At 39.7% G+C, this 110,163-nt stretch overlaps 2 protein-coding genes across 4 annotated transcripts; one reads left to right on the plus strand and one right to left on the minus strand.

The window, feature by feature from the left end:
- The first annotated feature begins 3,421 nt into the window (after positions 1 to 3,421).
- Positions 3,422 to 64,962, plus strand: PRP4K (pre-mRNA processing factor kinase PRP4K). The gene is made up of 20 exons (XM_081086633.1): positions 3,422 to 3,494; positions 13,784 to 14,980; positions 17,828 to 18,004; positions 24,476 to 24,631; positions 25,786 to 25,867; positions 28,598 to 28,808; positions 34,711 to 34,784; positions 36,169 to 36,259; positions 44,651 to 44,798; positions 47,066 to 47,203; positions 48,573 to 48,726; positions 52,260 to 52,374; positions 52,953 to 53,104; positions 56,632 to 56,718; positions 59,388 to 59,665; positions 59,996 to 60,130; positions 60,644 to 60,689; positions 61,199 to 61,286; positions 62,056 to 62,101; positions 64,776 to 64,962. The coding sequence occupies exons 1-15, from the start codon at positions 3,454 to 3,456 to the stop codon at positions 59,589 to 59,591; spliced, it is 3,027 nt and encodes a 1,008-aa protein (XP_080942759.1). The 5' UTR covers positions 3,422 to 3,453; the 3' UTR covers positions 59,592 to 59,665; positions 59,996 to 60,130; positions 60,644 to 60,689; positions 61,199 to 61,286; positions 62,056 to 62,101; positions 64,776 to 64,962.
- A 2,967-nt stretch (positions 64,963 to 67,929) lies between these two features.
- Positions 67,930 to 78,899, minus strand: FAM217A (family with sequence similarity 217 member A). Of its 3 annotated transcripts, XM_081086219.1 has the most exons (7): positions 78,602 to 78,899; positions 77,560 to 77,647; positions 75,678 to 75,762; positions 75,514 to 75,527; positions 74,774 to 74,848; positions 74,614 to 74,681; positions 67,930 to 69,450 (listed from the first exon to the last, which is right to left on the minus strand). In XM_081086219.1, the coding sequence occupies exons 1-7, from the start codon at positions 78,811 to 78,813 to the stop codon at positions 68,232 to 68,234; spliced, it is 1,761 nt and encodes a 586-aa protein (XP_080942345.1). In that variant the 5' UTR covers positions 78,814 to 78,899; the 3' UTR covers positions 67,930 to 68,231. The 3 variants fall into 3 exon arrangements, with proteins under 3 accessions (XP_080942345.1, XP_080942346.1, XP_080942344.1); XM_081086220.1 differs by lacking the exon at positions 75,514 to 75,527 and having other exon boundaries at positions 78,602 to 78,679; XM_081086218.1 differs by lacking the exons at positions 74,774 to 74,848; positions 75,514 to 75,527 and having other exon boundaries at positions 78,602 to 78,679.
- Between the last annotated feature and the right edge of the window lie 31,264 nt (positions 78,900 to 110,163).

The following is a 110,163-nucleotide window of genomic DNA, read 5'->3' on the forward strand; positions in this document are numbered from 1 at the left end:
TAATTAGAGGTGGGCTCTAGGACCCACCTGTTTGTCTTTCTGACCATCCAGGTTGTTCACAGTTTTGAGTGAGTCCTTGACAAATCCCCTTCCTAGTATACACTGCATTCTGTTAGTACCTTGGTGAGAAAATTTTAAAGTATTTTGCTAGCATCATTTTCTTAAACTTTATTTTTGCTATGCTCTTTTTAAAAAATATATTTTTATCAATGTCAAGAGAGGAAGGGAGAAGAAGAGATAGAAACATCAATGATGAGAGAGAATCATTGATCAGCTGCATCCTGCACATCCCACACTGGGGATCCAGCCTGCAACCCGGGCATGTGCCCTGACCAGGAATAGAACTGTGACCTGTTCATAGGTTGACACTCAACCACTGAGCCTTGCCGGCTGGGCTGCTATGCTCTTTTTTACAAACTTGAATGGTTTATCCAAATCTAAACTTTAACCAGTCATAATCTGGCTTCAAACCTGAACATCCTTAGTGCCTACTTCCCCCATTCATCTTCCCCCTACTCAGTGTGCTTAGTTTGTTTGTTTTAATTCTCTCCTGAGGATATTTTACCATTGATTTTCAGAGAAAGTGAAAGGGAGTGGGAAAGACAGAGAGAGAAATATCCATGTGAGAGAAACACATCAATTGGTTGCTTCCTGCAAACACCCTGACCAGGGCCTGGGCCGGGGAGGAGCCTGCAACTGAGTTACATGCCCTTGACTGGAATAGAACCCAGGACTCTTTGGTCCACAGGGTGACACTCTATCCATTGAGCCAAACCAGCTAAGGCTCAGTGTGCTTAGTTTAATCCTCACATTAAGCATACTGCAAAGAATTGTGGAGCCAAAGGGGACCAGGGAATACAATATGATTAAGGAAACTGAGATTGGCCTATGAACTCTCCACTAATCAATCAGCAACAAGAAAGAGATCACAACCTCTGGACCTTAGGAAAATAAGTATTTCTGGACATCAGTACAGTGATCTTTCCCTTTTACTTAAAAAAATATTTGAATATGAAAGAGCTGTGTTAGTTGGTACTCAATAAGATGCTAAACAAATGACATTTCTGTGGGAAGCTTCATGTTAAGAAGGAAAGAGCAAAGACTTGGAAGTTTGATTTCAATTCAAATCCTGGCTTGACACTTAGAAACTGAGTCATCACAAGCAAGTTACCTTACCTCTTCACACCAATTTGCTAGACTTTTTGCCTTTAGTGTATTATTCTACTTTATAGCATATCCAAGGTAAAGATCCCTTATAGGGTTGCACTTATTTCCAAAACATGATCTGTAATAGGTTTGTACTACATACGCTATGATTATTTCATTTTAAAACTATTTAAAAACTAGGGACCCAGTGCACAAATTTGTGCACCTTGAAAGGAACTGTTGGCCATGAGGCTGCAGTGGGCACAGGGGTGGGTCTCGACCCATCCTCAGCACCCTCGCCTGGTGCCTCCCTCCACAGCTCCTGGTCCCGTCTGCCAGCAGCCCCGCTCCCACCCGCTGACTGGCACGGAGCGATTGGGGCCAGCACTGGCAGCGGGTGCGAGAGGTGGCTGCTGGCCCTGATCACCCCTCAGGAGCAGGGGTTGGTGGAGAAGCCCTGAGGGGCGATTGGGGCTGGCAGCTGCTACTTGCACCTGCTGACAGCGCCAAGCGATCAGCAGGTATGCGTGGGGCCAGTGCCAGCAGCAGGTGCGAGTGCCCAGTGGGACTGCGGTGCACGGGAACAAATAATTTTCAGTAAGCACCAGAGGCTCACCCCGATGACAGCGACTGGCGCCCCGCCTTGGTCTGGCTTCTCCACTCACCTGCTCTACCATCCCACTGTGGCCAACGCCCACCATGATCCGCGTGCGCCCCCTGTTGGTCAGCATACATCATAGTGACCGGTTGGTTGTTCAGCTGTTCTTCCATTTGGCCTATTTGCATATTAGGATTTTATATATATAATTTATTATTTTTGTTATTTTAATAACATATTGGAGCTATTGACAAAATGACACATTGCCTTGCCTTCATGAGGATACGGAGCAGATAATACAATGAACTGTTCATACAAGGCTGAATTAGTAATACTTTAAAAAGATATATAGGGATGAGGGAGGAATAGTTAGAACTCTGAAATCCCAACTTATACACTATTAGTACATAAATAAGCATATGGTTAAAATATAAGCCATTTTAAACATATCTCTGAAAACTTATTCCTTTGAAAGAAGTCTTTCAAGTTATTATACCTGAACCTGATTGTTAAGGAGAGAGAAATCCTTCATGAAGAAAACAATATAATTAAGGACTATATAAAGAAATGCTACAATGGGGAACTCACAAGAATCAGTAATTATCCAAAGGTTAATTTGGTATTCCATATTAATAGAGTCCATGTGGGGAAAACACTTAACATTTTAACACGTTTGGGACTCAGCCAAACAGGTTACTTATTTTTAAAGAATATTTGTAACTCTTCCCCTCTGAAAATTTAAGATATATAAGAAGCCCAGGTATTCTGAGCTCAAACTTCCAGGACAAACCCAAACTCAATTGTTTTTAAGAATAAAAGTAATGGTCACCCTGCTTCCAGGCGACCGGAGTACGGAGAATGGTACCTCCCCCCCTCCCCCCCCCCCCAGAGCGACATAAAATCCCACATGGTGCTGAAAGCTCTCCAAGAGTCAATAAATGTTTTTTCATATAGTATTTCACCTAGTCCCATTACTGCAGTACATTATTATAGAAAAACATAATTTGAACCAAAATATTACTTGAAACTTCAATTTACAGAACCAGTGACCCTAACGACTCCTGGCATTACCCCTGGATTTGGCAAAAAATGGAAACAAAGTTTATGTTTTAAATAAATGTATCAATAACGGTTACATATTAAAGTACATTTACGTTCTAAGTGCAACTCTAACTTTCCAGTATTCTCAGTATGCCTTTCTACAAGCTTGCCCTTAATGCGACTTCTGGCTGAATCACCCAGCCAGTCAAGAGGCATTCACTACGCCTCCAACGCAGCTCAGAAGCAAAGCCGTCACTTGGTTTGCGGTAGTCTGAGAACTTTAACTCGGCTCCTGGGCCCCCGTGAGAACACCCGAGACCCACGTCCCACCGAGTCCCGTCTCCTCCCTCTCCAGCAGGTTCCCAGACCTAGTTCGGTTCTAACGTTGACCCGCGCAGAGCGCATGCCTGTCACCCGGCCTCGAACCCTCGGCAGGCGCCGCCCGCCGCTCCTCGCGCCCCTCCCCCGTCTGGGGAAGTTGCGTCATCACGCTCGCTCGCCCTGTCCCCGGATGCACTTTTATATCTGGATTCTTAGAGCGGACTCAGAGCTCCACGGTGCCCTGCGCGCTCAGCACATGCGCGACGGCTCTGCTCCCTCTTCCTCCCCTTTACACCAGCCTCCACCGCCCGGGCAGCCGCCGCCACCAACGAGTCAGGAAGTTCAAGATGGCCGCCGCCGAGGCTCCGTGTCTGCGGGAACAGTCGGAGTAAGTCTCTCCCTGCAGTACGGAAGGCCGCGGCCCTGGGGACTGCGGGGTGGCAGACGGCGGAGACTTGCACCGGCGGGCGGGAAAGTTCAGGCCTAACGGCGAGAGCCAAACTTTGCCTTTCCCCGCCCGATACGTTGTGGGGCGGGAAACGTGGGGCGCGGGTGGGCGGCCGGCCTGCGAGTTCCACTCCCTGAGGCCGCGTCTGTTGAGTCGGAGGTGGCCGCGGCCTGCCGCGCGTCGCTCCTCTGGGAGCCGTGGGCGCGAGCGGCCTCTACAGGTCCCGCGCGCCAGGCGGCTGCGGCCCCGGTGCGGTCGCGCCTTCCCAGTCCCCCCGGCGGGTCCGAGCGGCGATCCCGGGCCGCCGCACCCCAGCCTCGGTGCTGGGGGTGCGAGGAGCCGAGCGGCACCCGGGCCCTTCCGGAGACGTGTCTTCCTTCCGCGTGCAGTGCGGGTCGTCCTGCTCCGGGGTGAGCTTTAGAGCCAGAAAGCCGCGAGGAGCAGGGTGCTAGGGTCACCCTTTGGACCTCCCACAGCGATAGTTTGTGCACGTCCTCTCGCCACCCCTGGACTCTTCCTTACTCCATCACCCACCCGCTGTTTTATTGCAGCTTACTTGCCAACTTGCGAACGTGAGACAAACTAAGACCAGGTCCTTGGGGTTAAGGCCTGGCGTTCGGGCCTGCCTGCAGCGCTCCTTCGGGAGGACCCCTGAGAGCGGTAGTGGACATGGCCAGCTCCCACGGACCCGGGCACTTTCCTGTAGTTAAGCCAGTATAACATCGTGGATGCGGCCGAGAGGAATGCATACCTGTGTGTGTTGCAGAGGCTAACCATTGCTTCACTGAAATCACTGTATTTGTTTTTCGTGTGTGTGTTGAGGAAATCTCAAACAAGAACATAAAAGAGAATGGATTTTAAAACAATATTCTTGTATCGCCCGTTTTTGCGTCAGCATTATCTGACTTGTTTCCAGCCATTTTAGAAAAGAGGTAGATATAGCCCAGCAACTTGGGATTGAGAGATAGGAGAAATCTTTGCCACCAGACGGCCCAACACTTCATGGCTGTGCAACCAGTGGGACGCCTCAGCCCTGGGCTTTACTCAGCTAGACAGTGAAGTTTTTCATGGAGGACTATTGAAAGCTGCTTTATTATGTTCACATTTGACTCAGAGAGGACAGCAGACGGAGTCTAAAGTTTTAACTAGAGTTTGCCTCATGTTGTGTCTCTTCGAGGTCACAGTGTGGCACCGTTACAGTGTTTTTGCCAGCGCAGTGCCCATCTTAGGCGGTGCGGTGGTTGAACAGAGAGGTCGGGGTTTGAGTCCCCTTCAGGGCTCCAGCCCAGATTGTGCACTCACCTATACTGAGTGGCCAGATTATTATGACCATCCCATCAGTACTTCATTGACACTTCCAAAAATACTGAATATTGAAAACTTCCTCAGCAAATACTCTCAAGGTTTTATTATTATTATTATTTGCATAACTAATTCACTTCATTGTACTGATGGGGTGGTCATAATAATCTGGCCACTCAGTGTATGTTTCGTTCTCCCTTCTCTCTCAAATCAATAAAAACATTTTTAAAAATTAAAGTCCTATAGTATTATGGCTCATTTTATTTTAGAAACAGTTCAGATTCACTTTGAGGAGTCATTCAGCTACATTTTTATTTACATATTCAAATACTAGATTTGATAGTAATAAGTAACTTTTTTAGGCCTTTGCAATGTGAGTGATACTGAGATAGTCTTTAATTTTACTTCCCCTCCCCCACAGAACATTGGGTATAAATGGAATATTTGGTTTATATGTGTTCCATTTTCAATTATTTGAAGATGTTTAACAAAACAGTTTGATATGAAAGCAAGTACTATGTATGCTGCTCATACTGAATGCTGGATATACTGTAGTGTCTGAACAGTTCTTTAGAGGATACTTAATAGTTTATATGGATGCTATTCAAAGTTCTAATTTAGAAAAAGTAAATATTAAAAAAACAGTTTTAAGCTTCCTGAAGGCTTTCTAGGGCTTTTACATTTGTCACTCATTAGCTAACTCAGCCTTTTGGATGGTTTTAAACATTTACTTTAAAAAATATATGTGTGCGTGTGTTATATAAAAAATACATTTATTTATATATTATATATTATATATATATATATATACACACACACACACACACATATATATATTTATTAATCCTCACCCAAGAATATTTACCTTCCCCCTTTTTTAGAGAGAGAATGGTAGAGGGTGGGGGGAGAGAGAGAAAAAAAAACTTCTATGTGAGAGATATACCCATTGGTTGCCTCCCACACATGCCCCTACCAGAGCCAGGGACTGAGGTACGTGCCCTTGGTCAGTGCCCTTGATCGGAATCGAACTCTCAGTCCACAGGCTGATGCTCTATAATCACTGAGCAAAACTGGCAGGGCTAAACATTTACATTTTTACATGCATTGACTTGTTTGTACTTACCAAGCCAGGAATTGCTCAAAGCACTGAACAAATAAATATTAACTCATTTAATCCTTATAATGGCCCGTTGGTGGTAGATACTGTTATTTCCCATGTTTTACAGATGATACTGAAGCACAGAAAAATTAAGTTAACTTGGCCAAGGTTGTACTAAGTGACAGACCCAAGATTTAAACCCAGGCAGTCTGGTTTTAGAACCCAGCTCCTATCTATTGTATAGTCTGGTCTGCCACTATACATTTTAAAAATAGCCTTTAAGGCTTGAAATAATTTTCATTTATTTCCAGTGTCCCAGAAAGATCCACTTTTATGTGATAGTTCTAATTCTTTGAAATATAATCCCAAACCTGATTTAGAAAAGATGTGGGTCAAGGAAATTGTTTTAAGAATAGTTGGTCTTGCCCGGCCAGTGAGATTCAGTAGTTGAGCATTGACCCATGAACCAGGAGGTCTCAGTTCAATTCCGGATCAGGGCACATGCCTGGGTTGTGGGCTCAATCCCCAGTGGGAGCATGCAGGGGGTGGCCAATTGATGATTCTCTCTCCTCAATGTTTCTCTCTCCCTTCCTCTCTGAAATCAGTAAAAGTGCATATGTGTATGTGTGTATGTGTACATATACACATAAAAGAAAGTCTTTGGGGATTCATTCTTATTTTTACTTCTCCGTTAGTTCTGTATTAAAGTAGTTTAATTTGTTAGAGAAACAAGCTTAATTACTTATAAAGAAGCAATTGCATTCCCTTTGCTAACCATTTTGTCTCCAAAGCATAAATTGAATGCCCCCCAAAAAGATATAAAAAAAGAATATTCTAGGGGAGGAGGGGGAAACGATGTGAAAAAGAAAGTTAAAATAACACTTGTGGTTGGTAACTGGCGACTTTATTTTAAAATTGTTCATGGCTATTTGTGCCAGATGCCCCAAGATCTGGGTTGTTTGAAGGGTGAAACTGGTACTTTGCATTCGACAAAACAAATGAACAAATACTGTTAAACCCTTTCATATTGCCTGAACTTTTAACTTAGCTTTGTTTCCAAATAATGTGATTTGAAGGACATTAATCAGCTCTCAGTCAGTATTGTTTTATGACAAAACTGTTGTAGACCAGGTTGGTATAGACCTATACACCTGCTAATGTGTGTTAAATTGCAAAATGTAAATTTATATATATGGAATTTATATGCAATAGTCCCTCTTTTTCATGGGGTATACATTCCCAGACCTCCAGTGAATGCCATAACCACAGATAGTATCAAATTCTACATGTACAGGCATACCTCACTTTATTGCACTTCACAGATATTGCATTTTACATGTTGAAGGTTTATAGTAACCCTGCCTTGAGTAAGTCTGTCTGTGCCATTTTTCCAACAGTATTTGCTCATGTCATGTCTCTATGTCACATTTTGATCATTTTCACACTATTTCAAATGTTACTGTTATTATACTATGGTAATCTGTCATCAGCGATTTTTGATGTTAGTACTGTACAGCCCAGCTGATGGATGGCATTTTTAGCAGTATTTTTAAATTTAGGAATTGTTTTTTAAAGACAGTGCTATTGCATACTTAATAGACTAAAGCAGGGGTCCTCAAACTTTTTAAACAGGGGGCCAGTTCACTGTCCCTCAGACCGTTGGAGGGCCGGACTGTAGTTTAAAAAAAAACTATGAACAAATTCCTATGCACACTGCACAGATCTTATTTTGAAGTAAAAAAACAAATGTTTTCGGCGGGCCGCATGTGGCCCGCGGGCTGTAGTTTGGGGACCCCTGGACTAAAGTATAGTATAAACATAACTTTTTAAAAATATATATATTTTATTGATTTTTTCCACAGAGAGGAAGAGAGAGGGATAGACAGTTAGAAACATTGATGAGAGGGAAACATCGATCAGCTGCCTCTTGCACACCTCCTACTGGGGATGTGCCCGCAACCAAGGTACATGCCCTTGGCCGGAATCAAACCTGGGACCTTTCAGTCCGCAGGCTGATGATGCTCTATCCACTGAGCCAAACCAGTGCAGCGGTTCTCAACCTGTGGGTCGCAAACAATGAAAATACATCCTGCATATCAGATACTTACATTACGATTTATAACAGTAGCAAAATTACAATTATGAAGTAGCAACGAAAATAATTTTATGGTTGGGGGTCACCACAACATGAGGAACTGTATTTAAGGGTTGCGACATTAGGAAGGTTGAGAACCACTGGTTAGGGCTAAAACGTAACTTTTATAAACATTGTGACTGTCTTTATTGTGACATTCACTTTCTTTTAGTGATGTGGAACCAAACCTGCAATATCTCCAAAGGTATACCTGTACTATGTTTTTTCCTATACATACATATCTGTGAAAAACTTGAGATTAACAATAACAACTAATAATAAAATAGAACAGTCCTTTATAATAAAGGGCTAATATGCAAATTGTCCCCTCAACTGGGAGTTTGACCAGAGGGTGGGGCCGGCCAACCTCCTGTGTCACCTCCCCCCAGCTAGCCAGGTCGATAGATCAGTCCTGATTGGGGTGGGCTGGCCGGACCCCACCCATGCACAAATTCATGCACCAGGCCTATAGTTATAATAATATACTGTAGTAAAAGTTATGTGAGTGTGGTCTCTAGCTCTCAGAATATTTTACTTATTGTATTCACTTTTCTTGTGATGATACTATTACCTTACAAGAAACCTTTCCCTAAAGCTTTAGAAGAAAGTTGTTAATGATGATCCCAAATTAGCTGCCTTAGCACAAGGTCATTATATGTAATATGCCATTGACTTGTTGAGTTCAAGTTTTCCTGATTTACCTCGTCAGACTGCAATTATTATTTTCTATGAAATTTGCCTTAGAGATCAACTGAGGAGGGTAAATGTCTGCTCTATGCCTAATTCCAGTGTGGGAGAACTCTAGGATTATTAAGGTTAACCTAGCTGGCCCTAAGATGCTTGTAGCATTTTTATCAGTAACCTAATCATTTCTTGAGGTAACATTAAATTACAATAGAAACTGGTGTCACTCATGGGAATGGCTCTCAAACACTGGGTATCATGATGTACATCCTGATTCTCAGAAGCATTAGGAGCTAGAAAAGCTTTTGGTAAATTCTTAAGAATTTTGAATGAAACTTGGCAGATTTGTAAATTACAGAAAGCTTTAGAAAAAGGTTCAAAGAGCAGGTTTTTCTTGGTGAGGGAGGTGATTAAATCATTTAGGGTACTGCATTCAAGAAATAGGCATGTGTACTGTGAAGCCCTGGAAATATACCTGAGCAAGAACAAAGTGTTTGCTGTCAAAGGTAAGAGTATGGTCTAGCCCAGTGATGGCGAACCTATGACACGCGTGTCAGAGGTGACACGCGAACTCATTTTTTTTGGTTGATTTTTCTTTGTTAAATGGCATTTACATATATAAAATAAATATCAAAAATATAAATCTTTGTTTTACTATGGTTGCAAATATCAAAAAATTTCTATATGTGACTATGTGACATGGCACCAGAGTTAAGTTAGGGTTTTTCAAAATGCTGACACGCTGAGCTCAAAAGGTTCACCATCCCTGGTATAGCCAGTATAAACCATCTGTAGTGTATTGAATACAGTTTTTATATGTTATTCTATATAAACTAGAGGCCCAGTGCACGGCATTTGTGCACTGGGGTAGGAGGGCTGTCCCTAAGCCTGGCCTGTGCCCTCTTGCAGTCTGGGACCCGGGAGAGGCTCACGCCACCGCCACTGCACTCGCCAACCATGAGCCCAGTTTCTAGCTGAGCAGCGCTCCCCCTGTGGAAGTGCACTCACCACTAGGGGACAGCTCCTGCCTTGAGTGTCTGCCCCCTGGTGGTTAGTGCGCATCATAGCAACCGTAGTTCCACCGTTTGATTTGCATATTACCTTTTTATTATATAGGATCATTTAACACATTGTATGCGGGAAACATATTTATACGTTTTACGTATTTATACGTTCTACCAGTGTAGTAGAGCGGGGGACACATATTAATACGTTTTTTATAGACTAGCGGTAGAATGCGGGTAACGTATAAATACGTAAACTAAAGTTATCGTAATTTTACTGAACGTTGCCATTTGTGCAAAAAATTAGCAAAAATGGCCCGCGCCACCTGTTAGCGCGCGATAAAAACTACCCGCAAACAATGTACTTACTGAGTACCTTCTATAAGTTAGATAGTATAGGTCTTAGGGATAGAGCAGTGGATTAAACATTAAAATTTTCCTCTCATAGGGTTTGTGTTATAATAGGAAGAGCCCAACAGAATTGTATTAGGTTGTGGCAACTTGGAGAAAAATTAAGCAAAGAAAGGCAATATATGTGTGGTAGGGTGGGTGTTGCGATTAAAATGAAGTGATCAGGGAAACTTAACTGAGGAAGTATAATTTGCACAAAGAATTGAGGTTTGCAAAAGAACCAGCAATATATACAACTGGAGAAAGCATTCTAGGCAGAAGACAGTAAGTACAAGTACCAAGGCCCTGAGATTTACCTGTTCATGGAGAGCAGTGTAGCTGAAGTGGATGAGTGTGAGAGGAAAGTAATAGGTTCAAAATATTGAAGTTGGGCAGATTTTATGAGGCCTTGTAAAGAATTTTAGTTTTGACTCTGAATGGAGTAGGAGGCAACAATCAAGTGTCATGCAGAGTAGTGATAATGCTCTCATTTTAAAAGCATCCATCATAAGGAAGAGCTCTTGACTAATTTGGAATGTAATACCAGCCTTCTTGTTAGCTTGCTGTGTGACCTTAGGCACATTCCTTAAGTCCCTTTAACTTTAATATCTCACCTGTCTTGGAGACATATGGAGAGATAATATTTCTTGAGTACTTTGTGTGAACCATTGCCAAGACAAATCTCTGATTTGTCAATACTATTATTTCCCCAGTTTTTACAATTGAGGAAACTGAGGCACAGAAGTAACTTGCCTAAGGTTATACTAGGTGTGCCATGTTGGAGATGACATTTTAATAAGATAGTTTGACTCGAGCATCCATGGTCTTTGATAGTATTCCTTAAAATAACATTCTTAGTATTAGTCCTGCCAGCTCCAGTGTCATGATGAGTAAATATATTTATTTATCCAGTATCTGAACAATAATAACAGCTTACTTTTTGGCACTTGGTTTGTGCTAGGCATTGTTGTAAACCTTAACATCTATTGCCCTGTGCAATCTTCACAACACGCTTTGGGGTAGATGCTATTATTTTTATAATTTTTCCATTTTATACATGAGGTGCCTACAGATCAGAGAAATCTTAAACTTGCCTAAGTCTGCACAACTAGTAAGTTGAACCCAGTATTTGAATCCAGGTAGTTTGTGGAAACTGCCTAACCATCCAACTATTCTTCTTTACTTAAAGGGTCTTCAGTTACTAGTAGCTTGATCTGAATTTTATACTTTGAGTACTTAGTGTTTTACCTGAAAATCATCCTCAACCTTTTAAAAGGTTCTCCATACCTATCCCCATATCTTGAATTAGCCTAATTCAATTTGTCTCAGACTTTTCCCCCTGTGAGTCAAGGTTCATATATCTCACGTGGATTGTGGCATGAAAGATTTCTGGGCAAGGATTGCCTATAGGAGGGTGTATAGCCTTATACAAAGGTGTAACCTATTTTCTAGTTTTGTGATTTTTCCCTCCTCCACAATCATGTTTGTTTGTTTTTATGTTTGTTTGTTTTAATACAAAGATATTACACTTTCTTTTTCCAAGTCTTTTGAGAACATTTGATGATCCAGAGAACACTACTATATTTATTCTATCTTCTCATACCCTATTAGAAGTAAGCTCAAACTAAAACCTGACTCTCACTAGAAGACACAGCTTCCTCTGCAGCTCTATTTTAATATTTTTTTTATTTCCCAGAGTCTATAGTACCAGAAATGGATATTGGCAATCTGACACTAAAAAATTCAAAGTATTTGCCATGTGGTAGTTATGTTCTCCATATTCTGCACCCCCCTCGTTAATTGAAAACTTTTCAAGCAAACTCCATTGTGTCCTTTATTGAGCACAGACTTGGCTGGAAGGTCAGACTCTTCTTCAACCCTGCCATAATGACAATGTCATTACAGACCATCCATCCAACAACCTTACCTCGCAGTTCCTAGGCCTTTGATTACAGTGAGCCTATAACTGTATCTCAGCCACTACCTCCCAGAATCTCATGCTGTATCTTGTCATCTGGAATTGGTCCACTGAGATCTTAACTTTCATTAGACCATTTACTTCCACATGTTTGATGCCCTGACAGCACTGATCTGCTTACAGTTGGCTATATATAATTATCCCCTTTTCACTTTTTTTTTTTTTTTTCACCCTAAAGTACCTCTTTCCCCTTCTGGTTAATTTTTTACTCATTCTTTTTTTTTTTTTTTTTTAAATATATTTTATTGATTTTTTACAGAGAGGAAGGGAGAGAGATAGAGAGTTGGAAACATCGATGAGAGAGAAACATCGATCAGCCGCCTCCTGCACATCTCCTATTGGGGATGTGCCCGCAACCCAGGTACATGCCCTTGACCGGAATCGAACCTGGGACCTTTCAGTCCGCAGGCTGACGCTCTATCCACTGAGCCAAACCGGTTTCGGCTTTTTACTCATTCTTGAGGAGAATGTTACAGTGTTACTTCCAACTCATGTACCTTCCCGATAAACATTTCTTATTCTACCCAAAGTACCTGCTTAAAAAATAGCGTGGGTTTTTTTCTGTAATTTCATTCAAGATACTTCCCTTGACCATTTTCAAAATGATTTTAGGTTTTCCTTTAGTGTTCCTTTATTCATGTCATTATCCCATAATGCCCTTATTTGTGTAATTATCATTACACTTTGTTTTCCTCTGGACTATCATTTTCTTGAGGAAGGCAGGTATTGGTCTTGTACATCTTTGTTTTCCTGCTACCCACCTTAATATCTACATTTAAATATAGGTGATCTTTAAAAAATGGTAAAAGAGATTGAATGAATAGATTTATTCATAACTTGCAAGGAGCTATTTGATAAACTTACTGACAGTACAGGAGTGTATAATTGGAAGGATTTTGACAATAATTCATATTTTCCTTCAAAAATAGTATGAATTAATTCAGATAAATTAAAGTCTTGTTTTGATCTCATTCTAAGATGTGATAATACAGTATGGAGTGACTTTAAAGGGTAAATTTAAATATTGTTGTCGTAGCCTGTGTTTTACCTGGGAATACTGAACAGCATTGATTTAGCAAAATAATTTAAATCATAAATTCTTTAACTGAGCATAGCTCAAACAATTAAGTACAAAAGCCACTGAACATATTTTTGGAAAATAATCTCTTCATTTGAAACTTAGCTGAGCAAATATTGGGTTAGACCATGTGAAATTGCTGATTTTGAACTATTATTGATTTGAACTATTATTAACCTGCAAAAGACCCTTTGATATGGCTCAATGACATGATTCTCAGTGGCTGCTGCAGGTCAAGAGTCTGTAACTCCTGGTTAGTTTACTATGAAGTTTTAACACTTGGAAGGTATATTTATACTATCAACATCAGCCACCGGTGCACATGATGGAGTGCTATTTTGGGTATGCTCAATATTGGCCCCAGAGATTTTTTTTTAAAGTATGCTTCTGAATTTAAAGTGGAAAAAGAGATTAGTCTCCCAAATAGGTCTATGTGTTTAATAAAAGAAAATGGGGCATTCTTTTGTGTATTCGATTGAAATGTATTTTATCATTATTTTGTTATGATCATGAATGCTCGATAAATTATATGATTTTAAAATGTGTTTGATACATTATAGGATGGAAGATGCTGATAATTCTGAAAAGAGTATACATGAAGAAAATGGAGAAGTATCAGAAGACCAATCTCAAAATAAGCACAGTCGTCACAAAAAAAAGAAGCATAAACACAGAAGTAAACATAAGAAACATAAACATTCCTTAGAAGAAGACAAGGATAAAAAACATAAACATAAGCATAAACATAAGAAACACAAAAGAAAAGAAGTTATAGATGCTTCTGACAAAGAAGGTTTGTCTCCAGCAAAAAGAACTAAACTTGATGATTTAGCGTTGCTGGAAGACTTGGAAAAACAGAGAGCCTTGATTAAAGCTGAACTTGATAATGAGTTAATGGAAGGAAAGGTCCAGTCAGGGATGGGGCTCATATTACAAGGTTATGAATCTGGCTCTGAAGAAGAGGGGGAAATTCATGAAAAGGCAAGAAATGGAAATAGGTCTAGTACTAGATCTTCCACTACCAAGGGGAAACTTGAACTTATGGACAATAAAAATAGTACAAAAAAGCGAAGTAAAAGCAGATCCAAAGAACGGACTAGACATAGGTCTGATAAAAAGAAAAGTAAGGGAGGTGTTGAAATAGTTAAAGAGAAGACAACTAGGAGCAAATCAAAGGAGAGGAAAAAGTCTAAAAGTCCATCCAAAAGAAGTAAGTCTCAAGATCAAGCAAGAAAATCAAAATCTCCTACCCTTAGAAGGCGATCTCAAGAGAAAATTGGGAAGGCCAGATCTCCTACTGATGACAAGGTTAAGATTGAAGATAAAAGTAAGTCAAAAGATAGAAAAAAATCCCCAGTTATAAATGAAAGAAGTCGTGATCGAGGCAAAAAATCCAGATCCCCAGTTGACTTAAGAGGTAAATCCAAAGACAGAAGGTCACGGTCCAAAGAGAGAAAATCAAAACGGTCTGAAACTGATAAAGAAAAGAAGCCAATTAAATCTCCCTCTAAAGATGCTTCTTCTGGGAAAGAAAATAGGTCACCCAGTAGAAGACCTGGTCGTAGTCCTAAAAGAAGAAGTTTGTCTCCAAAACAACGTGATAAATCCAGAAGAAGTAGATCTCCACTTTTAAATGATAGAAGGTCTAAGCAGAGCAAGTCACCTTCTCGAACTCTGTCTCCCAGTAGAAGAGCTAAGAGCCGATCCTTGGAAAGAAAACGAAGAGAACCAGAAAGGAGACGACTTTCTTCCCCAAGGTAACTTATTTTCAAAATGTTAGTGCTTTTTACCAATGCACCAAATTTTAAAGGAGAAACTAGAACTTGTGACAATGAAAGATGAGATAGTAATGAGTTTTATAGTTTTAGGTGTAATCCATTCCATTTACTGTATTTACATTTGTACTTTTGTCATTGTGTATCTTGGTTGTGGACAATTTACAAATACTGAACTTGATAGAAACCTTTGTTTTCAAGTTCTTAATTTAGTATCTAACTTGCAGACTCATTCCTTTAAATCCAAGTAAATTGACAGCTCTGTATACCCATTTATGGGGAGGGAGTATATTTCCTAGAGGGGATTATTACTCCATTGGACAATATAGGCTGAAATTTTCAACTTTGAAAAGTTAAAAAAAAGAGGTATCAGTTTTAAGGTTTGTGATCTGTCTGTTCTCTTGAATTGGCATGATTTTGAGTTCTAACAATATTAATTGAAACTATAGTTGCTTTTGGCCCCCAAACACAATGAAATTGAAAGTGGAAATTTTTTTTGTTAATTTAAATATTTATAATCTGTTGCAAACAACAACAACCCCTTAAGTTTAGGAAGGATGGTATAAGAAACTATTTTTTACTACCACTAATAATGAAAATAATTCATATTTGTATAATACATTCAATCCATCAGTTCTTTTCTCAAATTCTCGTGATTCTCTCAGGGAAGTGACTCATGCTTAATTTATAAATGGAAAAAATAGATTGATCCTATTTACTAGGGAAAAAAATAGATTGATCCTACTTACTAGGATTATAGAAGTAATAAATAGTTAAGACACAGAAAGGATTTTGGAAGGGAGGGGTCGGGAATTGTTTAGACTACTCTAAAGTACTTTAGAAACAGATTTTTAGCTGTCTTTATATTCAGTGATTAGGCATGTGAAAAAATCGGCCAAGTTTCACTTAAGGGAATATTGGCTTATTCTGTGTAAGGATATGAATTCCTGTTCATTTATTATTATATATTAACGTTTATTGTCTATGGGTTTAAATAAATAAGCTAGACTCAGTTTATCATATTTTTCAAGAAATTTCAATAATGCTTTTTTTTAAACAGCTCTATTTTAAAGAGATACTCTTGACTCTTTACTTCTAAGTTACATTGTAATGAAATGGCCCCATTAGCTTTCTTGCATTGAGGCAGTTGTTACTGATTTGTTATGTAAAGTTAATGATCCTGGTCTCCGTCAATTTGCTTTCAGTTTGTGAAGGATATTTTGAAGAATTTATTAAGGATTAGAGTTGAATTTTTTAAAACAAATATTTTTTTAATTACAGAAGAAATATTAATTAAAGAGAAATTCAAAAAATGCAGAAGCATATAAATTCTTTCCCTCTCTCTTTTTCCATTGCTACTCCTAAGAGAAATCTTTCTAGCCCTTTTTCTATGCCCATACAATTATATTAATGTTTTTTCTTACAAAAATGGAGTCATACTATTCATGTTAACAGTGATTTGCTTTTTTCATCAAACACTTCTCTGTTAATACATACAGATCTTTTAAAATTTTTTAAATTGGTTGATTTTTTCCCCTTTAACAAGAGAGAAAGGGAGAAACAGCGATTTGTTGTTCCACTTATGCATTTCACTTGATACTAATGAAAATTTAGGTTGATTACAGATTTTCATGATTGTATGCAAAGATATCCATGGGTTATGTGTGAGATTTCTTTGTAGAATAAATTCACAGACATGAAACTGCAAAGTCTATGATTATGTACGTTTATACATTTTAGAAAATTATTGCTGAATTTCCTTGTAGGAAATTTATACCAATATATACTTCCATGACTAGATGGACTGCCCTTTTTATATTTTCTTTGCTCTAAGGTTGGTGTTGATTGTAAGATGCTATTATTGTATGTAATTGATATATTAAAAATAAGATTCTTAATTGCAAAAATGTCAAAATTTAGAAATAAAAGTCTTTAAACTTAGGAAGTGGAATATTATCACTCACTTGGGGAAGTTTTGAATTATTTATCTGGAATTGGAGTGAGTGGCTTTAACCTTAAGAATAATCTTTTTTTTTTTTTTAAATATATTTTATTGATTTTTTACAGAGAGGAAGGGGGAGAGATAGAGAGTTAGAAACATCGATGAGAGAGAAACATCGATCAGCTGCCTCCTGCACATCTCCTACTGGGGATATGCCCGCAACCCAGGTACATGCCCTTGACCGGAATCGAACCTGGGACCTTTCAGTCCGCAGGCCGACGCTCTATCCACTGAGCCAAACCGGTTTCGGCAAGAATAATCTTTAATAATTCTTCAGATTCTGAGACCAGAATAAATAGTCTTTTTGTGTGTGTGCCTATCATAACACCCAGATATCATTATAATCATTTGAATTTAAGTTTTGTTACGAAACATGTTTTTGTTTAGTATCTTTAGTAAAGTATGCCATTTCTTTTTCTTTTTAAGTTTATGAGCATTTATTTTTATTTATTTATATTAAAAAATATGGAACACTTTATGAATTTGCATGTCATCTTTATGTAGGGATCATGCTGATTTCAGTTCCAGTTTTAATGTATGTGTTGCCAAAGCAAGCACTGTGAATATTTATTTTTAAAGGTTGTCTTCATTCTAATAAACATTTTGGAAAGATAGAATTTTTTTCACAATAATATTTTTGCATGAGTCTAAAAGTTATATAAACATTAATGATAGAAAATTAGAATAATACCTAAAAGTACAAAAAATGATTTGAAAAAATCACTGTAATAGCGTGCCCTTTTTAAAGATGTCCATTACATGTAGATGAAATTCATTTATTTTGACTTAATTCATTTTCCTATTTACTTGTATTTGGTGCCCTTAAGAACACGACCTCGTGACGATATCCTCAGTAGACGCGAGAGATCAAAAGATGCCAGCCCGATTAGTAGGTGGTCTCCAACCCGAAGAAGAGCAAGTAGATCTCCCATTAGAAGGAGGTCTCGCTCCCCACTCAGGCGGAGCAGGTCTCCTAGAAGAAGAAGCAGGTCCCCTCGGAGAAGGTAAAGATGTTACCCTTTTGTTTCATTAAACTCTGAATCAGTGGTTCTCAACCTTCCTAATGCCGCGACCCTTTAATACAGTTCCTCATGTTGTGGTGACCCCCAATTTCATTGTCACAAATTGAACATAATTAAAGCATAGTGATTAATCACAAAAACAATATGTAATTATATATGTTTTCCGATGGTCTTAGGTGACCCCTGTGAAAGGGTCATTCGACCTCCAAAGGGGTCGCGACCCACAGGTTGAGAACCGCTGCTCTGAATGTTTAATAGAGTTTTCCTTTAAATTTAAATAAATCAGTGTTCATTAAAAACCTCAATCTTTTAAAAGTAGGACATTTTTTATTTTTTTTAAGAGATAAATATTAAATGAGCTAGGATTAGGTGTGTTATTTTTTAACTAGCAGGATAAATCATAGGATAATAAATAAGTAGCCCAGTTTTCTGTGTGTCTTACAGTTCTGTACTTATTTTTCTATTAACTTGTATTTGATCACCTTAAGAACATGGCCTCAAGATGATATCCTCAGTAGGCATGAAAGACTCTTTGGGCAAAAACCTATTTAATTTACCGTAGTAGAAATCATTTTATATGAAGCAACGTAGTCAGTAGTTAGCTGTTTAATTGAAAAGGTTGGCTTTTAAAGCAGGGAATCCATTTAAAATAACACATATACATTAAATACTTTAACCTAAAGCATAAATGATTGTTCATTTGCCAATCTTTTAACATTTAAAAAAAAATCTTCATTGGTGAAAGTATTACATATGTCCCCTTTTATCCCCCATTGACCTTTTCTAGCCCACTTCCAGCCCCCAACCCCCACCCCAAGCCATCACCACCCTGTTATCTGCATCCATGGGTTAAGCATATATGCATGCAAGTTCTTTGGTTGATCTCTCTCCACCCACCCACCCTCCCCCACCTTCCCTTTGAGATTTCACAGGCTGTTCCATGCTTCTATGTCTCTAGCTCTATTTAATCTTTAACATTTTTAATTGAACTAATACAAGAATAACATTTAAAGAGATAGTGCACCAGAAGCTTATATTGCAACTACTGGATATATCTTTACATATCTCTGAGTATTTTGTATCCTAGATTCCTAAAGTAGAAATGCTTTGTCTAAGCATGTGTATGTTTACACTTTTTTAAGTTATTGCCACATTATCTATCGATTTCCTACTTTGGACAGTTTTTTTTTAATCTCACATGTTTCTCTTCTGCCTGGTTTCATCACCTTTCTTTATGCTTCCTGATATAATCAATATTATGATCATAAGCATATTGTTCCTTGCTGAGCAAATAGTTGAGGGAGGAGAGGACCTTCATTCTAATGCTTCTAGCCTTCTGGCTCCAAACTGACTCCTGATAGGCCTCCTTATGCAGTTATCATTGTGGAATTTGTCTTTTTCTCCCTTTGGTGTTCCTTTGTTTTTCTTTTTGTGTTGTGATTCCATTTCCTGTATCCAGTGTCTACTCATGTTTTACCCCTTTGCTTTGGAAATGAATCTCCAGGAGCTTCCTGAGAAAAGTATGTGGAAAGGACTTATATTTTGGGGTCTATGTCTCTAAAAAATGTCCTTTATTCTCATTGCTGATATGTCAAGGGATATAATTCTAGGTTGATGTCATTTTTTCTTAGAATTTTGATATTGTTTTTTATTACTCTCAAAAAAAAGAATTTTGAGATTGTTATTCTGCTGTTTTCTAGTTTCCAATATTGCTATTAAGTCCTATTCTGATGTTAGTTTTTACAGGACTTGTTTTCTTCCCCCTCTCCCTCTCTTTTTATAATAAACTAGAGGCCTGGTGCACGGATTCGTGCACTGGTGTGGTCTCTCAGCCTGGCCTGCAGGGATTGGGCCCAGCCTGCTCTCTGATATCCCCTGAGGGGTCCCGGATTGTGAGAGGGCGGTTCTCAGGTGATGCACTCCGGAATGGGGCTCCCTCCTCTTTGGTTCTGGGTGTGTCACCCAAGAACCAAATCATTGCAGCTCAGCAGCTCCTGCGTTGAGTGTTTGCCCCCTGGTGGTCAGTGTGCGTCACAGCTACTGGCCGGAGAGTCTGCCCCCTGGTGGTCATTGCACATCATAGCTATGGGTCGACAGTTGGGTGGTTGGACGGTCGCTTAGGCATATATATATGCCCTGTGTTCTGAAATTTCACTATCATGTGCTTAGTGTGTGGCTTTTTCTTTCCATTGATTTTTCTGGGCACTAGATAGGCCATTTAATGCAGGATGATTATGGTTTCCTATTTTGGGAAATTTTCTCTCTTTTTTGTTTTTGTTTGCTTTCTTTCCCATTTCCCATTGTTTTCTCTCCTCCAGCCCCCATTGGACCTTCTGTATTATTCCATTCATTTTTTTTCTTTTTACTCATCTTTTTTTGTTTGTTTTGTTCTACTTTCAGTCTAGATTTTTCTCATTCTGCCTTCTTACCCTTCCACTGATCCCCTCCACCAAGCCCATATATATATATTCCCAAGACCTTGTTGGCTGTTTACTTTTTTTTATATAACATTTTACTTTTGTTTTATGGAAATAGTGCCTCTGATGTCAAAGATAATAATGAATTTCTGTGGAGTTTTTTGTTCTTTGTAGTCTTCTCTTACCTATACAGTTGACTCTTGAACAACATGGGTGTTAGGGGCATAGATAATTCACGTATAAATTTCTGTTCTCCAAAAACTTAACTGCTAATACTCCATTCTTGGCTGGAAGCCTTATCGATAACATAAACAGTTGATTAAAACATGTTTTGGCCTTGGCCCACTTGTCCAGTGGTTAGAGCAGTGATGGCGAATCTATGACACGTGTCAGAGGTGACATGCGAACTCATTTTTTTGGTTGATTTTTCTTTGTTAGATGGCATTTAAATATATAAAGTAAATATCAAAAATATAAGTCTTTGTTTTACTATGGTTGCAAATATCAAAAAATTTCTATATGTGACACGGCACCAGAGTTAAGTTAGGGTTTTTCAAAATGCTGACACGCCAAGCTCAAAAGGTTCACCATCACTGGGTTAGAGCCTTGTCCTCTGGACCTAAGGGTCAAAATTTTGATTTCTGATCCAGGGCACATATCTCAGTTGCAGATTCCCCAGCCCCGGTAGGGGCACATTAGGGAGGCAACCAATCAATGTGCTCAGATAGCTGGATCTTTCCTTGCTGCCTGTTCTGATTTGAAAGTTAGGCACTGCTGAACAGAAGTTTTCTTCCATTTTGACAATGTGCAACTTGTGGATTAGTGGGTATCACTTGAGGGTGATGAAGTGGGGACTTGATCATATCAACAATTATGTATCTTTTCTTTTGGGTGTGTGAGTTTCCCAGAATCATCTTATCTCCTGCTGAAGAGGATAGATGTGGCTACCCTGAAGTTTTGGTCCTTCATAATGTCAACTTGCCTTTAATCCTATTTTCAGTAAAGTGTCTCTCCTGTACCTTGGGCCAGTTTTTACAACCAGCACCTCTCTATAAAATAAGTCTTAGCACCTCTATAATAAAAAAATCTTAAGTATTCTGCCAGAATGTGAAGTGGGGAGTGGCATTTTCTGCTGAGTCAGGAAGGGGACTAGACAGAATTAAGGTGTTCCTAAAGGCTTTCAAACAATTATTTTTATCTTTTATCTCAAGTTTTATCCTTCAGAGAACATAGTATCTCCAATTCTTGAGTATTTCTGGGGTTTCGTGGCATACATTGACTTGTTTCTTTTTTACCTTGTCCATTCCTATTGGACTAATATTTAGATCTGATCTGTAACTACTTTTTTTTTTTGTAACTACTCTTTTTGATTTGCACATTTCAAGATTTTGTTGGCATCTCAGCTGTCATGTCTCTCACATTTTCTTAGCCTGAAGATTTTCTTTTTAATAGTTCCTTTTACTGCCCTTTTGGTGAGGTTTCTGAAGAGATTGAAGTAAACATGGTGGTTAGATGTGATTAACAGGGAGTTTGCTGATTTCTTTATAGAGACTTACACCTTTGTGTGCTTGGAGTGCCACATCTTTCTAACATAAATTATACCCTTAATGTTAGAACTATAATAGTTTCTGTTTGTTTAATATGAGGCATTTTACCTTTAGGTATTTATAAAAATATCTGAGGGCCATATTAATTAAACTTGGAATTTTATCATATTTATCCTTCCCATACCTTATCAGCAGCAGTCTTTTTAAAAATCAGGTTTATTGAAGCACTAGAGGCCTGGTGCACAAAAATTTGTGCACTTGGGGGAGAGGGTGGGTCCCTCAGCCTGGCCTGTGCCCTCTCGCAGTCTGGGACCCCTCGGGAGATAACGACCTGCTGGCTTAGGCCTGCTCCCGGGTGGCAGAGGGCAGGCCCAATCCCTAGGTGCAGCCCCTGGTCGGGCTCAGAGCAGGGCCGATTGGGGAGTTGGGGCGCTGCCCCCTGTCATGCACAGAGCAGGGCGGATCGGGAGGTTGCGATGCCACCCTCAGTCACGCTCAGGGTAGGGCCGATTGGGGGGTTGGGGCACCGCCCCCGTCACACTCAAGGCAGGGTCGATGGGGAGGTTGCGGCACCACCCCTGTCACGCACAGAGCAGGGCCAATCGGGGTTGGGGCGCTGCCCCGTCACTCACAGAGCAGGGACCATGAGGGGGGTTGGGGCTCCGTACCCTGTCACGCACAGAGCAGGGCCGATCAGATGGTTGAGGAGCTCCCTCCTGTCACTCACAGAGTAGGGCCGATAGGGGAGTTGGGGCACTGCCCCCTGTCAGGCACAGAGCAGGGCCAATCAGGGGGTTGGGGCGCCGCACCCTGTCACACTCAAGGCAGGGTCGATGGGGAGGTTGCGGCACCACCCCTGTCACGCACAGAGCAGGGCCAATCGGGGTTGGGGCGCTGCCCCGTCACTCACAGAGCAGGGCCCATGAGGGGGGTTGGGGCTCCGTACCCTGTCACTCACAGAGCAGGGCCGATCAGATGGTTGAGGAGCTCCCTCCTGTCACTCACAGAGTAGGGCCGATAGGGGAGTTGGGGCATTGCCCCCTGTCAGGCACAGAGCAGGGCCAATCAGGGGGTTGGGGCGCCACACCCTGTCACACTCAGGGCAGGGCTGATGGGGAGGTTATGGCTCTACCCCGTCACACACAGAGCTCCCCCCTATCAGGCACAGAGCAGGGCTGATCAGGGGGTTGGGGCGCCTTCCCCTGTCACGAACAGAGCAGGGCGGATAGGGAGGTTGTGGCCCCGCCCCCTGTCACACACAGAGCCGCAGGGCAATCGGGGTTTGGGCGCTTTCCCCTGTCACGCTGATCCCGGTGCCGGGAGGCCTCTCAGCTCCGCTGATCCCAGTGCTGGGAGGCATATTACCCTTTTACTATATAGGATAGAGGCCTGGTACACGGGTGGTGGCCGGCTGGTTTGCCCTGAAGGGTGTCCTGGATCAGGGTGGGGGTCCCCACTGGGGTGCCTGGCCGGTCTGGGTGAGGGCCTGAGGGCTGTTTTCAGGTTGGCGGGTGACTGAAGCTCCCAACTGCTCCTTTTTTTCTTTTTTTATTCTGGGCCAGCTTTAGCTCTGAGGCTTGGCTCCAGCTCTTAGGCCTCTGCTGCTGAAAGCAAGTATCTTGTTTCTTTGGGTTCTATAATCGAAACACTGTTTCAACTCCAGCTCTGAGATCCCGGCTGGCTGAAAGCAGGTTTCTGGGGTTTTGTTTAGCTTCTATATTTGTAACAATGTTTCAAACTGCAAGCTCAGAGGCCGGCAGCGGCAGGCAGGGAACATTGGAGTCCTCCGTCACTGAAGCAAGCAAGCCTCATGTTAGTTTCAAGCTACCTGGCTTCCGGCCGCCATCTTGGCTGGCAGTTAATTTGCATATTGCCCTGAGTAGCCAATGGGAAGGGTAGCGGACGTACGACTAATTACCATGTTTCTCTTTTATTAGATAGGATCATTTACATAAAATAAAATTCACCCTTTTTGGTGTACAGTTTATGAGTTTTGACAAAGAGCTGTATTACCACCATAATCAAGATGTAAACATTTTTTAAAATATATTTTTATTGATTTCAGGGAGAAAAGGAGAGGGAGAGAGAGTTAGAAGCATCAATGATGAGAGAATTTTGATTGGCTGCCTCCTGCACGACCCCGACTTCTAACTTCTAGCTCACAATCAGGGCATGTGCCCTTGACTGGAATTGAACCTGGGACCCTTGAGTCCACAGGCCGAGGCTCTATCCACTGAACCAAACCAGCTAGGGCAAAATATAGAACATTTCTCTCACCCCTGTATTTCTCTGTGCTCCAGTGTAGTCAGTAAGTAGGGTAGCTATGTTTCAGTTATTTTCAGTTAAGCTGATTATTCCCGTCTTTCTGATACTATGTTATTTTAAATTTTAATCAACTTTTTTTAATACTTTATTTTTAGAACAGTTTTAGATTCACAGAAAAATTGAGCTTTTGAAAAAATATATATATGTCATCTTCTCTCAAATAGGGACAGAGGTCGGAGAAGCAGATCACGTTTGAGAAGGCGGTCTCGATCACGGGGTGGTCGTAGACGTAGGAGCAGAAGCAAAGTAAAGGAAGATAAATTTAAAGGAAGTCTTTCTGAAGGAATGAAAGTTGAGCAAGAATCTTCATCTGAAGATAAGTAAGAGTGGAATTTTCCCATAATTATCTTTTTAGAGAAACACTGTTTAACTTTAATCTTTATTTTCTACCTGAATATTGTAAGTGAGTTCATTAATTTGCTTCTGAATTATTTGCCTCTCCATTTGGCAATGTCTGAAAACATTTTAGGCCATCCAGTAGGTAGAGGCCAGGGATATTCTTCAACATCCTCCAGTACAAAAAACAGCCCCCATAATGAATTGTCAAAATGTCAACAGTGCTAAGGTCAAGAAACCCTGATTAGAGCTTGGTGATGAGAAAATTGAATTGGAAAAAGGTGTTATACATAGATCTTAACACCTTCAGGGTCCAGTTTGCTTCTTCTGCGGTGGACATTTAACAGACGGTAGAAAAGGCTGCACTGGAAAGGATGATAAAGATTGTAGGAGTTCTTTAGTGGGTAGTCGGGATCAGTCAGGGTCAGTGTTTGGAGATAAGGCTACATTCCCCTTCAGATTGTATGTAAATGTTTGCATGTGCATTTTGATGGGGAAAGATATATAGCTTTCAAAGAGTTCTATGGCCCAGAAAATATACCAATTTATTTATTTGTCCTAGCCCTCTTGTTTTATAGACGTGAACACTGAAGATAGAGGGGTGAAATGACTTTACTAGTACTAAGGTCATGGCAGAGCCTGTGATGACATTTTTTAAATTTAAGAATCTTCCTTTTGTTCCCAATTTTGGTGCCATGAAACAAATGAGAAAAAGGAGACACAGAAGGTTAAATTACTTGCCAGGATTTCAAACCAGGCACTGAGACAGTTTAGAATATCCGTGGGCAAACTACGGCCCGCAGGGCGGATCTGGCCCCTTTGAAATGAATAAAACTAAAAAAGAAAAGAAAATGTAATGATGTTTACTTTGGATTTATATTAGTTCACACAAACACTCCATCCATGCTTTTGTTCCGGCCCTCCGGTCCAGTTTAAGAACCCATTGTGGCCCTCGAGTCAAAAAGTTTGCCCACCCCTGGGAAACAGAGAGTAAGGTAGCTTAAGACTTTAGCTCAAATTTACAAATGACCGACCTATATTTTTTAGTTTTTATTTTTAAAACATATAAAATTATGGTTTTGGAATCTCTAAGGATGTTTAAAATTAATGACATGTATATATGTGTAATTTTTTTAAGCCTCGAAGACTTTGATGTAGAAGAAGAAGATGAAGAGGCCCTAATAGAGCAGAGAAGAATACAAAGGCAAGCAATTGTTCAGGTATGTGATTTTAGTACAGTTTTTTTTTTTTTTTTTTTTTAAATATATATTTTATTGATTTTTTACAGAGAGGAAGGGAGAGGGATAGAGAGTTAGAAACATCGATGAGAGAGAAACATCGATCAGCTGCCTCCTGCACATCTCCCACTGGGGATGTGCCTGCAACCCAGGTACATGCCCTTGACCGGAATCGAACCTGGGACCTTTCAGTCCGCAGGCCAACGCTCTATCCACTGAGCCAAACCGGTTTCGGCTTTAGTACAGTTTTGATCAATCCTCCTTAAATAATATTTTAGTAAAATAAAGGTTTTTTACTTAAAAATGTGACAATAGTAGCAATTCAATAGGTCTTAAAAATGGTAGTTTCTTAATAAAATTGACATAGTTACCCCTTTTTAAAGTAATGAATACGAAAACCCTCATAAATGAATATAAAATAAATTGGAGGAATTTCATTTAGCAAAAAATTATAACTGTTACTAGTTGAAAGGATAAAAAACTTTAATGTTTAATAAAATGACAGATTTTCTAATCCAAATGTGATTATTTAAATGAAACATCTGAAAAGTAATTTTAAGACTAGTTTAAAGCTAGGTCATTTTAAAAAATGGGTAAAGCCTTAACGGGTTTGCTCAGTGGATAGAGCGTTGGCCTGTAGACTGAAGGATCCAGGGTTTGATTGCGGTCAAGAGGACATGCCCGGGTTGTGGGCTCGATCCCCAGTAGGGGGCGTGCAGGAGGCAGCCAGTCAATGATTCTCTGTCATCATTGATGTTTCTCTCTCTCCCTCTCCCTTCCTCTCTGAAATCAATAAAAATATATTTTTTAAAAAATGGGTGGAAAGTGCTATACATTGTCCTTGATATAGTAATTTAATGATAAGGTGAGCTGCCTTGGAAGATTCTCTCTTCTTCCTTGGCCATCCTAAGATAAAGCCATGGCCACTAGATCCTTTTTGGATATCGGTCCCTGTAAAGTGCCTTCTGTCATCATCATTAGGAGAATTTTCTTCTAATGATGGGAAGGTGAGTGAAGAAGTTGAAAGGAAGAATTCTGAAATACATGAAAAATTATAATCCTTCTGTCCCATAATAATAGTAGCAGTTGATGAATGTAATTTGTCCCATAATAATAGTAGCAAAAGAAAATAAATATAGAACACAATATTTAATATCAAAAAACTAGATTAAATTAAACAATAAATTAAAAATAGTATTCCTAATTTTTATTTTGAGTGTTCAGATAGTTTCTGGATTTTTCAATAATTTCGTTACTGCATTTTAAACTTGTAGGTAGGATCCCTTGGCTGTGAAGCTTTGCTTTCTCTATATGCGTGAGCTTAAAATTATTGGAGCCATCGTTCTTCATTGCTTTCAGCGTAACTTGTTGAAGTGACAGAAACGTATTATCCAGTATTTCGGGAGAAATATTATCAAAGGCTAATATGGTGCCTCTTCTGCTAAGAGGAATATGTTTAAGTTTTTTAAGTTTTTCTCTATAATTTTTGCATTTACGTCCACAGTTTTGTTTTTTTCAAAGAATCAACATTAGCATAAGATTCTCCTTGACAATTATTTTTGGAAGCACGTTTCCAAATTCTTGATATGGTCATTTTATTGCACTTAAATTGTTTTGCAGCTAATGTAATTGCACCTTTCTGCAACTTTTCCTTTTTCTTTTGATGCATCAAGAACTGGACAATCGCAACTCGATCTTTGCTTGAAAACTCTTTTTTTTTCATCTTTTACAATGGGTTGATAATCAACTGAAATAAAACAATTGATTTCGATCAGTGGAAGAAATTAGAAAAATAGTTATAATTCGTAATAATTAGATTAACCTAAAAATTGAAAGATGTGTCAAAACAAATGACAGATGTCATGAAACATTGATTTTGATTGAAGGCTTTGCAATTTTGCGGTACAACATAACTTACACCTGCATTCGCCAGTAATTCCCGTTTAAGCATTCACTTGCTACTATTATTACAGGACAGAGGGAGTAGATATTTTTTATACTATAAGGGACAGTACACAGAAGTAAAGAACAGTCATGGCAGCTCATCTAAAACACTTGGCAAACCATAAATCAGATAACGGTATGTTAGAGTGACGGAAATAACTTAAATCACCAGAGGCTATAGGGCAAAACTGGAATTCCAGAGGAAACGTACCTTTTGTGGATCATTGATGAAATTGTTGTTATTGAACTGATATTCCTAAAGACTTGGTTGAATTTTTTTTTTTTTTTTTTTTTTTTTTTTTTTTTTTTGGTTTTGCCCAGGTCCACAATCCCTTATCTCCAGCCCTTGGGGCCAGATGTGCTTCAGAACTCAGAAATATTTGAATTTTAGAAAGGTAATATGGTGCATTTATGTACATTAGCCCCATCCATGGGTCTAGAACAGCACTCCATCATCAAATACATGAATATTTCTGCAGTAAGGCTTATTATGTTTACTCTGGGAGAAATAAATAAGACTATAAATAGTGTCATTACTATTTTAATCAGCTTTGCCACCTAATGAATGTGCACCATACATAAAAAAAACTATTTTAGAGTTTAATGGATTTTGGAATTATATAAGGGATTGTGGATCTGATTCAATGAAGGCATCAATACCTTTTAAAAGTTTTAACATTAATTGACTTTGTAATATAGCACCTCTTAGCAGATATATTTAGATAGCATCAGATTTTCTGAAAATAATATACTGTATTGTTATTACAGAAATATAAATATCTTGCCGAAGATAGCAATATGTCTGTGCCATCTGAACCCAGCAGCCCCCAGAGTAGTACTCGTACACGGTCACCTTCTCCAGACGACATTCTGGAAAGGGTAGCTGCTGATGTTAAAGAGTATGAACGGGAAAACGTTGATACATTTGAGGCCTCAGTAAAAGCCAAGCATAATCTAATGACAGTTGAACAAAATAATGGTGAGTAAGTTAGATTCTTGTTTTGACCATGCTTTTCTCTGAATTTTTAGCTCTGATTGAGAGAGATTGTTTTGGGATGGGGAAAGTGAAAGGATTTAAGAATGTTACTCCTGCCAAACTTACAGTAATACAGTATTAATGTATCACAGTGATGTTTTCTATTTGTATAACCTCAACAGTATATTGAATTCCCTCATATTCATAGCCTTGTGGTTTACTTGCTAGAGTATTTTAAAGCAAATCCTTGCCACGATTTCACTTCATCTCTACATATTTCAGTTTGTATCTTTGTTAGATAAAGACTTAATGGCTGGTTTGAATCAAAACCCAAATAAGATGCACATATATTTGGGGTATATAAATAGTTGATTTCTAATGTCCTAAGTCTTTCTTATTCTTAATTGTTTTTTTCCTCCATTTCCTACCCCACCCCACCCCACCCCCCATTTACTTATGGAGGATACTAGGGCCATGTGTTCTGTAAACTTTTCCATTCTGATTTTGTTTGTTCACATTCTTATGTCCTTTATTTAATTTCCTGTGTCCTCAGTATTTCTTGAAAACTAGTGGTTAGTGTTAGAGAGGTAAATGGATTTAGGTTTAATTTTTTTGGCAAAAATATTTCATAAGTGGTGGTTTGTACTTGCATCATTACATCAAGGGATGTGTGTGGTTGTCTTAAGTTTTCCATTTGTTGGTTACCCCAAAGTGTAGTTTGTACAGGAAAGGGCAGGATAAATGCTTGATTATTTTTCTTTATTGAACAATTTTTAGTATTGAATAAAGTTGGTGCCATCGTGCTTCCACAGATGACCAATGAGATTTTTGTTGTGTTTTAGTTGGTATCATTTTGTACATGTATTACAATACGTGTGTCAGTTTTCTTTTTGAAGTTCAGATTTTTCTCTCTTGAGCTAAGGTAGGGAAGGAGCCCTTTTAAGTTGGTTTCTGATGTTTTTTGACCTAAATCCTACAGTATTTAATATTTTCTAGGTTAGGTTCAGCAAACTCTGTAAAAGGTCAGGTAGTAAATTATTTTAGACTATTGTTTTCTGTCCCAACTACTGAACCCTGCTGCTGTAATACAGAAGCAGCGACAGCCAGAACAAATGAATGACCATGAATGGCTGTGTTCCTAAAAAAGCTGTATGGACACCGAAATTTAAATTTTATAAAATTTTCACATGACACAAAATATTCTTCATGTCTTTCCCCAGTCGTTTAAAAATGTACAAATGGGCCATACAAAAATAAGCCAGGGGCCAAATTTGGCCCAGTCTTTTATTTTCTGACTCCTGTTCTACCACAGTAAGATATTTCACCTTGTGCATATCTTGACCCAGAACAGAATCAGCTGTTGCTCCTGGTTCCTTTAGTAGGCAGGTATTTAGAGATCATAGGGCAATTTGAGATGCTCATTACTCCTGGACCTTTTTTGCAGCCAAAGCTAAAAAATATATACATTTTTGGAAAGGAGGAATTTATATTGATATTGCCAATTAAATTTGAGATTATAGAGTTTTTATTAAATAATTTGATTTTCAATTTCTATCTCTTTTAATGTGAAAAACTTGGTGCCAATAACCTGATAACTCAGGTTTTTATTTTCAAACTTTCATATATACAGAGTTGTCAGTATGACTACTGATATAAAATGTACTGAATGCAATTTGAAATGTAATAGTTATTTTTGTTATTGTAATGCATTACAAGATATATAGTCACAACAGTTTTAAAGTTGTACTGCCAATTTGATAGGTTTAGATTTATTTGCTTTTGCTTTTTAATAATTTTCTGTGTTTTTAAAAATTATTAAAAAATCTTTCAGTGTATGTATTTGTGTTCTACCTACACAGGCACAAAGAAAAGCACACTAGTATACACATTCATCTTCATGAAAATAACTTTACTTCTTTTTATAACTGCATTTTATTCTAATGTAATGAATGTGCTATAGTTTATTTAATCTACCTACACAGGCACAACAAAAGCATACTATAGCAAAGCCCTAGCCAGTTTGGCTCAGTGGATAGAGTGTCAGCCTGCGGATGGAAGGGTCCTGGGTTCAATTTCCACTTAGGGCATGTGGCCTGGTTGCGGGCTTGACCCCCAGTAGGGGCATGCAGGAGACAGCCGATCAGTGATTCTCTCTCATCATTGATGTTTCTCTCTCTCTCTCTCTTTCTCTCCCTCTCTCCCTTCTTCTCTGAAATCAATAAAAATAAATATTTTTTAAAAGTATACTGTATATACTCATCTGTATGAAAATATCTTTACTTTTTATAACTGTGATCTATTCCAATGAAATGAATGTGACATAGTTTATTTAACCTGTCTTCTAATGGTGTATATGTGAGGTATGTCCAGTTGGTTATTCATTGGAGAATTAGAATAGTGTTGTGCATTAAGTCATTTTCTTTTTATGCTTGCCACTGTACCTTTGAAATGGTTTCCTAGAAGTGGGATAGATGAGCCAGAAGAGTAAATGAATATATAATTTTTCTGTATATTTCTAAATTCCCCTCTATATTGGAGGTACAATTAATTGCCATCCACAACCAATGTCTGAATGCTTGTTTATTGAGAGCTTTATTAACAAAATGTTGTCATACTTGGAATTTTTAGCCAGTCTCATAAGAGAGAGATGGTATTTCATTGTTATTTTAATTTGTATTATTTTTTTCTAAGAACTCTTTAATTTTTTTTGCCCTGATTTTTATGGATTTATTGGACTTTTTAGAAGAGAAATAGATATAGACCTATATCTATAATGGGGATATTAATATTTTGAGATTTAAGTTACAATTTAGAATTTAATTTTTATTTTTTTAGGTTTTTTTTTTAACTGTTTTAGAAAGAGAGGAAGAGAGAGAGAAACATTAATGTGTTACTGCATGCTTCCTACCAGGGAATGAGCCTGCAACTGTGGCATGTGCCCTGACCGAGAATTGAACCAGCAACTTCTGTGCATGTGGAATGATGCCCAACTGAGCCCACACTGGCCAGGGCAGAAATACAATTTCTAAAGAGGAGTTTTTACTTTAATACATAATCATGTTGGTGAAAGAATTGGTATTATATAGTAGAACTTTATGAAATACTAGAGGCTTGGTGCACGAATTTGTGCACTTCGAAAGGAAATTAATTAGAAGAAATATTTTAGAGGCTGGGGAGGGAGTGCCGGAGGTTGGCTCCAGGGCATGTCTGGCCTGTCTTTCCCAGTCCCCATCGGGGCCGACCGGCAGGGGAGGGACTGCAGGAGGGCTCCAGGGTGTGTCCGGCCCCTCTTGCACAGTCCCAATCAGCCGGACCCCAGCAGCAAGCTAACCTATCGGTCAGAGCATCTGCCCCCCTGGTTGTCAGTGTGTGTCATAGCAAGTGGTTGAGTGGTTGACCAATCAGTCGGACACTTAGCATATTAGGCTTTTATATATATATAGACCAGTAGCCCGGTGCATGAAATTCATGCACATTGAAAGGGAATTAATTAGAGGAACGTAATTTGGACTCACTATCTTAATATCAATAATATGTGACCGTGAGGCAGTCCGCGTTTCTGAAATTCAATGACATGAATTTTAGCTATTACTTTGCCAAATAAATGGACTTTATAGTTATCATTTAAAAGAGCATTCCGCTAAATATTAAAAACTCTGGCTACCAAGTCAGGTCTGTTTTCCTTTTTGCCAGTGTTGTAAATTGTATGCAATATCTGCCCATTTAGGTTTGCATGTCATGGTTATGAATAAATCGGGCTTGCCATACTTCGTTACAATTGCCATAGCATCCTGATATTGCTGCTGCATATTTTTGGGACTACCCTCAGAAGATGATGGAAGTATTAGCATTTTACCATTGATAAAACGGCACATTGTCATTTTCAGATCTAGATTTGAGATAATCCATCAAACCACTATATTTTTCAACTCTCAACTTAGATTGGTTTGCTTTGATGAAATTTATATCCCGTTGGTCTCTATTTTTGAATATGAATCCACGATAAACTGTTGAGTTAATTTTCCTGCATTTAAAATAGGATTGAACGTGTCCCGCACAGAGAGATGAAATCCATCATACTGCATTTGTGTGACTCGTGTCCTTACATTTTGTCTAGTATCATTGTCGATTACACTGTTGTCTCTGAGTCTTAATGCAATACCTGTTCCCCAGCCTTTTTCACCATGTGGAAAATAATAAGATATGTCATTGCATCTAATGTAGGAAACAGGATATTGATTCGTTTCATTTTAGTGGTATTTGGATTATTGGGATCTGGTTTACAATAAATGAGCAAGTCCCTTTCAAAAGGAGGTTTTCCATCTTTGTTTCTGAATATGACAGCAAGCTCGGTTACACGGGGAGAATTATATCTACCCTGGTCACTGTTATGCTCGGTTTAATCGCCATTGTTACTTCTGTGAGAGCAATACCTTTTGCTGCTGCTTCCGATTGGGCTTCCTTTTCTATGTCATGTAGCATCTTGTAGATTTTGTTAATTCATTTATTTCATGCATGAGGTTGTTGATGTTAATCATGAGTCTTTCTGAGCAGCCCTGATTTTCTGGCATTGCTAAACTTTTACTTGTAGCTTTGGTTGTATCCAAAATATAGAGTTGAGCAAACTTCTGAGAAACACCATCCGCAGGATGTAAAGTTCCAGTGTGGTGATAAACTTGTCCGTGTATTCTAAAATAGTATGGCCCATATCCTGATGGTGATGCAATATTTGCACCCATGGAAGCAAAAGCAAAAGAACTATTTATGGAATGAATATTTTCCATGAAATTTTTACTGTCAGAATCTTCATTTGTCATTAATATTTTTAAATATGCCAGGTAATCTGGAAAATGTATATCATTTGGACAGACTTTCCCTTTGCTACAACATCGAGTAAATTTCCCATCGGATGGTTTTTCATCAGAGAAATTTAGTGATAGGCAAAGTTCACATCAAACAGTCATTTTACCACAACTATGTTCGAGAATTGCATCCTCATGTACTCCATTTTTGCTGAGAAGGCGCCGCATTCTGTTGCAGGTGCCACCTTCTTTCAAGAGCAGACACATGCTGTTCTGCAGACACTTTCTGTTGATAATACCACCATCTTTTGGCTGCAGAGCTACGTTATAACAACAGTTGTTCTTTAGACATAGTCCCACCTCTCTACTGTCACTGTCTGAGAGGGAGGTGAATGAGAGTCCTGGCTATCAGGCCGCTGAGAGCTGTCTGACCAAAGGCTGATTCTGGCTGATTCTGTGGGGGTGGACTTCCTCCTCCCTGCTGTCAGTTTCCACAGCTGTGATGAGGAAGCTGGGGAGACAGGGAGCCACGCCCTCCAAGCTGCCCTCTCTCTCACTCTGCTCTACGTCCAGTGGTCTCCTGTTCTGCCAAGTCCTCCAAACCTCCCAGTCTCCACTGGCAAGGTCCCAGGAGCCCGTGGGCATGTCTAGGTGCGGGTGGCCTTGGCTCCCCGACTGGTGAAAGTCCTGGGAACCCGCAGGCGTGGTTTGACGCGGTAGGCCTTGCCTCCTGTGCCGGCAATGGTCCTGGGAGCTGGCTGCTGCCATCGCCTCCTGGGGCGCCTGACACCTGTGTATGCAAACTAACCACCATCTTTGTTGGGTTAATTTGCATAGTCACTCTGATTTGCTTGTGGGCATGGCTTGTGCGTAGCAGAGGGACAGCTAATTTGCACGTTTCTCTTTTATATAGGATTCCCTTTTAGTAAAAAGTGGATGGCTTTATATATCTTAAGTGTTATAAAGTGATTTTAAGTTGATTATTAATGAAAAACTCATGTACAAGAAGAAAAAAGTTTGAATTGCTATTGGTGTTTTTCCATTATTTGTACTTTAATTTGTATCTCTTCATTTTTCAAATATTAATGTTAATTTCCATTAAGGGTCAGCTCAGAAAAAGCTGTTGGCACCTGATATGTTTACAGAATCTGATGATATGTTTGCTGCATATTTTGATGTAAGTAATTTTAAATCATAACACAGCTATTAAACCAAAAAATATAGATAACAAATTTGTATTTGTGTGTGTGTGTGTGTGTGTGTGTGCAGAGAGAGGGAAAGATAAAGAGATGAATAGAGCAAATTAATAAGTGTTAGCATTTGGATAACTAGGTGAAGGGTACCTGGAAACTCTCTGTACTAGTTTTGTAACTTTTCTCTAATTCTGAAATTAAGTTACAATTTTAAAACAGTGACAGCAGAATAGTTTGAGAGCTTCATGAAAGTTAAATGCCTAATGACTTAAAGGTATAGTTAATTTTTTGAAACAACTTTTTTCTTAGATTTATAAACTGTGTATGTGGGGGGAGGTAGTTAGGTGAGACAAGATGATATCAATAATTTCCAGGCCTTTATTAAAACAGAATTCACTTTGTGCTTTTATATTGTACATGATGGAGAACTTAAGGATTTGGGGCTAATAAAGTTCATTGAAGAGTTAAAAATGTTATAAGGAATGGGTTAAGAAATTTTGGTCCTTTAGTCATTTTTATCAGTGCCTTTTCTTGAAAACGTTTTAAAACTAATACTCAAAAATAAGGAAACTTGAGAAATAGGAAGCTTTGGTAAGAGGAGGTGGGAAGGATAAGCATTTAACAGAATTTTAAAATGGAATAGGATAAGCAGCCAGTGCCCACATCCCAGCAGACATTGGTAATTAGCTTAAGTAATGTATCACATTCATGTTTTGCAAAAGGATTCCCCTATCTCCCCCCCCCCCCCCAAAAAAAAAGGACAGGTTAAGAGAGGATAAAATTATTATTGAACCATCATTTGTCTGGTTGATGTTAAGGCATCTTCTGGATATCTTGGAGAATGACGTGTGATGGACTCTTCAGAAGTACCCGATACTCTTTAATTTCCCTTGCAGGTTTAATTAGTACAGCCAGTGACCTTCCATATACATATATGGGAAGACAAGCAAGGGGTGTTACATGGACAAGGCAGTAAAAGAAATGTGAAAACTGGTAGAAGAGAGAGTTGTATACTTACTGTTAACCGAGTGCCAATCTGTAATTTTTGTCCTCTATCAATAGCTAAGGAAAATCAGATCTGGTTTGAGTTTTTATTTTTATTTATAATGTCTTCATCATATTCCCAAAAGTTTTTAAAGATACTTCATTACTTTTTCCCCCTAAATGATATTATGATAATGCAGAAGACTCTGGTACTCATATTTCATCCTTGTCACATTTACATGAGTGACAGTAAGAGTTTATTTAATTTAGCATGAAATGTCTTATTAAATTATAGCTGGTTCACCCATTTTTGTTTAACGAAAGTACTTGAAATGTCAACCTGATTTAGTGGGTAAACAGCTAATTTTGCCTCCTTAATTTTAGAGCGCTCGTCTTCGGGCTGCTGGCATTGGAAAAGACTTTAAAGAGAATCCTAACCTCAGGGATAACTGGACTGATGCAGAAGGCTATTATCGTAAGTGCACAATTCTTATGAATTTTATTTATGTATGTATGTATGTATTTATTTATTGTTGACAGGAGTCTCCCATTTTTTCCCTTTCTGCCCCTCTTCCCCCAACCCCTGCCCCACCTCTGGCCTTCCCCTTACTGTTTGTCTTTGTGTATGGGTTACGCATATATGCTCTTTTGTTAATCTCTTCCTATCCCTGCACTGAGATCTGTTATTCTGTTCCATGTATCCATACCTCTGGACCTATTTTGTTCATCAGTTTATTTTGTTCATTACATTCCACATGATATTTATTCTTCTGTAACTGCCTTATTTCGCTTAGCATATAATCTCCAGGTCCATCCATGCTGTCTCCTGGGGTAAGAGCTTCTTCCTTTATATAGCTGCATAGTATTCCATTGTGTAAATGTTATTACAGCTCTTTTATCCACTCATCAATTGATAGGCACTTGGGCTGTTTCCAGATCTTCGCAATTCTAAATAGCACTGCTATGAACATAGGGGTATATATATATTCTTTCTGATTGATTTTTTGGGATTCTTAGGATATATTTTGAGAAGAGGGATCACTGGTTGAAATGGCAGCTCTATTTTAAATTTTTTGAGGAGCCTCCATATTGTTTTCCACAGTGGCTGCACTAGTCTGCATTCCCACCAGCAGTCCATTAGGGTTCCCTTTTCTCCACATCCTCGACAGCACTTGTTGTTTGTTGATTTATTGATAGTAGCCATTGTGACAGGTATGAAGTGATAACCTTATTGTTTTAATTTTCATCTGATGATTAGAGGCGTTGAGCATTTTTTAATGTCTCTTGGCCATCTGTATGTCCTCTTTGGAGAAGTGTCTGTTCAGATCCTTTGCCCATTTTTAATTTGTTTGTCTTTTGTTGATTTGTGTGAGTTCTTTGTATGTATATTTTGGAAATTAACCCCTTATCAGATATATCATTGGCAGATATGTTCTCCCATGCAGTGGGCTCTCTTGTTGTTTTGTTGATGGTTTCTTTTGCTGTGCAGAAGCTTTTTATTTTGATGTAGTCCCCTTTGTTTATTTTCTCCTTAGTTTCCCTTGCCCTAGGAGATGTATCCATAAACATGTTGCTACGAGAAATGTCTGAGATTTTGCTGCCTATAGTTTTTTCTAAGATTTTTATTGGTTCATGGCTTACATTTAAATCTTTCATACATTTTGAGTTTATTTTTGTGTATGGTATAAGTTGGTGGTCTAGTTTCATTTTTTTTGCATGTATCTGTCCAATTTTCCCACACCGTTTATTAGAGACTATCTTTACTCTACTGAATTGTATGCTCTTGCTTCCTTTGTCAAATACTAATTACGCAAAATGGCTTTGGTCAATTTCTGAGTTCTCTGTTCTGTTCCATTGATCTACGTATATGTCTGTTCTTGTGCCAAGACCAGGCTCTTTTGATTACAGTGGTTTTGTAGCATAACTTTATATCCGGTAATGTATTTCCCATGCCCTTGTTCTTCTTTCTCAAGATTGCTGTGGCTATTCGAGGTCTTCTGTGGTTCCATATAAATTTTTGGAATGTTTGTTCTAGGTCTGTGAAATATGCCATTGGTATTTTAATCAGCATTGCATTGAATCTATAAATTGCTTTGGGTAGTATGGACATTTTAATGATGTTGATTCTACCAGTTCATGAATACAGTATATTCTTCCACTTGTTTATAATTTCCTCTATCTCTTTTTTCAACATCCTGTCATATTCTGAGTACAGGTCATCTTTTACCATCTTGCTTAAGTTTATTCCTAAGTATCTCTTTTGTTGCAGTGGAAAATGGGATTTTTTTGTTTTGTTTCTCTTTCTGAAAGTTCATTATTGGTGTATAAAAATACCATCGATTCTGGGTGTTAATTTTGTATTCTGCTACATTGTCAAATTCATTTATTATTTTATTTTTTAATACATTTTTATTGATTTCAGAGAGGGAGAGAGAGAAACATCACTAATGAGAGAATCATTGATCAGCTGCCTCCTACACTCCCCCTACTTGGGATTGAGCCCAGAAGCCAGGCATGTGTCCCTGACCAGAATCGAATCTGGGACCTTTCAGTCCGCAGGCCGATGCTCGATCCACTGAGCCAAGCCAGCTAGGGCGCCAAAATCATTTATTAAATTTAGGGTTTTTTTTTTATGGAGTCTTTAGGGTTTTCTATGTACAGTTTAATGTCATCTGCAATTAATGATAAATTTACTTCTTCCTTTCCAATTTGAAGCCTTTTATTTCTTCTTGTCAGATCTCTGTGGCTAGGACTTCCATTACTACATTGAATAAGAGTGTTAAAAGCGGACATCTGTGTCTTGTTCCTGTTCCTAGGGGAAATGGTTTTAGTTTTTGCACATTGTTGTTGGCTGTAGGTTTGTCATATATGGCCTTTATTATGTTGAGGTATTGCTCCCTCTAATCCTATTTTGCTGAGAGTTTTTATCAAAAATGGGTGTTGGATTTTGTCAAATGCCTTTTCTGCGTCTATTGATATGGTACTGTGATTTTTGTCTTTGAGTTTGTTTATGTGATGTATCACATTTATTGATTTGCGAATATTGTACCAGCCTTGCATCCCTGGAATACTGATAAATCCCACTCAGTCATGGTGTATGGTTCTTTTTTTTTTTTTTTTTTGCAATCCTTTATATTTTTGTGGGGTCAGTTGTTACTGGGTCCTGTTTCTTTCTTTCTTTCTTTCTTTCTTCCTTTCTTCCTTTCTTTCTTTCTTTCTTTCTTTCTTTCTTTCTTTCTTTCTTTCTTTCTTTCTTTCTTTCTTTCTTTTTTTCTTTCTTTTTAAAATATATTTTATTGATTTTTTACAGAGAGGAAGGGAGAGGGATAGAGAGTCAGAAACATTGATGAGAGAGAAACATCAATCAGCTGTCACCTGCACACCTCTTACTGGGGATGTGCCCGCAACCAAGGTACATGACCTTGACCAGAATCGAACCTGGGACCTTTTAGTCCGCAGGCCGACGCTCTGTCCACTGAGCCAAACTGGTTAGGGCCTGGGTCCTGTTTCTTGATGAGACTGGCTAAAGGTTAATCAATTTTGTTTATCTTTTCAAAGAACTAGCTCTTGTTTTTTAAAAATCTTTTGGCCCTAACTGGTTTGGCTCAGTGGATAGAGCATTGGCCTGCGGACTGAATGGTCGGTCCCAGGTTCGATTCTGGCCAAGGGCATGTACCTTGGTTGCGGGCACATCCCCAGTGGGAGGTGTGCAGGAGGCAGCTGATCGATATTTCTCTCTCATCGATGTTTCTAACTCTCTGTCTTTCTCCCTTCCTCTCTGTAAAAAAATCAATAAAATATATTTTTTTAAAAATCTTTTGTATTGTTTTTTAGTCTTTATATTCATTTATTTCTACTCTGATCTTTATTTCCTTTCTTCTACTTTGGGCTTTTCTTATCTTTCTAATTCTTTAAGTTGTACAGTTAGATAATTTATTAGAAATGTTTCTTGTTTCTTGAGGTAGGCCTCTAGTGCTATGAGCTTCCCTCTCAGGACTCATTTCACTAGTCTCATAGGTTTTGGGTTGCTGTGCTTATATTTTTATTTGTTTCCTGGGAGTTTTTGATATCTTCTTTCATCTCATTGGTAACCCATTCATTGTTTAATAACATGCTACTTAGTCTCCATGTGTTTGAATGTTTTTAGTATTTTTACTGTAGTTGATATCTAATTTCATGCCATTGTGATTGAGAATATGCTTGATATGATTTCATTCTTCTTGAACTTGTAGAGACTTGTTTTGTATCCTAACGTGTATCTTTGAGAATGACCCATGTGCACTTGAGAAGCATGTGTATTCTGCTTTTGGATGAAATATTCTATAAAAATCAGTGAAATCCATCTCTGATCTAGTGTGTCATTTAAGGCTGATGTTTCCTTGTTGATATTTTATCTGGAAGATCTATCCAGTGATGTTAGTGAGGTATTAAATTGCCCTACTATGACTGTATTGCTATTGATCTCTCCCTTAAATTCTTCCAAGAGTGTTTTTTTATATATATATGTAAAGTGCTTCTATTTTGGGTGCATATATGTTTATCAGGGTTACCTGGTATATCCTCTTATTGGATCATGTAGTATTATGTAGTATCTTTCTTTATTTCTTGTTATGGTCTTTATTTGGAAGTTTGTTTTGTCAGATATGAATATTGCTACCTCAGCTTTGTTTTCATTTTCACTTACATGGAATATTTTTACCATCCCTTCACTTTTAGTTTGTGTGTATCTTTTGTTCTGAGATGAGTCTCTTAAACAGCATTTATATGGGTCATGTTTTCTTATCCATTCAGCTACCCTGTCTTTTGACTGGAGCTTTTAGTTCTTTTATATTTATGGTTATTATTGATTAGAGGCCCGATGCCCAAAATTCGTGTAAGAGTAGGCCTTCCTTCCCCTGGCTGCTGGCACCAGCTTCCCTCTGGCATCTAGGGCACCCAGATGGACGCCGGCAGGCACCCAGAACCCGGTATTCCCTCGCAGCCCTGGCATCGTCTGGAAGGATGTTTGGTCTAATTAGCATATTATGCTTTTATTATTATAGATAGGTACCTTTTTATTGGCATTTTTTTCTTTATACCCATGTTACCCTCTCTCAATTTCTTCTTCTTAAAGCACTCCCTTTAACATTTCTTACAGTGCTGGTTTATTGGTAATGTACTCCTTTAGTCTTTTTTTGTCCTGGAAGCCTTTTATTTTACCTTTAATTTAAGATGATAGCCTTGCTGGATAGAGTAGTCTTGGGGTTCAGGTCCTTGCTTTTCATTACTTTGAATGTTCTATGCCAATTCCTTCTGGCCTGAAGTGTTTCTGTTGAGAAATCAGCTGACATTCTAAAGGGTATTCCTTTGTAGGTAACTTTCTGTCTCTTTCTGCCTTTAAGATTCTTTCTTTGTCTTTAACATTTGTCATTTTAATTATGATGTGTCTTGCAGTGGGTCTCTTTGGGTCCATCTTGATTGGAATTCTGTGCTTTCTGAACTTGTATGATGTTTTTTTTCACCAGGTTAGGGAAGTTTTATGTCAGTTTTTCTTATAACAGGTTCTTGATTCTTTGCTCACTATCTTCTTCTGTTATCCCTATGATGTAAATGTTATTATGTTTCATGGTGTCCCAAAGTTCCTGCTTTTTAATTTTTTTCCCACTCTAATTGGGTGTTTTTTTCTACCTTATCTTCCAAATCACTGATTGGAACTTATACCTTTGATTCCTTCTCATGTATTTTTGATATCAGATATTATTCTTCTAGAAAAGAAGAGCATCCTTCTTTTCTTTTATTTGGAGGTTGTTTCTTTGTCTCTCCATTTTTTATTTCCCTTTGTATTTGTTTCTATGTTATTAGATCAAACGGCTATGCCTCCCAATCTTCTTTGGGTGGCCTTATATAGTAAGTGTTCTGTGGTGCCCAATAGTGCAGATTTTCTTATCTCCTGAGTTGGATGCTCTAGGCATGTCCCTTGTGTGGCTTATTTGGAATCTGCCATTGTAATTGGGTATTGTTTGTTGTCCCATTCGTTGTTGGGATCTCCTCTCAGGCTGGTTGACTATGAGGCTCACCCCGACCACATCATGCAAGCTGTTGTGCAGGTGCTGACAGAACAAAACAAAACAAAAACATAAAAAAAATGACTCCTACAAGAACAACAAAAGATACCACAAAAGAAAAAAGAATTAGGAAAGAGAAGAGCGAGCAAGAATAATAAAAGAAAAAAAGATATGAGAAGGAAAGAGAGCAAGGGGAGAGCAAAGAACTTGAAAGTGCAGAAGGGAAACCCAGAAAGAAAATAAGAATAAAGGATAGGAGAAGGAAAATGGTATAAAGGGAAAGAGGAAGAAAAATTACAAAAAGGAAAAAAGAAATACTAGTAGAAAGGAGAAAAATAGAGTAAGAAAAGGGAAAAGAAAAATAAGAGATACAACAAAAAGGAGAGACAAAATAATACAGCAATAAATAAAAAGAAGGTAATGCAAAAAAGAAGAAAAAAAGTGATATTTATCTTAGCAAAGTTAGTGCCTCTGTATTCTGGTCTTCTGTTGACTGATGTTGACTGTTTTGTCTGTTCTGGGCCTCCTGGGAGGTACTTGGGTCCTAGCCATGGTCAGAAGCTGTCCATGTTTGGCTCTGTGCAGTCTGTTCGAAGTTTCAAGTGATCCACAGTTTGTGTCTGTCTTCACAGGACTTGGCTGTGGGCAGAAGGGACCAAGCTGCACTCTAGGGCCAGCTTGTTAGCACCACAGGGCCCAGGTTCAGGTCAGCAAACTTGTTCCTTGGTCTCCACCTCCACCCGCTTTCACCTGTTGGCCAGCTGTCTCTTAATCACTGAAAAGGCTCTTTCTGAAAGGACTTTTGGTGGAATTGGTCGTACGTGACCTTGGGTCTCCCGTGAGTAGGGATGTTCAGATTTCAGGAAAAATGGTGGGTGTCTTTCTCCATTCTATAGCTATTCCTCTGAGAGTGCCCCAGAAATTTTCCCTGCCCTTGGTTGGGCAGAGATCTCTTATGCAGTCCAGGGAGATCACTGGGCATCCAGGAGTTTCTATCCACTCTCCTGTGAGGAGGAAGCAGTAGTTAGGTTCCTAGGACAGTGGGGTAGATGACTCCACCCCAAGCCAGTCAGTGATGCTTCTGAGATTGTTCAGACCCATAGGCTTGGCCTCTGCTATTGTAGCCTCTGCAGGGGTCAAGATGTAGGGTGTGACAAGTGGGATTCCTGAGTGTGGGGTCAGTGGTATCCCTTAGGGCAGGATATTTGCATTTCCCCTCCAGTTGCAGCTGCTGGGAGGGGTCTGCGACTATCAGGAACAGTGTCCCCTTCTGTATGGCCATGGGATGACTGACTGCAGATCTCTCTGCCACCAGTTTTCCATGTCTCCCCTCAATGCTTCCGACCCTAGCCACTCCTCAGGTAATTCCAGTCCACACTGCCTTCTTTCACCAAAGCCTCAGGTGAATGGCTGCAAAGGAAAACCCTGTGCTATGGGTTTTTTATTTAATTTTATTACTATTTTTTTAAATACATATTTTGCTATTAAGTTCTAAAAGGAAGGGAGAGGGAGAGAGACATAAACATTAACGATGAGAGAGAATCATTGATCAGCTCCCTCCTGCACATCCCACACTGGGGATCGAGCCAGCAACCTGGGCATGTGCCCTGACCTGGAATCAAACTGTGACCTCCTGGTTCATAGGTGACACTCAACCACTGAGCCATGCGGGCCAGGCTGCTCTGTTTTTTTTTTGTTTGTTTGTTTGTTTTAACTATATTTTATTGATTTTTTACAGAGAGGAAGGGAGAGAGATAGAGAGTTAGAAACATCTACGAGAGAGAAACATCGATCAGCTGCCTCCTGCACGCTTCCCACTGGGGAAGTGCCCGCAACCCAGGTACATGCCCCCGACCGGAATCCAACCTGGGACCTTTCAGTCCGTAGGCTGACGCTCTATCCACTGAGCCAAACCGGTTTCGGCTGCTCTGTTTTTTTAAAAAAACACCAAAATGGTGGCTTTATCTCTGATTGGCTCCAGTCTCCCCAGGGGCCAGAAACCCCGCCACCTTTTCACAACTAGATGTTACCTGGGCCACTTTTCTTGGCTCTGGTGCTCTGGACTCTGGATCAAGATCCAGGCCTTGATCTTCACAGGGAAAACCCCACTCTGCAGCTGAGAAATCTCTCCTCACTCTTGGCCTGCCTCCTTTGGAAGCTGGGCCAGCCCCTCTTGTGACCGCGTCCTTCCTAACAGTCTCTAGATGGTTTTTTCCCTTCCTTCACAATTCTTATTAATTCTAGCGTTCATTGTAACATTTGGTAAAAGCTTCTTCATAGTGCCATCACCTAAAAAGTTTGGCTCATCTAGCAGCTGCTGAATTTATGTAGGCAGCTCCAGAAGCATTGCAAATTAAAGTGAAGACTTGATTTGCAACCTAATTTTATTCAGTTATTTTCAGCCATGAGATAATCCTCCAGAAGGAAGAGGTTAGTACATCACTTGCTCATCTTGATCTGAAACCAAGAGAAACAACATACAAGGAACTTGAGGTACTAGTCATACAGGACTGCAGTTGGAAACACTTCAACCAGCACATTTCTCCCATATTCAATGTTAAAATCATTAGCATTTGATAAGACAGCAAAAACTCTCCTGGTAATGATTGGAAGTGGGCATGCAGTATTAACCACATGGAAGAGAGTGACAGTGGAGGCATGGGCTTGGTTCTCTATGATGTCTGGGAAATCAAGCACGAAGTAGGATTTGACATGCATTTTGAGTGATTGCACTGTGTTTCCTACTTTTTAATTTATTCTGTGTATCATAGTTCTGATAATTTATGTACTCAAAATTCTAATTTTTTAATTTACTCTTTTAGGTGTGAACATAGGTGAAGTGTTAGATAAGCGCTATAATGTGTATGGCTACACTGGTCAAGGTGTATTCAGTAATGTCGTACGAGCCAGAGATAATGCAAGAGCCAACCAAGAAGTGGCTGTAAAGATCATCAGAAACAATGAACTCATGTAAGTCAATGTGATGAAACCTTTAACACTTGTTTTGTTCAAATGAAAATATTTCTAAATGCCATTTAAAAAAGTAACATTCTGTAAAATAAGTACTGTAACTATAAAATGACTGTAGTATTCCTTTTTGACTGGATATTTATAGCTATGTGTTATATGTGAAGTACTAGAACTATAGTCTGATTTGTATTTAATTCATTTCAGTGCATGTCAGTACCTACTGTGCACTAATGTTAACTTAGACTACTTCTTTCTACTGTTTGTCTTATGGCCATCTTTTGCTGTGAATATCTTAAACTCAACACCAGAGGTGAGGAATAAAAGGATTATATTAATTAGCTGTCACTGATTAGCATAAGGTGGCCTACAAAAAGGGGACAGCCAGTTCATCAGATAGTTTGGCGAATTATTTGTATCTTCTTTCTGTTGCCTTTTTCCTTTAATAGACTAGGGTTACTTGTCACATACATGTGTTTTTTTTTGTGTGTGTTTTTTTGTGTGTGTGTGTGTAATAAAGCTACCCTTTATTGACTCCACATACATGTTTTAATGCATAATTTATACCACACACTGAACTGGTGTTAAACTCAACTTAGTATTGGTTTTGAACCACTGGAAAAAAATGTCATGCATTTATACTCAAGTCTTAAGCCACCCCATGCTTAGAAAGTTTTTTGTTGTTTTGTTTTGATGGTTATCCCCAACCCCTGTTTTATAGACACTACCTTTAAAAAAATGTAGCTAATTGACAAATTATAACAAGAATTTTAGAGGATAACCAAATATTAATATTTGGCGAGACATTTCCTACTTAGACCCTTAAGGAACCAAAACTGTATACAATGTGGTTCCACTTTTATTAAACACAAGTGCCCTGGTGCACAGATTCGTGCACATTGAAAGGAAATTAATTAGAAGGTGGCCGTGGGGCAGGACTGGGCAAGACTGGCCAGACATGCCCTGGAGCCAACCTCCTGTGGTCACTCCCCAGCCGGTTGCACCTGGGGCAGTCAGTGCCATGGCTCAAAGGGCGTCTGCGGCGTGAGTGGGGTTCCTCTAGCAGGTGGGGTCCCTTGGCCTGGCCTGTGGGGATAGGGCCAAAACCGGATCTCCGACATCCCCCAAGGGGTCCCGGGTTGTGAGAGAGCAGTTCTCGGGTGACTCATCTCTGAATCGGGCTCCCTCCTCTCTGGTTCCGGGGTGCATCATCTGAAAATCGCCACTGCCAAGTCACTGTAGCTCTGCAGCCTCTGTGTTGTCTGCCCCCTGGTGGTCAGTGCGCGTCATTGCTACTGGTCGGAGCTTCTGCCACCTGGTGGTCATTGTGCAACATAGCCATCGGTCAGAGGATCGCTTAGCCATAGATAGATAGATAGATAGATAGATAGATAGATAGATAGATAAAATAGATCGATCAGTGGTTCTCAACCTGTGGGTCGCGACCCCTTTGGTGGTCGAACGACCCTTTCACAGGGCTCGTCTAAGATCATCCTGCATATCAGATTTTACATTAAGATTCATAACAGTAGCAACATTACAGTTATGAAGTAGCAATGAAAATAATTTTATGTTTGGGGGTCACAACATGAGGAACTGTATTTAAAGGGCCAGAAGGTTGAGAACCACTGAGATAGATAGATAGATAGATAGATAGATAGATAATAGATAGATAGTATTTACATCAAGACTTGAGAATAAAATGTGCAGTAAAATAAATAAATTTTATTTATTCAATAAAATGAGAATAAAATGATTGATTGCCCTTTAAGCAAGGTAGTTTATTCCTCAGTGTTTCTGTTTTGTTGATTGGTTATTTTGGAAATTAACTTCAGAAAATCGTATTTGATTAAGTGTAAAGTATTGTCTATGTCAGGGGTGGGCAAACTTTTTGACTCGAGGGCCACAATGGGTTCTTAAACTGGACCGGAGGGCCGGAACAAAAGCATGGATGAAGTGTTTGTGTGAACTAATATAAATTCAGAGTAAACATCATTACATAAAAGGGTACGGTCTTTTTTTTCAATAGTTTTATTCATTTCAAACGGGCCAAATCCGGCCCGCAGGCCGTAGTTTGCCCACGGCTGGTCTCTGTGATACAGAGACTTGTCATTCCTCAACAGATTTATTATTACTACTTAAAAAAAAATACGAACTAATTAACATCAACTATGCTACATCAGACCAGAACTAGCAAATATATATTATTATTAAGTTTATATAAATTCTGGATGTATTTAATTTTGACCTAATTTTCTTTTTTATTTCAGGCAGAAAACTGGTTTAAAAGAACTAGAATTCTTGAAAAAACTTAATGATGCTGATCCTGATGACAAATTCCATTGTTTGCGGCTCTTCAGACACTTTTATCACAAACAGCATCTCTGTCTCGTATTTGAGCCTCTCAGGTACAATGTCAGGACCTCTGTATAAACTGAAAATTTAGCTTCTTCATCTCTACCAACCTCACTTAAGATAAACAACAATTGAAATGACAGATTTTCTGGGTGTTTGATTTTTATTTACTTAATTATTTATTAGAGGCCCAGCGCACAAAATTCGTGCATGTTGGGGGGGTGGTCCCTCAGCCTGGCCTGTGCTCTCTCACAGTCTGGGAGCCCCATGATTGATTGCCCCACAGAAGGAGGCCCCCCCCACCCGCTGCAGCGCTGCCGGCTAGGGAGCCTGGGCCTCCCTCTGTGGGGCGATCGATTGCAGGGCTCCATGATCAGTCACCCCAAAGAGGTAGGTCCCGCCCACCCAGCCGAGGCTCCGCAATGGATTGCCCCCACAGAGGGAGGCCCAGGCTACCCACTGCAGTGCCGCCGGCCAGGTAGCCTGGGCCTCCCTCTTTGGGGCAATCAAACGCAGTGCTTTGCAATTGATCGCCCCAAAGAGGTAGGCCCTGCCTACCCAGCCTGGGCTCTGCAATGGATCTCCCCCATAGAGGGAGGCCCCGCCCACTCACTGCAGCACTGCTGCCAGGTAGCCTGAGCCTCCCTCTGCGGGGAATCATGGAACCCTCCCCATTGATCGTCCCACCAGCTGGTGGCCTGGGCCTCCCTCTGCAGGGCGATCATGGGGCAATGGCTGGGCCCCTGACCGATCGCATTGCACCTGCCTTGGCTGGCCTAGTGCCAGTGGGTGTCAGCGTGGTCATCCAGACGGTTGTTCCACTGTTCAGCCATTTGGTCGATTTGCATATTATGCTTTTATTATTATAGACTTAATTTAGTTCTGGTTTTTGTTTTTTAACTTTGTATTAAGAGCTGGTTTCTTGATAGTCATTAATGTATTAACATTAATTGACTGCATACTATGTGCCAGTTTACTATTTGCTTTTAGCCTTCAGCTCAACAAGAGAAATTCTCTGAAAATTAAATATTTCAAGGAAGGATTAAGCCAGAATGATAAGAAATGGGAATCGTGGAAGAAATACAATTTTGATCTTCTAACGTATAGCTTCATTGTTAGTCTTTCAAATATAAATCCGATCTAAAATCAATACAGATTTTACCATTGCATATCTTTCCTTCAATTTATTTTAAAACTTGAGTTTTATTGGGAAATTGTGTGTACGTACACACAATTTCATATGTTCTCATTTCAGTGTAGAAAAATTTATCAAATATATGAGGAGGTATTCTTGAACAGAATATTTAATTGTAATTTGTATTTTGGGCTTGATTTTACTTTATGCTTAAATGTTTTTGCGTTTTTTAAATGTCCATTTTGCATTTTAACCCTTAGTGTTTTGTTTTTTTCTCTCCTTATAAGCATGAATTTACGAGAGGTGTTAAAAAAATATGGTAAGGATGTTGGTCTTCATATTAAAGCTGTAAGATCCTATAGTCAGCAGTTGTTCTTGGCATTGAAACTCCTTAAAAGATGCAATATTCTACATGCTGATATCAAGCCAGACAATATCCTGGTAAGTGAAACAGTTAAGGCTGCATTGTACATCCATGTATTTTCTTTTCAGTAATGTGAGATTACCACTGTATTATTTTAAAAATAACATCTTAAAGTATATATTTATTACCCATTATAAATTACTTTACCAATTTTTACTTTTTTGGAAATTGAGCCATGAAATTTTAAAGTATAAAGAAAGAAGAAAGAAGAGATAGGCCACTGTCTCAAATTTTTCCTTTTTATTGTGGATTTAGAGTACATACAAATCCCAAGAGTACTTTAATATAGTAATGATGGGCTTCCTCTGGTAGTGAATAAAAAGTGCTGCATGTTTTGCTGTTTTGAAATAAGGTGTGTTTACACTTCTGTGTTCTTTAATTTTGTAGGCTAATGGAGTTAAGAACATTTAAGGGAATTTTATAGACTGATGGAGTTTGGGACATTTAAGAGAATTGCCTTAAGCAGATATAAGAAGTTGAGTTTAAAGGTGTCCAGGGATAATTCTTTTTTCCTTTATTCTTTTTTTAAAAATATATTTTATTGATTTTTTACAGACAGGAAGGGAGAGGGATAGAGTTAGAAACATCAATGAGAGAGAAACATCGACCAGCTGCCTCCTGCACACTCCCTACTGGGGATGTGCCCGCAACCAAGGTACATGCCCTTGACTGGAATTGAACCTGGGACCCTTCAGTCTGCAGGCCGATGCTCTATCCACTGAGCCAAACCGGCTAGGGCTCCATTATTCTTTACTAGAGGTCCAGTTCACAAATTCGTGCACCAGTGGGGTCCCTCAGCCTGGCCTACAGGATTGGGCCAAAACCAGCTCTCCGACATCCCCTGAGGGGTCCTGGGTTGCGAGAGGGCGCAGGCCACGCCAAGGGAACCCACTGGTGCACAATTGGGGCTGGGGAGGGACCATGGGAGAGCTCCAGGCTGTGTCCGGCCTATCTCGCTCAGTCCTGATCGGCTGGACCCCTGCAGCAAGCTAACCTGGTCGGAGCTTCTGCCCCCTGGTGGTCAGTGCACATCATAGCGACTGGTTGACCAGGTAACTGTCTGCCCCCTGGTGGTCATTGCACGTCATAGTGAGTGGTTGCGTGGCCTTCGCATATCATTAGCATATTACGCTTTGATTGGTTGAGCAGATGACCAGACACTTAGCATATTAGGTTTTTATTATATAGGATTGTTTTAGAAGCAGTGCCTTCTGGGAGCCCAAACATAGTAAAGCTCACTCTCCTAAAACTGTCTTTACATCTTTTTTTTTTAAATCCTCACCTGAGGATATTTTTCCCATTGCTTTTCAGAGAGAGTGGAAGAAGGGAGGGAAGGAAGGAGAGAGAGAGAAACATCAAATGAGAGAGACACATAGACTGGTTGCCTCCCACATGTTGCATGGGAGGCGGGGGGTGGGGAGCAAACTCACAACTCAGGTATTTGCCTTTGACGGAATTGAACCTGCGACTCTTGAGTCAGGGCTGTCTTGACCTCTTTTAGCTTAAGACTTCTGATGTGGTAGCATGCAAATATACAATATAATTTTATGTTTTTGAAATTTAGAAATATATATCATCATAGTGGAGTGATTAATGCACACACAACCTCTTTCCCTCCCTGACCCCATTTCTTCACCCTGTTCTAAGGTTTTCAGAGTTGGGGAATGTGCAAAATGTGGGTAATTCCAAGTTTATCTTCTAATCACATGTTCCACACTTTAGAAAAATTATGATTCGATTAGAGTATTTCCTTTCACACTATCACATTAATAATGAGGCATTCCATTTTGATATGTTTAGTCTGAGTTTACAATGTATTACATATATAATATAACTTGGTTAGAGGAGCTGAGCTATTACAGTGAAATGGTAGGTATATTATGAATGAATTGTAGACTTGCCTAGTCAACTTCATTGATTTTTACCTCAGTTTTTTTCCTTTCTCATTTTTAAATTGTGAAATAATATCATCCATATGAAAGAATGTATAAAATATAAACAGTCTAAAGATAGACTGTGAACATCTGTGTAACCACCATGGAGGCTAAAGAATAACATATGTGCTAGTATGTTAGAAGCTCTTGCTTTTAAAACTTAATTCTTCTTTGAGTTAATGCTAAACTAGATTTCACATGGATTCTGAAATGGAATATATTTTCCCTTCTTCCTGAAGAAGGAAAAAATAGATTATCAGAGACCACATGGAGCTGTTTAATGAAAATCCAAATCTTTAAACCACTAGTGTGGTAGAAGTACCATATTCCTCATGAGGGGGTAGTAGTTGTGTAGCCAAACTACAGGGCACATAAGTGTGGATAGCCTGCTACTATTTAAGGCATTTTACCTAGACCAAGAGTTCCACTGGTAGATTTCTCATTTTAAAATGGTCCTGATTTTATTTCTGGGTATTGCAACTGCATTCTTAAGTAGCTAAATGCAGTTTATACTTTAAAAAGCTTTGGAAGTACTTTTCCTTTTGAAGATACCTGTTTTCCTGATCCCCCAGATGAAGAGATATGGATGTGACAGTTAAAATTAATCATTTCTATCATTAGTTTAATTCCATAGATATCATCTTAATGGACCAGTCTGTTACATTGATCAAGCTCTACAACATCCCAGTAGAGAGTACTAGAGTTATTTATTTAAAGCGTTATGTTTCTTTTGGGTGGGAACAGTAGGCCAAGTTCAAGTCCCAACTCGGAATTTGTGTGTGTCTCTTTTGAAGGGGGGAAGGGACTCTGGAATATGAATTATCTTCACTTGTTAATCCTGAACATGCTTCTGACTCATGAGTGGCAGCAGTCATGGGAGCAGCTCCAGCCTTTCTCAGCAGATGTCACTGTTACTGTGTATGTTGAAGTATTTACAAAGGACAAAAGAAACAAATGACTAATATAGAGTTCATGTTTATCAGTTTTGCCAAGTATATTTAACATTTTCTTGACTAATAACTTTCTTTATATTTAAGGGATTTAATAATTTTTAGACTTGAAGTAATTGTTAAATTTGGGATGGTCTTAGCAGCTTCCCATGAATATTTTTATTGTTTTTGTCCAAATTTAATCTGAAGCATTTTGCTTTTGTTGCCATCATAATTTTTTGGCAACTGAAAGTTAACTTAAATCAAATGAAAGTTGATCTAAGTCTGAGCCCTTATTAATGAATGTCTTCGTGTTCCTTTATATAGTAACTTGATTTTATGCAGGTGTTCTGGGGATTTTTAGAAGATGCTTTGCGTCAATTATATTTTTCTCTTACGACCCCATCCTTTTCTAAATAGTGTTGGTTAAAATTAACTTTACTTGGTATTATTTCAAATTTCTTCACTGAGAAAAGTTCTTTTACTAATGATAATCAAATATTTGGTAGCCCTTAATTTTTCATAATTAGGAAATTGAGGTTTAAAATAATTTAAAAAGGAATTTTAAAAAGAGTGACTTTGTTCTCAATATTGGAAATAACTTCTCAAAGCCAATTATTTTTATCTGATTACTTGTCTTAATTATTCCTGGCATGAATTAAACTTCCATGATAAAATGTTTTTCAGGTTAATGAATCAAAAACTATTTTAAAGCTCTGTGATTTTGGGTCGGCTTCACATGTTGCGGATAATGACATAACTCCTTATCTTGTCAGTAGATTTTATCGTGCTCCTGAAATCAGTAAGTTTCTTCAAATGGTTTTTGACCTGGGCCATCATATGTGGTGGAAACAGCATATTTAATGTCTAAGTACTGTTTTCATCGCACTTTAGCAGCTGCACGAGATCATTCATGAGGAAGGGAACCGTAACAAGTTCATCCTCCTCAGGTGGAATGCTGGTAGTTGGGACAGGAGTCTTGGTCTTGTCTGGCAAGAGTAGCAAAAACAGTTGTGGAAAATCCTCGACTTTAGAAGACTGCTCTTGAGTACTCAAGGTCTGATTATCAAATATATGAATTGTGTGGGACCTTTGTTTTTTCTCCTTGGTAGAGGCTGATTAGCACCTCCACCAAAGGTGAAATGATAAAAGAATAAATACACATTTTTCTCTGCCCCTTCAATTCCTTCCCCACACCCTCATTTTTTTAGGTTTTAAGTTTGTGGTTCTATTAAGAACTAATGGGAAAGAACATGAAACTAATGCCATAAGTGGCATTAAGATTGTGTATATATAGTTCAAGCTAAAATTAATATCCCATTAATGGAAATAAATAGTTGATTTTTTTAATCCTATATTTAACTTCTATTTTGTTTTCAGTTATAGGTAAAAGCTATGACTATGGCATAGATATGTGGTCTGTAGGTTGTACCTTATATGAACTCTATACTGGAAAAATTTTATTTCCTGGCAAAACCAACAACCATATGTTGAAGCTCGCCATGGATCTCAAAGGAAAGATGCCAAATAAGGTAGGACATTAATCTGAACTTGTATTTATTGAAGATCTCAGCAGTAGTTTCCCATAGACTGGCTGATTGCTGACCCTTAACTCATCACTAATGGCTATAAAACGATTTGAGAGAGGCAGGTATGTGGCTACTCTGATTCCTTTAGTTCCTTCTCATTAGTGGTTCTAATGAGCCAAGAACTATCAAAAGAGAATAGAACTCTTTTCCTTTCCCCTCTAAAGTCTGTCTTACGTTTTTCTCTACCCTCTTGAATTAAGCAGATGGTAGGGACCTATAGTTTAAGGTAGAATTGTAATTGAGGAAGAGAGAATTGATGAACATAAATTTGTTAAGCACTATATCCTATCTAATAATAGACAAACATGGTAATTAACCGTTCCTCCAACACACTTCCCATTGGCTAATCAGGGTGATATGCAAATTAACCACCAACCAAGATGGCGGTTAACTGCCAACAAAGATGGCGGCTAATTTACATACTACAGGCAGGGCGGGACAGCGCCATCCCACCTGCCCCCCTGCCATCTGGGCCTGCTATCTGCGACCGGGGTGGTAGGCAGCCTGTATGGGACCCGACCCAGGGCTGGCCAGCGGGACCATAGCGATCCGCCACCAGACACGCCCATAAACGGCCCTCTCGCAGGGATGCGTGGCTGGCAGGTCCTAATGCACCGATCAGCCACTGGCTTAGCCCACAAACGGCCCTCCCACGGGGATCCCGGGTTGGCAAGTGCTAATGAACCAATCAGACACCAGCTGTGCCCACAAACGGCCTTCCTGTGGAGATCCCGGGTTGGCAGGTGCTAATGCACCGATCGCCACTGGCTACACCCACAAACGGCCCTACCACGGGGGTCCCGGGTTGGCAGGTGCTAATGCACCAAGCAGACACGAGCTGCGCCCACAAACGGCCTTCCTGTGGGGATCCGTGGCTGGCAGGTGCTAATGCACCTATCAGTCACTGGCCACGCCCACAAATGGCCTTCCCGTAGGGATCCTAGGTTGGCAGGTGCTAATGCACTGATCAGACACCAGCTGGGCCCACAAACGGCCCTCCCGCAGGAATCCCGGGGTTGGCGGGTGCCAATGCACCAATCTGCCATCACGCACACCCGGGCCGCCTTTGCCCTGCGCATACTATGCAGCTGGGAGAGGGGAGCGGGGCTGCTGGGAGCAGGGCAGGAACCGCCCAGGGTTTGTGTCAGGCAGCCCAGAGTGGAGTGCGAACTATCCCAACAGGTAGCTGCTTGCTCATTCACTTACTGCTCATTCATTCACTCATTCACTCGCTCATTGATTCACTCATTCAGCAAACCCTCTCAGGTCCTTGGCACCAGGCCAGGCACTGAAGTTGGAGCAGGATAAGATAGAGCTATGTCCTCAAGATGTTAGTAATTCAGTATGCAGCCAGGAGAGGGGCGCCAGGCCGCTGGGAGCAGGGCGGGAACTTTCCCAGGGTGGGCTTCAGGGAGCCGGGAGTGGGGCCGGAACTTCTGCCATGTTGCCATGGCAACGAAGCAGAAGTTTCCCCCCCCTTAGCTGCTTGCTCATTCATTTACTCTCTCATTCATTCGCTCATTCACTCACTCATTGTTTACTCACTCAGCAAACCCTCTCAGATCCCTGGCACCAGGCCAGGCACTGAAGGTGAAGCAGGATAAGATCTATGTCCTCAAGATGTTAGTAATTCAGTAGGGCGAAGCAGGCACATGAACGAGGCAGCTGTATGCACAGATGCACTGTACTGGGTTCGGTGAGGGCTGTAACTAACGCTGACTTTGTTCTCTTGATAAACTGGGACCTCGGGAGCCAGGCCGCCCCAAGCCTGCAGGCCTGTGCCTAGGCCAGGAGTGGCCGGGGTCCAGGAACATGACAGAGGGTGCAGGTCAGGCTGAGGGGTCTGGCCCCACCCCTCACCCTCACCCCCGAGTGCACAAATTTTTGTGCACCGGGCTACTAGTATATATATATATTTCATGTGTCTGTTCTTCCAGAAACAACAGTGTTCTTGGGAATACACCCTTATTGGTAACAGCATGAACATGCTTGAGAGCTGAAATGAAAAAAGATGCATGTCAGATTAGTTAGATGTAAGGAAGGACTCAGTCATCAGGGGAGGAAAGGGTAAACATTGAAAGAGGAACTTGATGGCCATGAGTTTATTAAAGATTGGAAGTTAGTTGGGAAATGAAGGTATCAAGAAAATTCACTTGAAATGACATCTTTCTGACATAAAACTTACTTGTAGTGCTTCAGCTATCATATCAATTTCTGTTTAACACAAAGCAAGAACTTTAGAGATTTATAAAAATGTCTGAGAGCCATATCTTAGACTTTTGTGATTTCAGTTTATGTTATGTTGGATTTATTTAGAATAAACAATACAGAAATTCCCTGTTGGTATTTATTTTACTGGGATCTAATCTGTTTCATTTTAGAGCTATTTGAGCATAATTTGGAAAATGTCATTAGGTTACTTAACTGCCAATAGAAAAGGCCCAAATTGTGTAATCATTTTCCTATCTAAGAACAAATGATTTTAAGTCTTCGCTTAATCTTCAATTTGGAATAGTGAAAGCACTACTTCATATAATAATTGGTTTAAGGCACTGACTGCCTGGGGGAAATATAATAATTTCATATTATTAAGTTGTTTTAGGCACGACAATTATATTTGCTTTTTATTTTTTTAATATATATTTATTGATTTCAGAGAGGAAGGGAGAGGGGGAGAGAGGAAAAACATCAATGACAAAAGAGAATCGTTGATCGGCTGCCTCCTACTTACCCCCCTACTGGGGATTGAGCCCTCAACTCAAGCATGTGCCCTTGACCAGAATTAAACCCGGGACCCTCCAGTCCACTGAACCAACTGACTAGGACTTATTTGCTTTTTAGTTAAATTCTTGCCCTAGTTTGTTTGGTTCAGTAGGTAGCAGCCGTGGGCAAACTATGGCCTGCGGGCTGGATCCCGCCCGTTTGAAATGAATAAACCTATTGAAAAAAAAGACCGTACCCTTTTATGTAATGATGTTTACTTTGAATTTATATTAGTTCACACAAACACTCCATCCATGCTTTTGTTCCGGCCCTCCGGTCCAGTTTAAGAACCCATTGTGGCCCTCGAGTCAAAAAGTTTGCCCACCTCTGGGATAGTGTGTCGGCCTACGCACTGAAGGGTCCCGGGTTTGATTCCGATCAAGGGCACATGCCTGGGGTTGCGGTTGTGCACTTGATCCCCAGTAGAGGGTGTGCAGGAGGCAGCTGATTGACAATTCTCTCTCATCATTGATGTTTCTATTTCTCTTTCCCTCTTCCTTCCTCTCTGAAATCAGAAAAAAAAAAAATTTTTTTAATGAAATAAAAGAGTTAAAACTCTTGAGAGCAAGAAATATGAGATCATTTTCAAAAGAGAAAGTAAACCCAAAGAGACTAAATATCTGTAACTTGTTATGTATTAAATTGTTAGTAAGCCAGACTGTTGCATAAGTTCAAAAATTAAGTTTTTTATTTTGTTTTATTTCCAGATGATTCGGAAAGGTGTATTCAAAGACCAACATTTTGATCAAAACCTCAATTTCATGTACATAGAAGTTGATAAAGTAACAGAGAGGGTAAGTCTCTTTTAAGTGTGCAAGATTAAATGATTATCTTATTGTTAACAAAAGACCTGGGTCATACTAGGAGCTATGAATATTTTGAAACATGAAAATAATTTCTTTTTGGTGTTGGCTGATTCCTGAATAAAATGCATCAAGTTGTGAAAAAGATGAAGAAATTTAAAAATGTTTGTATAGTATGAGTTTATTTTTATTATAGGTCATATTTAGGACCTTCTCATCTCTTCTTTTGGATCACTCTTGGCCTGGCCCACCATCTATCTACCTTCCATATTGCTGTCATAGTGATCTTTTTTGAAAACAAATCTGATCATGTTACTCTCCTTGCTTAAAAACCCTTCATTGGCTTTCTGTTACCTAGACGATAATATATTTAAATTTCTCAGAATGACAAACTAAGTCTTCTATGATATGAACAGTGTGCCCTCTCTTCACTGAACTCTGTAAACCCTATCATTCCATACTTGGCAATTAGCTAAAGGGCATGACCTTTTAAGACCTCTGTTCACAGACCATCCTCATCTTATTGGTTTACTGTATTTCCTCATCCCCTAAAAAAGAATATGTATTCAAGGGCCAGCAGCACAATGCCAGCAACCCAATTTGGAATTCACTAATTATTTTCTTGTGTATTAAAAGCAAAATGTAGTTACAAATGGCAGTTCATTTCTACCATTAGTACATTTCATTATAAGTTAAACAAATTAGTGTGTTTGGGCTTAAAAGTTAACCACCATTTATGACATTTCTTAATGGGGGAAAAGTACTCTGAATTCCAAACAGTTTCTTAAAAATGACCATTTTAAACATGGAGACAGGAAGTACTTGATAAAGTCACATGAAATACCTATTTCGTGGCTCCAGAGTCAGCAGGATAACTGAAAGGATGGAAACTCTTTGGTTGACAAAGCCACTTGCAGATCCCTTCAATGTGCTGGGTGTAAGTGGGGTTTGGGAGGCAGCTCCTGTAGGCACTTAGTATCTCAGCCACTGTGGCTATCACTGAACACACGTGTTTCTTTTCTCAATTTTAACGACGAAGACATTTCCAGCACCTGGCATTAGCTCTGCAGGCACCCATACCAATAGCAACCACCACACAAACCCTCTCTCTCCTCTATTAACTACTGGTCCAGTATGAGTGATGTAGACTGTAACTCTTAGGAGGCTCAATGGGATAAACTTCTGCCTGACAGATTAAAGCAACACAACTTGCCAGATCGTTACCTCTGCTGGTAAATATCATATTTCAAGCCTCATATGAAATATACATTCTGTGTGAGCCTTTCCAAAACTTCCAGGTTGAAGTAAGGACTTCTTTATTTTGGCCCTGTTATATTATACTAGAGGCCTGGTGCACGAATTTGTGCACTGGTGGGGTCCTTCGGCCTGGCCTGTGGGATCAGGCCGAAACTGGCTCTCCAACATCCCCCGAGGGGTCCTGGATTGCAAGAGTGCACAGGCCAGGCTGAGGGACCCCACTGGTGCATGATTGGGGCTGGGGAGGGATCCCTGGGTGGGGGGTGGGGGGGGCTTCAGGGCTTGTCTGGCCCATCTCGCTCAGTCCTGATTGGCCAGACCCCAGCAGCAACTACTGGTCAGAGCGTCTTCCTCCTGGTGGTCAATGCACGTCATAGTGCAGTGATGGTGAACCTTTTGAGCTCGGCGTGTCAGCATTTTGAAAAACCCTAACTTAACTCTAGTGCTGTGACACATATAGAAATTTTTTGATATTTGCAACCATAGTAAAACAAAGACTTATATTTTTGATATTTATTTTATATATTTAAATGCCATTTAACAAAGAAAAATCAACCAAAAAAATGAGTGTCATAGGTTTGCCATCACTATCATAGTGACTGGTTGACCATCTGCCCCCTGGTGGTCAGTGCATGTCAAAGCAAGCGGTTGATCGGCCTTAGCATATCATTAGCATATTATGCTTTGATTGGTTGAACGAATGGCTGGACACTTAGCATATTAACCTTTTATTATATAGGATGTCCCTAACTTTGTCAGAGCACTTACCACTTCATGGTATCAACTCGTCTACAGGTCTGTTTCCACTTCAGGGTAGGAAAAGTACAGTTCTCTAACAGCAAGTACTTACTATGCTATTTTTAATTACTTAACAATATTTTTGAATTCTCAAATTTTAAATACTTAACTGAGTTTTCGAGTTTGTTATTATTTTAAATATGTTTTATTGATTTTTTTACAGAGAGGAAGGGAGAGGGATAGACAGTTAGAAACATTGATGAGAGAGAAACATCGATCAGCTGCCTCCTGCACACCCCCTAACTGGGGATGTGCCTGCAACCAAGGTACATGTCCTTCACCGGAATCGAACTTGGGACCCTTGAGTCCGCAGGCCGACGCTCTATCCACTGAGTCAAACCAGTTAGGGCAAGTTTGTTATTATTTTTATAAAATTATATTACAGTATGATTTAAAACAAAACTCATAGCTAACTTATGGTTAACCTTTTTCATTTAGGCTTTCTTATTGCTTCTTGAAAAGACAGGATATAGGAAGTCATGTAAAAGTTCTAAATGAGTAGATGGTTATTCTTATAAATTAATATTTTGGTAGACAAAAGTCTGATGTTTTATATGTTTTTAGTAACTTTATTTAGAGATACGCATTTTAAAAATTATTTTTAGGAGAAAGTTACTGTCATGAGCACCATTAATCCAACTAAGGACCTTTTGGCTGACTTGATTGGGTGCCAGCGACTTCCTGAAGACCAACGTAAAAAAGTACACCAGCTAAAGGACTTGTTGGACCAGATCCTAATGTTGGACCCAGCTAAACGGATTAGCATCAACCAGGCCCTACAGCATGCCTTTATCCAGGAAAAAATTTAAATGAGATGAAGAAGCTCCAATGGTTTGAGTAATTAAATACAAAGACTGAAGAAATTTCACAGCAGTTTATTAATGTATATAAACTTATAAATATTTCTCCATCAAATTTGAGGAAGCATGATATATTTGAATTAACACCAAGGGTGATGTTTCTTTTAGAAATGTTAGTTAATCTGTTTTGTGTCTTATGTGAAATTTCACTGTAGAACTGTTTTAACTGCCAAGACTGCACAAAATTATAGTGCTAATGTATATGGTTGCAGTTCACATAAAAGACAAAAGCATCTTGTTATAAAATAAGTAGTAATGCTGGGTGGTTGATTTATTTTTAGCAGACTTGGCTTCATTTTGGTCTTCAGGTAAAATGGCCAGCATAAATGCTGTTTATATTCACATTTTCCTAGGTATGTGTGTGCAGGCCACAGCAGCATGCCCTTGGTGTAGTCATTGCCGAAAGGGGTCTGTTCCTTCTTGAGCCTGCCTGCAGGGATGGTCTCCTCTTTTAAAGCAGGTTGTGTACAACATTCAGTACACTGAAGGTAAGCTAAACCATCAACATCACTGGTGTTTTAAGATGTTATTTTATTGGAACAATTGACAAATGAGGGATATTAGCTTTGTGGCAGAATTCCCTGCATGTGTGATACCTGATCTTGTTTTATTTTTTGGCATTGCAACTGTGGCATAGTTACAATTTCTGTTCTGTTCATCACATTTAAAATTGGAAGAGTATGCGCTTGATGGATAGAGCGCCTTCAGTGTACTGTTTCTTATTAACTTTAATTTTTAAAAATCAACTTGCTATAGACTTTATATACATTTTGTTAAATGCAGTTCCTAGTGAGATAGAAACAATGCATAGTTTTCATTTACTAAATTACAAATGTTGAGGCATAATTCTGAAAGTCCTCATATTTAAAAGTTACATAGACAACCTAATGAAATTTTTAACTATTTGTATGTCATTTTGAAAGTGTACTGCTTTATGGTAAAAGTGCTTTTCATTTGTTCATTGTTTTCATTATTTGTGATCATGTTGTCTTTCAATACAGGCATAAACCTTCCACTCTTGAACAAAGCAGCTGCTTTTTAAAAGCGGTAATTGCTTCTTTACCTTTATTTCTTTTGTAAATGAAGCTTTTCTTTAAGAATGTGACTTTAAAGTGTTGTCTATTGCATAAAACAGTTGACACTCACTTATTGTAAAGTGAAGATTGTTCTACTGCATGTGAAGTGGCCATGCAGATTTCTGTATGTTCTCAGTATGCATCACTAGATAATAAAGTCTTTTGTGAACAAGGCATTTGTAGCCATTTTTAAAAATTTTTGTCTTCAGTGCTGGTAAGTCAGGTAAACCATAAATAGTTAAAAGCAACCTTTGTTTCTTCCTTAAAGTCTTTAATAGAATTATTTGCTAAAGATGTAAGCCTAGCCAAAGTTTATTATTTTATTACTAATTAGGATCCTAATTATTTCATCAAAAAATTCTACAAATATTGTCAGCTTTCAGTGTAGTGAGATAATTCCTATAGGTTAGGGGGTCTAAAATCAGGATTTAACTAATGTTTCTGCTATTTTCTCACTTTTCCTTTTGATGGTGCGGAAAGAGAAAAAAGGAAAACGGGGCACAGGCCATTCAACGCCTTCTCCAAGGGGTCTGATTTGCTGAGACACCAGCTTCACCTTCTTAACAAGGTTATTTCTGACAGCATGTGTAGATAAACATTTAGCAACAGTTTAAAACAAAAATCATGTAAATCAGCTTGGTTTTGCAACACAAAGGAATTTATATTTTTAGCATTGTGGAAGAGAATTTTCAGAAATTTATGTAATCTTTTTCCTTTGGGTGGTAAGATTAATTCTTGTCTCCCTGAGGAATATGGAAAATAATCAGATTTTATGGGCTTAAATAATATTTTTAAATTGTAAATGGGATTTTTTTATTCACCCAGGCACTAATTACAACAAGCATGCACATTTTGGTGCATTCAAGAATGGAAAATCAGAATAGCAGCATTCTTCTGGTGGGTTTTGCTCCACTTAAAGACATGAACTACAGCCAGGAAAGCGATAGATGATATAATAAGCCAACTTTGAATCTACACCCCATCTCTTCACGGTTTAGACTAACTAAACTAAATACAAGGTGGTGCTCATCTTCAGGTAGAGTGAGCCTTGTAAATGAGGCATCACAGGTGCAGCTTTCTACCTAATGGAATGGGTAGAGATTTCCCACCATTACTTACTTTATTTTGGTAATAATATGCTGCATATTCAAGTCTTTTGTAGATATTTTCACTCAAAATAGTTAACATTTTGATGCTTCTGGTGATTTTCATGGCTTCATTTTATATAATTATTTAATAAGTTAACTTCTACTAGAAACAGTTCATCTTATGCCTTCGAAACTGTTACATACTACTTAAAAAACAAAGTTGCTTGTTACTTGTTCTTTGTGTTTTAGGTGCAGCTCAGTGGAAGATGATGACAACCAGAAGACATGAGCTAAGGTTTCTGTTCTATAAAAGATTTAAAAAAAATCCTCCATTTAATTTTTGTCTAATTTTTTAGTTTTCAGCCTTATGATTTGGGTTTCATTAATGTTTGGTACTTAGATTAGTAGTGCTATTGTGCTCATTTGTAAAGTGCTTGTTTTATCATGCTCTGGCTCTCCCCCATCTTCCCTTTCCTAAAATAAAAATAGTGGTCAAATTTAGTGATATATAAGACTCTTGAATGGTGAGCTTCCTTATATAAACATGGTTTTTAAGTTTGGTTCCTAAGGATTACTAGGAAAACGGCAAACATCAAAATAGCTTACATAAAACGTACTCTTTAGCTTTGGGTATCTTATCTCCTTGGCAAATGCAAAAGAATAGAAACTAGAATTTTAAGAACACTATTCAACTCCTATAATACCCTATTCTCCAACTTGCCCTTTAGTAATTTTATTCTTTTTTTTTATAAAATATATTTTATTGATTTTTTACAGAGAGGAAGGGAGAGGGACAGAGAGTTAGAAAGATCGATGAGAGAGAAACATCTATTAGCTGCTCCCTGCACACTCCCTACTGGGGATGCGCCCGCAACCAAGGTACATGCCCTTGACCTGAATCGAACCTGGGACCCTTGGGTCCGCAGGCCGACGCTCTATCCACTGAGCCCAACCAGTCAGGGCAGTAATTTTATTCTTAACAAGTGCTCCTCCAGACATGGTCTTAAAGTAGGCAAAATATTTAGAGCCATTGTCAGTTTTTCTTTTTCTTTCTTTTTTTTTTTTTTTTTTTACAGAGAGAAAGGGAGAGAGATAGTTAGAAACAACGATGATGGGAGAAACATTGATCAGCTGCCTCCTGCACATCCCCCACTGGGGATGTGCCCGCAACCCAGGTACATGCCCTTGACCGGAATCGAACCTGGGACCTTTCAGTCTGCAGTCCAACGCTCTATCCACTGAGCCAAACTGGTTTTGGCCAGTTTTTCTTCTTAAGGGAAATGAGAGGTGATATAATTTTGATCTTTTATATTCCCAAATAAAGTATTCCTAAATTAATCTATTAAACAGGAACCCTGTAAACAGTCTATATAAATGACATTATTTGAATTTGTAATATTGCTGAGGAAGAAATTTGGAACTCTAAGACCTCTGTTGGATTGAGGTATTTAGTGAATAATCTTTTAAAAACCTGCATTCATGTTTCAGAGTAGCTATATAGTTTTCAAATATAATTATGTCATGAAGGTTTTGCTTTATTACACACTTTCTGGCAAAAATGATATCAAGTATATCAAGTGATTGTCAGACTTCAGGGCTCGTACTTCTTAGGACATAACTCTCAAAGGTGTCATAGTTCTTTCTGTAGTTGGGGGAATAGTTGAGATTTTAAGGAAGCATATACATTTTGGACACAGTTCTAAATAAGGTCCTAGGTCAGTGATGGCGAACCTTTTGAGCTCGGCGTGTCAGCATTTTGAAAAACCCTAACTTAACTCTGGTGCCGTGTCACATATAGAAGTTTTTTGATATTTGCAACCATAGTAAAACAAAGATTTATATTTTTGATATTTATTTTACATATTTAAATGCCATTTTTTAAAAAATATAGTTTATTGATTTTTTACAGAGAGGAAGGGAGAGGGATAGAGAGTTAGAAACATCGATGAGAGAGAAACATCCATCAGCTGCCTCCTGCACACACACCCCCTCCCCCACTGGCGATGTGCCTGCAACCAAGGTACATGCCCTTGACCCGGGACCCTTGAGTCCGCAGGCTGATGCTCTATCCACTGAGCCAAACCGGTTAGGGCTTTAAATGCCATTTAACAAAGAAAAATCAACCAATAAAATGAGTTCGGGTGTCACACGCATGTCATAGGTCCGCCATCACTCTCCTAGGTAGACCTTATTCTTGAAGGTTATCAGAAAGTAGGTTGGAATTTTGAGGCTTTGAAAGGATGAAGCATCTTGTCATAAACCTTAAAACCATCCAGTATTTTTATTTACCCTTAAATCTTCATTGCTAGCATCCTGTTTCATTCCACAATGCCTATCTCATTCCACTCTACTTTTTCTCAAAAATAATTTCATGTTTTAAAAGAATTTTTTACTTTTTACCGTTATAATCACCACTTTTCCCCCTAACTAAAACAAATACTCAGGCCATTTTTATAATACGAAAATCTATGTTTTATGGTATGTCGTAGAGGCAGTGAAATGTAATGTTCTCAGATGTGTTCCATGACTGAGAACAAATACTATACTTAATCTATCATTTTGTAGCAGAACTTTAGCTGGCTAAGTAGAAATAAAATCTCTGAAATGAAACAAAGGAATCACATACCTGAAAAGTTATGCCAAGTGGTTACAGAATGCCCTTTTAAATGTTGGAGATAAGAAGCCAGTTATTCAAATGTTTAACCTCCTTCCCTTAGTTATAATGACATTATTAAAATTGGGCTTCATAAAATGTTTCTTCATAGTATCGTAGTTCAGTTCAGATATTCAACATGAATTTTATCATTCTCTTAGATAGACGGTCCTCCTTATAGAAATGTTCAGTACACATTCATCTGTGTTTTTCACATGTCAATAACATACACTAAATTGAGTTTTAAAATGTTTTCCAGTTATTTTGATAGATATCATCATGGCATCTTTAATTGTTCTTTTCCTTCTATATGTAGGGTAAGGGACTGTTCTTCTGAAGAATCTTTCCATTTAGTGATCAAGATATGGAAGCTGAAATCTGAAAATACTCAGTATGCATTCTAATTGTTTGTGGTATCATTTGAATTGTAACGTGCATTTTAGCAGCAATGTTCCCAATCAACATATTGGGGAAAATATAATAAAATATGCCACTTGTTACTATATTGTCTCCTGATTTTTTTCTTTGCTTGGTTATGTTAAGTTTTAAATTAAAGACACCATTTCTTACCTGATGTTTCTTAGGTGCTGTTTCACTGCTGGTCACAGATGTGCTTCGAAAATTATTCTGTGCTAAAATATGATTGGGAACTGCCAGGTTAGATTAAAGTTAAATATTTACTTTAAAAGTTCTCAGAAGACATTTGATGTGCTAGGTGAGTCTCAGTGATGAGGAAAGGTGTTGGAGAGAAGCTTACCAAACTACTCTGCAGAATCTGTCCTTTCACAGAACCTGCAGCTTGGAATCAGCCAATTTAGTGTGATCATCCTTTCAGATATCAAAACATTTTCTAAGCAACTAAGTGCAGAACATACACCAAAGGGAATTGTGTTCATATTTTCTTTTACATGTATTTTTAATTTGGCTTTCTTAGTAATAGAAGCATAATAAACAATGAGATAACTCCCTTTCTGTAATGATTTAAATAAATTACTTCATTGCAGGTGGGGATGCCTGACGCTTACCCTCAGTCTACTCACTCTTCATTTTCTTCTCTTAAGAAAATGTCTTCAATGTTTTAAAACAGTGAATAAAATATTTATGAGGTCCTGTGCATCTTTAACACATGCAAAGCAGGATTGGAGGTTGAAGGGCCGGTGTCTGGCTTCGTAGAATATACTGGACCACCAGGAGCTACCCGCCACCGAGAGGCCAGTAGACTAGTTTGGTTGAGCCTTGATTTTTAAAAGAATTGGGCTAAAAGGCAGTGGCTGTGGCTAGCCTTGTAAAGGCCCCGAGTGTAGTTTTCTACTTGGGCTGGCAGAAAATTAAGAGCTGTATAATTATCTAAAGTGGTTGACAAAGACCATGAGATACTGTTTTTATTAGGGAAAGTAATTCACAGAGTATTGGGTTGGGGAGGACATTGCTGCAAACCTTCAAGAGAAAAGCCATTTTCTACATGTGCTTTCTCTTATTGATGAAAAAGAATTTCTCTGTTAAGATCCAAAGAGTTAAGTTTAGGTCTGGAGATCTAAACGTGGGAATTTATGAGCAAGCCAAGTTTTACATTTCCTGAACAGAATTATTTATTATATATCTCTGTTACAAAGTTTTCCAAGTGTTTATTCAAAAATAATCATGAAAGTGTGTCTCAACAGGACTGGTAAATAGACAAATATTTGAATTTGTTTATAACTACATTCCCCTCATCCCATCACCTATGGTGAGTTTCTCTAAGTCGTATGTGTTGCCTATTTGAACCAAGTTGTTCCCCCTATCACCCTACAAAATGGACTTGAGGTGGCTATATGCACTTCCTACACACAACTTAGCCTCATTTTAGAGCTCAGGTTTAATGGAAAAAAGATTCCTGGCAACTATATTTTTACTAAGTGATCATGATATTAAAATTATTTGTGTCTCTGCTTCATAATTGAAATCATCAGTGCTGCTAATATATTTTAATGATCTGGAAGGTATTGCAGTAGCTCCTTTTATTTAGGTCTAATGACATCCTAGATCAGTGATGGCGAACCTTTTGAGCTCGGCGTGTCAGCATTTTGAAAAACCCTAACTTAAACTCTGGTGCCGTGTCACATATAGAAATTTTTTGATATTTGCAACCATAGTAAAACAAAGACTTATATTTTTGATATTTATTTTATATATTTAAATGCCATTTAACAAAAATCAACCAAAAAATGAGTTTGCGTGTCACCTCTGACACGCATGTCATAGGTTCGCCATCACTGCCCTGGATAAAGTAGCCTGGTTGCTTCCAAAGAAAAATTTGCCCTTATCTTCCCTGTACACCTCCCTCCCTTCCCATCCCCAACATGCACACGCACGCACACACAGTCCAAAGAATGAAAGCAGTCCTTTAGTGTATGATCAACTTCATGTAACTCCTGACAGACTGGTCCCTGATTACCACTGCCTCTAAAATGCTCCTCCCTACTCTCCTATAGAGAGTGGATTTAAACTATAGTTGCTCTCCTCAACATTTATTTGAATTATCCTTTTATTCATCTCATCTCTACCACAAATATTCCATCTTATCTGGTGTGTGTGTGAGAGAGTGAGAATCCCTGACTGCCTTTGTGTGGGGGTTTGGGGATGGGGAGAGGACTTTTACTTTTCATTTTTACCTTTGGGGGGTAATGTTTGGAGTTTCAATCATGTGTGGCTTTATTTTAACATTTAAGAAAAACTAAACCATTCACTAAAACCAAAGCATCCCCCCCAAATATTCAAACTCTGAGCTAAGCATATTACATCAAGTTTTTCCTTTACAGTGTGTTTCAGAGTATGATCTGAGAACCACCTGCATTAAAATGATCTGGGATGTTTATTTTGTAGGTCCCAGGCCTTACTCCCAAAGATTCTGTTTTTGTAAGCCTGCACTTGAACTCTACTTTTTTGTGTTCCTGATTCTTAGGTACAGTAAGTGTCAATCATAGTTTCCCTTTTTACCAGTTAATGAGTTAAGCTTTAGCTTAGTTTCAACTAGCCAGGGTTAAGACTTACAGCAACAAAGAGCCTGGGTCGGGGGTGGGGGGATTTCATTACATGAAATTCTGGCTTCTCTGTGGACTGACTTTTTTCCCATTTTTCCTTAGACATTTAAAAACTATTAGATTTGAGTGGAAGAGGGTTGTTTCATGCCTAAACCTACAGTTAGGCCCCCAAAAGAATCAATCTTATTTTTAAATAAAAAGGGCATGGGAAATGGAAAGTTTCTAAGAAGTCATAGGAGAACCATGAGCATCTTGTATATTAACAAAACAGCAACTTCCTTAGCATTTAATGGCCAAATACCCAAATGATAGGTCAAAATAATAGAAGAGATTGTGGAGATGGGAAGGGAAAGAAAAAAGATAACAGAGTGGGAAGAATTTTTTAAAATCACTGATGGAGGTAACTAACTCTTACGTGTGTATAATAGAGCACAAGGATAATTATAGCAACAATAAGTAAATTATGCAATTTATTGATGGAATTATACTGGGAAACAATCACAACAAAAGAACAATCTTTTGAGTAGAATAGTTTACTAAGTGAAACATTTTGAAACAACATACAAAAGATTGTCCAATATGTCACCTTGGGTTGATACGTCACCGATCCCAGCAGTGATTTCCACAGGTTCTGCTCAATATCACATCAAGTACTGTGTGTGTGTTTAATACCTGCATCTCGAAATGATGAACCATATTTTAGCTGGGCTTCTTGAAAGATTTGCTCATATAGAGATGTATGGGGGGAAATGTTATTTTTGCTCAATGGGTGAGCACTTACCCTTAGCTCTAAATGAAGGTGATAGACAGTTTAGATTCTGAATATAGAATGGCCTGTTCAATGCTATATGTTTTCGGTAAAGTTTCTTTTTGGTCCTTGGTGCCTTCATTTCTTCCCTCTGATTTTCAGAAAAAGACAGAGGTATAGGTGAAACTGGTATTAGAGACCTTGGTGGCAGACAGGGTCTTGTTGAGACCACTTTATCCAGTGATTGAGTTGACTGGGCAGTAGTAGCATTGGTTGAGAGTTCTTGGCATGGATTTAAAATGGAGCTTTGGGGATTTTTAAAGTCATCATAAGTTGCCACCAATTGTTTTGTTGTGGATGAACTTTTTAGCGATGGTGGTCTAGAATTCCATTTATATTTGCCAGCACTGCTCCAATTCCATTGTGAAGCATTTTGTTCAGGCTTGCAAGAAGCAGAATTCTTTTTCCTTTTTTCTCTAGTTTTATCTACACAAGTTGTCTGAAGACTTACAGAGTCAGAAACTTTTGGCTGTCTCGTTTTGGGTATAGTTTTAGAGGAAAAGGGTCGTTCAGTAACTGCTGGAGTACAGAAGGTAGTTTGTAATCTTGGCCTCTCTTTTTGTATAGTAGTATGTTGTAGTCGTTCCATTTCTAATAAACGAGTTATCAACGGTTCAATACAGCTTTCTGGAGATTCCACTGTTGCTTTCCAATTTTCAGATTTTGAGAGGGCTAATTTGTGCAAGTCCAGAGTATTGAAAGGAGGAGGGAGAAAATCAGGATATGGAAATACTTCACTTGGTTCTTCTGTGAAAGATTCTTCAACATTTTCTATTGTTTCTGGCTTTAAGTTCAGGTCCATCTTTTTAAAACAGCTGAGTAAAGTATCATTTGCTTTTTCATTTTCTGATAAATCACTTTCATCTGTTAAATTTTCTTCTATACTGCTGTTTCTATATTTCAAATTCCAAGTTGGAGCAGATAAAGTTTCACCATTGTTGTTTTCTATAGTTGAACATAAATTATTAAGAGAGTCATTTCTGTCCTTAAAAAAATCTCCATCAGCATAGGGCCAGCAGAGACCTAATGGCGTCAGCAGTTCAGAGTAAGAACCAACTTGCTTATCAGCTGGAGCACTTGTTAGTGAGTGGTTCAGAGTGAAGAGCCTTATGGGATTGTTGGTTGTATTAAAGCCAATTTCCATTGAAGGTTTTTTGAAATCCCTTAAAAATGATTTAATTAATGAATGGCTTGTTGACTAGAATTAAAAGGCTATTAAATGATAACATGTAACCTTTATCAAAGACTACTTAATGTTTAGTTCCCAATGGAATGTGCATATCTATCTTAACAGAAATATGCTAATTTTCGAATATGCTCTAATTATAAACTATATACATTTTAAAAGAATTAAAATGTTAACCGGGCATCCCCTTGTGCATACACAGGTTATGAGATCATTGTAACCATTACAAATGGTTAACTGTGGCTATGAATGGCCATAGGTTAAAAGTGGCTAATTCTGTTTGCCTATGACTATATTGTATATGCAATTATGCTGTCTGAAAAGGAGGCTATATATAACTCAAACTGAAATTACAGTGAAATGTTTATTGACCCAGAATTAGATAAAGAGACTAAGAAATTAGTTAGGTTACTTAATAACGGATTCTACTTTAGCTATTATGGTTTTAAAAAATTATTCTAATAAAAAAAAAAAAAGAAAGCACAACAATGTCAATCAAACAAAAATTATCCCAGATATAGTTCATAGTAATTTTCATCTGATGGTGCTCTTTTGCTTTAGGAGTAAATACTTCTGGGTTTTATGTTAAATTGAAAACTGCAAAAAAGCCAGGCCATAGAATACTAAGTTTAGTTTGTAGTTAGTTTTTGGTAAAGCTTACTAAAGGAGAAACCAAGATGGCGGCATAGGTAAACACCGGAAATTGCTGCCTCGAACAACCACTTAAAAAATACAACTAAAAGATAAAACAGACATCCAGAACCACAGGAAGGCTGGCCGAGTGGAAATTCTACAACTAGAAGGAAAGAGAAAAGCACACTGAGACTTAGAGGAGGTGCCGTGTGGAAGTAAAGTGCAGAGGTATTGAGGCGCACGTGGAAAGGGCTGGCAGTTGAGGACACGGTTGTCTTTTTCAATTCGGGAGGGAGTCTCAAGCTCCCAACTGCTCTGAACTCCAGTTCCGGTTGAGTCTCTGGTGACCCAGACTCATACGGGGAGAGGCTAGACCAGCCGTGGACAAACTACGGCCCACGGGCTGGATATGGCCCATTTGAAATTAATAAAACTATTGAAAAAAAAGACCGTACCCTTTAATGTAATGATGTTTACTTTGAATTTATATTAGTTCACACAAACACTCCATCCATGCTTTTGTTCCGGCCCTCCGGTCCAGTTTAAGAACCCATTGTGGCCCTCGAGTCAAAAAGTTTGCCCACCCCGGGGCTAGACTGTCTGGCATCGGTTGGACCTCGACGGTGGCTTTCTCAGAGGTGCTTGCAGTGATTACCGGACACTGAGACTCAGGGCCTCTTAGGGTAGGACTGAGGAGTAGCCATAGCTGCTTGTTCCGCCCTGTTGATCCCCTGGGACCCCGCCCCGCCAAAGCTGTGTGCTGGCTTTTGCATATGAAAGGCCTGGCCCTTTGCAATCTGAAAATTACCTAACAAACTGCAGCTGGCCCAAGGTCCCACAGCAGCTTGCATTCCTTCACAGCTGAGCTCCTGCTGTATAGCCTCAGGCAAAGGCTAAATTAGCACCTCCTTAGAGATCCAAGAGCCAGTGTACCCAGTGGTCAGAGTAGGACCATCCAGATTACAACTCCTCAGATCCATAAGGGACACACTCGGGGCAGACTCAGTGAGCACCAAAGCCCCACTGAAGCAAGTCTTGCCCCAGAGGGGTGTCTCCAGCACAGAAGTTCTCCCACTGCAGACACAGCTGATTCTCACAGACAATTGGCCTGGAGGTCAATTCCTCCCAGTGATACCTACAACAATCAAGGCTTAACTACAACAAGACTGTGCACAAAGCCCACAAGGGGGTGCACCAAGAGTGTCCACCTCAGGTAATTGGGGAGGCTGAGCCACTGGGCCCTATAGCACACCTAGCACAGAAAGCCACTCTATCAACACAGGGAGGCATAAAAAATGCGGAGACAAACAGGTCACAAATGACAGAAATGGAGGAAAGCAAACTACTGGATATAGAGTTCAAAACCACACTTTTAAGGTTTTTCAAGAATTTTTTCTAGAAACCGCCGATAAACTTAAGACACTCAAGAAATCTAGTGAGACTGCCGATAAATTTAATGAGATCCTCAATAAGTCTAGTAAGACCCTCAAGGTTGTGAAAAAGGACCAACCAGAAATTAAGCATACACTGACTGAAATCAAGAATATTATACAGACTCCCAACAGCAGACCAGAGGATTGCAAGAATCAAGTCAAAGATCTGAAATAGGAAGAAGCAAAAAACACCCAACCGGAAGAGCAAAATAAAAATAATAATCCAAAAATACGAAGACAGTGTAAGCAGCCTCTGGGACAACTTCAAGCGTACCAACATCCGAATTATAGGGGTGCCAGAAGAAGAGAAAGAGCAAGATATTGAAAACCTATTTGAAGAAATAATGACAGAAAACTTCCCCCACCTGGTGAAAGAAATAGACTTACAAGTCCAGGAAGCGCAGAGAACCCCAAACAAAAGGAATCCAAAGAGGACTACACCAAGACACATCATAATTAAAATGCCAAGAGCAAAAGACAAAGAGAGAATCTTAAAAGCAGCAAGAGAAAGACAGTCAGTTACCTACAAGGAGTACCCGTACGACTGTCAGCTGATTTCTCAATAGAAACTTTGCAGGCCAGAAGGAAGTGGCAAGAAATATTCAAAGTGATGAATAGCAAGAACCTACAACCAAGATTACTTTATCCAGCAAAGCTATCATTCAGAATTGAAGGTCAGATAAAGAGATTCACAGATAAGGAAAAGCTAAAGGAGTTCACCACCACCAAACCAGTATTATATGAAATGCTGAAAGGTATCCTTTAAGAAGAGGAAGAAGAAGAAAAAGGTACAAATACAAATTATGAACAACAAATACACATCTATCAACAAGTGAATCTAAAAATCAGGTGAATAAATCTGATGAATAAAATAAACTGGTGATTATAATAGAATCGGGATAGAAAGGGAGTGGACTGACTTCTCGGGGCGGGAGGAAAGGGGTGTGGGGATGTGGGTAGAGACTGGACAAAAATCGTACACCTATGGATGAGGACAGTGGGGGGGGGGGAAGGGCAGAGGGTGGGGGGGGGACCGGGTGGAGGGGAGCTATGGGGGGGAAAAAAGAGGAACAACTGTAATCTGAACAATAAAGATTTAATTTTTTAAAAAAAGGCCTACTAGAAATACATTGAAAGATTTGATTGATTAAATGACATGTACAGGGTGTTCTAAAAAATGTATATATACTTTGAATAATTATAAAGGCAGTGTTTATTAAAATATATTTCATTTTAAAAATGTAATAGAATCTATAGACATTGTGTGTATACATTTTTGGGGGGACACACTGAATATAGTTTCATTAATTCTTGCTTCTTTTAAAGCCAGTTTATAGTAAAGACAGCAAAGTAATCTTGAAAGATTGTGAAAAATGTTTTCATTTCTACAGAATATGTTAATTTATTCATTTTCAGGGGTGGGGAACCTTTTTTTTTTTTTTTTTTGCCAAGGGTCACTGGGATATTTATAACACAATTAGTGGACAATACAAAATTATCAACTTAAAAATTAGTTGCTATATTTGGTCAAACATTTAACTCATCCCTAATACCATGGCAGGGCCAGACCAAATGATTTCATGGGGCTGGACGTTCCCCAACCCCCGACTTGCCTTTGAAAAACCACAGAAAGATTATTTTAAATCTGCAATTGATAATAGACACAATCCCTGTAGTGTAGTAAAAAGACCATGGTTAGGGACAGAAGACCTAGGTTTGAACCCCTTTTTCAACATTGAGCATAATGGAAATGAGAACGCCTCCCTTGGAGGAGGTCCAAGAAAATGATTATATGAACATACTTTGCAAAAATGTTAAACACTGAATGAGTTACCATTACTTTTATTCTCTTGTTGATGTTATATTGAAGTGAAAAAAAAATCTCCATAATGAAATATTTCATTGATAACATTTCCAAGTCTGTAATATTAACAGCAAATGTCTGTCAAACACATTATTCTGTTTAGTCCTCACAATAACCTCATGAAATAGGCATTCTTATGTTCTACCTTTTATGGGTAAGGTAAATGAGGCAAAGCGGTTAAGGTCACACATCTAGTGGAGCTGGGATTGAAACTCGGGTGGTAGGACCCCATGTCTGGGACCCTAGCCTGCAATCTACTGTCTGCTCTTCTGTTGGTATAATAGAAATCATTTCATTTGACCTCTTACCTTGAAATCCTTGTTCCCAGCGAAGTTCTCTCTAGTAAAAATAGCCTTTCCTATCCTCATCAGCACCAACATTACCTTAAGGACATTAATCAATACAATCTCTTTCACATTTCTTGGTTTCCCCCCTCAAATTTTAGCAGTATCCTGAGCCTCACAAAGTGTAAAAACCCTCTGACTAGGAGATGTCTGCTATCAAGTAACCACCCTATTGCCTCAAGTGCTCCATTAAATAATACACTCTATGTAAAAGTAACACATAATGGTGTTCAATAAATGTTAATTTCCAAATAATAGTAACCTGCATTTTTCAGAAGCGTTATAGCTGATTCTAATGCACACTAAAGTTTAAGAACCAAAATATAAGAATTCAAATCCAGGTAAGGTCTGAGAAGCAATATACAATAGTGATTATGAGCATGAATCAAGCTACTTTTACATTCTACCATTCATTACTTGTATGACTTTGGGTAAGTTCTTTAACTTGTCCTCATGCCTCAGTGTCTTCATCTGTAAAACAGGGATGATGATAGCTACCTACGTATGGGATTGTTGTGAGGATTAAATGAGTTAATATATACAAGAAATTAAAATTGTTCCTAGCACATGGAATATTACTTTCCTATTACAATTCCTTTCCCCTTCAATAAGAATTCTAAACTCTATCCATCGAAACCCTCAATTGTAACGGCATAGTAAACTCCCAATTACCCATATACTGATTATCTCTGTGGTGTCTGCCAGCCACTTTCTAGTTTAGTGTGAGTTTCTATACTTTCCCATTATTTGGACACAATACATTTTCTTCTAGTAGTTTTTTGTCCTAGCATTTCAGATAAATAGTTAACTCATCTGTATTTAAATTTATTTCACAAATTTAGGGGTTTACAAAAATATCCTCTTACCTGTTGTCTATGGTACTTCCTTCTTTAAGAGGATAACTCCATAACTGAAATGTCCTTTGTTTACTATTCTGATAACAGAAAAGCCATGGGCAACACTTTAGTAACATGCATTTAAAGAAAATAATACTTTAGGAAAGGAGTATGATGAATAAAATCCCACCTGTGTTCTTTTGTGAGCATGCTCTGACAAATTAAGTTTTAGCATCAGTTGCTCTACTGGAATTTCCAAATGGTTCTATAAAGCAGCAGAAGACTTTTAAGCACAATCTATCTCTGTGCCTACTCTTATTCTAAGACTGATAGTTGTTGTAACTAAGGGATATGTAATTCCAATAAAGAAATATATAGTAATATATATTCCTTTGAAGACATACAGATGTCATTTGTTTTTCCTTTGAAGACATACAGATTTCATTTGTTTTTGCTGTCTTCATAGGAATTAGTATAATCTTATAAATACCAATTAAACAGTGTTAACTAATGAGCCTTGAATACTGTTAAGGTTATCAGTATTTTACTAAAAGTTAAGTATTTTATAGTTTGATCAAAAAAAGGTAAATGAAATTAATTTTCTCACTACTTCAAAACAAAATATTAACCATTTCAACTGCTTTAAGATATTTTAAGTGCTGAGACCATTACCTTTGGCAGTGATTAGAAAATACTATATTCACTATAATTTCCATATATAGTATTGTATATTGAAAAAACAACATAACCAAATAGTAATTTAATGACCAATTTGCAGCCGTAAAAAAATAACAGCTTTAACTTGATTAAAGAATTCTACAGACATGAAATATAAAGTTTAACTTTGAGTAAAGAATTTTTTAAAGAATATAACATTTAATTTTAAAATAATGTTTTGTGAATTATTTAAAGCCAAACATTTATCCTTACCTTGTTAATTTTGCCTGAAAGAATGTGTATAAAAAATAACAATTAATAGTTACATAAAATTGGTTGTACTAAAAACAAACCCCCTTTTATATGAGTGCTTATTCATATGAGTACATTTTCATATATTTATAAATATAAGTATATAGACATCTAGGATTTCTTACCACCTGCTGCACTATCCCTTCCAGGTGGGAGGTTTTTATTCTCAGGAAGAGGTACTTCTGAATCCAAATTCCAGTGAGATAAATTCTACAACAATATTTGTTTTAGGATAAACTTAATGTTAAGAAAATTTTTAAAAGCTCAAGTACATAATTTGACATGTCCTTTGGGTAGAGTGTGACAAAAGGCACAGTTTCATGACCCCTCTGCCACCTATAAGGGTACTACCAGCATATTTGAGGAGTATCAATGTTCTCTTATCAAGTTATTATCAGCTTGATAACACTAGTCAGGAAATGGAAAGGCTTTTACAATAACTTATGGTTTCACTCTCACTTTCTTAAAAATAATGGCACACGGGTTTTCAAAATTGAGTTTAAAATATAATGTCCACTTCATTGTGTAAAATTCACCAGTTTCTGTATCTGAAAGCCTATAAATCAACCAAAGGAAATTCCTAATCCTCACATTATACTCAACAATGACCAGCCACTACTCATTCTGGGCTTCAGATGTTGAAAACACTGAGGAAATACTCAAAAAATGAATAAGAAAATGTACAAATATCAACTGAGTGTTTATGTTCCAGACATTGTGCTGAGTGCTATGGGGGGAAAATGTGGGATGTGTAGGAGAGGATTGTAATAATTTATCCTGGGAGAGGTGATTATTTTTTAAAGTAATGTTTTTTAGAAATGAACTCAGTTTTTTCCTGTCTCAAATGAGGAAATCATTTGTAAATTAAATTCTAAGCAATATACAAGTAAGATGTTAGGTAGTGTTACGTGTCATCCCCACCTTAAGGAGGAACAGGGAGAATTAAGCTTAAATACCGTTTGAGGATTTAACTGATCCGCAAGGATCATTTCCTGATAGGAAGGGGAGCTGAATCTTGGGAGGCAGGCTGTAGATTATCTTTGTTTGGTGGTGTTTGAAAAATAAAATTAGACGAAACCGGTTTGGCTCAGTGGATAGAGCGTCGGTCTGCGGACTGAAAGGTCCCGGGTTTGATTCTGGTCAAGGGCATGTACCTGGGTTGCGGGCACATCCCCAGTGGAAGGTGTGCAGGAGGCAGCTGATCGATGTTTCTCTCTCATCGATATTTCTAACTATCTCTCTCCCTTCCTCTCTGTAAAAAATCAATAAAATATATTTTAAAAAATAAAGTAGTTCTTTAAAAAAAATAAATAAAATTAGTAAATTATTCTATGTTCTCTGAAATAATAGAAGTCTCATCTCTATGTGAGAATTACTTAGGGAGCTTTTAAAAAATAACAGTTGAAAAAAATACTATGAATTCTAATTTAGTAGGATGAGGATGTGGCCCTGTTATTTGTATTTTTAAAATGTCTCCAACAGATGCTCAAGCTTCTCTCAACTATGTCTGTGACCTGGTATACTACTGTATCAAATAACAAGGGAGAGAAACGTTCTTAAATTAACATAGTAAAGGGAAGCTGCTGAATGGTGCTGTGGAGATCATACAAAAAAGTAATATTACCAAGTTTGTCCATTGGAAGAAGGCTGTCAAACACACATGAAGCCAACCAGGTTGCAAATTCCTTACAGGTTGGGAATTGGTTATTTTTGGAATTCCACCTGCTTTACTAATATTTTTCACAAAATATGTGAGAGAAAATAAAACAAAATCCAATTGTCATTAGAAATGTCTCCAGATTTGGAGAGAAGCTGGCTAACTTTTTCTTTGTTACAAGACATAAAAGTTTTCCATTTGGTATTCCAAATGTGCCCAGGGGTTAAAAGCACAGGACAACTGTTCTCCAAGAGACAGCAGCAAGGGACCTCAGCAGCAGGTCCATGGGGTTCGGTTTGAACAACGGGAGCTGCTGCCCAAAGGCTCAAGGGCAATAGCATGTGCTGTACCTCATGGGAGATGTTTGACACACGCAGGCTGGTGCCATAGTTCTCACCATTTCTTCTCCCCATTTTGCTCCTCTGTGTCCTTAAAATCCTATACAGGTTGTGGAACAAGCGCATTTATGGGTAAGGCACAATACTGATTTAAAGAAAGCATGAACTTTGGCTCCCCATCTGAAGGAGGGTAAGGACATATTTAGAAAGCAGAAGAACGGGACCATGAGGGTAGGGTGAGGGTAACAAATAAAATCAACCGGAAACAAGGGGCAAGCCAGACCAAAAAAGGGCGGGGGGCAGAGGGGAGGTGTATAGTCAAAAGCAAATTGGAAGATCTAACAGAAGATTAGGAAATTAAGGTCTGGGATGACAAAGGAGGTATTATCAGATAGGAAAATAAAATACAAATCACAAAAAAAATGTGAATTATTTGGAACTTAAAAAGCAGGGCGGTGAACGCTGCTATTAATCACCCACAGGTGCTCCCTGTGAAACAGAATTAGCCCCCAAACAGGCCCGTTTCAGAGGCAGCGAAAGGCCCACAGGACCAAACACTTTCCCAGCAAACTGTCCTGGCCCCGGGCCACTCCTGTGCAAGAGGAGCGTGCGAGACCGTAAGTAAAGCCACTGCAGTGCCAGTCTGGTGCCAATCGGTTCCATTTTATTGCCTCCTGGAGGGGGAGGTGCATCCCGAAGAAACGGAACACAGTTCGGGCAAGGTTTGGGCCAGTGGGGGTGCAGCCGCCGGCTCTGTGCCCGGCGCTGGGTGGAGGAGGGCAGGGAGGTCGCTGCCCGGGGCGGGGAGGGGACCCCCAGGTGGCCGCCCGGTGAGGGCCCCGGACGCGGGCAAAGGCCCCGCCCCTGGCGGAGGGCCCCGGAGACAGGCGGCCTGGTGACCAGCGCCCGGAAGGAGCCTTGGGGTCGAAAAGCGGGAGCGGGTCTGGATCGGTGCCGGGCTGGGCGGGGGGCGGGGGGTGCACGGCCCGGGCGCGCCCTCCCCCGCGGCGGACGGCTGGGCGGAGCGCGGCCGGGCCGGCGGGGCTGCTCTTACCCCGCCCCGTCGCGGGCCCGCGCGTCGTCCCCGGCGTCGTCTCCCAACGCGCAGCCGCCTCGCGGCCCCGGCGCCTCCGCGCGCGCGGCGAACGGCTGGGCGGACGCCTCCTCCGGCTCGGCCTTCCTGCAGCGGGAGGACAGGGCGGGCAGCGGGCGGCCGGCGGGGGGCGGCCGGCGGGGCCCGCGGGCGGCCGCGGAGCCGGGCGACATGAGCGGGGGGTGGGGATGGGGGTGGGGGCTGCGGCTCCGCGGGCTCCCGGTCGCCCCGCAACTGCCGTCGAGCGTGGGCGCCCACGACGGCCGGCGTTCCCCCGCGCCCCCGGGTAGCCATCGCCCAGGCCCGAGCCTCCTGGAGGTCACCCGGCGACGCTGCCGCCCGCGCGCCCCCGGGGCCTCATGGGGCGTCCTGGGCCCCGGGGGCCGTCGTGAGTGGGTGGCCGCCAGGGGCTCTGACGGGCGGGGTCACGGCCTCAGCCCCCCCCCACCCCCCCGCCCACCCTCAGCCTCCAGCCTCCACCCGCTCCGGGTTCACGGGAGGCCGGGGGTTGTGCCCTGTGCGGAGCTAGACAAGGCTAATCTGAGCGCACGTGCAGCTGTATGGCAAGTGCCACTTTGCTTATAATATGTAGAGCCATAAATGCTAGCAGTAGAAGAAGTAGGTGCTCCCGCCCAAAGCAGGCCCAAGTCATTGCTGTCACAGCAGAAAGAACAGAAGTTTTGTTTGTTTCTATAATACATTTAGATTGTGGGAGGCCAATTTTGCCCTCCAAGTTCATATCCCTTACTTTAGTTCCCTGAAATAAGTGCTTGGAGCAGGGGGAGGAGAGGAAAGAATACATGTATATATACACATATAGAATATGGGTATGTCATTATATATACATATATTATGTAAATAAGTATGTAAGTGAATATTTACACATTTGTGACTGCCATATATTTGTACATGTAACTAAATACTAAAAATGTTTGTCAGATGTAGATATAATAAAGCATTGTCATTTGAAGACGAATTTTTTGCTTTGCTGATGGATACTATTGCATTCTGTTGGGTTGAACACCCAGCTCTAGATTCAACCCCCAAAATGTTTTATTAAGCATCTCATTGCACTGGTTTAACACTTGGGGAAAGGGATCCCATGCTCCTTTGAGTGTCTTCCAAGGAAAATGCACATGGGTTTTCTCAGATCTGTGGTCCCCATCTCCACCCCACTCCCAGAGATGTCCTCCTTCCTCTGCATTTCCATGTTCCTCTAAGAAAGGCCTTTCCCTTTTTTTTAATTTTTATTTCAAGAAATAAATAAAGTAAAATAACTAAAAAAAAAGGAAAGGCCTTTCCTGACTTCATTTTTAAAAAGTCCTTCCCACCCACATTATTTCATAAAACCAGTTTTATTTCTTCTCTGTACATCTCACGATCTTGTCAGTCTTATTTGCTTTTTAAATTACCTGTCTCTTTGCAGTAGACTATAACCCTAGAGGAGGGTAGGGGCCTTTCCTGTCTAGGTCATTGCTGAATCCCATCACTTTAAATTGTGCTGGGCACCCAGCAGCAGCACATTAAATATAGAAGAATAATTGTAAGATTAGCCTATGCCTCTTTGGATGTCTCCCTCCTAAGCGTGCTCCTCTTCAGACTGTCTTCTATGCCACTGATCTAAAACAAATGCCCTCCTCATGCCCAAGGTAAAGCCCAAATTATGTAGCCACGCTTTAAGCATCTGCTCATCCCCTTTTCAGTGCCTACAACAGGGCAAACACATTAGACCCCGGCTGGGTAGCTCAGTTCCCCATACCCCAAGGCTGCAGGTTTGGTCCCATGTCAGGGCACATACAAGAAGCAACCAATGAATGCATAAATAAGTGGAACAGCAAATCGGTGTTTCCCTCTCTCTCTCTCCCAAGTCAATGAAAAAGAAGAAGAAGAACATGTCACACATTTTGCAGTTTTTCTAAACACTCTCCCCCAGGACATACACTATGTTTACTTTTTCTATTTTTGCTCCTCTTTTTTACATCCTCCCTCCTTTTATCTGCTTAAGTCCTGTTTATGTAGATATAGCTCACAAATCATCTTCCCTGATACCTCAGGGAGAACAAATTGCTACCTCTTCCAAGAACCCTATTTTGGGTTATATTATGATGACTTGTTTACAACTCCTTACTGTCACATTATAATTATACATTTACAATATCTCACTCATTTCAATGGCCTTCTTCTAGCTAGCAGTGTGCTGGCATATACTAGGCACTCATTAAATATTTGAAATAATTTACTCCAAAAATAACATTTGCTTGAGTGTATGATGTGGTTACCATGTGCCAGACATAATACTGAACATTTTATACAGATTAACCAATTTAATACTCTTAACAACACAATGAAGTTGATGCTACTAGTTATTCCTATTTTATAAATGACTAAACTGAGACTAAAAAATGTTAAGCAACTTTTCCCGCCGAAACCGGTTTGGCTCAGTGGATAGAGCATCGGCCTGCGGACTGAAGGGTCCCAGGTTCGATTCCGGTCAAGGGCATGTACCTGAGTTGCGGGCATATCCCCAGTAGGAGATGTGCAGGAGGCGGCTGATCGATGTTTCTCTCTCATCGATGTTTCTAACTCTCTATCTCTCTCCCTTCCTCTCTGTAAAAAATCAATAAAATATATATATAAAAAAAATGTTAAGCAACTTTTCCCAACTTACAGTTACTTGAAAAACAGTGAAGTGGCGAAATATTAGAGTTCATGAATTTCCAGCTAATGCTTTTTACAGATTTATCTAGTTGGGAATTTTTGTTGTTGTTCTCCAGATAGGAGACAAGAAATGTGTGTGTGTGTGTGTGTGTGTGTGTGTGTGTGTGTGTAAGCATATGCATGCATGCATTTCACACATCTCCCGTCTTTCTTGCTTCATGTTTCTGCTTCTGCTTTTTTCTTTTGTTTCAGAATTTGAGCTGATTCTTGACCCTAAAGTCACTCTAAGTTTGTCATCCATTAATACATCCTCTAAGATTCTTTTTTCCCCGTATTTCTAAAATCTTCCTTTCTCTGCAGAACTTTTGAACACTTTGACATCAGCCTCAAAATCATGTACCATCCCCGCACCTCCACTTGTTGAACTGATAGTTTTTAGCATTACATGTTTAAAATGATAGTCCCTGTACAGTATTTATAGGGGAACACTCATTCTAAGTGGTGAGGAGACAAGGTTAAGAGAGAGAAGAACTAAATGTGAAATGTGGTACTGTGAAATATAAGGGCGACAACTAAGAGAACAACGCCTTCTCCAAACTCTTGAGTATAGTTTGGCTCAAGTCCAGCCTTGAGAGCAAGGGGATTAATTAGAAGTGGGCTATTTTCCATACTGGGTCTGGTCCAGCTTTAACATTAGTTCTCGGCCCCAAAGCACACACCTTCCTTGTAGGTCATCCCAAGGCACTATGAATTCAATTTTTAGTGGTAGCCTCAGGCTTCCACTGAAACCAGTACCTCTTTAGCTAATCCAGTGGTGTAGGGTAAGGTTGATGTTCCCTGTCTCCTGTCATTCAGCAAGCCCTTACATCAATTACAAGGAAGGTGGTCTGAATTGGTGGAAAAGAAGAAAAGCCGTGGGCCAATCACTTAGTAGGTAAGCATGCCTTGCTGCCCACCTCAATTTCTCCTACTGTGACAAAGGTGACATACTGACCCCCAGATAGCTATTTTGGAAAGCACTTTGATATACATTTTTTTTTCATAGTCCAGGGTTATGCAAATAAATGCCAGTAATAAATTGTTTAGTTTCTATTTATTCTGGAGGGAAAAGGCTTCTGTTTCAGTCTACCTCTTTTGATACCTCTCATGTTTTTACGTTGCCCATTTACCTCCCTTTGTTTTTCCCTAGATTATTGCCAAGGTCATGGTTGGTCATATATTACAATAGAGTCTTCTTCAGTGTAATTATATAAATACTAGAGGCCTGATGCACGAAATTCATGCAAGAGTAGGCCCTCCTTCCCCTGGCTGCCGGCACTGGCTTTCCTCTGGCACCCGGGACCCAGGCTTCCCCCCAGCTAGTGGGAGGGACCCAGGCTTCCCTCGCAGTCCCAGCTTCATCCAGAAGGACGGAAGGATGGACTTTGGTCTAATTAGCATATTACGCTTTTATTATTATAGATTTTCAGAAAGTCAGGATAATATTTTCCAATTAATAATATGCATTTTTGTTCTCATGTAGATGCTAAGCGAGTGGGGAACATTTCAATTCAACTATGAGCAGTTTGTATTTAGTGGCTGATTTAGCTTTTTATTCCCTTTGTCTTTCAGTCATAGCCAATTATATTTATCCCTTATTTAGGATTCCATTTCTAACTACCCTAACTTACTTGTATAATTTTTATAATTATAATCCCTTTTTAAGAAGTATAAGTGAAAAGATTTTGTTAAAAGTTGTGTTTTTGTTTGAAAAATTATCCTTTAATACTCTGTTTCTTTATTTGATAGGCCACCATTCTATTGCAAAAATATGTGAAATCTTGTTTAAAATGTATTTACTCCTAGAATGAATGTGATAGTGATACATATAAATATATTTCCAAAAGTAAGAAATTTACATCAGTAAATTCTACATCTGCATATGTTTCAGTTAGTACTTTTGAATAAATGCTCAACCATATTTCCACCTTTATTTAGATTTTTCTGCAAGACCTGGTTTCTGCAGGTTGAATTGTTTAAAACGTCTTCCTGTCCTTCAGATGCATATATTCTGTAACTGGTTTTCTTAGCCTTCTGTCAAATTTACTTTGAATTTTGATTTAAATTTTAGCATCAGAACTTACTTTCTGGCGCCAGGAAAGCTGGAGCTTGGCTCCTCTTTCTGGTGGTCGGGACCCTCCCACCTCATTTGCTTTGAACGGAACACTCTCTTTAGGACACTTTCTTTAAGAAGCTTGGAGATGATCTTTTCTCTTTGAACATTACTGAATACTTTGCCTTCTGGAAGCCAGCTGATCTTGTCACATCCACCATGGCAGAGGGGGATCGGAAGGTGTTTGGGGGACACAACAGCCCTCTTGGGAACAAGAACAAACAAACAAAAAAGGAATTGCTATTTACCTAAAAATAATAGATCAGCCTAACTAGAAAACAACCCAGAGTCCTGCAGCTGCTATGCTGAGAGGTGCTACTGCCCCTTTATAGCAACTTATGTCATAATAAGACAAGGAGGGCTAGCTTAGGAGGATTATTTTTCTGATCTTTTCTTGTGAGAGAATAGTAACCTATTGCAAACATGATTGTGAAAAGGTAAATATATTGGACATTGAAGAATAGAATTAGAAGTGGAATACAAAGCAAGATACAAATGGATTTGTTTTATCAAAGAGCATTAGTTTCAGGGACCTGGTTGGATGCGATCAAGATCACACAACTAGTCAGCAGCAAGGCATTGCCAGGGTCCAGTCTTTTTATTTTTTTTTATTTTAATTTTACTGATTTCACAGGGGAAGAGAGAGAGAAAGAGATAGAAACATCAAGGATGAGAGAGAATCATTGATCAGCTGCCTCCTGCACATCCCTTCCTCCCCGCCGCCACCCTCCCCACTCCCGCCCCACTGGGGATAGAACCTGCAACCCCAACATGTGCCCTGACCAGGAATCAAACTGTGATCTCCTGGTTCATAGGTCAGTGCTCAACCACTGAGCCACGCTGGCTTAGCACCAGGCTCCATTCTCGACTGTTAACTCCCGTCCTGATTCAGTGTTCTTTCCACCACACCATTATTAGAGAAAATGAGTAAGATGGATTCCTTGAAGAAGTCTAACCCATTGCAAAAAACATTTATCCATCAATTTATCCATCAGATAGCTAATTTAAAAATAAAATGCAATCATTGTGGCCTACGTCTGAAGTCAGCCACGGCCAATACACTTTAGATACCGAGAAACATTCCATTGATTACTATTTAGAGTAATGATTATGAATACATGGGTCAATTTCCATGGGGTATAAAGAATCAGTTTTAATAGATTACATCCTTAGCCCATTGGATGGCTTAAAACATGGTTTGTTCTTTGCTATTTATGTAAATGAGGATTTACAGTAAGAATCAACTTGCTTGGAAGAAAGAAGCCTCTGGCTATCAAAATATTCAAACCCCCTGACCTATTCCAATTTCATTCTTTTTTCAAAAACACCCATGAAATTATGAGGATCACATTATATTCAAGTAATTCTGGTTAGTTCTGTAACATATTTTAAATTTATTTGTATTTAATGTATATCTTTTATTTTTTAAAGTTTTACTTTTTAAGTTTGCAAGTTGAAAATTAAGGAGTGAAATTGGCCCTGGCCAGTGTTGCTTAGTGGGTAGAGCATTGGCCCACACACCAAAGGGTGGTGGGCATGATTTCTGGTCAAGGGCATGTTCAATCCCTGGCGCCAGTCAGGGCATGTGTGGGAGGCAATCAATCAATGTTTCTCCCTCATATCATTTCTCTCTCTCTCCTCACTCCCTTCTATTCTTTCTAAAAATCAATGGAAAAAGTACCCTCAGGGCCCAGCCAGCGTGGCTCAGTGGTTGAGCATCGACCTATGAATCAGGTGGTCACAGTTTGATTCCCTGTCAGGGCATATGCCCAGGTTGCTGGCTCAGTCGCCAGTGTGGGGTGTGCAGGAGGCAGCTGGCAAATGATTCTCTCTCATCATTGATGTGTTTCTCTTTCTCTCTCTCTCTTTCTCTCTCTCTCCCTTCCTCTCTGAAAACAATAAAAATATATTTAAAAAAATATATCCTTAGTTAAGAATAACAAAAAACCCCACACACAAACACAAAACAATAAAAAAGGTGAAATTGTATATCTCTTGCTCTGGACACTAATGATATGATATAATTATAATGTTTTTACTGTCTTGACCAAAGGTTTTTCAGTTTGGTGAAAAGCCGGACATTGCCAGCTTTTGCCGTAGCTTGCTTGGCTCCACGGCTTTCCCTGCTTCTCACCATCCTGCAGTGTCATTACCCAGCCAGTTCACAGAGCAGAGCAATGATGGGGAGCCTGTCTCAGTGATGAAGTGTGCTGAGAGTGAGGTGTAGCCGTAGTAAACCTGACTCTTTGTGTTTTTGCCCCAAATCTGGGAGTTCTTGGCAGCCACGCTATTGCTTAGAGCTGCTATCAAGTGTGATGATTTAAGATTTACTACCTCTACTGTCCTCTGTTTTGGGTTCGCAATGAAGAATGGCTTCTACCAGTAAAGAAAGAATCGAGCGTGTTTGTTTGTTTACTCTGTCTCCTTGGTGTTAATCTGGTTGAGAGAATAAGAAGCAGTTGGCAGCTTACCTGTGTTAATCTGGACATTTCCTCGGTTTTGGACGATGAAGCTCTTTCCTCAGAGAACTGTGCTGATATAACCACTCCCCTCAGGGGCTGGAGCCTTAATTATGTACACACGGGGTGCAAGCCCTCTCCTAAGTGCCAGGTGGGAAAAGAATACTGGATGTGCACACACCCCTTTCCTCTCCTTTTGAGGAAAGCACTCTGGTTTCCTCAGATACAGTCCATGTCCAGGCAGAAACAGGAGTTTCTGTCTGAAAATCCCTGTAAGACTTGCCACGGTATTTTTGACAGGCTGATTTCCTCGGGTTTGAAGCTGCAGGACGAGCACTCAGAGTTCCAGGCTAGGGTCTGGGCCATTGTGACTCTCAGAATGCCAAGCAGTCAGAGATGAGAAAACAGACTCCAGGACACCTTCTTGGAGATGGAGAAAAGCTTGGAGAAAGGACAACTGCCAGGGGCTTCACTCTTTAAATTCTCTGTTTGTTTTTCTCTGTGACTCAGTGGGTCATTATGGAAACGGCCGAAGGCAATCAAATTGTACTGAAATTTCCACCCCTGGAAGAGTGTAAGACATCTAAAAACTATGACGATCCTGAAGTTCTGCGTCACACCTTTGAGACTCTATCTAATCTTCACATGCTGCTTCCAAATCATTTGGTACAGTTGCTTTGTTGCTACAGGAATGGACTGGACGAACAAAAATGTATGTGGGTAGAGGGTGAGTGTGAACGCTCCTTAGTAAGTTTTTAGTATCTTGGCACCAGATTTAGTATCTGTTAGCCATGAGTCGGACCTTATTCTTTACTTTGCAGCCCTTGAGAGCCACACTGATCATGCTTTAGAGGCCCGTGTCCTCTGAGCTTACCGTGGGATTTACCCCTTCACTGACGTCACCATCACTTCTTCACATTCCTTTTAAGAATCAAGATAGGTCTGTCAGTCTTCTTTAGGAAAAGCATATTTGTGGAAAGATGGGGAGGGGGTTAAGTGGGAAACACCACTATTTACAAGTTCAGATTTAGTTTTGACTTGAAGATGAATGACTTCAAGCTTTGAAGTTTATTCATTTGCTCTATTTCCTACTACTCCTTCCTCCCGTTGCCAGGATTGTACCACCCCAGAGAGAAGCTGGATATTTCCCCTGAGGATTAGAAGCAACTTGTACTTGTTGCACTTTGGAGTGGCCCACTACTCCTGAAATTCCGTCAGGGCAGATAACTGGACTGTCTCTTGAATTGTTCATGCTTAATTGAAGGACAAATGTAGATGTTAGCCATCTGTGCCCATGAACGTAGAAAGCTAAATAGCAACTGTCATAGTGATGAAAGCACAAGTCCTAAGTAAGAAGGTAGCTATTGGGGTAATGATTTTAAAACATGGCAAATTTGGCCATTTATATTCCTATTGATCTCTAATCCCTGAATCCACAGTATTGTGAATCAATCCCACTATTCAGATTACACTAAAGATTGCATGAATATCATCAAGAGAAATATAAGCAACCTAATAGAATAGATAAATGTTATAGACAGGCAATTCACAGATGACATACAAATCATCAATAAGCATGAAAATGTTTAAACACTGGTTATCAGGAAAGTAAAAGATTAATCAAGGAGATGTTCTCAGACCATCATCCTGATCAAATTTAAAAGATCGATAATGATAAACATGTGGGGGAAATAAATATCCTTGGAGGCATGTTAATTGACTCAGTCTTTTTCAAAGATAATTCAAAAATTTTTCTCAAAATTAAAATGTATGGTATTGGCTTATTGGATGAGCTGAATATCCAAACTCTTTAACCTTATCCAGTTTAAAACCTCTCTGCTCCCCACTGCTCCAGCCTGACTTAGAAACTAGAAGTAGGCCTGGCTGTGTGGGGGGTTACTTTTTCTTATTCTGCTCCTTCTCTCACTGGCTGTTAAGTTGACAAGGATGAGGGTGGGAGGAATTGGAAAGCTTTTTTCCCTCTTTTTTAATTGATGAAATATTAATTTTATTTATTTATTTTTAATATTTCAAGAAAAATGATTTTAAATATAATGTTACATGCAATAAACCTTAATATCTCAAGAAAAATGATTTTAAATATAATATTGTTACAGGCAATAAACCTTAATATTTCAAGAAAAACAATTTTAAATATAATATATCATGCAATAAAATTAATATTTCAAGAAAAAAGATAAATATAATAATACTACCAAAACTGTATTAAGAGTATATTATCACAAAAGTTGTAGGAAATATTAAAAATATGCAAATAATAAGATTACTTCTATTATATCCTAAAAATTCTTTTCTCTGGCTCTATTTTGGTTCATCAGTTTATGTTGTTCATTATATTTCACAAATGAGTGAGAGATCATGTGATATTTATCTTTGTCCAACTGGCTTATATTGCTCAGCATAATGCTCTCCAAGTCCATCCATGCTGTTGCAAATGGTAAGAGTTCCTTCTTTTCTACAGCAGCGTAGTATTCCATTGTGTAGATGTACCACTGTTTTCTAATCCACTCATCTGCTGATGGGCACTTAAGCTGTTTCCAAATCTTTTTTTTTTTTTTTAAATATATTTTATTGATTTTTCACAGAGAGGAAGGGAGAGAGATAGAGAGTGAGAAACATCGATGAGAGAGAAACATCGATCAGCTGCCTCCCGCACATCTCCCACCGGGGATGTGCCCGCAACCCAGGCACATGCCCCCGACCGGAATCGAACCTGGGACCCTTCAGTCCGCAGGCCGACGCTCTATCCACTGAGCCAAACCGGTTTTGGCTGTTTCCAAATCTTAGCTATGGTAAATTGTGCTGCTATGAACATAGGGGTGCATGTATCCTTTCTGATTGGTGTGTCTGATTTCTTGGGATATATTCCTAGAAGTGAGATTACTGGGTCAAATGGGAGCTCCATTTTTAATTTTTTTAGGAAACTCCATATTGTTTCCCATAGTGGTTGCACCAGTCTGCATGCCCACCAGCAGTGCAAGAGGGTTCCTTTTTCTCCACATCCTCGCCAGTACTTGTTGTTTGTTGTTTTATTGATGACAGCTATTCTGACAGGTGTGAGATGGTACTGCATTGCCATTTTGATTTGCATCTCTCAGATGATTAGTGACTTTGAGCATGTTTTCATATGTCTCTTGGCCTTCTGTAGATCCTCTTTTGAAAAGAGTCTATTTAGGTCCTTTGCCTATTTTTTGATTGGATCATTTATCTTCCTTTTGTTAAGTTGTCTGAATTCCCTGTCAATTTTGGAGATTAAACCCTTATCAGAGATAACATTGGCAAATATGTTCTCCCATACAGTGGGCTTTCTTGTTGTTTTGTTGGTGGTTTCTTTTGCTGTGCAGAAGTTTTTTATTTTGATGTAATCCCATTTGTTTATTTTCTCCTTTGTTTCCATTGCCTTAGGAGCTGTATCGGTAAAGATATTGCTGGGACATATGTCTGATATTTTGCTGCCTATGGATTCTTCTAAGATTTTTATGGTTTCCCATCTTAAGTTTAGGTCCTTTATCCATTCTGAGTTTATTTTTGTGTAAGGTGTAAGTTGGTGGTCTAGTTTCATTTTTTTGCATGTATCTGTCCAATTTTCCCAACACCATTTATTGAAGAGACTGTCATGACTCCATTGTATGCTCTTGCCTCCTTTGTCAAATATCAATTGAGCATAATGGCTTGGGTCGACTTCTGGGCTCTCTGTTCTGTTATATTGGTCTATATGTCTGTTATTGTGCCAGTACCAGGCAGTTTTGAGAACAGTGGCTTTGTAGTATCGCTCAATATCTGGTGTTGTGAACCCTCCAACTTTGTTGTTCTCTCTAAGGATTGCTGCGGCTACTTAGGATCTTTTTTTATTCTATGTGAATTTTTGGAGAGTTTGTTCTAGGTCTGTGAAATATTCCATTGGTATCTTAATGGGGATTGCATTGAATCTATAGATTGCTTTGGGTAATATGGACATTTTAATGAATTTGATTCTACCAATCCATGAGCACGGTATATTCTTCCATTTGTATATGTCTTCCTCTATCTCTTTTTTCAGTGTCCTGTAGTTTTATGAATATCAGTCTTTTACTTCCTTAGTTAAGTTTATTTTTAGGTATCTTAATTTTTTTGTTGCAATGGTAAATGGGGTTGTTTTATTAGTTTCTCTTTCTGTGAGTTCATTATTGGTGTATAAAAAAAGCTATAGATTTCTGGGTGTTAATTTTGTATCCTGCTACATTGCCAAATTCATTTATTAAGTCTAGTAGTTTTTTGATGGAGTCTTTGGGGCTTTCTATGTACAATATTATGTCATCTATGAATAATGACAGTTTTACTTCTTCTTTTCCAATTTGGATGCTTTTTTTTCTCTCCTTCTTGTCTGGTCACTATGGCTAGCACTTCTGTATTATGTCAAACAGGAATGGGCATCCCCATCTTGTTCCTGTTCTTAGGGGAAATGGTGTTAGTTTTTGCCCATTGAGTATGACGTTGGCTGTAGATTTATTGTATATGGCCTTTATCATGTTGAGATATGCTCCCTCTATTCCCACTTTGCTGAGAGTTTTTATTTTTTTTTTTAAATAAAAAGGGTGTTGGATTTTGTTGAATGCTTTTTCTGTGTCTATCAATATGATCATGTAATTTTTGTCTTTCAATTTGTTTATGTGATGTGTCACACTTATTGATTTTTGAATATTGTACCAGCCTTGCATCCCTGGAATAAATCCCACTTGATCATGGTGTATGATCTTTCTAATATAATGCTGGATCCGGTTTGCTAGAATTTTGTTGAGGATTTTAGCATCTATGTTCATCAGGGATATTGGCCTGCAATTCTCTTTCTTTGTAGTGTCTTTATCTGGTTTTGGAATTAGGATAATGTTGGCCTTATAAAAAGAGTTTGGAAGTGTTCCTTCCTCTTGGATTTTCTGAAATAGTTTGAGGAGTATAGGTGTTAGTTCTTCTTTGATTGTTTGGTAAAGCTCCCCTGTGAAGCCATCTGGACTTTGGCTTTTGTTTGGTGGGAGTTTTTTGATTACTGCTTCTATTTCATCAGTTGTCATTGGCCTATTTAGCATTTTTTGTTTCTTTCTGATTTAGTTTTGGGAGATTGTATTTTTCTAGAAATTTGTCTATTTTATCCACATTGTCCAGCTTGTTGGCATATAGTTGATCATAGTATTTTTTTTGCAATCCTTTGTATTTCTGTGGTGTCAGTGGTTACTCCTCCACTTTCTTTTCTGATTTTATTTATTTGGGTCCTCTCTCTTTGTTTCTTGATGAGTCTGGCTAATGGTTTATCAATTTTATTTATCATTTCAAAGACCCAGCTCTTGTTTCATTGATTTTTTTTAGTCTGTATATTATTTATTTCTGCTCTAATCTTTATTATTTCCTTCCTTCTACTTTCTCTGTGCTTTTCTTGTTGTTCTCGTTCTAGTTCTTTAAGTTGTAGGGTTAAATAGTTTATTGCTGATTTTTCTTGGTTTTTTTTTTTTTTTTTTTTTTTTTTTTAGATATGCCTATAGTGCTATGAACTTCCCTCTCAGGACTGCTTTTGCAGTGTCCCAGAGATTTTGGGTTGTTGTGTGTTCATTTTCATTTGCTTCTAGGAAATTTTTATATCTTTCTTTATCTTGTTGGTAACCCATTCATTGTTTAATAACATGCTATTTAGACTCCATGTGTTTGAATGTTTTGGGGTGTTTTTTCCGTAGTTGATTTCTAATTTCATTCCACTGTGATCTGAGAAGATGCTTGATATGACTTCAATCTTCTTCAACTTGTAGAAACTTGTTTTGTGTCCTAACATGTGGTCTATCTTTGTGAATGATCCATGTGCACTTTAGAAGAATGTACATTCTGCTGCATTGAGGTGAAATGTTCTATAAGTGTCAATTAAATCCATCTGATCCAATGTTTCCTGAGGAGTCTCTGTTTCCTTGTTAAGTTTTTGTCTGGAAGATCTATCCAGTGCAGTCAGAGGGGTGGTAAAGTCCCCTGCTATGACTGTACTGTTGTTGATCTCTCCATTAAAGTCCCCTAGAAGTTTTTTTTAAAAAAATATATATTTAGATGCTCTTATGTTGGGTGCATATATGTTTACCAGGGTCATATCCTCTTGTTGGATCTATAACTTTAGTATTATGTAGTGACTTTTGTTGTCTCTTGTGATGGCCTTCATTTTAAAGCCTATTTTGTCAGATATGAGTATTGCCACTCCAGCTTTTTTTTCTTTTCCATTTGCATGGAAAATTTTTTCCATCCTTTCACTCTCATCCTGTGTGTTTCTTTTGTTTTGAGGTGGGTCTCTCTTAGACAGCATATAGTTGGTTCATGTTTTTGTATCCATTCTGCTACCCTACTCCTTTTGATTGGAGCATTTAGTCCATTTACATTTAGGGTTATTACTGCTAGGCACTTCTTAATTGCCATTATATTTCCGTATGGCTAGATTTCTCTCTGTAGTTCTTCTTCTTCTCATTACAGAAATCCCTGTAGCATTTATTGTAATGCTGGCTTGGTGGTGATGAACTCCTTTAGCCTTTTTTTTTTTTTTTTTTTTTGGTCTGCGAAGCTCTTTATTTGACCATCTGTTTTGAATTATAGCCTTGCTGAATATGATAATCTTCGTCTTAGATCCTTGCTTTCCATTACCTTGAGAATTTCATGCCATTCCCTTCTGGCCTGTAGAGTTTCTGATGAGAAATCAGGTGTCAGCCTTATGGGAACTCCTTTGTAGGTAACAATTTTCTTTTCTCTTGCTGCCTTTAAGATTCTCTCTTTGAGGATGTGGAGAAAAAGGAACACTTGTGCACTGCTGGTGGGAATGCAGACTGGTGCAGCCACTATGGAAGACAGTATGGCGTTTCCTTAAAAAACTGAAAATGGAACTCCCATTTGACCCAGTGATCCCACTTCTAGGAATATATCCCAAGAAACCAGAAACACCAATCAGAAAGGATATATGCACCCCTATGTTCATAGCAGCACAATTCACCATAGCTAAGATCTGGAAACAGCCTAAGTGCCCATCAGTAGATGAATGGATTAGAAAACTGTGGTACATCTACACGATGGAATACTATGCTGCTCTAAAAAGGAAGGAACTCTTACCATTTGCAACGTCATGGATGGAACTGGAGAGCATTATGCTAAGTGAAATAAGCCAGTCAATGAAGGAAAAATACCACATGATCTCACTCATTCATGGATAATAGAGACCATTATAAACTTTTGAACAATAATAGATACAGAGGCAGAGCTGCCTCAAACAGATTGTCAAACTGCAGTGGGAAGGCCGGGGAGGGTTGGGGGGCAGGAGGTAGGGGGGTAAGAGATGAACCTAAGGACTTGTATGCATGCATATAAGCATAACCAATGGACATAAGACACTGGGGGTAGGGGAGGCTGGGGGACTGTCTAGGGCGGGGGGATAAAATGGACACATATGTAATACCCTTTGTAATACTTTAAGCAATAAAAAAAAATTCTCTCTTTGTCTTTAATTTTTGGCATTTTAATTATGATGTGTCTGGGTGTGGGCCTGTTTAGGTTCTTCTTGTTTGGGGTTCTCTGTGCCTCCTGAACTTGTGTTACTTTACCAGTTTAGGGAAGTTTTCTGCCATTATTTCTTCAAATACCTTCTCTATGCCCTTCTCCCTTTCTGCCTCTTCTGGCCCACCTGCTATTCTAATATTGTTATGTTTCATGTTGCCCCACAGTTCCCTTAAGCTGTCCTCCTGTTTTTTAATTATTATTTTCTTTTTAGTTTTCTGATTGAGTGATATTTTCAATTCTGTTTTCTAATTCACTGATTTGATCCTCAGCTTTTCCTAATCTGCTGTGTATTCCTTCCAATATCTTCTTTACTTGTGTTATGTCATTTTTTTAAATCTCAGACTGTTCTTTTTTCATAGTTTCTATATCTTTTTTCATGCTGTTGAGCATCTTTACCATCATTATTCTGAACTCTGTTTTAGTTAAATCTATTATCTCTGCTTCATTTGTCTCTTCTTCTGGAGAATTCTCTAGTTCTTTCATGGGGATTGTTTTTCTGTCTTCTCATTTTGGCTTTTTGTGTGGGTTTGTGACTATGTATTACGTAAATCCTCTACACCTCTCAATCTCTAGTGCAGGACAGTTTTAAAGGCTGTTTCTTACTGATTGGTTCAGGCAAAGACTCAAAGTCCCCAGAGACCACCTCTGCCTACAGACTGATAGAATTCCAACTTGAATTGCCCCTCCAGGCAATCATTTCAACAGTGTGGGGCAGTTGCTACTGCCTGGAGGCTAATTGTTATTTTTAATCTCTTAAATGGCCTCAGGGCAAGGTGTTTTCTAATCATGCAGTGGTTCTCAACCTTCTGGCCCTTTAAATACAGTTCCTCATGTTGTGTCCCCAACCATAAAATTATTTTCGTTGCTACTTCATAACTAAGTTTGCTACTGTTATGAATCGTCATGTAAATATCTGATATGCAGGATGGTCTTAGGCGACCCCTGTGAAAGGGTCATTCGACTGCCAAAGGGATCGCGACCCACAGGTTGAGAACTGTTGCAATAGGGTGTGTCAACTGTCTTCCCCCCAGGCAATGTAAATGTCTGTGTGGGAAAGATGTCCTCCCCTGTGTGAGGAAATGACTCAGCCCAAGAAACTTGGGGTGTCTAACTTCTGAGCTCTATCCCCTGAGTCCCCAGTCCTTGCTTCTGCCCTCACAACTCCAGTCCACTTCACCCTCGCTCTGCCAGAGCACAAGGTGGGTGGCTCCACAGGGAATTTTGTGCGTTGGCCCTTTAAGAGGGTGCCTGAATTTTCAGCTGTTACTCTCTGGCTGTGAAAAGCTCCCCACTGCTTTTCACAGCCAGATGTTATGTGAATACCCTTCTCAGTTTTGATGCTCTCTACTTGGGGGCCCAGCTTGGGGGTTAGATCCCAGAGTTCTCAGTGGCAACCCCCCACAGCTGAGATATCTCTCAGGGATTTCATTTGCTGCCTGTGGGTGATGGGCCAGTCCTTTTGCACCTCCGCCCCTCCTACCAGTCTCTATGTGGTCTCCATTTTTGGTCCTCAGGTGTCAGGTTTCTATCCTGTGAGTTTTTCTGTTGATTATTCAGGAAGTTTTTCTGTATTTTAGTTGTAATACCAGTTTGTTACTGGGAGCCTGTCCATGCAGCTTTAATTTTATTTCTTAAGAAGGTATGGAAAGCTTTTTCTTGACTGAAATATCAGGTTGTCATATGTGCTCTCTGGGCTTTCAAAATCTGATCTTTTCTTTCCTGTTATTTGAGTGGGTTCTTTGGCGATTTCCCATTGCTGGAGGTCTCATTTGACAGCCTTCTGCTGACATATTCCCTCGTCACCTCCAGCCCTCCCATCTTTGATATAGTATACTTCCGTTCTATTTCAGCTGAGACAAAGCCCTCTTGAGATGCTACATTAGATGACTCAACACCAGTTACTTTCCTGGGGGAGTTTATGTACAGTTCATAGAAAATTTGCAGCCCTGTCCTCCACGTCTTTATCCAGTTGGTAAAAGTACACTGACCGCGTTTCTCCATGGTCACAGGCAGATGTGGTCCTGGCCATATACCAAGAGATTTTTCCAGGTGGTGCTAGAGGTTGAATTGAAGTTCTAATGCCCAGCTCTCCAGAAAGTGATCTTCTTTAAATAGGGTCTTTATAGAGGTGCAGATGTAATTAAGATGAGGTCTTTCTGGAATAGGGTGAGTTCTTCATCCAATATGACTGGTCCTTATAAGAAGATAGAGACACACAGGGAGAAGCTGTCCATGTGACAGCAGAGGCGGAGATTGGAGTGATGTGTCTGTCAGCAGAGAATACGAATGACTGCCAGCAAACACTAGACACTAGGGAGAGGCAAGGGCAAATTCTCTTCTGGAGGTTTCAGAGGGAACATAGGCCTGATGACACACTTGGCTTTTTTGACTTTAGCCTCCAGAATTGTGAGTCAATAAATTTGTTGTTTTAAGCCATCTAGTTGGTGGTACTATGTTATGGCAACTCTAGAAACTAATAGATTAGATGTTAGAGGACACAGCCTAGTACCTTCATTCGCCAGGGGGAGGGGAGATGCCACGGCACACAGCACTGTAGTTACTCTGCCTAAAGAAATATTCACGTGCCTTAAAGAAGGCTTAGCCTTTTCTGATATAGATGGGTATATTGGGAATAGGTAGGTATTGGCCCCTACTGAATTTTTCTTAGACAGTGTGGCCTTAGGACAAAATAGAGATAAAAGAAAAACTAATATTTTATTATCTATCTATATAAAAAGGCAGTGAACATGACGACCGAAACGACCACTCGACCAGTCACCATGCAGTGCTAGCATAGATGCATAGACACAGGTAAAATCTATGAGTGCACTAAGAATGAACAAGACAAATGCTTTCCTTCACAGAGCTCACACTGTAAGGTTAGATCAGGGATGAGAATTCAAAATTGTCACCAGCAGACCTAGGTGCCACTTCTCAGAGTGGCCAGAGATACACCCGGTAGCGAACTGGGGGCGTGACTGAAGGGGTGGTGCCAACGTGAAGGCGGGGCCATTCTGAACTTCCCAGAGGAGCCAATGGCTGCCTAGGAGGTGGAGCGTTTGATGCTGACTGGCATAGTAACCGACCAATCAGAACCAAATCTGGGTGAACTGCGAAGGCAGAACCTAAGGTGGGGGCTGAGGAGGGGTTTTAAGGGCAACAGCTGTTTGGTGTAAGGTGTAAGAAAGCAGTTCAATTTTTTAATAACCAGTTTGGCAGTATAATGCATATGGCTGGCTTTTAGTCCAGGTATAGGGGTTATGTATTTTTTCTGCCAAGAGCATCTCCTTCTACTGAAAAAGGCTTCCCCCTTCTCCCATTTAAGCACTCCTATCCTATATAATCTATCTATACTAATAAAAGGGTAATATGCTAATTAGACTGGGTCAACCGGCCATCTGCCAGACGTCTGACTTCCTTCCAGACAAAGCCATGGTGGTGGGGGAGGCCAAGGCAGAGGCAGTTAGGAGCAGGGGAGCAGTTAGGGCAGTGGTTCTCAACCTTCGTAATGTTGTAACCCTTTAATACAGTTCCTCATGTTGTGGTGACCCCCAATTTCATTGTTAAAAATTGAACATAATTAAAGCATAATGATTAATCACAAAAACAATATGTAATTATATATGTTTTTTCCGATGGTCTTAGGCGACCCCTGTGAAAGGGTTGTTCGACCCCCAAAGGGGTCGCAACCCACAGGTTGAGAACTGCTGAGTTAGGGGCAAAATCAGGCCAGCAGGGAAGGGCAGTTGGGGGCAACCAAACCATCAGGGGAGGGCAATTGGGGGTGAGATCAGGTTGGTAGGGGAGGGCAGTTGGGGGCAAACTGGCCTGCAGGGGAGGGCAGTTGGGAGTGACCAGACTGGCAGGGGAGGGCAGTTGGGGGTGACCAGGCCGGCATGGGAGGGCAGTTGGGGGCATTAGGCAGGCAGGCAGGTGAGTGGTTAGGAGCCAGTGGTCCTGGATTGTGAGAAGGATGTCTGACTGCTGGTTTAAACTGTCAGTCGGACATCCTCCGAGGGGTCCTAGAGTGGAGAGTGTACAGGCCAGGCTGAGGGACACCCCTCCCATGCATGAATTTCATGCACCAAGCCTCTAGTCCCCTTATATAAGCATATCCTTCAGCTTAGCAATTCCACTTCTAGTTAGTTTTCTAGAAAATACACCTGTGCCCACAGATGCATGACCAGGATGTATGTGAAAGCAGTTTATAATGCTGAAAACTATAAACAGCCCAATGTCACTCAATAGAAGGGTGAGTAAGTACTCTGGTATATTCTTACTATGGAATCTATGAAAAAGAAAGTTAACATCAAAATATCTACAAACAGCTAGTCACGCGGCTCAGTGGTTGAGTGTTAACACATGAACCAGGAGGTCACTGATTCACGGTCAGCACATGTACCTGGGTTGTGGGCTCTATCCCCAGTGAGGGGCATGCAAGGGGCAGCTGGTTGATGTTTCTTTCTCATCATTGCTATTTCTATCTCTTCCTCTCCCTTTCTCTCTGAAATCAATAAAAATATATTTTTTAAAAATCTATAAAACAGCCCTGGGCCAAGTGGCTCAGTTGGTTGGACTGCCAACCTGTACACCAAAGAAAAGGTGGTGCGTTTGATTCCGGTCAGGGCACATACCTAGGTCTTGGATTGGATTCCCAGTTGGGGTGAGTGTGGAAGGCAACCGATTGATCTTTCCCTCTCACATAGATGTTTCTCTCTCTCTCTCTCTCTTCTCTCTTCTCTCTCTCTCTCTCTCTCTCTCTCTCTCTCTCTCTCTCTCTCTCTTTTAAATTAATAAAAGAGCCCTAGCCAGTTTGGCTCAGTGGATAGAGCGTCAGCCTGCAGACTGAAGGGTCCCAGGTTTGATTCCGGTCAAGGGCATGTACCTTGGTTGCGGGCACATCCCCAGGAGTGGGTGTTCAGGAGGCAGCTGATCGATGTTTCTCTCTCATCGATGTTTCTAACTCTCTATCCCTTCCCCTTCCTCCCTGTAAAAAATCAACAAAATATATATATATAAAATAAATAAATCAATAAAAGAAACATATCCTCAGGTGAGGATAAAAATAATAAAAAACATTTTTTAGAAATCTACAAAACACACTATAGAGTTTTAATAACTGCATAAGAAGAAACAAGGATTCCATTCATGCCAAAAGAAGACAGTGCATTTATACATACAAATGTGTATGTCAAGGCAGAGAAAAGAGTTCTGAAGAAGCACATCCAAGTTAAGCTGGTGGCATTTTTTGGACAAAGGATAGAGATTGGAGGAAGGAGGACTTTCCCTTTGACTATGTATATGTCTTTAAGTTGTCTGATTTTATTTACTTCAGTGGAAATCTCTCCACAGAGAGATTCAAAGATCTCTCCATTTTTTTTTTGGCAATAAAATGTAATTTTAAAACTGAAATTGCAGTGAGGTTGAAGAAGTGACTTAGCTTTTGTCCCCTTAGCCTCCCAGTGTACATACTGATATGGATACACATTTAGCAACTGGCCGTGTCCCACCCTGTGAAGCTGCTGCCGTGGCGATTCCCTTGCCGTTGTTTCCGAGGTGTTTGGCTGCAGTCATTCTCTGCTGGGGCTGGAAGCCAGGCTATGAAGCAGGGGGTCCCGCGGGGGTGAGGCCGACGGAGTCCTAATGGAGCATGCTCGACTCCGGAGACCAGGTTCAGTGACGCAGATCTAAGCTTATTGTGTAAGTGCAGCAGTATATATAACATTTTGGACCAATCAGAAGTTTACACCATCCTTAGGGCAACCAATAGTAGGAAAGATCAGGGTACTATGTAGGGGCTCTAGGGGCTTACTCAGGCGGGCGCTGCCTCTTCCCGGTGTGCCGAGGAAGCTTGTACAGGCGGAGTGTGCTCACGCCATTGCATCCGCCACTGCACTGAGATAAATCTCCTGAGCTCTTCCCACATCTCCCCCTTCTTTTCTTATTAGCGCCTGCTGGACGTGTATGATCATGGCTTGTTAGGCACTTAGCTTATTGAACATGTTGTATAAACAGCGAAATAATACTATTCCTACGACGAATCCTACTATCATGACTCCCCAAATGAGGAGGTTGGCTGGGTTTAACCAGGAGGTTAGATGGCTGAGGGCATCACTTAAGAATCTAAACTCAACGGGTTTCACTCGGGTATTATTGCATGAGGTGCTAGGTATATCCACCCTTGTCCCGGGGTAGTCCCATTATCTAGAGTCCACTTAGGAGGTTAGGGCTACTGCTCTCAGCCCATACCATCCCGCTCTATGGCAATGAGACCGGTTCCGCTCCATCACAGGGTAAACCCACAAAGCAGTTAGACACTTGGACAGCGGGGAATTGTAGGCTGTCGGCGCTGACAGGCATGAGCACCCCTGGATGAGGTATGGCCGCCCAAACATGTTGTGCTCGCGCCTGAGAGTTCACTGTTATGATGGCACACATTAATAGGAATAATGTCCCTTCTGATGGATTGCCTTCTGGTGCCATGCGTGCAGCTTGGTCCTGTAGGTTCTTGATGTCTTTCCAGGTAATGTTGTGGGCCCATCGGTGTCTTTGTCGTCTCCGCCGCCGGGGCTGGCTGTCCTCTATGGTCAGGTCCTCCATTTCCTCTACCGGGGGTGATGGTGATGGTGGTCTATGGCTCATCGCTGGTGGTGCAGGGTTTGATGTTACCGGCAGGAATCCACGCGGGATTTTTCTCACCTTCTGGAAAAACACAAGCAAACCCTCTCCCTTGGGTTAAGAGTGGCGCGGGGCCCTTCCAAGCCCCGATTAGTGGATCTCTCCACCGGACCAAGGGGAGAGGTGTTGGCACGTCTCTGAGACCTCCCCAATGTTTGAAAATGGGAGGAAGACAGTTGGGGACAAAATGAAAATAATTGAGGTTTATGAGAGCCTATAATAGTTGCTGTTGAGGCGTGAATCTTTGGTCTTTCTTGCCCCCCCCCCCCCCCCGTTTTTCTTTAGTAAGCTGGATTTTTAACTCTTTATTTTGTCTTTCCATTGTACTTTGCACGCGTGGTTTGTATGGTATGCCAGTAACGTGCTTGATGTTATGTTTTGTGAGGAATTGCTGAAAAGCCTCGCTCGTGTAGTAGGGGCTATTATTTGTTTTAATTTTCCAGGTGAAGAAAAATGCCCCGTTGAGGGTTGCTATTGCATGGCGAGTCTTTTTCACCTATGTGAGCTTGAGCATACGTGGCCCCAGAGCAAGTGTCAATGATTACATGTACATATTTGAGCCTACCGAAGGTCAGAATATGGGTCACATCTGCTTGCCATAAGGCATTGAGTTGGAGCTCCTGGGGGTTGACCCCTTATGGCTGGAGGGGGCCTAAAGGCAATAGGGGGCCACAGGTTTTGCATGCCCGTATGAGATGCTTGCAACCAGAGAGGGTTAAATGAGGAAATAGCTTGTGCGAGCTAGCTGCCTCTATCTCTGGATTGTTTTTCCTCTTGTCTTCATGGCTGGAGCATTCCTGATAATTCCTCTCTTGCAGGAATCCATATGGTCTTGGAGTTGTTTTCTGAAAATATATAAACGTATTCTCGACCAAAGGTTAATAAAGGAACTTTACTTGGAGTTTTATTTATTTTTGCTTAAATGAATTTCCTTTGGCTTATTTTGACACCACATAGGTTTTTCATGGGTGTCTTGCTGTTAGGATTATAAATGAAAAATTTTTCTAGATGTAAATTAGTTACAGGATATTTTTCCTTACATGGTATTTTCCCACTATCTTCTCTTTTTTATTTTTTAATATTAGGAGGTTTTTGGAAATTTTTTAGTGTAGTCTTGATAACTTTTAATTTTAATTTTTGTATAAAAATATGACTGCTTTAGGTTTATAGTATGTTAAGCAATTTATCTATGAAATGAAAATTTTGGTTAATACTTCTTGAACCATTTTTAATTAAGCTGAAAACTTGACTACTATTTTACTGTCAAATCCAATACTCTAATAACAATTCTAGTTTACACTGTAAATATTAATAGAAAGGATTATTTTGCATCCTTTGAGAAGGCCCTGAGCATTCCTGGTGTTAGGTTGGATTTAGATATAGGGTAGCTGCTGTTAGCCAAGTCTCAGTTATCTGGGAGATTTATGGTACTAGCCACTATGAGGCTTCAACCTCAGCATGAACAGAGAGCTCAGGCAACAGTTGTGGGCAATTGGAAGAGGGACCCCCTTGGCAAAAAGGGCAAGAGAGGTCAATATAGAATGCTTAAGTGCCTTTCCAGGGGGCCTTCCACACAGTGGAAGGGATTAAATCCTTTTATGTTCTTATTAAATTGCTGCCAAACAATTAGTTTGTAAGCTTGTTTGGAATAAATGTATAATATGCTGTTATAAAATATTAAAAATTATTAATGAGCTTTTGTTATTTTAAATTATATCTTAAAATTCTACTGCTGTATTTTAAGAAATATTATATAAAATAACTTGTTTTGCCCTTTCTTAGAGGCAAAAACTCAAGATATATATTTATTAATTTTTATTTGATAAAGCTTTCCATGTGATTTCAAGCACATTAAATTGGCTTTATTAAAAACTCCTTTAAGAAGAGAGAATGAACTTTTGAAAACATTTCAGGGCCCATGAAATGTCCCAAAGTCATTCCTTGGTTATAGTACTTTTTATAATTATTAAGAGATATCAATTAAATTAAAACTGACAAGATTGTTTTTCTATACTTTAGGCATTTAGTTACCACAATTATAATTTTTCACAATTTAACTAGAACTTTACACTTTTAGCTCGCAACATTCAACATTTCTTTAGATTAATAAGAGTAGGTGCTTCCTTTCTTGAGTAATCTTAAGTATATTGTATTAGTCTAATTTAGTATTGGAATGGTAAAGAGAAGAAAACTGGACAGAGATAAGTTTGTTTTGCTTGCTGGGGGGGGGGGGGGGGTGACTCCTTGAGACCCGCATACCTTAGATAAGCAAAAACCAATAAGGAACTCTCTCTCCCTGCTCTCCATGGCAACGGCCTCTCTCTCTCTCTTTTTTTCTTTTCTTTCTCTGCATTAACCATTTGGATATCGGGAATATTGTTGCAGATTCTGTGGCATTTGCTGAAGCTGTGGGGTTAACATTCACAGGAAAGAGTCCAGGGGTCTCTAGCCCTAAGGACTTCTTTGCTCGATCTCTTTGGCTACACATGGATTGATATATCCCCATCCATAGATTATCATCCGTGTCTCCCACGAAAGGGTTACTTGGGGGCCGCTGGACAGTTAAACTTTTTGTTCGCTCTGCAAGGGGAGCAAGGGAGTGACTCCGGCAGGAAGCCTCCTGGTGAGACTCCCCTGCTTTTTCCTCGCTAGAGGTTTTTTTCTGTTTCAGTTTCAGCCTTCCTTGAGCTTTGAGAAACTACTTTTGGCTTGTTGAAAACAGCCCAGGAATCTGCGGGGGCAGAGGGCTCTGGAGGGGAATAGGGAGGTAAAGGGTCTTCTGTTCCCCCATCCACACCGCTGGTGGTGGAGAGCCAGGGGTTAAATGCTATTAGGATATCCCAGAGCTTTTGTAGCTCCCTTTCTGTTACCTTTACTCGCCTGCTCTGTAACAATGCATGGAGCACACGAGCCTGAGGGGCTCTGGCTGAGAGGGGAAGGTTTCCCATCGTTACAGAGAGGCACTCACCCGACCTGACGCTTTCTTGCCGGGGTCCCTGTTCGGGCGCCAGAATGAAGCAGGGGGTCCCGCGGGGGTGAGGCCGACGGAGTCCTAACGAAGCATGCCCGACTCCGGAGACCAGGTTCAGTGACACAGATCTAAGTTTATTGTGTAAGTGCAGCAGTATATATAACATTTTGGACCAATCAGAAGTTTACACAATCCTTAGGGCAACCAATAGTAGGAAAGATCAGGGGTACTATGTAGGGGCTCTAGGGGGCTTACTCAGGCGGGTGCTGCCACTTCCCGGTGTGCCGAGGAAGCTTGTATAGGCGGAGTGTGCTCATGCCATTGCATCTGCCACTGCACTGAGATAAATCTCCTGAGCTCTTCCCACAAGGCTACAGAGGTGCACTATGAGGAGCGGGGAATGGCATGCAGGGGGAAGACATGGTTCCTTTGAGTTTCCAGTCTATGCCCTTAAGGAACTGTGCCTAAGGTGGAATCCAGTCACTGAGGCCCTGAGTTCTTCACTAAAAAGCTGCTTCATTTCCAAAATGCTACTTCCAAGTGCATAGTGATTGCCTTGAAAGTGCATCCTGAAGAGATGCCCCATTTCTCACTTTCATCCGTCAGGCTATAAATTCAATAATGGATACCACTGCCTCACAGTCTCTGTGTGCAAAGCCTTTCTTCTAGTAGAAATTTCATCTGACCTTGAAAATTGGTTTTATCCCTTCCCGGCCATCTGCTTCTTCATCTGCAGGGAAGTGTTGCCTGTATTAGCCTGTATTTGTTACCCTGGGCCATCATAAAAAGAAAAAAAAAACCCAACTAAAGATTTATTGCTAAAAACCCAGGTTTTTCTCCTATATTTTAAATAATAGTGAAGTTAAGTCATAAGAACAACATGAAACTGAGAAATGAGGATCCATTATGCTATATGGATTTAGATACACTGCTGTCCAGATAATTGTCTCCAAACATCATAACACTCTCCAAGAGGTCCTCCCCTTTCCCCTCGGGCCCCGGTACCACAAAGAGAGGGGTTATGTCGAGATCTTGTTAGCACTGGTTTTATGATGTGTAGTATATTTTCCATACCAGTTTCCTAAATGACTGACTGGTACCAAACCAAAAAGGAAGTGGGAGGAAGGTTAAAAAGCTTTTGTGTGTTGTTTTTAATGTTTAAGAAAGTAAGTCTCTTGGTTAATTCACTGCTTCCCCGCCCCCAAAAAATACTTTGGGAGGTTACTTAACTGGCCTGTGGGACATGCAGGGAGAGCCAGGGCAGGCAGGAAGAATGGTTCCACAGAGTGAGTGGCTTGGAGAAGAAACCAATGGGGCAACTTTAGAAGCAGTGTGTGCCACCTGCCTACCAAATCCATGACTTCTGCTCCCACATTGAAGACAATTAGGAGGTGCAAAAGTAACAGATCACCTTAAAACCCAAAGTTTTAAGTTATCTATTTGTACTGTCTCTGGTAAATACACACGCTCATGCATGCACGCACACATGCATGCAGGCATGCTTGCAAGGGTGTGTATACTGGTTTCTAGACCTTATCTATGATGATTTGTATTGTGTTACTAATTCATTCATTTATTCATTCATCCATCAACCATGCATTGTATTCCACACATTAAAATAAGAAAACTTTAAAAATCAAGTAGCTTATGGTTCAATGTCTCCAAAACTTCATCTAAAATTGATAATATCATTTTACTTCTAATGATATTAATTTTCTTGAGGTATTCATATGCTTACCATACTTTCTTTCAAAATCAGGAAACTTGCTTATAATTTCAAATAAAGTGGGCTGTAAGATCCAATTAAATATTCAAAATGAGTTCTGAGTTTTTATCTAATTTTGGTGTGTGTGCAGTACTAAATATGACTACTAAATGGAGAATATGAGAATTTGTAAATGTTATATTCTCTTTCTAATTTACCTCTAGTTGCTTACAAAGAGAATTAGAGGCAGTGTACAATATTATATATTTTATTTCAGAGAGGGAGAGAGAAACATCAATAATGAGAGCGAATCATTGATTGGCTGCCTCCTACACGCCTCCTACTGGGGATCCAACCTGCAACCTGGGCATGTGCCCTTGACCGGAATCAAACCTGGAACGCTTCTGTCCTCTATCCACTGAGCCAAACTGGCTAGGGTGAGGCAGTATACAATATTTAAATATGTCTATACAACAAAACAATAAAATAATTAGAGGCAAAAAATTATGTTAAATGGATGTCACCAAATATCTGAATTTGATTAATTTAGTTGAATATTAAATTTAGCTATGAAATTCTGACAACCAAAGCAAATCATATGTTCTGCCTATTGTTCAAGTATGCCTGTGAGAGCTTCCAGGTGTCCCAGCTGTGTGATCACTAAGCTAATATACTGTTAAGAGTAGTATGTGGGAGTTGTCTGGGCCAGGCTTTGACCACTAGGTAGGAGCCTCAGATTCCAGTCCTGTTCTTAACTCACTTGGAGTGATTTTTGGGCCTTCAAGGATCAAGCTATCCATCAAGTCAATATATTATTTAGTCAGATTGCCAAGTTACGTCCTTTGAGCCAGTTCTTGGTTCTTTGGGATCTCTGCCAATTGCCCTGTCTGGGAGGAATCATCAATGTATTAGAGAATAAAAGAGCTATCATAAACTTAATGCAGGAACAGAAACCGAGCCTTGGAGAGAGTCAAGGTAACCCTGCATAGGAATTAGATCAGAACTCATCCAGCCCCGGTTATTTCTAAATGAATTGCTGAGCTACTCATATACAGTGTAACCTGCAAACTGGCTTTGTTTCTCAAATTATTAACAGCAAAGAAATAAGAAGCTTGCACTCCAATACAAGTCAACTATATCACTAAACACACTATGCAGTTCCACTAACTCTTTTCTCTCCTGCCTCTCTCCCTCCCTTCTTCCCCCTCTCCTTCCTCCCTCTTTCTCTTCCTCCTTCCTTTCCTTTCTTTCTTCCTTTTTTTTTTTTTTTGTAGCAAGGCTGTTTTGCTGAAGAAAGCAGTGTATTGAATTACATTCTGGCAAAGCTCTTTGTCTCAATGTAGATGAGAAATTTGGTTAGGGGCCAATTGAGGTCAATGTGAAGCACTGGGTGTTGTGTAAATGCAAAATGTTATTAATACGACTGGGCAGGAGCCCTTGATTCCAGCCCTGTTCTTAACTAACTTGGAGTGAGTCAAAATAATTGTGCAGTAACTTGCTATTAGTTTGATGATCATGCACAAGTTGTACAAATAACCTTCAGTATTTGTGGTGGTATAAGAACATCTGTTAATTCATTCATTTGCTGTGTATTTATTAGATGTTTAGGAATAGGCTAATGTATAGATGTTGCTCAATAATATTTTTGCAGTGATAGAGTGGAAGAGCTAAATAGCAATTATTAAATGGCATAAATATTCTTTCTCACATTAACGTTACGTTATTCTTGCTATGCAAAAATGGAGAGGAACACTGAATTGCAGTAATGCTTTTTCTATTACTAGGTGAGGATCTTGAATTCAGTGGCTTAGAAAGGATCTTAGCAAGTCGTCAGTTTCCAAAAGAGATTTATATGACCCCAAAGCCAAGCAATGTGCCCCTGTGGAAAAGGAAAATCATCAATAATGAAAATCATGGATGGAAAAGGTGCCACTTGTTAAACAAAAGAATAAAGGATCCCCCAATGTCAACTATAGTTGTCAGGTAGGTGTCTAACTTTGGTCATATGCAGATATATTTAGAAATATATAGGGTGATAACAAACTCTTTACATCTTAACTGAAAATGACATACTGTGGTCTTTGAGATACCTGGTAAGGATAAAAACAAGCATTGCTCTGTATAAAATTACCTGAACCCCATTTTCAAACACCCTCACTGAAAAAAACACTCCTGGAGATAGGGACAGGTTTGTGTTTTATTGATGTATTTTCCCCTTTATCATAAAAAAATGTCCATCATTGGCTTTTGTTATTTTTTTTATTTTTTCTTGGTCTTGAAATTGATTTTGTCTGATATAAGTGTGGTGACACTCACTTTCTTCAGATATCATTTACTTGCAGTATCATCTTCCATCCCATTCACTGGGCCTGTTTGGAGCTAAGATGTCTCTTGAAGGCAAAGTATAGTTGGGTCTTGTTTTTCAATCCAGCTATTTACTCTGTGCCTTTTGGTTGGTGAGTTTAGTCTATTTACATTTAGGGTGACTATTGATATATGAGGACTTACTACAACCATTTTATCTTTTGTTTTCTGGTTGCTCTGTATCTCCATTGTTTCTTTCCATTATGTTTCTGCCTAACATTTTAGTGTGTTGGTTTTCTATACTGTTTTCTCCATTTCTTCTATTTTATGCTTTGTGTCTCAACTCTGGATTTTTGTTTCATGTAATTTATATGAAATGCCTCAGAGATAAAATACGAGGAAACTTATTCAAAATTTTATATACTTTTTTCTTTCTGGGTCAGGTAGAAGAGCTCCTTTCAACATTTCTTGTAATGCAGGTATTGTGGTGGTTAAGTTCCCTTGGCTTTTGTTTGTCAGGAAAAGCCTTTATTTCGCCTTCATATTTAAAGGATAGTTTGCTGGATATACTATTCTTGGTAGTGGTTTCACTCTTTCAATATTTTGAATATATCATTCCACCCTCTCTTGTCCTGTAGGATTTCTACTGATAAATCTGATGGTGTTTGCTTTGTAGGATACTGTCGTTTTTCCCCTGGTTGCCTTGAGAATTCTTTCTTTATCATTACCTTTGGATTGTTTTAATATAATGTGTTTTTGCATTGAGAAGGTATTTTTGCATGGAGATAATTAGGTGGTCTGTTAGCTTCTTGCACTTAAATGACCAGCTCTTTCCCTAGGTTTGGGAAGTTCTCATCAATTATTTCTTCCAATATGCTCTCTGTTTCCTTTTCCATCTCTTCTTCTTGAGCATCTTATTATCACTATTCTTTCTAACAGAGTCAGATAGAGTTATTTCATTTTTTAAAATATTTATTTATTTTTAAATCTTTAAATTCTTTATTAGTTAAGGAATTACAAACGTGTCCTCATTCCCCCCCATTTACCCCCATCCTCCCGCCCCCCCCCCCCCACTCATGCTCTCATCCCCCTGTTGTCAATGTCCATTGGTTTGGCTTATATGCCTGCATACAAGTCCTTTGGTTGATCTCTTCCCCTTACTCCCACCCTCCCCTACTTTCCCTCTGGGGATTGATAGTCTGATTGCTGTTTCTCTGTCTTTGGATCTGTCCCTGTTCATCAGTCTATGTTGTTCTCTATAGTCCACAAATGAGTGAGATCATGTGGTATTTATCTTTCTCTGACTGGCTTATTTCACTTAGCATAATGCTCTCCAGTTTCATCCAAACTGTTGCAAAAGGCAAGAGTTCCTTCTTTTTTACCGCAGCATAGTATTCCATTGTGTAGATGTACCACCGTTTTTTAATCCACTCATCTGCTGATGGGCACTTCGGCTGTTTCCAGATCTTAGCTATGGTGAATTGTGCTGCTATGAACATAGGGGTGCATATATCCTTTCTGATTGGTGTTTCTGGCTTCTTGGGATATATTCCTAGAAGTGGGATCACTGGGTCAAATGGGAGTTCCATTTTTAGTTTTTTGAGGAAGCTCCATACTCTTCTCCACAGTGGTTGCACCAGTCTGCATTCCCACCAGCAGTGCAGAAGGGTTCCTTTTTCTCCACATCCTCTCCAACACTTGTTTGTTGATTTGTTGATGATAGCCATTCTGACACATGTGAGGTGATACTGCATTGTCATTTTGATTTGCATCTCTTGTATAATTAGTGACTTTGAGCATGTTTTCATATGTCTTTTGGCCCTCTGTATGTCCTCTTTCGAAAAGTGCCTATCTAGGTCCATTGCCCATTTTTTGATTGGATTGTTTATCTTCCTGTTATTAAGTTTCATGAGTTCCTTGTAAATGTTGGAGATTAAACCCTTATCGGTGATATCATTGGCAAATATGTTCTCCCCTGCAGGGGGTCTTCTTGTTGTTTTGTTGATGGTTTCCTTTGCTGTTCAAAAGCTTTTTATTTTAATGTAGTCTCATTTGTTTATTTTCTCTTTAGTTTCCATTGCCTAGGAGCATTATCAGAGAAGAAATTCCTTTGGCATATGTTTGCTATTTCGCTGCCTATGGATTCCTCTAGTATTTTTATGGTTTCCCGTCTTACGTTTAAGTCTTTTATCCATTTTGAGTTTATTTTTGTGTATGGTGTGAGTTGGTGGTCTAGTTTCATCTTTTTGCATGTATCTGTGCAATTTTCCCAACACCATTTATTGAAGAGACTGTCTTGTAACCATTGTATGCTCTTGCCTCCTTTGTCGAATATTATCACTGGGAGGAACTGACATCCAGGCAAATTGTCTGTGAGGACCAGCTGCAACCACAGTGCGAGAGCTGTGCAGGAAACAACACTATGGAGAAGGACTTGCCTCAGTAGGGTTTTGGTGCTCACTGAGTCTGCCCCTTGAGTTTGTCATTAGAGTTGTAGTCTGAAGCTGTGGTCTGAAACTGTTCACTGGGTGCACTGTCTCTAGGGTCTCCAGGAAGGTACAAATTAAGCCATTGCCTGGAGCAACCCAGTAGGAGCTACAAAGAAATCTGCAGATGCCTTCTATTTGTATTGGGTTTGTAAGTGCCCAAGTGAGGCCCAGCTGGGAAGTGAGGCAGGCTGGTGCTAGTGCCAGGTCTTGGGCCTTTTATTGATAGTTTTGGGGCATGCTGACACCAACTGCAGTTTGTTTGAGAGATTTTAGCAAAGTCTGAGGCCTGAGCCTGGACAGGCCATTCATATGGAAAAGCTGCTGCAAACAGCTTGGATGGGGCTGCAAATTGTATGGGGCAGGGTCTCAAGGAATCATCAGGGTGGAGCATACAGTTTGAGCCAGGATGATGGAGACTCATATATAGCTGCCATTCAGCCCTCTGACAGGGGAGTTCCAGCACAGGAACAATAACCCCTGTGAGCACTCCCGTCTGGGAGAAAGCTACCCCTGAGTTCCTGCCCCAGTGCCAGACACATGT

This window comes from Myotis nattereri, assembly GCF_964212035.1.
Source record: "Myotis nattereri genome assembly, chromosome: 3".
Taxonomy (NCBI): Eukaryota; Metazoa; Chordata; class Mammalia; order Chiroptera; family Vespertilionidae; genus Myotis; species Myotis nattereri.

What these genes read in the sequence shown, in the direction of transcription:
- PRP4K (XM_081086633.1), top strand. Translation starts at nt 3,454, where the DNA reads ATGGCCGCCGCCGAGGCTCCGTGTCTGCGGGAACAGTCGGA. An exon ending in AGACGACTTTCTTCCCCAAG is followed by an intron (nt 14,981 to 17,827) that starts GTAACTTATTTT and finishes GGTGCCCTTAAG; the next exon opens with AACACGACCTCGTGACGATA. An exon ending in TGATGCAGAAGGCTATTATC is followed by an intron (nt 36,260 to 44,650) that starts GTAAGTGCACAA and finishes TTACTCTTTTAG; the next exon opens with GTGTGAACATAGGTGAAGTG.
- FAM217A (XM_081086219.1), bottom strand. Translation starts at nt 78,813, where the DNA reads ATGTCGCCCGGCTCCGCGGCCGCCCGCGGGCCCCGCCGGCCGCCCCCC. An exon ending in CGGGCCCGCGACGGGGCGGG is followed by an intron (nt 77,648 to 78,601) that starts GTAAGAGCAGCC and finishes CAACCTGTATAG; the next exon opens with GATTTTAAGGACACAGAGGA. An exon ending in TGTCAAACATCTCCCATGAG is followed by an intron (nt 75,763 to 77,559) that starts GTACAGCACATG and finishes ATATTGTTGTAG; the next exon opens with AATTTATCTCACTGGAATTT.